Raw genomic sequence first — 134,621 nt, forward strand, 5'->3', positions numbered from 1 at the left:
ACATAGTTTGTGCTGTGGTGGTGGTGGTGGTGGTGGTGGTCATGGTGATGGTTGTAGTGATGGTAGTGGTGGTGGTGGTGGTGGTGATGGTAGTAGTGATGGTGGTGGTGGTAGTGATGGTGGTGATGGTGATGGTGGTAGTGATGGTGGTGGTGGTGGTGGTGGTAGTAATGGTGGTGGTGGTGATGGTGGTAGTGATGGTGGTGGTGGTAGTGATGGTGGTGGTGGTGGTGATGGTGGTAGTGATGGTGGTGGTGGTAGTGATGGTGTTGATGGTGATGGTGGTAGTGATGGTGGTGGTGGTGGTGGTGGTGGTGATGGTAGTAGTGATGGTGGTGGTGGTAGTGATGGTGGTGATGGTGATGGTGGTAGTGATGGTGGTGGTGGTGGTGGTGGTAGTAATGGTGGTGGTGGTGATGGTGGTAGTGATGGTGGTGGTGGTAGTGATGGTGGTGATGGTGATGGTGATGATAGTGATGGTGGTGGTTGTAGTGATGGTGGTGGTGGTGGTGGTGGTGGTGATGGTGGTAGTGATGGTGGTGGTTGTAGTGATGGTGGTGGTGGTGGTGATGGTGGTGGTGGTGGTAGTGATGGTGGTAGTGATAGTGGTGATGGTGGTGGTGGTGGTAGTGATGGTGGTGGTGGTATCAGTGCAGACATTAAGTAAATCCTTATCTTAATAAATATTTAAATACAATTGTGATGTGGCTGACAGAAAGGTGCTCTTATATCCCCTTTTCTCCTCTTAACATTAAAATACATTTCAACCTTCAGTGTCCTTAGCTTTGAACTGCCTTGGTCATCTATCCCTGAATGGGAATTAAAGCTCTGAAGGTAGCCAGGTAGACTTTGATAAGACAGTGGGAGAAATAAAAAATGGAATTCTCTCCCTTGGCCTGTCTTCCACTCCCATTCATTCATTCCTATTTCTCTGTGCCTGGCACTGTGGTAGGCTCGTGGGACACGATGCTAAAAGAATCCCCTCAGGCTGTCACAAATGCAGGTGTCCCGAAGGGAAAGCACAATGGTCCCACCTCCTTGTATCTGGAATCCAGTAAGAGAAATGTCTATAATTAGAATTCGTTTCTAGTTCTGCTATCCCAAACAGTCTGCTGATCTAGATAAAGTCCCCAAGCCCAGAAATTTAATAAAAGGGAAAAAATACAGACACATAATTCCTCAGCTGAACTCTTTGCTCCAGTCGGCAAAGGGATTAAGGTGACAATCCAGGGTCTTGGGAATCTTGTGCTTCAGGCTTGGGACTGGGAGGAGGGGAGAGGGCGGGGAGAAGCAGGCAGGCATGGCCAGGGGTTCTGGGTGGGCAGAAGCCCCTTTGGGACCTGGAATGCCACCTGCATGAGCCCACTGCCAGCACAGGCAGGCCCAGTGGGAATAGGAGGCCTTAGCTCGGCCGCTTGATCTCCAGGTTGGTGTGTCTCCCCTCCCCACGGCCATTCCTGCCATTCTGTCTCTAATCTAAGGGATAAAATGCATTAGTGTCTCTCATCTCCCGCCTTGGAGGATGACAGTGACAGTCAAAGGGATTTCTTTGGAAGATGAAAGCTCCCCTATGCCTCTGGGGGACTGTGGTAGAAAACACATTTTTTTGTCATCCTTCGGGTCACTTGTGATCCCTGTTTTTCCCCTTTATCTGTCCTTCACAGCAGTTTTTAAAAAGATACCCTATTGCCAGCATTCCTTGAATTTCTCTTTTCTTTCAAGGGAACTTTCATTCTGAAGCAATTGCATAACACAACTTTCTCCAGGGGCCCAGCCTCCCATCTGCACACCTGCCTGGCTGACCTGCTCTGTTTCCTAAGCAGCTCCCACATGAGTCTGATTTCCTGCTGAGGTGCTGGCTCTTAAAAGAGAAAGCAAAGGCATCTTCTATTGCTAAGTAAGTGCTTTTCTTCTTTGCACTCCATCCCCCACCATGTGCTGGCCTCCGCCCACCTTTCTAGAAGCATCCCTACTATCTCTTCACAAATCTACCTGCAGCTAAACTTTGCCCATTCCTTCTCACCAACTTCCAGAAGCTCCCAGTCCACAGCTGCCCTTCATCTCGGAAACTCCCTCCGCTCCAGCTCCTTCTAGCTGCACACAAATAAACCCACCAGTCGGATTTCATCACCTCCGAGAGCCTCCCTGATTCCCCCCAGTTAGAAGAGACCACACTCTTCTCTTCCCCACTGTGCCTGAACAATATGTTTTCTATGGCACAGACCACTGGCTGTCTGGTGTTCATCATTTGCTCACCGCCCTGATGTCAACACCACCACTAGCTGCCATGACACTCTGTACCTGTGTGTGCTGCCCAGGTCGGTGCCTTCAGCCGTGGGGAATGTGGGCAGCAGACAGTTCCTCCAGGGTCTGCCCTCCTCTGGGCAGGCTGCGTGCAGTAACTGAGCCAGTTGGGAATTGAAAGGCCCCACCATTTCAGCCCAAGAGGGGACAACTCTAGCGAGCAATGTCCCTTCTCGAGCACAGGAGTTGTCCGGAGTTTCGTCAGGCTGGCATTGCCCAGCCTGGTTCCCATCTGCCCAGTCCTGCTTCCTCCCACTGCCGCTCATAGGTGTTGATCCCCACCAAGCATCTTGTACCCCAAACTCCATCGCAGCATTCGCTCCCAGAGAACCCAGCCAGCAGCACCGGGCCTTCTCCTGAGCTGCTTCATTTGTTCTTTCTTTCATTTAGCAAATCTTGATTAAGCCCTGACCACGTGCAGACACGGTTCTGGGCAATTGACACCTGCCAGCCAAAGTGAGACTTACAGACGAGTGGGAAGACACATTAAAAATGAATAAATGAACAAAATGGTGTAAATGCTGTGAGAATGCAGGGTAATGGGTCAGAGAGGAACTTGGAGATGACTGTTCTAGACAGACAGCAGGTGGTATGGAAAGGCTTCTCTGAGGAGGAGATGTTTGATCTGAGTGCTGAAGGTTGAGAGGGAGCCGGCCGTGCAAAGTGCTGTTCTATCTGGTTATTGTTGTCAAACTGCCTCCTGGGAAACTCCTCAAATGTTCCCTGGCCCCGTGGGGCCCCACGTGGTCTCTCTTGTCCCCGGTCCTTACTGCACTGTTCTATTTATGATCTCAGGAGATGCCACCTTGTTCATCAGCCACTCAGCCCAGATGCCTGCAGTCGCCTGCCCCCACCCCCACCCTTCCCTCCTCACCAGGTCCTGAGGCCACCAATCTTCTGAGGCGACCACACCCTGCAAGCTACCTACAGACCGTGGGCCCTGTCATTCAATCAGCTGCTGCAATAGCTGCCAAACAGGTCACCCTTCTCCATCTGTCAGCATTCTCCTCACTGACAGAGGGAGGTCCAGATTCACTGTACCCTCCTATGTACGTCCTCTGCCCGACCCCCCGACCCCACCCTCACCTGCTCCACACAATGAAGCACGCCCACCTCTGGGATCACACCTCATCTGGTGTTTCAGTTTGGAGGCCACCAAGAACCACAGACTGGGAGGATTAAACAGCAGAAGTGTGTTCTCTCATCGTTCTGGAGGCCGGAAGGCCGAGATCAAGGTGTCAGGAGGACCCCGGTCTCGGAGACTCTGGGGAGAACCCTCCCTGCTCCTCCCAGGTTCTGGTGGTGGCTGAAGGCCCTGGCTTGCAGTTGCATCCCTCCCGTCTCTGCCTCCTGTGTTTCCACATTGCCCTCCCTCTGCGCATATCTGTCTCCATGTTCAGACTTCCCTTTCTTGGAATTGCATTGGATTAGGGCCCACTCTAATGACATCATTTTAACTTGAACTTCATCTCCATAAAGACCCAGTTCCAAATAAGATGACATTCTGATGCACTGGGGTAAAGACTTCCACACGTTCTTTTCAACCCACGACACCCGCCATGCCTCCACCCTAGTCTAACTCACATCTGTCATAATATCCTTTCAGCGGGGCCATGCCCCTCCTCTCCTCCCCTCCCCGTTACCAATGGTTTTCAACCTTCTTTGATTTTGCAGCACAATTATTTTTAAAATATTATTTCACATGCTATTCTGATATGACAAACACAAAGTGGAGGTGGTTTCCGATTAAATGAGAGGGTGGCAAGGATGGAGGTGACGCCCCCTGCCATGGCACCTTCTCCGGCTGGCTGCTGAGGAAGTCTGGGGTGCTATGGACCACAGTGAAGACACATTGGCTGGACAGTGAGCCCCTTGGGATGAGCCTTGCTTGGCCAATTGGAACTGTGTGCTCACTTCCTGAGGCATCTCCAGGATTCTCTTATATGACCTCTACAAGCATCTCTAGCTAGTGCAGATAGAGTTCTTTTCAGGCTAATGTATCATCCTCACACAGAACTTCATTGTTCAAAATAAACTATTTGAGAAAGATCGCAAACTATGAGAATTTATAAGGAATCGAATATAAGGCAACTATTATCTTCCCTAGTTACAGGGAAGAGGGGTCTCATCTTTACTGAGCTTTCCCCACATGCCAGTTCCAGTGTTCACGTTACTTTATTTAATTGTCACCCCCACCATAACGTGGGTAATTTTACCCATTTTATAGAGAGGGACACTGAGGCTCAGAGGTTAAGTGACTTGCACAAGGTCATGGGGCTGATAAAACACAAAACGAGGACCCAAATTCAGGCTTCTGAGACTTTACCACCTCTGATTTCCCCTGTGCCTTTCTATAGAGCTGCTTTGTTTGCACACCTGGTTTTTAAAGGAGGTCATTGCTGCATTTGGAGATTAGATTGTCTCCTATGTTAAAGTGACAACTAACTTCAGGCAAGAATTTTAAACCACAGGGATCCTCTCCTCACCCTGTGACCCAGTCCCTGAAGGGCACTGGAAACAGTAAAGCCATTGAACTCAGAAGCCCCATGAAAACAGTCTTAGCAGCCAGCTAGGAACAGGCTGTGCTGTTTATCACCCGAGGGAGCTGCATGCACTCCCACCAGCAGGTAACAATTCCACCTCCAGAAAACAGAGGAGACTGGGGGCTTTGTGGGGGAGCAGCAGGAATGGAGAGGTACATGTACCAAGTTCAACGATGTCAGTTAGCTAAATAGAAACTCAGGGGAAACATTTGTTCGCCTCATTTATTTTGTTCCCAACCTCCTATCCCGCTCTTGATCCTCTTTTCAGCGGCAACAAAACAGACCATTGTCAATAAAAGAGATATCCAGGGTGCTGTCAAGAGTCTTAGGAGGTGGTACAGTGATGACATTCATGTGGCAAGTCACGAAGCCCTTGGATCACATTATCGGATTCAATTTCCTCAGCAATGCTATGGGATGGATAGTCACCCAGCTGACAGATGGCGAGCATCAGACAGGGGAGGCCATGCCTGTGGGAACACATAGCCACCATCGTAACTATTAACGCCAGCCACTAACCCTAGCCCCTGACCTTCATATCCACACCCCCCTCCTTCAATACCTCCTAACATAAATGTTCAGCAAATACCAATGAAAATAAACTGAGTTCTGAAGGATGAGGTCAGCTGATCCAAGATGGAGTAAAGCTGTGTACATGATCACCCAGTCACCAAACATTTAGTTCTGTAACTACCTGTGACATCCCTGGTTACGCTCTGGGCTGCAAAGATGAATGCGACACCTCAAGGATCAACCAGGCTAGAAGGAGAGACAGAGAGAACAGCTGTCAGTAACAAGACCAGGAAGTCCAGATGCTGGGAGACTAGAGAAAGGCTCCTAGCCCGGCCTGACATAGAGGAATACAGAGAAAAACTGTCCCAGAGGAGGTGACACTTAAGGTGGGTCTTCCAGGAGTCATTGGACTTAGAGGGGGATGATAGAAGGTAGAAGAACCAGCATGTACAAAAGTAAGGAGGAAGGAGAGAAGTTGACACCTTTAAGTCAAGAAGCTATAAGGTGTTTAGGTGAATGATTAGCAGAGTGAAGATGGAAAAGGTAGAGAGAGTGAGAAGGTCTGAGGTGGTGCAGTCTTTGTGGACCTTGGAAATCAGGCTAGGGAGTTTGGACTCATGTAAATGCAGTCAGTGCCTGGGCTTGAAGAGAGAAGAAAGAGGATTGGCTTTGGAAAGTTCTCTTTGGCTCCTTGGGGCAAGGCAAGAACAGCAGGGAGCAACGGGAAGGAACACCACGGCCAGACGTAGTGAGTGCTGGTGCTACGTGCTGGTGATCCCGCTGCGGCTTGGGAGGCAGTCGGGCGAAGCAGAAGATCAGAAAATCCCCAACCAGATTTTATATCTCCATGAAGATATGATGCAAACAAAAGAGTATTTGGGGGGAAAAAATTAAGCAAAACTCTTATTTTGCCCAGAGCACATTTGAAATGTCAACAGCTCAGAAAAAATGATACCAACCAGAGGCATGTCTGCTGTTTTAGAGCAGGTGGGGTGGAGGGGAAAGAGAGAAGGGGAAAAGAGCGTCCTGACAGCAGAGGAATTCATCACTGCCAGTCACCTGGGGATTTGCCCCCCAAGGCAGAACCCATCAGTGGACAACATGTTAGAACCAAAACAGCACCAAATTAAAGAGATGTGATTTCCACTCTCAGCTCAATCCCTGACTACATTAGGCGATTGCTGTGACACTTGTATCAGTTTTCTATTGCCATAGTAATGCTGTGTAACAAAGAGCCCATACAACTTTAGTGGTGTATAACAAGCATTTGTGATACATGCATATGGAGTCAGCCAGGTGACTGGGTGACGCTGTTCATTTTTTCTGGACTCACATATCTGGAAGTTGGCTGACTGCCACCTAATCTAAGTTGGCTTCCTCCAGGATGCGCACGTGACTCAGCTCTCCTCCACATGTCTCTCATTGTCTAGTAGGCTAGCCCGGGTATCTTCTTTTCCTGGTGATGACAGGGGCGAAAGAACTCAAGTGGAAGCACGCAAGGCCTGGGCTGAGAACTAGCACACCGTAATTCCCACCTCCGTCTGTTAGCGTTAAGTCTCGGGGCCAAACCCGGAACCAGCGCGAGAGGGCGCTACAGATTTATGTGCAAAAGGGCCTCCGTTCATAGAGGGATGAGGAATGAGGCTGCGTTTGCAATCTACACCACAGGTGCTTAACTGAGATCATGAACATGTATAAAAACGAGGATCTTAACGGTGCTCAATAAATGTTAGCTAGCGTTATAATTCTTATCACGCACGTGAACTACTTCACAGAGTATAGGACTCGGTCAAGCGGGTCACAACTACTATTTTTACTGCTATTGATAAACTGTTGGAGAAACTTGCAGTTCCAAGCCCTCCCCTCGACCCACCACTACACACCTGCTTCAGACGCGCACTGCGTTGATGGGGGCAACGCGCCAAACATCTTTCTGAGCCTGGTCTTCCCAGACTCACAACACTTCCCAGATTCTCAGGGCCTCCAGACACAATCTACTCCCCAGTCTGATTCACAGCCCTTTTCTATATGGTCCGAACCTGCTCTTCTAGTCTCATCTCTCAGTTTTATGCCATTTCTTCCCTGTGGTTCCGTCAAACCCATCCTTACCCATTCCTTGCTTCGTGGCCAGGCTCCTCACTACATGTCAGTAACAGGCTGACTGCTGACTAGCTCCACGTCTTCTTCCCTCCAGGACCCAAACTCCTTCCCAAGCACTGCTGGTCACCGCCATGACAGGGGGAAAAGAGTATGGTGAGCTGCGGTGGTTCCTAAAGTCTGTTCCCAGAAGGGACACGCATCACTTCAGGACATATGTGATTGTCCAGGGTCAACACCGCATCTTCTCCCAGGGAGGGGCAGCAGACATAACGGTCTACCCAAGTTCAAAATCCCTGAAACTCTTTGTTTGGAAACATTTTAAAACAGATTTTAAAATTCTGTCACCAGTTTTCAAGTTTACCGAATTGTTATAGGTAACACATTTTCATGGCTTTCAACAACGTTATATAACAACAGAAGTGTTTCCATACATCTGTTTTCAAAACATTTTCAAAGTGTGAGGCTGGTTTTTGTTTGTCTTTTGAAAACTGTTATTGTCTGACTCATAATTAAAACTTCTTTCATATCAAAGAGGCAGATTCAGTGGGGGAAATAAATACACTAGGAAATGAGATCTACTTATTGCACACAAAAAAATCAATAAATTTGAAACACCTGTCCTATGTAAATATATACATATATATATGTGTGAGTGTGTGCAATTCATCTTTAAGAATCACACTTTCAAGTACTTTTCACAAGCAGAAAATTTCTGTGATGTCAAAACTTCCAACACAATTCCTCATCTTGCAAAGATTCTCTTTGTGATATTCTTTTTATAAAAGTCATTATACCGATAATTTCTTTCAAGTCAAGACTTTCAGAATGATTCTCCATCTTCTTGTAGAGAATTGTAAAATTTTAAAATAAAATTAAACACATTGATAATATCTTTTAGTTTGCTTACAAATGACATAAGGAAGTGTTTCCTGTGTGCTTGTATGTCTATAAACATACCCCAGTTCCTTTGTATATTCTAGTCTGAACAAATATTGCATCTGTGCCTACACTCTTTTCCCATAAAAATACTGTTTTGACTTAAGAAATAACAGACTGTTGCAAAAAGTATGGTGAGTACTTTTCCTTTAGGGTTTCACCAAAAAAATAATAGATTTTTTAGGTGTAATTCATTGCCGAAACAGAATCGAAGGATCTAGCAAACATCCCAATTTGAGACGTAGTAGACTCAGTGCTGTCATCCAGCCATAGAGCAAAGTCCCCACGTGAGGAATTTGTTCTGCTCAAACCCTGCTTTTGTCTTCTCTGCTTCGTTAAACAATATTTGCTGACAAACGGGTTCACTTTAGTTTGTTGCCATATTATTTTCCATGCACAATTTCAGTCATTTTTTATTGTGATCAGCAGTATGTGGCTTTTTGTTTTCACCATTAAGAAAAAAACTCAAAAAATAAAATAAAATAAAAAAGAAGCAGAAAGAAATCTCAAAAGAGACTTCTCCTGGGAAGCTGGTCACATCTTTTTTGACCTGGTTCTTGGCTATTTGGATGTGTGAATAATTAATAAGCTGTACACTTATGATATGTGCTTGTTTCTGTATGTGTATTATACTTGAATGCAATACATTTAAAGAGAGTTCATGTATTATTTAAATTAGTACCGATTTGTAATGTACTGGATCGAATAATACATGATTTTAGACATTGCTGAGGAAATTTACAGAGGTTGCTTTTAGTTCTTAAACAGCTGGTGGATTGTGATGGTTCCACATTCCACATTCAAGGAACAACATGGGCTGAGGAAGAGTGAATCTGCTAGAATTGTGTTCTGCAGCAAGTAACACAAAACCTGACCAAAAAATAGCTTCTACAAGTTAGAGGATTGCTTTCTTTCATAGAACAGAAAGATGGCAGTTCATGGCATTGTTTCAGCAGCTCAGAGGTGTCAGGAGAAGTTTTACCACTGCTTTGCCCTTTCTGTCAAGGTCACAATACAGCTACCACATCTCTAGCCATCCGCACTCCAGAAAGGAATAAGGAGGAAGACCTAAGGAAGAGGGGACTATCTTAGAAAAAGAAAGTTCTCCAAAAATCCTTGGAAGAGGTTCCATTATGTCTCGTGAGCCAGATTTCTGCCCAGTCATTATCCTTAGTATAGGAGACTGGGAAATATACCTCTTTTACTGGGCACATGGCTACCCCTGTAAAACCAAGGTTCTGCTGACAAGAAAGGGGAGGTTGGCTGTTGGAGAGGCAACGAGCAGGGTCTCCAAAGCAAGGCTGGAGGAGTCACAATTAGGGGTGCAAATCCATATTTCAAACAGACTTGGAGGCCTCTTGAGTACTTGATTCCTTGTGAGATGTGGTTTGATCATCAGAGCCCCTTGTGACAGGGCTGATGAGGAGCCAGTACTAGGAATAAGAGTGGGACACAGGGAGCCCACTGCAGCCTTTGTGTACACAGGGAAAAGGTGTTCTGTCCAGGTGGACACAGCTCTGCATGTGGTCAGGGGGCCGTAGACAGCATTTCAACCCCCACTGACTCCCTGCCTGAGTGCCCTTGTGCAGCTCACAACCTGCACAGCTGTATGTCTCTGCCTTCGAGTTCGAGACACGTCCGTTCTGCCACTTTCTATTATCCAGTTCTCTTTGCACAATTACTTTTATTACCCACAACCACAGCTTCTTTGTAGGACTCTGTTTAAATGGGCTATACATTTTATAAGGGTTAGTTTAATTAACCCCTGAGTAATATATTCTGTATATCCTGTAAATGCACTTAGCCAGGCACCCAAGAATCACACTGCAAACCAATAGTCAGAAGTTGAACCAAGGGCTGAGGACACACTGGCCCCATACCCCCCCCCATTAACAGACCTCAGATTCTGCACATATCGCATGCCTGAGAGACATGTGACTAAGTGTGGGTGCCAGTGTCAACCCATTTATTACGTACCAGTAGAGCTTAGTTTCTTTCTTTTTTATTAAAACGATGAAAGCTAGACAAAGTTCTAACGTTTCTCTTGTGCCTTCCCAGTGGATCGTCTTGCGCACAGTGCTATAGAGACGCTGAGACCCCTGTATAGGCCGGTGTCTGCTCTCATGAATGTTACATTCTAGTGGGACAAGACAGACAGCAAACAGATAAATGGCACAACAATTTCAGGTAGCGATCATTGTTTGAAGGGACTAAACGGGATAATGTGATTTGGAGTGACTGTGAGTAGAGGGTGGGCAAAGCTTTTTCCATGGGGTGTCACCGAAGCCCTCTCTAAGGAGGTCGCATTGGAACAGAAAGACCTGCATGACAAGGGGATCCACTTTGGAAGTGTTCTCCCAGCAGGGGAATAGGACGTGCAAAGGCCCTGAGGTATGACAAAGCTTAGCATGTTGGAGGAACAGAGAGAAGGGTAGGGAGTGTGGAGTGATATAAATAAAGGGGAGGGTGGTAGGAGGTGAAACAGAAAGTAGGTAGAGGCCTGGCCGTTTGATGCCCTTGGGGTTCTCGTACGGACTCCGGATTTCACCTTAAGTGAAACAAGAGGCTATGGGACATTGGAGTGCCAGAGCCTCCTCCTTCGCAAACATTGCAAAGTCTGCAAAGTCTGCAAGCTCCTTCAGAGCGAGGACTGTGCCTGGCGTTGCTCCCAGAGCCCTGCATTGTTGCTGTCACAGACGTACTTAGTGAGTCTTGGGTGAAGCATGGCTGACTGGCCTTCAGGCATCACATGATGCTCCTCAGTTCATGCCTATATGACCTCTTGTCCAGTGCAAATGCCAGCTTCTCCTTAGTCAAGACACAGTGTCAAGAGCCCTCATCATCACTGTCTGTGTTCTCCAACCATGCTCCCATTGTCTATGCCCGCAAGAGGGGCACCCTCGATGGGACCCTTTGCTCCACACAAGGTCAGAAACAGGCAGAGGTCGAGGGACTTGCATCTCCTTTATTCTAGATTCTACCGTGCTTTTAATGCAACTTATAGGTATGACACAAGGAGAGCAACATTAATTGAGCACCTACTATGTGCCAGCCTGTTATCTACATTATTTAATTTATTCCTAACAACGCTCTATGGGGTGGGTGTCCCCACGTATACATGAGGACTCTGAGGCTTAGAGAGCCAAGTGACTTGAACTGTCTCCAGCTATTTGGAATCAGAGCTGACATTCAGATCTTGCCGAGCCATTTCTCCAAAGAGTTGGAATCAGTCAGCTCTTCTCCATCTTGGGCTTAGTGATCCCTCGGAGAGTGTGGTGAGAACTAAGGGTCTTTTCTCCAGATCAAAGCGCAATTGAAGGAGCCCCAGCTGGGCCCATGGGGAGCCGATGTGGGAACCTCTGCTCACTGACTGAGCCAGACCCAGAGATGCTCTGGGCGGTGAGGCAAGGGCACAGGTCAGGCTAATGAATAAAGATGGAAAACCCTAAAAATCCATGTTGACTGTTGTTGCAATAGGGTTGCCTGGGAAAGTTAACCAGGCCAAGGCCATCTTTATCATGTAAAACAAACTGAGACAATAAAACAAGGGCAGCATGGGGGCGAAGCTACAGTTCCAAAGGTTTTCAGCCTCAGGGCCTCCAGGGATGAGGAAACAAAGACAAACAAACAGCAGAACGCTTGTAATTATGTTCTTCAGAGGGAGAACATGATGGCGTTGCCTGATTTGCTGTCTGGTTCATCACTGAATCCTCACAGGTGTTCAGCTCTTCCAAATTCAGGGAAACATCCCCATCCTTTACCTGCCCAACAGGGCTGCGAGGGGAGTATTGTGACCCCCATTTCAAGAAAAACAACCTGAAGGTAGGATGGGTGATGGGACTTGGCAGAGGCAGAGACTGAAGTCAGAATATATGGGAGTCTGGCTTTGAATATGCCACAGATGGAGAGGTGAGCCAGGAGGTAGCACCCACGGAGACAGTGCACCTGCAAAAACCAACCCAGGCAAGAGTCCAGGGACAATTGCCCAGCACGTCCTCAAAGGCAGCTCTCTGGCAGAGTCATGCTGGTGAGCAAACTGTTCTCCACGTTGGAACCATGTAATAAGCCGCACGAGAAGAGGAAACCACAAAGCTCTTTTTTTATCATTCCCATTGCTGCCTGTGAGTCTCTACATACATTTTGGTGTTTATCTGTTTTATAGTGAATCGATTCAGAGGACCTGTGATTTGTAAGAGAAATCCTCTCTCATGGAATCTTTTCCTTCTGGTATTCTGGTTATCTATTGTAAGGTCAGCAAAAAGACTAAATTTCCAATCGTCTAGTTCTGCGCCCATAACAGACATTACTAGTCGATCCTAGGACTTACCTACTGAGCGCAGTACTTCTCGACCCAGTGCTCCAGGCAGCCATTAACAGCCGGTCAGGAGGCAGTGCCAAAATGCACCTCTCGCTGTCATCCATCTTCAGAGGTGTAAGGGCTGATTCAATCCAGTTCAGCCAGCTTCTCCTGAGCACTCCTGCTGGACGTGGGGGAGAGAGACAAAGAAATCAGACCCTCTGCCCTCTGGCATGGGAACTTGCAAATCTTCATCACAAAGTTTTCATGCCATCTTGTCACCACAGCATATATCCATGGCAGGACGCCACCAACAGATAAGCTACTCCCATTTACTCATCTCTAAACCAGGGTTTCTCAACCCGGCATCACTGACATTCCAGGCCTGACCATTCTTTGTGGGGGTGGGGGGTGGGGGGGGAGGCTCTGTCCTGTGCACTGTAGGGTATTCAGCAGATACCAGATACCAGAGCACCCACTCCCCCAATGTGACAGCCCAAAATGCCTCCAGACATTGCCAAATGTCCTCTGGGAGGCAAAATCACCCCCGTTTGAGAACCAGGGCACCAAAGCCCCTCTCGACCCCAGTATTACCCAGTTCTCAGAGTAAATCAAGACACATGGAAAAGAAACCTGTGTCCTCAGAGGCCTCCAAAGCATTTCTGTGCCATCTACTGGCAACCTGAAGCCTTGTCCTCTCAGAACCTGGCCACCTGCCCTGCGTTGGCCGGGGCAACTACACCGGAAGATGGGTGACCAGTCTTGGCCTGGGGAACCAGATGGAAGAGCAAATCGAGAATGTAAGACTCGCGGGTGTGCTTTGTAGACGATTCACAACTCAGGGCAGAAACCAGGGTCCATAGGGTCCTGGGTGAAGAGCTGCAGGTTTCTCTCCACCAGTGTTTCCCCAAAGGGGATAATTTTGCTTCCCAGGGGACATTTGGCGATGTCTGTAGAGATTCTGGATTGTCACAACTGAGTGGGCGGTGAGGGGGGACTACTGGCACCTAGTGGGTAGAAACTTGGGATGCTGCTAAACACCCCACAATGCACAGGACAGCACCGCCCACCCCAGCAAAGAATGATTCAGCCCCAAATGCCAATAGCTTCAAGTTGAGAAACTTGGCTCTAAACCAAGCCCTGGGCTCCTTTTCCTATATGGAGAGCTCCTGGGCCTTGTGCACACACACACATATATATATATAAAACGGCACACACACCCGAGGAGCCTGGGGAGATGCCCCAGACCCTCAGAAATGAGTTTGTAATAATTTTTAATAGCAGGATCAGGTGAGGTGGAGCGAAGGGAAGGTCTGCTTACAACCCAGCCAGAGGGTCAGTTTCCCCCTTGTGAAGGAAGCAGTCCACAGCGGTGTACATTTACATGGGTTTCTGAAGCCCCAGCCCTGTGCTGAGTGCACAAGCCAGTTGATCACTGGGGCCGACCAGAGCTGCAAGCCCTGAATTTAGAATCAGAAAGACCTCGCTTGAACACTGGCTCTACAACTTTCTTACTGGGTGACCTTGAGAAAGTCAGTTGACCTCTAGAAACCCCAGTTTCCTCATCTGCGAAATGGGTGTCATAACAATAGTACTAAGTTTATAGGGTAGTTGGGTTGATTCAACAGAAGAATTTTGTGATTGCTACGTAAGTGCCCAATAAATAGCAGCTGCTGTTGTTGCCTGTACGGGTGTTTGCCTTTACGGAAGTCTTCCTCAGTTATCCTCTTTGCATCCTCACTACGTCACTCTAAGGCAGGGCCTCTGCGACTGGCATTCTGTGACTCTGATAGTGTGTGACTGGTGAAGAACAAAGACGTGGATGCTTCACAGAAGGAGGTTTATGGTAAGGGGACCCCAGGAAGCAACGGGGAGGGAGGAGGCTCAGCGGCCGCTCCATCAGCTCACAGGCAGAACTGGAGCTGGGAGGACTCAGCCCAGCTGTCATGCTCCCAGGAGGAAGCCACTGTCACCACCCTGAAAGTGACTCTGCTCCCCCTACCTGTGCTGCCTCTGTTCTTGCCTCTACCTCCCCAATTCCCCTTCAGCCTGGTGGTCCCTGGGCATCACTGCTCTCTGCTAACTCTGTGCCTCCCTGAGAGAGGGACCCAATTGATCAGTGGGTCACTGGCCAAGATAGGGGGCTTCCTGTGGTCCCCATGGACCTCCAGCCCCCAATGGGTGGGGGACAGGCTGTGAGTGGGACGCCCATCCCTGCAGTCATGGGAGAAAACTCAATGGCACACAATAGGGTCACCCTCAGGAGGTTGAGGGCATAGCAGGTGCAGGTAGGAGAGGCAGTATGTATAGAAATATGTGGCCAAGTGTGTACCCCCAGGACCTGGTGATGTGGTCAGTGAAAAGAGATGCTGGTGAAGGGCAGAGCAGCAGCTTCTGGAAGAGAAGGAAGGTACACTGGCAGCATGGCCTTTGGCTTACAAGTGTCTGAGAAGCATCCATGTGCCATATGTTTGGCCAGAACTTGTAGATTCACAAAGCTCTTTCAGGTTTCCTCTTCCAGCTAATCCTTAGAACAATGCTCTGTGGTAGAAAGGACATCCTCATTTTCCAGATGGGGAAACTGAGGCCCACTAGGCAAATCTCTTGCCCCTAGGTGTGCAAACAGCAAGTGCCAAGGTCAGGCCCAATGGCAGTTCTGTCCAACTGTAAATTTTGCACAGCATGGCTACCTGGAGCCAGGAGAATGCTTGGGAATGGAGATGGAGGTGTCCCCTCCATGGCCTGGAACTTCTTCACGGCTCCAAGCCCCGAGTCACTAGTACATGGACAGCATGTGCTGTGACTCGACCTAAACAGCATGCTGAAGAGTCACCCTCCTCTGGTGGCCTCGACCTCAATGGAGGGCCCTCCCCTAGAGCTTTCAGAGAGAGCATGACCCTGCCGACACCTTGATTTTGGACTTTCTTGCCTCCAAAACTCTGAGAGAATCCATTTCTGTTGTTTTGAGCTATCCAGTGTGTGGCACTTTGTTATGGCAGCCCCAGGAACCTGGGACAGTATCAAAGCCCAGAATCCCCACCCTAGCACCTGTCCTAAGGGAGAAATCAGGAGTGGGCACGCACTCAGGTCTAAGGATGCCCACCTAGCAGTGTCTCCCGAGGCTGAAAAAGAATTCATAAGCAACTGTCTGAATAAATGATGGCAGATCCTGGAAGAGGGATTGTTATGCATGTCTTAGCGTAGGGGGTGACTCACAGTCTCATGCTGAGTGGGACGAGCAGGGCACAATGCTCTCTGTGTTAAACTGCACCATACATATTGCTGATACTGATGGATTTTGACCTACAACACCCAGGGTTATGGGAAGGAGCATCTGTCTCCTGGCATCGGGGCCTGGGGGCAGCCAGGATGATCCAGAAAGCCATGACTCCTGATCACAGGAACAGGAGACGACACCCAGGCAGAAGGAACAGCAGGAACGAAGGCGAGGAAGCAACAAGTGGCTCTCTGGCCCCGCCTCTCGGGCTGACGCTTACCTAGACACACAGGGCAGGACATGGAGCAATTGGAATACTCCCCTTCTATAATTCTCCTCCAGCCTAGACCTGAGAAAGCTGCCCTGAGCACCCTCACTGGTCCAACTGCCTCAACTTATAGATGGGGAAACTGAGGCCCAGAGAGGGAGAGTGGTTTGCTGAAGGCCACCCAGTAATCATTGATGGAGTGGAGGTACCCAGGCCCCCCTGACTCCCATTCGCAGCTACCTGGCCCCTCCCAGCTGCGTGAAGCCAGTTCCTTCCTCACCTCTCTGCTTAAGTTCATGTTATGAGCACACTGTCAGCAGCTCCAGAAACCTCCCTGCCCAGGCTCACAGGCGTCTGACTAATCAGAACCCACGAAGCCTACATTTCAGTAACACTGCAGCCTCTTCTGGTGATTTTGTGTTTTTTAACTTACTATGATCAAACTATCACCAGCAACATCCAACCCAGCCATCCCTGTTCCGAAACCAGTCATGTCAACTGACGCATAGTGACTTGTCAGCTAACGGCCTTGACACCTACCATCGTCCACCCACACCCTTGTTGGAGGTTGGCAACCTCACTGCTTCTCCTCCCCCTGCCCTGTCTTCCTCTCCTGGTTCCTATGGTGAGTGAGGAAGAGGGATACCAATTTTTTTTGGAGAAGGTTTCCATGGCAATGGAAGCTGTAGATTCAGTGTCTCCCTAGTGTTACTCAGATGCCCCTACCACCTGCCCCCACTGCCGATGTCCTGTGTGACTTGAGCAACTCATGCTCTTCCCTCAGCCTGGAACGCTTGGTCACACTTATTCACATGGCTTGTCCCTTCCCTCCACGCAGGTCTGGGCTCAAAGGCCACCTCCTCAGAGTGGACTTCCTGAGCCCCCACCCCCAATCAGTCTTTATCTCTTCTTCCCCCTCAGTATTCTTTCTGGTGCTAATCACAAACTAAAATTGTTTTGTTCATTTGTTTACCATCCATCACTGTCGTGCAGGAGACCCTGCTCGCTGCGCCATGTGTCGTGCAGGGAGGCCTGCGAGGTCTCTGCTCCCGCTCCCCACACAAGAACGCAGGATATGGTGAGGCCAAAAAGGAACACCCACGGAGCCATAGGTAGGGGAGTCATACCACTATATTCTCTCTGGCGGCACCATACTCTCACTGGAGGCTGGATTCACACTGTCCGCAAACCGCCATCCACACTTGCCAGCCCAGCCACCATCTTCGTGCTAGCCCCCATTCTTTCTTCTCCTTTCCTCTAGCGTAGCCACAGCAGTTATATTGTGGCCAATGGCTCACTGGTTACAGCTGACGGCCAACTAGCCACAGCTGATGGCCATGCAATCACAGTTGGCCATTTACTACCTGAGCCAGCACCTGTCTATGTGAGGCCGAGAGCCTGGAAACTACTTTCTGGGGCTCTGCCCCCACAATCACCCTGACATGAACGTAAGTTTCATGAGGGCGGGGACTTTGTCCTGTTCAACGCTCCATCCCTCAAGCCTTGCACAGTGCCTGCCACATAGCAGGGGCTCCATAAGTGACTGACAACAACTCTACATGTGGACCTTTGCCTTCTCTCCCGATCTCAGGGTCCTCATCATCTGTCTGGTGCGGTGTTGGATTCCTCAGGTCTGTCAGGTAACTGTGCTTCGGAATTCTTCAAAACTCGAAGGAACAGACGTTAGAAAAGCCTTGGGTCATGCAGGGTCTTTAGTCCCGCTCCCCACACAAGAAGGCAGGATATGGTGAAGCCAAAAAGGAACACCCACGGAGCCATAGGTAGGGGAGTTATACCACTATATTCTCGCTGGCGGCTGGGTTGGAGACACAGGAAGCAGGAACCACATGATCCGCAAGCTGCCCTACGCTTCTCTGCCAACCAACCAACCAACCAACCAACCAACCAACCAACCAACCAACCAACCAACCAACATAGCCACGGCAGTTATATCAGTGGCCAAAGGCTAACTGGTTACAGCTGATGGCCAACTAGTCACAGCTGATGGCCATCTACTACCCGAGCCAGCACCTTTCCACGTGAGGCCGAGAGCCTGGAAACTGCTCTCCGGGACTCTGTCCCCACATCTTGCAATATTTGTTGCTAACGTAACAAACACCCCCAAACTTCAATGGCTGAAAACAATGACTTAAAACAATCTGCTTGGGATTCTGTGCGTGGAGAACTAAGGTGAGATTGGCCAGGCGGTTCTTCCGATCTATGTGGTGTTGGCCAGGGTCACTCGCTCAGACTGTGGCTGGGCTGGGCTGGGCTGGAGGGCCTCAAAAGCGTCACTCCCATGTCTGGTGCCTTGGTGCTTCTCCACGTGACCTCTCTCTGTTTGGTTAGCTTGGATTTCCTCACAGCACGGCCATCCAAGGGAGTCAGACTTCTTACATGGCAGCAGGCTTCCAAAAGGGAACATTCCAGCCTGTGAAAACAGAAGCTGTCCATCTCACAGCTCAGCCTCAAGCGTTTACACAGCGTCGCTTCTGCCCCATATTATTAAGACAAGTCACAAAGGAAGCCCTGACTCAAAGGGAGGGGGTGGGAAATAGATGCCACCTCCTGATGGGAAGAGCAGCCAGGACGTGCCAGCCAGATGTGACCATCCCTTCCCAGGCCCTGCTTAAAGGACCTGGATAAAGGAATGTCTATTCCAGGGACACGGGGTAGGGTCTCACCCAGTGCCACTTACATGAGAATTATCATTATTCACATGAAGACTACGCCAAACGATGGGCTCAGCAATAAAGGATGGGCTTACTGACCCGACTCACACTAAGGGCAAAATTGAAGGAGAATATCAGAGAACAGCTTAAGAGAATATCATCTCATTATTTGTAAAATACATTAAGAACTGTGCTAGTTACTCTCCTTTGGATTGCAAAGAGACTTAGGACATTTTGGATTGCTTAAACAAACAAAAGAAAGAGAGAGAATCTATCGGGAGGACTGGAAGTCTGCCAGAGAACATCATGGAGTCGGAGGGAAGGTGGGGTGACTGGACCACAAGAGGGGTCACCCCAGGCCTCAGCCACAGGGGTCCATGACTACCTTATAGGCTCTGTCACAACTGCGACCCAGCTCTGAAGATTCACTGTCCCTGTTTCTCCGCTTCCAAGAGAGAGGCTCAGTGTCCCATCATTCAGTTTTGCCACCAGCTCCAGACTGGGACAGAGTCTCAGGCCTGAGCATGGCTGTGGAGACTGTCCAGTATGTCGGACAGACCCCAGCGACGGGAGGTTGTTGAGAAGAAAGGCGGGATGGATTCTGTCTTAGTCCACTTGGGCGGCCACAACCAGAGACCACAGACTAGGTGGCTTAAACAACAGACATTGGTTGTCTCATGGTTCTGGAGGCTGGAAGACCAAGATCAAGGTGTTGGCAGGGTTGATTCTTTCTGGGGGCTGGGAGGCATGGATTGGCTCCAGGTCTCTCTCCTTGGCTTGTAGGTGGCCGCCTTCTTCCTGTGTCTTCACATGCCTTCCCTCTGTCCGTGTCTGTTTCTAATCTCTTCTGATAAGGACACCAGTCATATTGGATTAGGGCCCACCCAAATGACCTCATATTAACTTAATCATCTCATCTAAGACCCCACCTCCAAATATGGTCACATTCTCAGGTATTGGGGCTAAGATTTTAACATATAATTTGGGGGCACACAATTCAGCCCATAACAGAGCCGCACCTAAAATTCGGTTTGAGTGTCAACACTGATGACACCACATGTGCACCCAGAGGACATAGAAAGGTTTATTGCTCACACAACGAGGCTTTCTGGGGAGAGCAGGGCGGGCTCCTAAGATGGTCCAAAAATGGCTGGAGAAAACAAGGACTGTAGGTGGCTTGGGGGTTTTATGTTGGTTGAGGGTGGTGCTGGTGTGAGGACTCAGGTGCATGAGGGGAGGACACAAGAGAGGGAGGGATAAGGCTAAAAAGCTGTCAACAGTGAAATATCAAAAAATGGAGTCAGACTCTTTTCCAAGGGCCGGCTGTCCACCCCTTATATCTGCACATGTTTAAAACCCATTCCTCCTTGTTATCCCATAATCTTCAGCAACTCGGAAGTGTTGAGATCCAGGTGACTCTGAGCTGAGGGGTGCAGAGGGTCACACGCAGGGGGCTCCTTCCTAGACTGTGTGTTCGGCCTGCCTCTGGTTGGAGCTATACAGAACCGGCAGTGCGCACAAAAGAGCCAGGGGTGGGCTGAAGCCATAGTAGGGAGAGACACAGAGCTTGGAGGACTGTACTGGTCTTTAAAAAACAGAAATCCTCATCCCCTCCTTTTCCTCTGAGGTCAGAATGATTTTTACCTTCTGGAATAATCTGCTTAGGATCAAAAAGAAAATCCACATGGCTAAGAGGATACTTGCTTTGCATAGTCAGGCAGAGGAGCCTAATACCCTTGAATCAAACCAAGCTGGGGATCAACCAAAAGTCACCTCCTCCATGAAGCCCACCCTGTCTTCCCCTCCCAACCCCTTGTTCTATGATGTATGGCCTTCCTGGGGCTGCCTCATGTTGATGCTGCCTGTGTTCAAACCTTATCTCCTGCCCCCCTAAGGTCAAGGTTATGTCTGGTGTTCCAATGCCCAGCTCTCCCCATCCTCTCCCAGCACCCTGCCCTTCACAGCTCGACTCCCCACGCACACTGTCATCTTTGTCCCCATCATCATTCCATGATTTATTCTTCTGCAGGACATCGTACAGGGTGTTCCCCTATGTGAAACGGTTCCCTGCTCTAACTCCTCTCCTTTAACTTGCCTCATCCCGCTCAGCTTAAGAGTCCCTTCCTCAGTAAACCCTTCCTAACTCCCCACCCGTACCCCTGGTCAAGGCGAGTCCCTATTCCGTTGACCCTGACTCCTGAATTTGCCTTTCAGAACCGCATACTACAGTGTGTGGCTACAGGTGAGTGTGCGCTTCCTGCCGCCGTCCCCCACCAATGAGAATGTGTTCATGTTGCTCACAGTAGCAGGAACTGATTGAATCGCTGGGGATGATTGAATGAATGAATGAGTGAATGAATGAATGAATGGATGGATGCAGAGGCCAGCCAGAGTCTTCTGCTCCCTAGCCACTGGGTGTTTTCTATTTCCCCTCCAACCTATAGTCAAGTCTGAGCTCAGAGGAAAAGAGGACTGTCAGAGTGGACAGAACTGTGCCATCTTTCTGAGCTCAGGTCTGCCACGAACTGTCCTTGGCAAGTTTTGTCCCTCTTTGTAAGAGGACACGTTTGGCTAGATGAGCTGTCTTTAACTCTCTCAGAATCGCAGAGGGGGAGGTGTGCTTCCTCAAACACAAAAGCCACCCTTTTCACTCCAAGCCCCAGGAAAAAGGTTTTAGGAATTCCTGACCGTGGCAGAGATGCCGGGGCCGATAAGAAGTGGTGGCCCTCCCTCTGCTGGTGAAACGGTAAACTGCAGCGACCGAGTCCCGCAAAGCGTTTGCTGTGAGGCGGGGGGTGTGTGACTAGTAAGACCCTTTTGGGGAGCTGATTAAAGCCCAGGTTCCCAGACCCAACCTACGGCACTTCCACGACTCGGAGTCAAGAAACTTGGGGAAAGACTTTGAATTTTTGCTTTTAACAAGTACCCGTTTATGAAACACCTCAGGATCACATTTTGAGAAAAGGCAGCAGAATCCTTCGGTTTCCCAGCCGCCTCTGCCGTCTTTTTTTTTTTTTTTTTTTCTGCCGTCTTATGGGCCAGTCATTCGAGTCCTGCGACCCTAAGTGTAGCCTCAGGAATAGCCAAGTGAGAGTCACACATAGCCCCTGCCTCAGGGTCTCTCAGTCTTCCATCATAAACCAGTTTAAAAAGCCCAATCCCCTTTGAGGGGAAAGTGGTTGTCGTGGAGGCCACTGGCTGGTTGGCCAACAGGCTGAGGTTAAATCCCCCCCTTTGTAATATTAATAGTCAAGAGTGGAGGTTAGGACCTTAGGCTTTGGAACCAAAGACTCCCAGGTTCAAATCCCAGCTCTCCCATTTACTAGCTGTGTGATTTCAAGCAAGATATTTAATTTCTCTTTAATGCGGATAAAGCATACATACCTCTTAGGCCTCCTAGGATGAGATAATGTGGTCAAGTCACCAAGTACAAGACCCGGCACGGGGTGAAAACGCAGCAACGGGAGCTGATATTGTTGTAGCTATTATTTTGTTTTAATAGACCCTTACTCAGGGCTTGTTCTGTACGAAGCAATGAAAGTTAGAGGGAGAGGGGAAAACAGAGCGAGAAAAATGAATGAACTGCCGTTCCTGCTTTCAGAGAGCCCAGTGTCTAGTGGGGACATCAGATGCGGCGGTTTGAAGCTTGTCTGTCTTCAGGATGATGGTGGTCCCAGCCACTGTCCCGCTGAACCGCAGGAGAGACCCTGAGTGAGTACCACGGTGACAACTAAGCCCAGTCATGCCCAGAACTGTGAGAGATAATAATACGAAATGACTTCTGTCTTATGCCATGGAATTCGGGGGGCGGGGGGGTTGCCCAGCAGTAGGTAATTGGGACACAGGTATATCCCAAAGCCAGATAAAAAGTGATGTATTAAAGAGAGGGACACGAAAATTGACTCAAGGGGTTCCCAGGAAGTCTAACCAGCCCACTTCTGCTTTTTAGATTTTCCAGACACACATCAGGCCCAGTCCACTGTCCCCTCTAAATATAGGGGTTCACATTGTGCTATATGAGTGCCCCTGTTGAATGCCCTTGCTATGGTCTGAATTTTTGTGTCCCCCTCAAATTCATATGTTGAAACCCTGGTCCTCAAAGATGGTGGCACTAGGAGGTGTGGTCTTTGAGGGATATTTAAGTCATGAGGGTGGGGGCCTCATAAGTGGGATTGGTGTCCTGAAAAATGGGTTCCAGAGAGCTCCTTTGCCCATTCCCCATGTGTGGACATGGTGAGAAGGTACCAGCTATGAAACAGGAAGAGGGCCTTCCCCAGAATGCAACCACGCTGGTACCCTGAGCTCACACTTCTGGCCTCCAGGACTGCACTTCAAGCCTCCAATATGTTTCTGTTGTTTATAAGCCATCCAGTCTGTGGTATCTCGTTATTGCAGCCCAAAAATCATGTGCTCTCTTGGTAGTGCATATTCCACTCAAGCTAAGGCCCCAAGTATCTGAAGACACATTTAGAAAAGCATACTAGAGGAAGCTTGAGTGTCAAGGGCATCTTATTGACATCCTGATGTGACACTGAGGGCAACATCACTTCCTGGGGTCCTTCCCCAAATGCCTTGAGAAACAGCGAGACGTCACCCACCCATCCAGCTGCCCCAGAATTGTCCGAGGAAGCTGAGGTTCATTGTTTATTGGAGAGGGCGCAGCTTCAAGATCCACAGTTAAAGAGGAAATGTGCAGTCGGAGTCTTGGCCCAAGGAGGGGTCTGGTCCACCCCACACCACTGTTGCCCCTGGGATGCACTGTCCTTGAAGGCCGACACATGACCTGTCAGCGAGTTCCATCACAGAGCCGTGCAACTTTACAGCTGGAAGGCTCCTCAGAAATCACATAGTCCAGAACTGCAAACTGGAGGCACTGGGCAGGATCCAGGCCCCAGATGGGGCTCCTCTGGCTGCAGCGAGCTGAGCCTTTCCAGTTCCATGTGCCTACTCACTATGAGCCACCGTGACACCCTGGAAGCGGCCTTCCTAGGTTTGTGAAGTCTCTGCAGTTTGCTGTCCCTGGTCTGGTCCAACTTTTCATTTTGCAGGGAGGCAGGTAAAAATTGGGAGGAAAGGGGAGATGAAAACCGAGAGAGGGGACCAGACCCACTAAGGGATTCCCCCTGAGCCTCAGGGAGAAGCAAGTACCAGGCAAACCTCAATGCATAATAGAAACAAGAAGGGGTGAACCCTCTTGGGGTCTCCTGGGAGGGAAGAAGGCTTTCCTTTGGGAGGAGGAAAGCCAACTTCCGGTGAGGCTATTCTCTTTGTAGGGATTCCGTGCTGCACCTACTGGTCTTTTCATTAATAATTACCTAAATATGGAGGCAGTAGGTGGTGCCGAGAGGGTTCTCCAACTTTCCGGGCTTAATAAACCCAAGCCACATTCCTGGGCTACTTCTACAGCTCAGGCAGCTGCACAGGGCGCCACTCCAGGGTTGACTGTGCCGTGAGTAACCCCCTGAGGGAGACCCTAAAAGGAGGACTGGGGGTTCTGGGACATAAGACTTTCAGTGCAAGGTCAGTGTAAGGACATCCAAACCTATAGAAAAATTTTATAAGAGTTTATTAGAGTTTGTTTGAGCCAAACAGACCTATGGAAGCAAAATCTTAACAGACTGAGAAAAGTGCTTCTGAAAATGACTGCAGTTTCCTATATGCATTTGGAATTAAGAGAGAACTAAGGAAGATAAAGTGGATGTGAGAGGAAGCAAGGTGAAGATTGCATTACAAGATAGTTAACAAAGATTATGTGCTCCCTTGAGGGGGGTAAAGCTTTAGAAAGAGGGGTCAAAAAGGGGCATTTCAAAGATCTGTTAACCTAGATACACAGAAACAATGGACAGGGCTAGTTTAAGGCAACAAGATAAACGTTTTCCTGAAGAAGTTACATGCGGGGGGCATGACTACCCATCATGACCTGCACAGCTAGGAATTTATGGTCAAATTACTCCGTGAGGTTACTTTCTGTCATTGGACTTGTCAGTTTTATTATAGAACCCTTCTTCATCCACAGCTAAAACGAGGAAAGTCCTGGGAAAACTGGGACAATTGGTCCCCCTTCCTAGGGGTGACAAATCCTAAGGCTGAAAAGGCTCCACACATGATTGCACCAACCTCCTCACTGCACCGGTGGGGGAACTAGTGCCCAGGCCCAAAAACAGCGTCTTCCAAGGCTGTCCACAGCCTGGAACCAGGTCTTCTAGGTCCGAATTCAGATGCTTCAGGAGAGCTCCCGCCAGGGGAATGCTGGGTAATCTCACTGTAAAGCTACAGACAAGTATATGAGAGTTGGGGGCAGGGGAGAAGTTATTACGGGTTGCTTGGAAGCCATGTTGGGGGGAGCAGTGTTGAGCTGGTGAACGAAGTGGTTCAATGTGTGTTTTTAAATGACCCTCCAACAGCTGTGCGGAAGACAGAGAGAAGAAAGAGCAGTTAGGAAGCTACTACAGAGGTCTAGGTCAGGGGGTCCAAAAGCTACAGCCCGTGGATCAAATCTGGCCTACTGCCTTTTCTTGTATTGCCCATGACCTAAGAATGAAAGATATAAATATAAAAGTTTTAAATGGTTGGGGAAAAAATCAAAGAAGGACAGCATTTTGTGACATATCGAAAGTGTATAAAATTCAAATTTCAGGGTCCATAAATAAAATTCTACTGGAACACAGCCACGACTGTCCACACATGCCTTGTCTGTGGCCACTTTCCAGCTTGCACAGCAGAGCTGAGTAGATGCAACACTGACTACATGGTCCACAAAACGCAAGCTGTTTACTACCTGGCCCTTTACAGGAAAAGTTTTCTGATCCTTGCTCTGGGTGAAAGACGCTGGAGACTTGAACGAGGGTCACAGCAGTGGAGGGGCTGAGAGGTTGAAGGACCCTGTGGGATGTGCTGATAGATAGAAGCAGGGGATTTAGGGGTGTGGATGGAAGGCCAGACAGATGTTAGAGATGACAACTGGGTTTGGAGAACGAGATAATGGTAGGGCCACTGGAGGGGACAGAGCAGATTTGGTGGAGAAAACTGGAAATCCTGTTTTGGGCAGGTTGTTTTCATTAGGAAAAGGGACCAATCCTATCCCTGTGACTTTGGGCAAATCATTTATCCAACTTCCGTGGTCTCATCTGTACATGGTGATAAGAATACCAGTTCTACTGACCTCTTACCTCGGTAAGGGGGTCAAACAATTGGCATAAAATTAACTTTGTAAACTGTAAATCACACCATGGAGGTGTGTGGAATAGATGCTAAAATAACCTTTGGTGATTTAGCACTTGGTAAGGAAAAGGTCGCTGGGCTAAGGAAAAAACTCACCTTGTGGAAGGCTCCCAGGCTGAGAGTTGGGAGATCTGTGTTCCAGCTCAGATACTTACCAGTTAGATGTCTTGGTGAATCAGTTGGAGAGCCTCTGTTCCCCCATCTCTGTGATGAGAATGGAGTCCAGTGCCATGCAGAGCTCATGAAGATGGTGAATAAAATAAGATGGTAGACACAAGGCACGTGCCAGAGAATATCACTGTCACCAGGCACGTGGAGGGTGCTAGGTGTTTGCTAGTCTGTCATAAGCCCATCTGCAGGAGATGAGGGTGTTACCACCTTGGCGCCCTGCCCCTTGCCCAACTTCTTTGTAGAGTTGGGTGTTCTGCTGTGGGAATTTCCTGGTACTCTCTTTCTTCCTGTAGACCTGAGAGCTCAGAAGATGCATCTTCCCGACCACCTGCTCTTCCTCCTGCTTGGACTATTGGCCCTTTCTCACGATGGCCAAGGTCAGACCCACAGCCACCATCAGGAGGCTCCAGGCACAGGTGAGGGCTCTCCCAGCCTAAAGATCGCCCTAAGCAACACCGCCTTTGCCTTCAGCTTCTACCACTTGATGGCTGCCCAAAACCCTGGGAGCAACATCTTCTTCTCCCCGCTGAGCATCTCCACCGCCTATGCCATGCTGTCCTTGGGGGCCCGCTCCCACACCTGGACCCAGATCCTCGAGGGTCTGGGCTTCAACCTCACAGAGATATCCGAGTCCGACATTCACCTGGGCTTCCAGCATCTCCTGCACACTCTCAACCTCCCAGATGACAAGCTAGAGACGCGTGTGGGCAGTTCCCTTTTCCTGAGCCAGGACGTACAGCCCCTTCCAAGCTTCCTTAATGACACCATGACCTTCTATGAGTCCAAACTCTTCCACACCAACTTCCTCGACTCTGACGGCACAACCCAGCTTATCAACAACCACATCAAGGAGGAAACTCGAGGAAAGATTCAGAACTTGGTCAGTGGGCTCAGCACAGATACAGTGATGGTGCTGGTGAATTATATTTACTTCAAAGGTAAGAGTCAACTCGTTGATAGATCCTATATCTTCCCTCCTCCCCCCCTTCCAATTTATTGATGAATTAAAGATTTTTTTTAAAAAGTGGATGCATTGGGCGTAATAGGGTCAAACAGCCCGCAGTAGATTTAATGTTATAGTGTCAGATACTTATGATTGCGTAGTATTGAGGTTTCCAGCTCTTCATATCTTTAGACATATTTTCTTAATAACAGTAATTTATAAAATACATTGCATCCAATTATCAAGAGTTGAACTGCTGGATTCATATGGAAGCTCTGCCACTTACCGGCAGTGTAAACAGGGCAGGTTGTTTGCTTGAAGTAAGGATAATAAGAGTCCCTGCTTCAAGGTTTTGTTTTGAGGCTCAAATGATGTGACATGTGTGTACACCTTAGAAGAGAGCCTAAGGGAATGGGCAAACTACAGCCCCCAGCCAAATCTGCTGGGCCACCTGTTTTTGTAAATAAAGTTTTATTGGCCACTCACTGATTTAGTGCCTCTGGCTGCTTTCACACACAGAGAGACAAGAAGTTGCTATAGAGACAGAATAACCTGCAAACTCTAAAATATTAACTTTCTGGCCCTTTGCAAAAGAAGTTTGCCCAACCCCATTATACATAATAAATAATTACAGTAACTATAATTACTCTAATGATAATGATGCTCATTTTGAAAACCTTTAAAAATACATAAATGCACAAAAGAGAAAACAGAAATTGCCCATAATCTTACCACCCTGAGGCAACCAATGGTTACATTTTAGCATAATTCTTTTCAGTCTTTTGTTTACACGCATATGTTAACACAGTTGAAATCACAGTGTGGGGACAATTTTGTACTGTGTGTATCAGTCAGGGTTCCATCCGTGGAACAAAGCCACCAGGAATGTTAAGGAAAAAGGGATTGTTATAGGAATCAGACCTTGCATGATGGTGGGAGAGGCTGGGAAGTGAAGGTCTGGAGGAAGAGGGAGATAGAGGGATGGAGAAAAAGTCACTGGCGCAGGTGGACAAGTTAGAGCTTATCAGGAATCTATATACCAGACTCACCCAGCCACCCAAGGGGTCCCATGTAGGGGGAGCTTGTAGACAGGCCCTTACTGGGCACCTCGTGCTGGTTTGGGGGTCACTGTTTGTCAGCAGCACTAGAATTGGGACAACAAACTTGGAGGATGGTGTGGATGAGGTGGAGCACGCAGGGCTCCTCTGGGTCAGGCCAGTGTCCTGTCTCCCTGTGAAGACCTTCAGCGAGCAGTGGCTGCTTCACATCTACCTCGCGACCTCACACTTGTAATCAGCTTGAATCCTACAACTAAGATTGAAAGGACAATAACTTGACTTGGGGAAAAAAAAAGTCCTGGAAGTACACACTGTTCCCCAATAAAGTCCCGTTCCCCTTCCCCAATAAAAAAAAAAAAAAATTAATAATAATAAAAAAAAGAATCTATAGGGAACAAATTCTAGGAAACATTCCCAGACTGACAATCCAGCCAAACGGGTCATCACCTGCCTTTTACATGAGGAATTTTCAAGCACTGTTGAAAATCTGTTTTTAAAACCTTTTTAATTGTGCAATAACTATAAGTTCTTAGGAAGTTGCAAAAGTAGTACAGTGTGGTCACATGTACCTTTCACCCAGGTTTCCTAGATAACATCTTACATAACTGTCGCACAACAGCAAAACCAGGAAATTGACATTGGTTTAATCTACAGATTTTATTCAGATTTTACCAGTTTTTGCACGCACTTGTGTGTGTGTGTGTGTGTGTGTGTGTGTGTGATTTTATGCTATGGGAAATTGTATTTAGATCTCACTTTAGTGGCTGCACAATATTCTTCTGACTCCATTCCTTTTAAAATAGAATTTAAATGTATAGTATATACCATCACCTCACCCAAAGCTATGGCCAGAAATAGTGAAGATTTATGGTGCTCTCTTCCTGAAAGAGACCTAGTTCCAGCTGGGTTAGTGTTCTTGGCAGAAGGAAGAGAGGTTCTCCAGAAACAGAAGGGAGCTAGAGATGTCCTGCCCTCTGACACATCTACCCAGCACTCGGGCTATAAATGTAGCCCTCAGCCCTCAGTGTAGGTCCCATGATAAGAGCAGTGGAATAATTGTGGCTTGTATTTAGAACTGAAAAATACCTAGGAGAATACAAACAAAAGATGAGCAGGATCTCTGAGGATAAGGTTATATTGAGAGATATTGAAGTAGACTTAAGTGAAAACATAAACCATGTCCATGAAGAGGATGGTAACAATATCTGTTCTCCCTCCCAATTAATCTAAATATTTAATGTAATCCCAATCAAAATTCTGACAGGATTTTTTTTCTTTTTGGTGGCAGTTACCAAGCTGATTCTAAAATGCATATGAGTGCAAAGGGCCAAGAATAGCTAAGGTGAGAAAACTTGCCTGCCAGAGAGCAATACGAGGTGTGATCAAACAATATGGTGAATGTTTAAATAAAAAAAAGTTATTACAATAAAAGACACATTGCCATTAATTGTCCTCAAAATACTCCTCCTCGTTTTGAACACACTTATCCCATTGTTCTTGCCACTTATCTGAAGCTGTTCTGGAAGTCCTCTTTCGTGAGTGTCTTTAGTTGTGCTGTCGTGGCTGCCTCCATGTCTTGAATCAATTCAAAACGTTTTCCTTTCCTGCTCATTTTGACTTTGGGGAAGATCCAGAAGTCGTACGGTGTCAGATCTGGTGAATAAGGTAGAAGAGGAAACACCATAATGTTTTTATTTGCCATATACCAGAAGTGATGTGTGACACGGAGCCTTTCTGTTGTGACCAAAAACTATGGTGAATGCCGCTGCCAAGTGCCACCCAATGGAAAGGCAGGGCTCTTCAATATGGGAAGTGATGCATTGAACCTTAGTAACCGTGTGTGACAAGCTTCAACTTGTTTGATGCAGTTGGTCGAGGGTGAGCTATGGTTGAAAGAAGGTGTGTTTTAAAGTGTGCTGTAAATCATCTTCCATCATGACAATGCTCTGTGTCACACATCACTTCTGGTATAAGGCAACTTCTGTCAAATAAAAACGTATCTATGTAACTTGACTAACAATTGTCACCCCAATAAACTTTAATTGAAAAAAAAAACAGAAAAACATTACGGTGTTTCCTTATCTACCTTATTCACTGGCTCTGGCACTGTGCGATTTCTGGCTCTTCCCCAAAGTCAAAATGACCAGGAAAAGTAAATGTTTTGAATTGATTCGGGAAACCAAGCAGCCACGACAGCGCAACTAAAGACACTCATGAAAGAGGATTTCCAGAACTGCTTCAGAAAGTGGCAAGAACAATGGGATAAGTGTGTTCAAAGCGATGGGGAGTATTTTGAGGGGGTTAATGGCAATGTGTCTTTTACTGTAATTTTTTTAAATTTAAACTTTCACCATATTGTTTGATCACACCTCGTACTTATTATAACTTTATGTTCACTTAGACAATATGGTACAAATAAACCAATGGGACAAATAGAGAGAGGCCAGAATAGAGCCCAGAAATGGTCCCGTGAATAAATGAACATTTGATATTGGTCAAAGCTGGCATGACAGAGCATTGGAGAAAGGATGGATTAAAAAAAAAAAATGGTACTGGAACAACTAGGTACCCATATGGGGAAAAAAATGGTTTTGATTCCTCCTTCCCACCAATCATAAGTATTTACTCCAGGTCAAGTCCAAAATGCAAAAGGTAAGACTAAACTTCTAGAAGATAATGTAGGAGGCTATCTTCATGAACTGGAAGTAGGGAAAATTTTTCTAACCAAGACATGGAAGACCTAACCATAAAGGAAAAGACAGCTATGGTCAAGGATTTCAATCACTAGAAGACACCACGATGTGAGAGAAAAGACCAGTCAGTGAGGGAGAAGGTATTTGCAACACACATCACTGATATATAACTAATATTCAGAAAGAACCCCTTAAATCACTAAGAAATAGCCCTACAGAAATACAAATAGGAAAAAAAAAAAAAAAAAAAAAAGAACTGGCACTGAACTAAAACAGACGACATCTGGTTGATCAATAAACATACAAAAGGTTACTTGACCTCATTTTTAACCAAGAAAGTACACTTCAAAATCACAATGAGCTTCCACCACACAAACCAAAAAAATGTAAGTGCAATAATTTTAAGGCATTAGAGGAGACATAAGACAACCTTACTGAGATCCTCTGGGATCTCTCAATGTCGAATCTCAATGAGCCCTGGAGATCCACTCCCCAGGCACATGAGGTTGTGAGTGATCTAAATAGACACACTGATGACATGGGAAGATGGCATCTGGGTGACAGTGGGGGAGGCATTCCCTGGCTGGAGGTCCACGGACACCATCGCTCCTTCTTCCCCTCAGGTCGGTGGGAGACACCATTTAACCCCTCGAAGAATAAGCTCGAAGACTTTCATGTGGATGAGAATACCTCAGTCAAGGTACCTATGATGTTTCAAGACAAGCACCACCACTGGTACCTTCATGACAAATACTTGCCCTGCTCGGTGCTGAGGATGGATTACAAAGGAAACGCAAAGGCCTTTTTCATCCTTCCTGACCAAGGGAAAATGAAGCAGGTGGAAGGGTTTTTGACTCCAGAGATGCTGGCGAGGTGGAACAACTTGCTCCAGAACAGGTAATCAGTGGGCCACATGGTAGTCGGCACTGCCCTTCACGTGGACCCTTCTAATGAAAACCAGTGCCCAAAACAGGGAGTGAAGGCCAAATTATGGAGGAATTCTTATTTGCTCTAAGACAGTCCATGTCTTATTTATTTTTTTATGTATTCATTATTTATTTCCTTAAATAAGGAACTCTCCTATTGCATCCCAAATATGACTTCACCCTCATCAGTGAAAGGAGAACCAGGAGTCCTAGTTCTAGATGTAGCCCTTGTACGTGCAAGCCTTGGGTGAAGTGACATTGGCCCTCTGAGGGTCTCCTCCTGTACAATGGAGGGGTAGACCTCCAGTCCAGATGGATGACTAAACTGGCATGGAGGGGCTTAAGAAAACTCCATAGACTCACCCCAGGAAGTAGCAGGGACGTTTCCCATCACCCTGGGGCTCCCTCAGGGCCGCATAAGGATAGAAAATTCACACAATTCCTGTGGCACGGGAATTTGAGCCAAAGATGTCATCTGGTCCCAAACAATTGAAAACCTCAGGTCTGCAACAGAGACTTGCATCTCTCTGGGCACCTGGTACGCACACAGAAAACACCCGTGCTGAACAGGAGCACCCAAGGGAGGGAGGTCCCGCAGACAACAGGCCCCGGGACAAAGCAGCCTGGCCTTAAGCCACCAGGCACACTCATGGGAAGGATGGCATGAGCAAATGGGTACCTGTGGGGATAGAACCCTGGCGGAATGAGAGTGCAGACAAGGAGAGCACAGCCTGGCAGCGACCCTAGTTTGTTCTGGAGTCCAGTGTTTTAACCCAATGCCTCTTTCAGGTCATTTTACAGGAAGCTCAAGTTGCATTTCCCAAAGTTCTCCATTTCCGGCTCCTATAACTTAGATCAGATTCTGCCCATGCTGGGCATCAGGGACCTGTTTTCGCGGCAGGCTAACTTGTCCGGCATCACCACAGAGCGAAACCTGCTGGTGTCCAGGGTAAGTCACCAGTGGCCATCAACACCTAGACGCTTCAGTGGGAACTTCTGCCCCTCGGGAGTTGCTGGGTGTTGGGTGCTTTCCCTGCCACCATGTGAGGTCTCAGAGGCTGAGTCTGTTCAATGAATCATCCACAGACATGGACATCCATGAACTAAGCACCGCACACTGAGGGTGGCATTGGTGCTGGGGATGCTATGCCCACCCAGTCCCTATCTTCAGAGAACACTCCCAGTCACATCGGGGAGACAGTGCCTCCATAGGTTGTGGCCACCGAGAGTGACAAATGCAACGCCAGAAACAGAGGAAGGACACAGATGCAGCTGGCTTGGGTGCATGTGTATCAGAGAGATTTCTTAGACGAGAGAAGGGGACCTATGACTTCAGCTAAGTAAGACAAAAGTATACTAGAAGGCAGAGCCTTGGGATTGAGAGTTTGAATTCCAATTCCACCTCTCACGGCATTAGAGGGTTACCTAGTCTCTGAATGCGTTTTCCTTGTCTAGAAAATAGACATAGTATGTTGACCTCATAGAGTGGTTTTGAAGAGTAGAAAGAGCCCTGGGGACATAGTAAGTGTTCAATTCACGGTAGCTATCACTATTGTATAAACATGAGGTCATTAGCTCAACAACCCACCCAGCATAGAAATTCCTGCTGTGAGATCCCCAACAAGGGTCTTTGCATGCAATGAACCTCAGTATTGATCTCCAGCGATCTCCGATTCCCCTAATCTTCCCTAAGCCCCTACTCATGTTCTCGCAGAAGTAACACTTGTGATTTCCCTCCCAGAGTTTCCACAAGGCAGTCCTGGACGTGGACGAGGCTGGCACCGAGGCTGCAGCGGGCACCAGCGTCTCTGTCACCTTTCTGTCCGCCTCATTCAATCCCCAAGTCCTTTGGTTCAACCGGCCTTTCCTTGTGGTGATCTTTTCTACCGATACCCACTCCATCCTCTTTCTGGGCAAGGTTGTCAATCCCACGAAATCCTAGCCCTCCCAGAGCTGCAGGTCTGCAGGAAGACGTGGCCTGGAGGGCTGGCCATGCTTTGGAGTGGGGGGTGTAGAAGATGCCAAGTGTCCAGGCAGAAGCTGTTGGTGAGGGCGAGTGAAGTGGGTGGCACCGGACGGGTGTGGACTGGACACTCAGCTCTCTAGGTCTGTGTGACCTCGGGCAGATGATGTAATCTCTGAATAAGTGTCTGCCCCAGAAAGTGTGAGAAGTAAACAAACTGATGACCGTGAGGAAGTGGCTTGGTGCCTTGTACATAGCAAATGCTCAATAGATGCATTCCTTTCCCATCCCTCTGAGGTTAGCCCCGCACGCCCCTGGCATACCTGGTCCACATGCCAGGTGCTCCAAGTTCTTATGGGTTGGCAAGGTGTCTGCGGGAGGAGGAAGCACTGTGGGCAACCAGCAGCCTCCCGGGCAGGGTGGCTGCCTTGTTCCCATGGGGGCGCTCGGAAGGCCTTGGCAAGGAGAACACTAACCAAAGAGCTGCCACAGAGACCTGGTGAGGAGGCTCAGTGAGGCGGGCAGCCGCCCGGGTCACATAGACAATGCCCCCACCTATGGCCATGGAGATGTGGCCAGTATCTCTCCCGGAGTGGATGGCCATGGTCATGGGATACACTGCAGGGTCAAGAGTCTCACACAAGCCAGAAAGAAGGCATAGGCCTAGGGTTACTGTGGCAGTGGCACTGCCAGGGTGATGTGTGGAAGTGAGGCCCTGGTACAATGAAGGGGAAAAAAGGGGGGAACAGTCACCCTCAGTTCAGCCTTGAGAGTGATGCCTCCGTATTCTGACTAAGCTCATCCCTCTCCTGCTCAAAAGCCCTCAATGGCTTCCTATTGCGTACAAGTGAAGTTCAAACCCCTCTATGTGCAGGGACTCCCAATCTGATCCCTGCCTGCGTCTCCTGCCTCAGTCCCTCTTCTTGCTCTCATGTATCCAGTGACATCAGTCATGGATAGTCTTGCTGTCCTCGCAGGATGCCGGTGGCTTCTTACCCCTGGGTCTTTGCTCCTGCAGGTCCCTATGACCCAGAATGCTCCCTTCCCCGTCTGAGAATCTGCATTCGGCCAGGCTCTCCCTTTAATGCCTCATCACTTCTCTGAGGCAAACTGTCACCCTACCATCAGACATGGTTGGCTGATATTAATGTCTGCCCCCCGAACCCAAGCCCCAATTAGACAGAACATCTGGAAGACAGGGCCTTGTTTACCCCAGTACCTGGCACCAGTGCTGATTGTAGGGTCTGACGTGTGGCTGAGGCCCAGTGAATATTTGGTGAATGAATGAGTGAATGAATGAATAAAAAAGACGATGTCCTGAGCAAGGTCCCTGAGCTATTTGCTTTGCATCACCACCCCTGACAGGTCCGTGGGATTGATCGGGTAAATATTTAGTCCCGCTCCTCAGATTCCAAAATGCCCTTTTGGAACATTAAAAAGATAAATAAATGAAAAGACTTCATGCAGGACACCTTGTCCCCTGAGAGTGAGACCTGGGCCTCCTTCTCTTCCTGTTTGCTGCTCTCCCACGGAGTCTATTATTTGTAGGGCCCTTGTGAGGGCTCTTGGGAGGCACACTTCTTTGGGACCAGTGTTTAGCACTCAGAGCAACTGCAGTAGTGGAGAGGGGAGGATGGACGTGGGGTCCCCTGGAGGTACAGACCTGGGAGCCCCTGGCTCTGACTGAATGTGGTGGGTCCATTCCATCCCTAGCTGCCTAGGAAGTTGGAGGTCCCTTCTCTAAGAAGGGGTAGGTCTAAGATGAATAATAATAGCTCCTGTGCTCTGAGCGCCTATGGTGAGCACAGCATGGTGACAAGTACTTCCAGAGACATCAAGAGGCCTCAGAGTACTGAGTATAGAATTTGGGTGTTAGAGCCAGAATGCCTGAGTTTGAATCTGAACACCACCAGTTACTGAGTGTGTTAGTTTCTTAGGGTTGTCATAATAATAACAAACAGAAATTTATGTCTCACAACTCTGGAGGCTGGAAGTCCAAGATCAAGGCGTCGGCAGGATGGGTTCTTTCTGAGACTGGGAGGGAGCCCCTGCCCCAGGGTCTCCCCCAGCTCCTGGGGCGGCTGGCAATCTTCAGTGCTCCTTGGCTTGTAGGTCTCTGCCTTCCTGTCACATGGCGTTCTCCCAGAGTGTGTCTGTGTCCAGATTTCCCCTTTTTATAAGGACACCGGGCATACTGGATTAGGGCCCACCCTTCTCTAGAATGGCCTCATCTTAACTAATTACATCTGCGGTGACCCCATTTCCAAATAAAATCACCTTCTGAGGCACTGAGGGTTCGAACTTCACTATAATGCCATGGGCTACCTCTCTGTGCCTCAGTTCCCTCAGCTATAAAATAGAGATAATACCACCTAAGGTATTACTATGGGGATGGTGCGCTTTGTTTTTCTTCATATCAGTGGAAAAATAAATCTATTATGACCTATCTGGTCCATTTAATATTCTGACCCCTGGCCCATCCCATGTTCTCATCTCCATTGTGATGGACTGAATTGTGTCCCCCCCAAATTCATATATTGAAGCCCAAACCCCAATGAGACATTTGGATACAGGGACTTTAGGGAAATAATAAAAGTTAAATGAGGTTATAAGGGTGGGGCCCTAATCCCATAGGACTGGTGTCCTTAGAAGAGGATGAGACCCCAGAGGTCTCTCTCTGTCTCTCTGTCTCTGTCTCTGTCTCTCTCTCTTTCTCTCTCTCTCTCTCTGTCTCTCTCTGTCTCTCTCTGTCTCTCTCTCTCTCTCTCTCTCTCTCTCTCTCTCTCTCTCTCTCTCCCCCTCCCCCACCTCTTCCCATGTGCATAAAAGGTCATATGAGGACACAGCAAGAAGATTCCATCTATTGCCCAGGAAGACAGATCTCACCAGAAACCAACCTTGACATCCTTAATCTTGGACTTCTAGCCTCTAGAACTATGAGAAATAAATTCCTCTGGCTAAACCTGAAGAAAAGACTTAAGAAAGTGAGACATTATTGTCAAGCTGCCAAATTACCAAAATCAGGTTGATTGAGCTATGAGGAACTGATTCTATTCTTTTTTTTTTTTTAAGATTTTTTTTTTTTTTTTTTATTGGGGAAGCGGAACAGGACTTTACTGGGGAACAGTGTGTACTTCCAGGACATTTTTCCAAGTCAAGTTGTTGTCCTTTCAATCTTATTTGTGGAGGGTGCCGTTCAGCTTCAAGTTGTTGTCCTTTCAGTCTTAGTTGTAGAGGGCGCAGCTCAGCTCCAGGTCCAGTTGCCATTTTCTAGTTGCAGGGGGCACAGCCCACCATCCCTTGTGGGAGTCGAGGAATCGAACTGGCAACCTTGTTGCTGAAAGGATGCGCTCCAACCAACTGAGCCATCCAGGACCTCAGCGGCAGCTCAGCTCAAGGTGCTGTGTTCAATCTTAGTTGCAGGGGGCAGAGCCCACCATCCCTTGCGGGAGTCGAGGAATTGAGCCGACAACCTTGTGGTTGAGAGCCCACTGGCCCATGTGGGAATCGAACTGGCAGCCTTCGGAATTAGGAGCATGGAGCTCCAACCGCCTGAGCCACCGGGCCAGCCCCTATTCTTTTTTTTTTAACTAGCCTGGGAACTTAAAAACATCTGAACTTTCCAGTTCTGCATTCATGCCTGGACATATATCTGACCTCCAGATAACCCTCAGAAGACTCCCTAAAGGGCTAAGGAAAGACTGCTCAGTTATCAAGACCATCTGACATCCAGTACCCAGATCACCTGACATCTAGTACCCAGACCACCTGACACCCAGCACCCAGACCACTGGTCCTCTGGAGGATGACCATCTGGGACCAATCCAGAGGCTCATTGTGGAGGACAGATTCATCTCAAGAACATAATTTTTTCTATAAGAGCTCTTAGCTTTTCTTTCTTCTTCAGAACACTCTGGATATTGCCTAGTTGTATTTGTTTGCAGTTTGCAAATCCTAAAACCCTTGAAAAATTATTTATCATTTATTTCTAGCCAAAGCCTCCAGACTCTTTGTGAGTTTGTTCAACAAGCCACCCAGTCTGTGGTAGTTGGTCATGGCAGCTCTAGCAGACTAAAGCATGAGGGTATCATGTTCTAAGAAGCCCTCAAACCTCTCCCTTCAAAATGTACCCATCCTCCACCCCCATTCCTTCAGAACCCTTTCTGAGTAACAATGTGGAGTCAAGAGTTGCTACAGACATCCCCCCAAATTTGAGATATTCCTTAAAATGCAAGCTTGGAGACATGAATAGCACACACAGACTGGAGAAGCCTTTTAGTATCTTGGTTACACCTATCTTCCCCAAGTAGTTTCACCTGGGACATATTCTGGGCTATTGTTCTGGTTTCCGGTTGCTGCTGTAGCAAATTATGACAAAGTTAGTGGCTTAAAACAACACAGATTTATTTTCTTACAGTTCTGGAGGCCACAAGTCAAAATAGGTCTCACAGGGCCACCATCAAGAAGGTGACAGGGCTTTCTTCAGGCATTCCTTGGCCCATGGCTTCACATCACATTGTCTGTTCTCCTGTTTCCATGACCACATTGCTTCCTTCTGGCTCTGACCTCCCACCTCTCTTATAAGAACCCTTGTGATCACATTTAGGACCCACCTGAGTAATCTGTGATAATCCCCCAAGATCCTTAACTTAGTTACATCTGCAAAGTGCCTTTTGTCGTATAAAGTAGCATTCACAGGTTTCGGATATCAGGACATGGCTATCTTGGGGGTGGGGGCTCTTCTCCATCCTACGACAGGTGTGTAATAATGATTTCCATCCTATAGAGCAGGGGTATCAAAACTGGGGCCCGTGGGCCAACTGTGGTCCACAATCCATTGTTAATTGGCCCACAGCAAATTCCAAAAATATATTTAGTTAAATATACCAGGTGAGGCAATACGTACTTCACCTCGAGTGAGTGGCCCGGCTGTTTGTGTATTTTACTGCATACGGCCCTTGGTAAAAAACGTTGAAAAAAGTTTGGACACCCCTGCTATAGAACATAGTTTAGGAATCTCTACGTTATGGGATAAAGGATTCTTGCTTATGTCACATGGCACAATAGAAACAAAGCAAAACCTAGGCGAAGGGACCCAGCTACCCCCTTGTTAGTGCCTTTCCTCATTAGCTGTGTGCTGATTACCTAGAGTGGTTGTGCTGATTACCTAACTACTCTTAGCTTCCATCTTCTCATTGGCTTGATGTGGATGCTAGTACCCACCTTCCAGGGCCTTGTGAACACAAAGCAGGCACTCAATACCTGGTAGGGACTGTGTTTGTTTCTAGACTGAGGGGGTGCTGAGGATCGCCTTTGTAGCATTGTTGTAAGCATTCAAAGAGAAAATGGGCCATAAACAGACCGTAAAATCATGAAGAAGAAAGGGAACTGTCTCAGAGGTTGTAGAGAGACCTGTTTGCTGAGCATCAAGAGCATTTCCCCTAGGAAATGCCTGGTCCTCTGTCTCCTCTGCCAACTCCACACCCCACTTGCACCCCCACAACCTTCTGGATCATGGTTACACACAGTGCACCCCAGTATTCGGAAGCCCCAGGTGTGGTCACTTGGGATTGAAGGGTTGAGCCAGCATCAGCATCTTGGAAATACTCTTGAAAGTGTGGGGCTGAGTTCAGGAGCTCCACTTTCAAGGTAGAAAAGGACAGTCGAGCTGAACCCACAGAAATCTTAGCCCTTTTTTAAGCAGAGCACTGGCCTTGAAGTCGGAAGCTTGGACACTCAGCCCCACTCTATCCCTGCTGTGATGCAGGACTCTGAAAAATCCCTTCATCCTTCTGAGCCTCAGTTCACTTGCTGGAGCAATAACGGGGGGTTGTTACAATGATCCCTTCATTTCAGTCATCATGAGACTCTCTGGACCCCTCTAATTTCCACGAGAATCTGGCTGGTGGGTCTGTGAACACAGTAAGCACGTAGGCCTGTGGGGAGCTTGAATTCATACCCCACTCCCCAGATCTACAGCAAATTGGCTGCAGGAAACAAAGGGATCAGCCTGGCGAAGGGGCGGTCGGCCAGAGGGTATCCCTTTCCCTGTGTCTGGAATGCTGGCAGCTGGTTGCCTGTCTAGCCTCTTCTCCCAGGAGTTCCTGTGCCACTGCAGGCAAATGGTGTCTGAAGCCACCACCTTAAATACCACCTTCTGCTAAAGACAAAACAAAATGTTGGGGTTGGGAGGGGGAGTCAGTTATGGGACGGTGACCAAGAAAAGCACAGCAAACAAGGGTCAGGTCGTTGTGCAGGTTTCAGTCCAGGCCTTCTCCATCAGGCCTGGTACGTTCCAAATATAAATGTCCTTTCACAAAGGGGAACTTCTAAGTGGGTTTCAAAGCTTCTCCCCAGACTGCTGTGTCTTAAAATTAACCAGCCTAGACTAATCAATATCTCCCAAAGAGGTATATGTTAGGGTGGCTAACTCTGCTCCCCTTCAGGGGCTTGCAGGGCAGTGGGTGGGTGGCCCTGGTCAGAGCTCAGGTGGCTTTGCCCACAGCCTAATTGTTGGCAGGAAGCCGGCTACAACAGGACAGGGCAGGGCTGGCTGGGGCGGGGCCAAGGAGGGGTGGAGTCAGGTCCCTGCTGTGGTCAGTGGCAAAGGCTGGCTCCACTCTAGCCAGCTGGCTGCTCTTTCCAGAGCCCCACAGACCGTTGTGCCTCCACTGTGTGCATACTGGGCCACGGGACAGAGTAAGTACAGGTACTGCTGACAGAGAACCTGTGGGCATGAGTGCGTGTGAGGAGGGCCGAGAAATGGACTCTGGAGTTATGGGGTTTGGAGGGCTTAAAAGCTTTGGAGGTGTCCCAGAGTAAGCCGGAAAAACTCCCCGCAGTTCTGAGGAGTCAGCCTCTGAGACAGCAGAAGTGACCTTGGGCACAGCATGAAACCTAGCTAAGCCTCAGTTTCCTTATAGGTAAGATGCAACGTACTGAACCTCTGCAAGGTGTGACTGAAGATTAAGTAAGGTGATGGTTCTCACCCAGGCATGATTTTATCCCCACGGCACATCTGGCCGAGGCTGGAAAGATTTTTAGTTGTCACAACTGGAGGGAAGGGTGTTTTGGCGTCCGGTGAGTAGAGACCAGAGAGGCTGCTAAACATCCTACAATGAGCAGGACAGGCCGCTGCCACCCCCACGACAGGGAAGGATGCAACTCCAAATGCCAACAGTGCCGAGGCTGAGGAAACGTGAGGCAGTGAGGACAAATATCTGGTACACAGGGTGCCCCGTAAACCATGCTTGGGTTGTCCTGTGCCTGGAATCTCTAACCTTTAGAAATCAGGAGAAATCATCAACGATAATCTGTTTCCCTCAGATAAGGCCTCCCTGTCTGGGGGCTGCCCCCCAGTGTGCTCCACGGCAGCTGCTCCAGCTCCAGAAGCTTTTTGGCCATTTGTTAAGTAAACAAAACAGAAATATAAAATGAGTGGAATTTTTAGTTTTTCTAAGGATGAGGCTCTTGGCAAGAAATGCAACAGTAAAGGGAAACTGCTCCCCTGGCCAATATCCTCCTCACAGTCAAGACTAGGCAGCACGGTGGAAGCTTTGGCAGGTGATGGATATGTTTATGGTGGTGATGGTTTCACAGGTGTATACTTATCTCCAAACTCATCAGGCTGTATACATTAAATCCTACTTTAATGAAGTGGTATTCAAAAAGAAAAAGAAAGGAAACTGAAGAAGAGCAGCAGGGGGAGTTATTCAAGGTCCCCTGTCGAGTTAGCCCCAGGGCCGCCTGAGCTCAGCTCTGGAAGCCCAGCCTGGCTGTGTTTCTAACCACTCGGTGTCCAGGATGTGGTCTGACACCTCTGAATTACAGAGGATGAGACGGGTTTGTTCATTCATTCATTCATTCATTCATTCCACAAAGGTAGCCGAGCACCACCCCTTGACTGCAGGGAGGACAGATGAGGGGCCTTTCTATTGTGAACAGGTATCCTAGTGGGTGAGAGAAGTTGGAACAAAGGAGGCCAACAACAAATGCATATGTAATTGTACTTATATAATTGACTGAAAGATAAAAGAAACCATGAAGGGGCCAGAGGAGAGGGAGGGCCAAGCATGAAGAGGGTGTCGAGGGGAAAACTTTTCAGCATAAGCCTGAGGCCTGCAGAGAGAGACGCTAGTCCTGGTGAGAAAGGTGGAGAGAGGGTTCCAGCAGAATGTGCAAAGGCCCAGGGCTGGGATGGGGCTTGCTGTGTTTGAGGCAATGAAAAAAGAAGTGTGCCCAGAGGACACACACGACTGAGGGCAGAGCAGGTCAAGTTGAGGCTGGTGAGAGCTGGGCAGAGCCAGACTGCATGGGGCTTCGTGAGTTGTTGTACAAATCAGAGTTAGCTTTTACCCTAAAATGAATGGGCAGCAACAGTATTCTTAGGCAGGGGAGCATTGTGACTTTGTGAATGAAGGAGATTCTTTCAGATGCTTTGTAGAATGGCTCATGGGGACAGAAGTGGGGTGATCCAGGTAAAAGATGGAAGGAGCTTCCATTAAGATAGTGGCTGGAAAACTGGGGAGAAGCAGGCAGATTTAAGACACATTCTGGAGCTAGAAACTGACAAGCCTCGCTGATGGTCTGAAGATGGGGAGGTTAGGAAAGTGCCCTAGGCCACAGCTCGCAGGAAGCTCTGCCCCTGGGTCTTTAGGTCCCAAGGGAAGTTGGGTTTTTGTCTCTCTGCCTGGGCTCCATCTTACATGTATTTTTGTAATTAGCAGATTGTGGACACACCCACCTCAGCCACACAACTCCGGCAGCTGAGTCCAAAATTGACCTGGATGGGAGTTTGTTGCCTAGCATTTAAAATGAATGACAGCAGATTTGGGGTCCATGGATGTTAGGGGAGCATTGGGAGGACTTCCCAGGGCCTGCCCACCCCCAGCTGACTCAAGTCACTTTGGCCTGGTGAGAAAGGTGGAGAGAGGGTTTCAGCAGAGAGCAGAATGTGCAAGGGCCCTGGGGCTCAGCCGGAGCTTGCTGTGCTTGAGGCAATGAAAACGGAAGTGTGCCCAAAGGATGCACACAACTGAGGGCACAGCTTGAGTGCTCCGCTCCCTTCCCTTTGGCATGTGAGGGCATTACTGCAGAAACACGACTTTAGGGAGCCAGGAGAGAGTCAGCCAAGTCAGGCTTTGCTTGAAATGGGAGGCCAACTGCGTGCTGCCTGCGCCGCCTGCGCCGCTCAGCCAATAGACTGACACAGGAGTTGGGCTATAGATTAAGTGTTTATTATCAGAGCACCTGTGGTCTGAAGAGGCAGTGGGTTAACACCTCCAAAAACTGCCTTAACATCCTCAGACTGGCTTGGGGCATTCAAGGGAAAATCTGGACGTTAAGCTACGTGATGGGGGTTGGGGCAGGGGGGTGGGGGTGGGGTTCTGCTTGGAGCCTTCCCTCTAGCAACGTGATTCTCTGGTGGAGTCAGCAACCCAGGAACAATGATGGGAGTAGCCTGGAAAGATTGCTAGACCGTAGAGATTGTGGTAGAGATTGTGGTCAATACTGGTAGAAATTGTGGTCAATACGGCTAAGGGTATTAATGATACATTTCAGAATAATTCTCTAAAACAGGGAACTGGGTGGGACAGGGGACATTCTGAGCTCTACCCTTAGGGGGATGATCTGTTGTTAAGCTATAGGTAGGTCTAGGAAAGGTGAGGCCAGGGACACCGGAAAGGCATCTACTATGGGGGTGCCAACCGGGCCTTGTTTCAAGTCTCCCCTGTATTTTATTCATTTTTATAAAATTAGTCTGGTTGTAAGGGTGAGGGATGAAGACGATTCTTGGCTGCTTCCTGCTGAGTATGGGCGATGTCCCTGGCTATGGGCACTAGAATTTCTTGCTAATCTATCATAGCTGGGAGGGGGCTGTTTACAGCACATCCAACAATCAGAGAGGTTACTGAACTATTATATCAGAAAAATTTTGCAAAGATTTTGGTTTCTTAGTCTCTTTAGAGGAGCCTGGGAAAGAGGAGAGCCAAAAGGTGTTTAGTGGGTACCCCAGGTGGGGCAGAAGTAGGAGGCAAAAATGAGCAGCTCCCGCAGGTCTGCTTGAAGAGGAGCTTCAGGTGTTCAGGTGGCTCCCAGGAACAGGAGTGACAGTCTTCCTTCTGGGGGAGCCCTGTGGAGACTTAAATGAAATCAGTTTGAATCGAGCGAAGTGGACCCACCTGCTGACTCTCTGAAGCCCGATAACAGTTGGGGTGCTCAGAAAAGTTGCAAAGGGTCCCTTCCATTTAGGAGCTAACTGGTCTATTAGAGACCTCTCCCCCTCTAGGCTTCTAATAGTACTTGGTCCCCTGGCTTTCTGGGGCTACAATGTGTAGAGGGCTCGGCTTGGGGAAGGTGCCGGTTCCCCCTATTTCCTAAGTGCCTGCTGAACCTCTCCCAAGTTAACAACATAGGAAATAACAACATTGAGGTTTGAATCTCAGCAATTAGAGCCAGGGCTTACAGGTCTCCTGACAAAATTTTCCCAGAGACCTTTTTAAAGTCGGATTTGCTCGTTTTACCTTTCCTCTAAGGTATAGACCAATGGTAAGGAACAGGATGGTCCCCAGAAATGAGCAGGTTTCAGAGGAAATAGGTCCAGAGTGAGCTGTCAAGACAGAAAAAATGACTTCCATATCAATCAGGAAATGAACAGGCTTATCTGCCATGTCAAGGGTCACCCGCAGTTCCTCCCCTGTGATGAAAATGGCCTGTTTCCTCTGGGTCGCTGCTGGGAACCCCAGGCCCATCAGTCAACCACAGCCATTTGTGGGGAGGGAGTTGATCCCTGCTCCTTTCAGAGCAGGGGACAATCCCTCCAAGAGTGCACTTTTAGTTTGCACAGGTGGCAAGGCTTCTTTGCAGGATTAGGACACTCCTGCTTCCACTGGTCTGGGCTTACACATCCAAAGTAGTCTCCTTTACTTGGTGTTCCTCTTCTGGGGTTTCTGGGGTACCCTGAGGTGGCTTCAGGCTTGGTTTGTTTATAACTATGGCCAAAAATCTGACCTGTTTCTGGTATCATTTCCAGACTCACTGTTCCTTTCTTTCCTCATTTTCCGTGTCTCAGTTGTTAAAGATATTTAAACAAATTCCCTGGCCTTCTTTTAGGATCTGAGCTTCTTTATCAGGGGTGTAACAGTGGGCCAGAACCATTATATTATAATACTGTTACGTTAGGGAAAACATCAAGCCAAGCTTCCTTATTTTGCCCCATATCTAACACCAAGGAGGGCACATGACCTCTAGCAGTCCTAGAATACAGAACCTTATATAATTATTAGCAAAACTTAGTTCTTAGATTTCGTTTTCTTGAGTAACCAAAGACCTAATTAAGACAATATAAAACATAGAAATTATTCTGATGACACATATAATCATTGCTTTTTAGGCAGAAAACTTTTTCATAATATCAGTAGTAGACCAATAGTCGAATCAACTTTGTCTTATTTAGCAGAGAGAAAATTTAACTCTAATTCTGTCCCAGCTTACTTTTGATATTTAGTTATTTAATTAATCGCATTTAGCGTAACCTATATATAAAATTCTCAAGATTTTTCTTCACAAACCTACTATAACTTTCCCAGTTCCTCTTAGCTTATCTTCTCTCATTCATTCAGAAATAACCATCCTTACAACAAACTACTTCCTTTCAATTCCTTCAAAAATATATTTCCGTACCTTATACCTCCCTTGAAAACACATCTTTTCCTTTCATATTAATTAGAATCCATAACTTTCAGAACCTTAATTTTTACTGACAATGAAAAGCAAGCAATTAGCATTTCCAGTGGCAAATCCAGGAACATATTTTGCAACCTTCAAAAGTATAGGCTTTTGTAATAAAATACAAAATATATTTATTAACAGATCTTAGTCTATCTTTTAGCTTTCCTGTGACAAGAAGCCAAAAATAGATGAACTCAGACCTATCAATTAATATTTCAGCATATCATTACTTTGAAATACCTAGACATTCATTAATTTTTATCATTTAACACAACTGAAATCTTAAGTTGCCAACAGATGATGAGGAACCGTGTCCAAGCATCCACATCATATAATTATTACTGAAAAACTTCATCTAAAACCTTATTTCAGTTAACATTTTATTATTTCCTAACTCTATGAGATTTCAAAGATAATTATCACCCAAGCTATTTTCTTGACAAATTTTGTAGCAGAGATAACATGAATTTATTTTTGTAATCCCAGGTAAAACAAAAGATACCATATTTAAGGGTGATAGTCTTAAAAGACTTACCTATTTAACCAAAAGTTAAACCAGCCTTAGTACCAAATATTTTCTTAGATCACACAATCCTGAAAAGTACTTGGGTTAGCTTATTTATTATTTAAGTTTTATATAAGTGCTTAATCTTTTTTTCTTTAAGGTAATCAAATATAATCTGGTAGTACCATCCGGAGGCAAAAAACATTATATATAAAGCAGACAAACACAGATATCAGAGATCATACCCACATAAACAGAACAATTAACAATTGCAGAGAGGCCCTAAGATCTTACAATCGCCTGTACAATTTCAAAGAGGATGGAACAAAGGGTGGGGGATCTGGCTTGTGAGATTAGCTGCTTGTTTTTTAAAAATGCCTTTTTTCTTCAGTTACCTCAGCCTCAGGCATTCCCAGCTATAAGTGGACTAGGAGATGGTAGATTCCCCTTTTCTCTGAACTATCAGTTTATTTCCCTTCTTTTTGGAGTCTACCATAAAGGCTTATTATACATAAGAAATTTCATCCTGTTTCCCAGACCTCTAACACAACAATTCCAGTCACAAAATAGTATAATAATTCAATGAGCTATTGAGCAACCAGCACTCTCTAGAATATAACATATGCATTGGCCAAGCAGTACTGTAATAGAACATTAATTTCCTTCTGATCAATGGCTCATAGCCATAGTTTTGCCAATGGCCTAATATTTTTCCCAACGGGATCCTGGTCAGGATCAAAACCTTAGTTCCCATTATTGAGCTGGAGCAAATACAGCCACATTTAACACAGACTTAAGCAGACAGACAGACCCAAGTACTCCCTGGATCGGACAGACAGACAAAAACCAGAAAAACCAGATTCGGATCCGAACACCAAATACAGAAACCAGACCTAGCTAGGTGCCAGATTTGGATGCCATGGCGTCTTACTCCATATACATGGTCCGTCGAACCATCAGACAATCGGCCAGTGGGCTAAAACCAGAAACCAGATGTGGCCTTAAGACCACCAGACATCCCAAGGCTGAAACCAGATGTGGTGGCTTTCATGGTGTGGCAGATGGGCCCCGCTTCCCAGGGAACAATGTTGTCAAGCATAGGGTGCTTCCAAAACCAAAGCAAGCTTGCAACCAGAGCCCCTTACTGGGGAGGGTATTATGCCTTGCTGGACACTGCAGCCTCACCTATTGGCGCCAATGGGTCAGTATGACCCCCAAATGGCCCTCAAGGATGAGCCCCAGAGGGTGAGTGCAAAATCCTCCAGCTGCATATGCGGGAGCTACCCCGCTTTCTGAACCAGTAATTAGAGGCAGGAAAACAGAGCAAATGCTTATTCTATCCAACTGAGCAGAAAAGGCGTCTGTGACAGGCAGACCTTGGCACAAACCCCACCTTGGCAAGCAAAATCACTTGGCAGCTGTTCCCAGAGGTCAGTCCTGTGTCAAGGAATCTGCCCAGTCCCAGGCAGCCCCCAAGACCCTCTGCAAGCCAAAACTCACCAGAGGAACCCCGAGGCTGTCCCGGTGGAGACACCAGAAACTGAAACTGGAGGCCAACGGTGTCGCCGACACAGGAGTTGGGCTGTAGAATAAGCATTTGTTGTCAGAGCAGCAGTGGTCTGAGAAGGCAGCAGGTTAACACCTCCAAAAACTGCCTTCACATTCTCAGACTGGCTTCCGGTCTTTAAAGGAAAATCTGGGCGTTCCTCCAGAAGCTACACGATGGTCCTGGGGGTCTGCATGGAGCCTTCCCTCTGGCCAAGTGATTCTCTGGTGGGGTCAGCAACCCAGGAACGATGATGGGAGTAGCCTGGAAAGATTGCTAGACCATAGAGATTGTGATCAATAAGCCTAAGGGTATTAACGATAAGTTTCAGGGTGATTTTCTAAAACGGAACTGGGTGGGACAGGGGACATTCCAAGCTCAACCCTCAGGGACACAATCTATTGTCAAGGTATAGGTAGGTCAAGGAAAGGTGAGGCTGGGCACACTGGGAGGCCTCTACTATGAGGGCGCCAACCAGGCCCTGCCTCATGCTGGCACCCTGTGGGTGATCTCCTGAGTACCAGGCTACCAGGGCCTGGAGCAGACTCACCCTTGACTCAAAATTGGCACAAAACTCTGTCAAAGCCTGTGTTTCCTCCAGAGGCCCAGAAGTGTAATGGTAAAGCCTAGGCTTTGAAACTAGGAAACCTGAAATGAGTACCCCGGGGCCTCCACATTCTCTGAAGTGACCTCTCTGACCCTCTGCTTCCTCTTCTGTGCAATTATGATGATGACGCCAACTGTGTGTTGCTGCGCAGGACTGTAAATGAGCTAACACAGGTGAGCAGCTTCCGAGACACCCCGGGGATATGCACCAGGGGATATGCACCAGGAGTTGCCAGGGAGGAAGAATGAGGTATCATTCCCCAGGGCCATAAAGGGAGCCAAGAAGCAGCCTGTGCACCAACCAGAGGAATCTGGATTTTAATCCAGTGCCGTCACTCGCTGGCTGGGACAAGCAATTCCATTTTGCTGAGCCTCAGTTTATTCATATGTAAAATGAGGTTAATCGTGCTTCCTTTTGGTGAAGATTAAATGTAGTAATATTTATATTGACTTAATATTAATGTCCTTAACAAATAGAGGCTTTAATAAAAGAGAGAGAATGGGCCCAAATGGAGCAAGATTTCTGGGTCCCAAACCTGCAGCCCGGGGGAGCCTGCGTGAAGCCGGGGCCCTCTCCAAGGAGACGTGCTCTTCAGGGAGACCCTGTGGGGACAGTGGTGAGGAGGAAGGTTACTGGCTACCACATGTGACAGACCTCCAGTTTATGAATAAACTGAGGTCCACAGACGGGGAGGGCTTGGCCTTGAGTCACCAGGTTGGGAGGGTGCGAAGGTGGGAGGCCAGAACTCACGCCTGCTCCCTAGTCAGCTGCCTCTGGGCTCCATCTAAGGAGGAAACTGCGTCTGCATCTCTAGCTTTTCTTTGAAAGCCTTTCTTTGAGGGTCATTTTCCGCTCAGTGTCGGTCAACAGGGGTGGGAGGTATTGAGCTGAATTGTTTCTTCAGCAGCATCCTGCTGCCTTGATGGTTCTAACTCTTGGCAAGAGGGACGTTCTGTGCTGTGCAACAGAGGAGTTTAAAGGACACAGATTAAACCACCCACCCTGCCCCGTAGAGGCCTCCTTGAAGGCCATTCGTGGGAACAGAAAGGGAGTGTCAGCATGGGAAGGCCAGACCATGTTTCCCAATTATCTGCAGATTAGGCACCTGGACCATGAAATGGGGTGGCTGTGCCACGGAAATGGAGGACCAGGGCTCTGGGGAAGGCAAATAGTGCAACGGTTTAGAATGTGGGCTTTGAAAGTCAGAACTGGGTCTCTGCCACTATTAGCAAGTGACTCAACCCATCTGTAAAACGGAGCTCGTAGTGGAATCTGCCCCCATTGGTGGGTGTGTGGCTGAAGGAGTTGACATGTGAGGAGTACGTGGCACTGAGCAGTGGCGTGGGCCCCGTGCCTGGGCCTCCCACGGGCACAGTGATTGCTGAGGCTGCTAGGTTTGGTTCTGGGCAGCTGGAGTGTGTGCAGACAGCACATTCTAAATGTGCCTCCTCTGTGAGCTCAGGTGCAATTTGGAGGTCGGGGCGGAGAGTGTGACTTGTTCGAGTCACTCATTTTCACTCAAAGATGGAACCGCAGCCCAGTTCTGCCTGACTCCCAAGCTCATTGGTCTCTCTCTGCCCTCCAACCCCCTCTCCCACAGAAGGCCACTCTGCAAGCACCATCCAATGCCACTGTTTGGAGCCCCTTGGAGGTTGGTTTTGCATGGGTCACATGCTCTGTGGCAGTACCTGCCCCGGGGCTGGGGGGCCTGACAACATGGGGGCTGTCAAGGGAGATAGCCAGCTGGAGGGAATCCATGTGAGCAAGAGTTTCCATTAGCAGTCAGTCAGGTCGTCAGCGACACGGGAATCGGTTGCTTGATGGCTGCCGGGCTCACATGAGAGTGTGTGTGTGAAAGCATGTACCCCACCGCATAGCTGAGGAAATGAGGGTCCCCGGTAGGGTCTTGGCCAGACGCTGCCACCCCAACAGCTCACACGTCTCCAGCACCAGATCTGTGCCAGGCGCTGTTACAAGTGCTTCACATATGTTGAGTCATCAAAGCCCCCAGTCACCCCCCAGGGTGGGGATGCTATCATTACCTCCGTTGGTGGGGGACGGTGGCGCGGGGTGTAACTGACTTGCCCAAGATCACACTTGGAGGAAGTAGCAGAGCTGAGATTTGGACCCAAGTGATCGGGCTGCAAACTCGGGGCTATTCACAGGGAGTGGAAGGAAGGTTTGGGGAGACCCAGGCATGCGAAGGGTTTCTGTTGGGAGAAAATGGGTCTGGGGAGATGGACAGGAGGGAGGAAGGGGACAAAGGGCTGAAGGCAGAGGATGAGGCCTGAACGATCAAGGACCCCTCAGGGCCCACCTGGGAGGCCATAGAGAGACAAAAGGTAAGGGCCTCCTCTCTGGGGTTGGAAAGGAGAGATGTCTTGGTCAGCTCGGGCTGCTGTAACAGAGTATCACAGACATTTATACCTTACGTTTCTGGCACCTAGAAGTCCAAGATCACGGTGTCTGCAGGGCTGGGTCCTCTGAAGCCGCTCTTCTTGGCTTGCAGATGGCCATCTCCTCCCTGTGTCCCCTTGTGGTCGTCACTCTGTGTGTGTCTCTTATTCGCTTCTTGTGAAGACACCAGTCAGATGGGATTAGGGGCCACCCATATGACCTCATTTTAACTTAACCACCTCTCTAAAGATCTTAACTCTAAATACAGTCACATTCTGAGGTATTGGTGGTTAGGACTTCAACATTTAAATTGGGGGGACACAATTCAGCCCATCACAGAGCAGCCCAGAAGCCGGGTGCTCACATTAAGAGGGCAGAATTTCCTTAAGAGGCGAAGGTGGCTCTGATGAGGCACATAGGTGTCCTTGCAGGGTCCTGGAGCAGCCCCTGGGAGCAGGAGAAGGAGGAGACTCATTGGCATCCATGTGTACACTGGTGACTTTCAGAAGCCTGGCACCCTGCTGCCACACGGTGTTATAGATGCTCAGTGTATATTTGCTGAATGAACAAGGACAAAGCCAGAGGTGCTGCAGGCCCCATGATGACATTTGGTCTAAGTTCATAGAAGGACCTCAAGGCCTTGCAGATACTGCACCCAGGGCCAAAGTAAGGGTGGAGGTGACGTATGCAAGCAGGCTGCTGGTTCCCCAGGAACCTCAGAAATGCTGACCAGGCAGAACACGGGAGAACTCTCCGCCCCCACATCCCACACCCCTGTAATGTGTATCTTGATGTGAAATCCAGGGGAGGATTCTTGTCCTGGTGGCCAGTACCCACCTCGGCTCCACACCCCTCTGCCTACTTCCTCTCCCTGCCATTAGATGTCTCTGTCCTCAAGCCCCTACTTTCCTCCTCAAACCTGCACTCCCAACCTCACAGGTCCATCCTTTCTCTTGGATGCTACACCCTCTCTTTGCTGGGGACAGCTCTCTGGGATGTCAGTCTTGCACGCTTCTACCCTATCTTCCCTCTGAGAAGCCTCGCTCCCGCTGGCTACACACTCTCCTGAGGACGTCTTCCCATTCTCCCTTCCAGAACCAGGGGCAGTCACCATGCAGCTCTGCGTCCTCTTGTGCCTGGTGCTCCTCAGCCCACAGGTGGTCAGCCGCCGCCGCCAGCATTCCCAGGTGACAAAAAAGAGAGTCAGGGAGCTGCCCGTCGTCGCCACGGTGGCCCCTGGTCACAGGGACTTTACCTTCAACCTCTTCAGGGCCTTAGTGGCAGCTGGCCCTGACCAGAACATTTTCTTCTCCCCTCTGAGCATCGCCATGACCTTGGGCATGATTTCCCTGGGGGCTCGTTCCAACACAAAGGCACAGATCCTGGAGGGCCTGCGCTTCGACTTTCAATGTGACCCTGAGGAGTTGCTCCACAAAACCTTCCAACGGCTGCTGCAGGAGCTCAACCGGCCCAAAGAGGACCTTCAGCTGAGCCTCGGCAACGCCCTGTTCACCAAGTCCAACGTGGACATCCAGGATACCTTCCTGAGTGCCATGAGGACGCTGTACCTGTCCGACACTTTCCCCACCAACTTTGGGGACCCTGAAGGGGCCAAGAAGCAGATCAACGATTACGTAGCAAAGCAAACTAAAGGCAGGATCGTGGACTTGGTGAAGCACCTCGACGGCACCGAAGTCATGATGTTGGTGAATTACATCTTCTTTAAAGGTAAGACCCTTGGGCTTAAACCTGAACTTTCTGTTTCTTTTCAGCTGCTTTTGTTAAAAGAATACTCAATGCCCGCACACATAAAGGAGTGGGAGTAGATTGTCTTTTCTGGTGCTTGTCGATAGAGTGAAGCCAATAAGCAGCCATGAGTAAGATGGGGCCTTCTTACTGTGTAAGGTGATGGTAATAACCCCGGATGCAGTTTCTTCCACTGGGGAAGAGCTGCTTCCTGTCTTTAGGCCCCTGGGGACACCTGAAATCACAGCTTCCACACAGGTTCTGAAGTATAAATTTGTCGCGGCCACAGTACCTCAGAAACTGACGCCATGGTTACTCAGGGCAGGACTGTGGGCCTTTGAAGGACCTTAGAGAGCATTTCCCGGCCATTCCCTTGATTCCCCAGAGCCCCACCATCATAGGGACTATTTCTTTACCCAACAAATCCTGGGTCAAGAGCTGGTTCCTCTGAAAAGTCTTCTCTCCCGTCCCTAAGAGCTGATCTTGCCATCCTCAGTTCCCTGACATTTTTTATAAATATCCCTGCTCATCTCAGCTCACACTTCTGTTTCTCCTTCTGGAGGCTGAGCCCCTCGATGCCCTGTATGGGGCCTGGCTGAGGATGAGAGGAGTGGATGAAGAGGGGAGAGGAAGAGAGGGAAGGAAAGGGGGTGAGGGGAGGGCACAGAGAGGAGGGAAGGGAAGGGAGAGAAAGAGTAGAAAAACCGTTCAGTGTTAACCACCAAATCCCCTTCCTATGGTCACAGATGGTGAGTATCAAGCTTGGATTCTAGGATTTCTTGTCCCCTAGTCCAGGGCTCTCCCCATTACACCAGGGTGCAGAGTACAACTGTCAAATAAGCTAAGTGGGGTATTGGGGTGGGGGTCTGCATTTGATAACTATTAAGAAGATGGATAATTATTTGTATTACTTTGATCAAAAAGTCCCATAGAAAGCATAATTGAAGACTTCCCAGTAGGAAAAAATCATGTATTTCCAGGAACCTTACAAACCTCTCTCTCAAGCTTAGGTCAAAATTTAATACTTGGAAAAGAGTGAAAAACAGAATAACTCACCCAGCTATCGTGTAGCTTTATCAGCCACCCGTATTTTTCACCAGTCCACTTGGATATTTGACCTTGAATAACATCAGAGAATCACACAAACAACATTAGGGGCTAAGGGCCTCAGAAGACAGGAAAACCAACCTCTTTGTTTTGCAAATGTTACAAAAGCCCCACAGCAAATTCAACCATGTCCCCAACGTTGTAAAGAGCTTCAAGGGGTTCAGCAGTCACTGCTACCAAGGAGACTGCGCTAAGGAGGGTTTTTGCTGTGTGATAAGTTTACTGTCCCTGTACTTTTCACGAGCAGCTGAGAATTTCTCATTTCTGGTCCATGTTCCTCTTTAGCTAAGTGGGAGACAAACTTCGACGTCAAAAGCACCAAAAAGCAGGACTTCCACCTGACCTCAAAGAGGGTGATACAGGTGCCCATGATGAAACGCGAGGATCAGTATTTGTACCTCATGGACAGAAACCTCTTCTGCCAGGTGGTGGGGGTCCCCTACCAAGGGAATGCCACCGCCTTCTTCATTCTCCCCAATGAGGGCAGGATGCGGCAGCTGGAGGCTGGCCTGAACAAGGTGACGCTGCAGAAGTGGCTCAGGATGCTCACAAAGAGGTATTCTTCAGCTTCCACCAGGGCCAGCCTAACCCGACACACTCCCAGGGAGACACACGTCCCCAAGGGCCACTCTGGTGGGAAGGACTCACAGCCCAAGAGCTATCTCCAAGCCCAGAGGTATCAGGTGAAGTCCCAGCCCCCAAGGCCTGGTCCAGACACAGGGAGCAAAGCTGGATACCTGCTTTCCTGGTGGTGCCATTAGAGTGGACAGTGACCTCTGGGGCAGCCCAAGTCTAAGCTCAGAGTGGAATGGGCTCTACTCTAGGCAAGGGGCTGAAGGATCATTATAAAGCTGAGGGGAGCTGGTAGGAATATGCTCCCAGTGAGCCAAGGCTCTAGAAGCATCTACAAAAGGTCCTTGTCTCTTTCTAGGACTCTCCAGCTTTACCTGCCCAAGTTCTCCATTGAGGGCGCCTATCAGCTGAATAATGTCCTCCCCAAGCTGGGAATCAGAGACATCTTTACCTCCAACGCTGACCTGAGCGGACTCACCAGCCAAACCAAAATGCAGGTGTCTGAGGTAAGCCCAGAAGGTCCTGAGCATCTACTTTCAGAGATTTCTGTTCTGTTCTCACATTTCATATTCATTCTCCCTCTCTCTCTCTCTCTCTCTCTCTCTCTCTCTCTCTCTCTCTCTCTCTCTCTCCCCCCCCCTTCTCCTCAAGAAGCAACGGTTTCACTTTGTATCCTGTATCCTTTGTGCAATGGAAAACCATATCCATCATTGTCTTGGGAAGGAGCCGTGTCAATCAAAACTGAAAATCAGGTGGCATCTCCTTCATTCACTAGTTACATGACCTCTAACAATTACTTGATCTCCCTGAGCCTCCTTCCCATCTACAAAATCGGAGAATCACACTCTCACTGAAATGCCATTAGCTTTCAATGAAAGACACGTGCACATGTCCTTTCCTGCCTGCTTTGAGGTTCTGTTTGCACAGAAACTGACAGTGATGCCCCCGGCAGACGCTTTGCCATTTCCTGTGCTGGCATCTCCCAGCCCCTGGTGACTTGGTGGTGTCTGGTGTCTCCCCTGCAGATGGTACACAAAGCCGTGATAGAGGTGGATGAGTCGGGGACCAAAGCAGCTGCAGCCACGGACATGACCTTCACGTTTAGGTCGATCTATGTGGGCTCTCCATCGATAATGTTCAACAGGCCCTTTCTGACGGTCATTGTGGAGAACGGCGAGAACATCCTGTTTCTTGCCAAAGTGACGCACCCCTGAGGTGGGGATTTCTCCCGAAAGGCCACAGACCTCCACAGCATGGCGACCATCTATCTCCTGAGAGCTAGTGATCTGTACAGGGTTAGTCGACTAATGAGACTTTCACAAATAATCATAGTAATAGTGTTATACTGACGATTGCTTCCTTTCACACAATTGTAAGACAGGTGCCTTGAAGAACCTTGGAGGACATTCAATCTCGCCCTCACCTTTCATCAGTGGAGATGAGCACCGAGGCCCAGAGAGTTTGGTTGACTTGCTCAAGGTCACACAGCATGTTAGTGGCAGAGAGAAACCCAGGATCCAGGCCCCTGATTCCCACACCAGCGCCACAAAGCTCTACAAGAAGGTTGTTCTGTAGACATTTCTACCAGGAAGTGCATTTCCAAGCCTAGTCCCCCACTTGTCCACAATACCAACTATCAATTCATCATGGTTTGGAAAGAACAGTGGAATGGGAGTCTGGAATGGGGCTTCTGTCCCAGCTAACCAGCTGTGTGACATCGCGGTGATACTGTCCTTCTCTGGACTGCCCCATGTATACATTAAAGGGTCAGGTTAAGGACTGAAGGAGCCTTAAAATCATATAAAAAGGCTGGGGTGTTACCTGCCAATCACAGTTGATTTTAATATATTCAGGTGCCACTCATCCTTTAAGAAAAGCAAGTGGACAGCAGGGTGGACATGGCCCATCACAGGATTGTACCGTCCTGTAGATGAAGTTAGTTTCATGAGCTTGGCTGTAAGTGGGAGGATGGAGGCCTGTAGAGTAGCAATTGAAGACACTGACGACTTCCTGTGGATTTTAGTGTCAGCCCTAACAATAAAGCGTTTTGCAAACACTGGTGTCATTGTCCTTATGGAAGTAGCTCTGGGAACGGTGACATTAGCAGCTTATGCTCCAGGCTCGGTGCTAGGCACTTCACCTGAATTGTTGCATTACCCCTCACAATACCCCTAGGAAGCAGGCACGATTAGCCCCGTTTTACAGATGAAGAAGGTGAGGCCTGTGGAGAGTGGGCAGCTTACCAAGACACAACTCCTAAGGGGTGGAGGCAGGATTTGACCCGGGATTGGGGCCCAGGCCCACGTTGCTGGCCCTGTGCTCTGATGCAGAAGAGACATGACCAGGAAACAGAAGCCCTGGTCGGGTGCATCTCCGCCATAAGCTGCCCTGTAATCCAGGTGGGTTCACTGTCCGTTACAAAACCTGCCACATTTCCTTGTCCATCAAATGAAGGGAATCCGACATCTGAAAGAGTCAATGAATGAATAAGCAAATGAGTCCTTCACTCAGTCTCAGACTGTCCCTAACCAGCTGCCCCAAACTCTGAGCCTTGAACACCTGCCCACCCCAACCTGCAAGTCCCTAGCTTGCTTTCCATGGGCAGCTCCCACCACTCTGATCCCAGAGCCTGGACTATATCACAGAAGGGTGCCCCTTAGAACTCACAAGATTGGAACCCCAAGCTTTGACCATCCCCCCAAAGTACTGAGCACCTACTAGGTGCCAGCCCGAGGGGACACTTTGCACCTGTAATCTCATTAATCCCTCAACAACCCTGCATGGTAGATCAGTTGTACCCATTTTACAGAGGGGAACATAAGGGCGTACCCAGAGACCCTCAGCTAATTAGAACGAGGCCCAGGCTCTGGGACCCAGATGACATGTGTTGGCTGGTGGCAAGGCTACAACCCAACCCAGATGGCTTTTCCACTTTTGTGATTCGAGCTCCGCACAGCTTTTAAGGATTGGGCCTCCTCACGGGGTCAGACCCGCTCCTATGTGCCTTCCCTTGCGAAATGCCTCCTCTATTTTGGCAAATATTTCTCTCACTATTTACCCAGCCAGTCCAAGGTCAGGGGGAGGCTCTGCCTGTGTAATGTGTGTAAGGCCAAGGTCCAACGCTGCCTAAAGTTTCCTGATCAAATGGTCACAAAGCAGCTACTGTATGTGAGACCAGGATGGGCTCTGGGTCCTGACTCATGAGCCTTGGCTGTGTCACACACTGAAGTGCGCTGCTGGGTGTCCTGGTGAGCCATGTGACTCAAATGTCACATGATCCTGAGATGAACAAGATAGTATAGTGGCTCAGAGAGAGAGAGAGAGAGAGAGGGAATTAACTTCTGAGGGATCACAAAGGCTTTCATGGAACAGGTGGCACTGAGCTGGTCTCGAAGAATAATTAGGACTTGGACAGACTGCAGATTTGGAAGCGGATGGGTCTCTAAGGCAGGGGGAACAGCTTGAGAAGAGCATGATGCTGGGGAGCCGTGGTGTGCACAGGAAATCCGAGACCTCAGTCTGGACCAGTGTAGGGTGTGTGAAGGAGAGCAGGGGAAATGGGGACGGTGCTTGCAGTCCAGTGACGGGGACCCTGAACACAACGATGGCGTTTTGTCTGTTCTCTCTCCTCCTGATTTCAGGGTCGTTTGGCCATCCACACCACACCCTGAACATCCCCTGAGTCCCTTCTTGTCCCTCATTGTCTCATCTGCACGTCAGTAGGCACCTCCAGTCAACCCCCTCGGGGACGCCCATCCCATCCTGCTTCTCCAACACCCACCAGCCTCTCCTCTGATTGACCGCATTCGTTCCATTCCATGAAAAGATAAGAGTCTGTTGGGTGCCTGCACATGTAGGCATGACTGTACCCCTCGGGACCCTCCTTCTTAGCCACCATATTAGGTTACGAGGTCTGCCCTAACAAAGTACCCCAGACTGGGCAGGTTAACAACAGAAATTTATCTCGCAGATCTGGAGGCTGGAAGTCCAAGATCAAGCTGTCGGCAGGTTGGTTTGTTCTGAAGCCTCTCTCCTTGGCTGGCAGATGGATGCCTTCCTGTCTGCATCAGGATCTCTTCTCCTCATCACCCAATCTCCACCAGTCATATTGGATTAGGACCCACCCAGTGACGTCATTGAACATAATCACCTCTTTCAAGGCCCTATCTCCAAATATAGTCCCCTTCTGAGATACTGGAGGTTAGGACTTCAACATAGGAATTTGGAGGGAGGGACATCAAATTTTAACTCATAACAGTCACCCCATCTTCGAGTTCCTGCAGTTATTGCCAAGTTCCTTCTTGTTCTTAGGAACCCACTTTTATTTCTCTCTCTGACCACATGAACTCTCAGGACCTCTTTTTGTGACCTCCACGGCCACCAACACACAGAGGAACAACGCCAGGTCCCAGGACTCCTTCCCCCACCTCTCCCTGCAGGAACTCAGACCAGAAAATGATCTTGGTCTCCAGGGGAAACACTTCACACCCCACGGAACAACCAGCCCAGCCTACACCTGCTTACTTAGCACATTCATCCAAACGCCGTTATTGTTCAGGTGCCTGCAGGGAGTCAGGTACGGACCTAGTACAAGGATTCCATGGTGACCCCAGCAGACACAGGCCCTGGAAATAGCCAGGTAAACAAACAAACAAACAGAGAATTACCAACCACGGTGAAGGACATCGTTTGTCCACAGATGGTTATTGAATGTCCACAGTAGAACTGGCACTGTTCCAGGTACTGGAGAAAAATGAAGAAAACAGCAAAAATGCCTGCCCCGCTGAATGACATTCTAGTGTGGAGAGAAAACAAAATGAAACGTCACCAAGAATAAAAGGGAAAAGTAAAGGACATCGCCTGTCAGTTGATGACAAGTGCTATGGAGTGAGAGCTGGACTTACTGACCGGTATCTACGCACATTGAAAGCCCTCACCAATAGAATTAGTGCCCTTATAAAAGAGAGCCCACCCTTCCTGCCATGTGAGGACACAACCAGAAATCTGTGACCGAGACGAGTGCCCTCACCCAACCATCCTGGCACCTTGATCTCCGACCTCCAGCCTCCAAAACTGGAGCAAACAAATTTCTGCTGTTTATAAGCCAGCCAGTCTGAGGTATTTTGTTAGAGCAGCTGAGCTAAGACACCTGAGAAGCTGTCACAGGCCAGAGGAGACTCAGGAGACATGGAAACTAAATGTAATGTGGTGTCTTGGATGGGATCCTGGAACAGAAAAGGGACATTAGTGGAAAAACTGGTGAAACCCAAACAAGCCTGTGCTGTCCCGATGTTCATGTCTTAGTTTTGATAAACGAATCATGGTGACAGGAGCTGTTTATGTCACAGGAACGCTACACTGTCGTTACAACTTTTCTGCAAAACTGAAATAGTAGGTCGGTGCAAAAGTAATTGTGGTTTAAAGGGTTAAAAATAATTTCAAAAACTGCAATTACTTTTGCACCAACCTAATAGTGTCAAAATAAAAAATGAGTTGTGTTTAGTAAAGTGTTTAAAACAAAAAATGCGGAGGATGAGATGGGAGCAGGTGGGGGTTTCAAAGGCGGAAGCAAGAAGCCAGTTAAGGATAAGAACGGGGAGCATAGGGGGCCCAGAGGGAGCTCTGAGGTGGTGGCATTGAAGCCAAAATCTGAGGGACAAGCAGGACCGAACTGGACATTAGTTCCCTAGTGTTGTTATTTTTGTATGCTTGAGTATTTATTAATATGGTCTAAAATTAGGATTAAATTGCCTCTTTACTTTAAGTAGGACTTGGGTGTGGGGAAGTCAGCCTATGAAGTGACAAAGACAGCACATTATTACAAATGGCTGACCAGCCTTAAAATGTTGAGGTGTCTTTCCTTTCTTAGGCACTGGAGAAACCTGAATAAACATATACATAAAGGGAAGAGCTGGATTAGGTTAAGAGCTGGGATAACACTTAAGAAATTAGGGGTCAGCGGAAAGCTTTCCTATTCTTAGCATATTTGATATTAATTTCAAATTAACTTGATAGTGTCATTAAAATAGTACTCATGTGAAAGAACGCCTGGTAACACTGCGAACGCTCAAAGGATACCAGGAAACAGAATAGGCAAGTTGCTTCCATAGTAACCCAACCAGATTTTTCTTTAAAAACAAGTTAGTACCTCACCAAATACAAATATGTGCCAGAGTCTTATATGCAGACGGCTGACCTAAACCTTACAATCTATTAAGAGCTTCCCATTTTGTTCCCATTTGTGCGATCCAGGTGGGAAAGAGTGTGTCCTGTGAGGCGCCTCCTTTACTGGCCCCTGTTATACTATGCGTGGTCCAGGGGGAGGTGATGGCAGTCACAATGCTAGGTGGCACTGGGATGTCACCTACGGAGGGTCTGACACTGCTCTAAGCCCTTGGCAGATATCATCTTCGTGAACAAAGAGGCCAAGAGGCACTTGCTGAAAGGAGCTGGGGACAGCAAGCAGGTGACATCAGTGAACCTCTTCAGCTTCCTGCTGAGCTGCATCTTTCCCAGAGGAAGTGAGGTGGCACCAAGGTGGCAAAAGCCACAGACACAGAAGTCGGGAGAACCCAGCATGAGTCCACAAGCCCTTCCTCATGGTGATTTTCTGTGATGTCATACAGAGGACAAATAACAACGCTCCTGGGAACACCCACACTGCTGCACACACGTGCACACACACCCTTCTGGGGGTGGTATGGCCACTGAGCAGCTGAGACAGCCACAGCCTCCAGTCCTAGGAGCTGAGCATTCATTGTATGCTTGGGGGGCAGGGGCTGTATCCAGAATCTTCTCCTCTCTGAGCGCCTACATCTCCCTCAGTCCCTCAGAGAGGCTGCTGGGAGCAATGTGTGGGTTTGATCATCCTGTGTATTTTCCTCCACAAATGTGAAGGGACCGGGTGGATGGGTGGGGGGGGGGGTAAAGAAGCACAAACTGGGGCCAGGAGGCATGGGTCTGGGCCTCTGCTCCCAGGTGTGCCCAGCGAGGCGCCTATGAGCAGACACACACCGTGTCCCTGTCTCCGGCCTCACAGTGGAGTGGCGGTAAGGAAAACAGGCAAGGGAAGAGGCTTTGACCCTACACAGGGTTTCTTAAACAGAGATGCATACCACCCGGAGAGCTGGTTAGTATTCCTGCGCTTCCAACCCAGAAGTCAGCATGGTGGAGGCCGGGCCTGTAACCAGCACCCTCGGGATCCAGACGCACGTGCAGCTTGTTGCTTCTCCACTGTCACAGTCCCGTCACCATGCTTCTGTCACAGTACAAGCAATGGCAGGGGTATCCGATTCAGGGATACCATGTCCCCTCTCCCTGCAGTGACCCTCACCCAGCTTCAGTGACTGAAGACCTCCATACTCCAGGAGCTAACAGGCCAGATGCTCTTTGCTTTCAGGCATCTTTCCAGCTAATCATCACAGGGCAACAGCCAAGCAACAAACACACCAACCCAGACACTTCCTCAGACTCTGGCCAGAGGTCCCCCTATGTATACAAAGGACTCAAATCATCTCTGTACCCCCAGTGCCTGGAACGGTCCTTGGCCCAAGATGGGCTCTTGACAAATAGTGGATGAATGAATGGAAGGGCTAAGCGAGGGAAGGTTCCAGAAGATTCCAGGCCTCTACAAGTCCTCAGGCCTTTGCCTAAGACTCCCCTATTCCTTGAGCATTAGACCCCCAGAATACACAGCCTGAGCACGCCCTGCAGGCGGGGTGCTGAAAACATAAAGGATACTGAGATAAATATGGATTCCAGATAATGGATCACTTTTCAGTGTACGTGGTCTGACAAATTCATGAACTTGTTGCAACGATGTTGCTAACCTTTTTTGATATCAGAGGGATTATTCGTTATGAATTTGTACCAACTGGACAAACAGTTCACCAAGTTTACTACTTGGAAGTGTTGAAAAGGCTGCGTGAAAAAGTTAGACGACCTGAACTTTTCGCCAACAATTCATGGCTCTTGCATCACGACAATGCACCAGCTCACAGGGCACTGTCTGTGAGGGAGTTTTTAGCCAGTAGAAAAATAAGTGCATTGGAACACCCTCCCTACTCACCTGATCTGGCCCCAATGACTTCTTTCTTTACCTGAAGATAAAGGAAATATTGAAAGGAAGACATTTTGATGACATTCAGGACATCAGGGGTAATACGATGACAGCTCTGATGGCCATTCCAGAAAAAGGATTCCAAAACTCCTTAGAAGGGTGGACTAAGTGCTGGCATTGGAACATAGCTTCCCATGGGGTGTACTTAGAAGGTGATATGCAGCAGTGATGTATGTAGCCCTTTTTCTAGGATGAGTTCACGAACTTAATTGTCCAGCCTCATATATACCCCAGGAATTGTGAGGTACTTTTGTTTGCCAAATCTGGCAGCATTATCTGTAGGGAACAAGGGTAAGTGAGAAGCAGCCAGCCAGCCCGATGGCCAGAAGCCAACAGGGCTCAACGCAGAGAGCAGGTGAAGTCAATCACGAGGACAGCAGGCAAAGGCTGTTTGTTGGGAGGGGAGTGGGGCAGGTCTGGGCCAGTAAGAGGAGGGTCTGGTTCACCAGCAAGGACCATGGGAGGCTTCCTGTCACGTATTGTACAGCCCTGAGTATAACAAAGACCATTCATCCGTGATTGCATTAAACTGAAGCCTGAGACAGAATGTTCTCAGAGGTCCCCTTGTTTGTAAAGGGAGTTGAAACCCTCCCTTCTCCTGGCACAAGTTGAGAGATCCTGCAGGGACAGCTCTGCTGTAGGGAATGTGTTTAGGGCCCTGCAGTGCTGGTGCCGCTTCTGGACCAGGGAAAGGATTAGGATGCCGGGGGTGGGGGTGGGGGTGGGGGGCTTTCAAGCAGGAGAACACCCTGAATGACCTGTATTCTTAAAGATTTTCTGGAGACTGGCAAGAAAATGGACTGGTAAGGGTGAGGGGGGAGGTGGAAGGCAGTGAGGTATGCAGACAGCTCAGCGGTCACTGCTGCAGGGAACAGCGCTGGGACCAGAATGTGGGCAGCCGAGATGGAGAGTAGGGAGTGGATTCCAGGATGTGGAAGAGGGAGGGTCCATCCCACAGGAGGAAGTGGGGATATGCAAGATCCTCCCTTCAGCAGCACCCATGTTAATTAACAAAGAGCTCTGCAGCCTGCAGTCACCTTCCTGGCCCTGGATCCCTAAAAGCAGAAGCCTGCCACTGTCCTTGTGACTCATAATTGGTACCGCCAAGTCACAAGCCTGGGTTTTCCACACTGAATCACGGGATCTTTCCACAGGCTGGAAGGGAACACAGGCAAAGCCTCAGGCCGGAGTCAGGACGCCTCCACCTTCCTGCTGGGCTTCTCATGTCTCAGGTCGCTGTGTCTCCAAGGCCAGGCTGAGAACAAGTCAGCAGGGAGTGGCACTGTGTTTCTGGAGAGGGCAAGAGCGTGGGCTCGGAGGCAGCAGCCTGCCTGGCACAGCGTCCCAGCTGGGCACTCCTCGCCTGAGACCCTGGGAACTAACTTCAACTCTGTCCTCAATTTCCTCATATGTAAAGTCGAATAATTGAACCTGTCTCAGAAGGTATTGGTGAGAGTTCTCAGCTTAAAGAATAGTGCAACTGTGATTACATCATCATTATGACTGGGCCTATGGGTGGATGAAGAAAGAATAGGTACATTTGCTTAAAAACCAGGAGGGCCGAAGGAACACCCATTTACTAAGGCATCATCCATGTAGCCCATGACGTACTGTGAAATTGACCTGCTTTCTTATGCAATAGCAGATTTCCCTGATTACTGTCTTCCCCAATCCTAAGAGCCACAAGCAGGCAGGGGATGTGGAGTGGGGTTAAGCTACGGCTGCAGAGTAAGTCATTCCAAAAGTCAGCAGCTGGGAACCAGAGAACAGTTATTATCTCATAGTTCCTGACGGGCTGGGCTGGGTGGTTCTGCCTCAGCGTCTCTCACGAGCTGGTAGACAAGTCATGGGCCGGGGCTGCTCTTCCTGAACACCTGACAAGGGCGGAATTCCCCATCCAAGCTCGCTCAGGTGGCTGTTGGCAAGAGGCCTCAGGTCCTCGACACGTGGAACTATTCACAGGGCTGCTCAGACATGGCTTCTCGTGGGATGTGTGTGTGTGTGTGTGTGTGTGTGAGAGAGAGAGAGAGAGAGAGAGAGAGAGAGAGAGAGAGACACAACACAGAGAGAAAACGCAAGACAGGAGCAGCCGTGGTCACTTTATAACCCAGTACCTCAGAGGTAATACCCCACCTCTTTGCCCTGTTCACTTCATTAGAAACAAGTCACTAAGTCGGTCTAACTCTAGAGGACGACCATTAAGCTCCGTCTCTTGAAGTCAGAATTATCAAAGATTTTGTGGACACATCTCTAAAAGGACCAGAGTGTTATAATCCCAGACTCCAGCAGAGTAAATATCCTCATAGTAGAGTCTTAACAAAAAAAAAATGCATGGAATGAATGAATGAATGAATGAATGAATGATGTGAAAAGAGTGTTCCTGCCACACGTTACAGAAAGGAAAGAGGCTGAGGCTCAGAAAGTTGAAGTGTGTGTAGGGTTGGCAGATAGTAAGATGGAGAGAGGGGTGCTCTTTCCCCCACAGTCCTGGCTTACAGGGAATTCTCAGGTGTGCCTGGAACCTGGGAGGTAGGCAGTGCTGAAATAGCCGTCAATGATGGCCAGCTGCAATAGTCCTCTGTCCTCAATGGAAAACAAGGCACAACACACAGGAGGTATGGATGACTAAACAGCATGCAAAACAGACACAGGAATTTTCCTTGCTCCTGCCAAATACTTCTGCAGGAGCCCCCCAAGCCATGTGGGGACACAGGCTGTGCTGATGGGAATTTGCAAAGGTACCTCCGATCTGCAGCCAGCACCTCCCCGAAGCCACAAACCAGAGCAGCGCAAACACAGCCAGAGAGAGGCTGGTGTCAGCAACAACAGGCTGCTGTCTCTGTACTTTTCCAACGGAGACTCCACCAGCCTGTAAGAGAGAAGACGGGCCCTGCTCTGGGACTTGGGCAGTTGCCAATATCTCATTTCTTCCTCCTAAGAATTCTTAAGGTGCTATGATTGACAACAGAGGTTCAGAGAGGTGAAGTAACTGGCCTAAAGTCACCCAGCTTGGCAGAACCACGTGCCACAGGAGTGAGGCTTCGTCCATGACCTCACCTCCTCCCCCTCCTCTCTGGAAGGAACCAGCACTTTCCCTCTCAGCCTCACGTTCTCCATGGAGGTGGTACACTCTCCGACTCGGATTCCTGCTGTTTGTCCACACCTCTCGAGTCCCAGAAGTACTCATGACCACTGCAATCCCAGCCCAAGTGGGTACTTGTCCTAAGGTTTTCCCTAAAACTATCTCTGCCAGGTCAGCATTCAGGGGTTCAGAAGCAGCAACACAAAGGCCCTGTGGAAAATAGGAAGAGAAGGAGCTGCAGTTGAGCTACTGGAGGGGCGGAGGGGCAGCCGGATGGCTCAGTTGGTTAGAGCATGAGCTCTGAACAACAGGGTTGCCAGTGTGATTCCCACATGGGCCAGTGAGCTGCACCCTCCACAACTAGATTGAAGACAACGAGCTGTAGCTGAGCTGCCGGAGGGGCGGCCGGATGGCTCAGAGCACATGGCTCAGTTGGTTACAGCACAAGCTCTCCATGGGATGGTGGGCTGCGCCCCCTGCAACTAAGATTGAAAACAGCAACTGGACTTGGAGCTGAGCTGCGCCCTCCACAGCTAGATTGAAGAACAACGACTTTGGAGCTGATGGGCTCTGGAGAAACACACTGTTCCCCAATATTCCCCAACTAAAAAAAATAGGAAACAGCTTGGTCAAGCTTCCAAAGTCCAAGTCAGTTCAGTTCCCATGGACTCCATGTGTGTCTGGGGACAGTGAGCGTGACTGTCCCTTGGATGGAGCATCTGCGAGCCCGGGTCCAGACTGAGTCTGCTCAGTGTGCCTTTCATTTCCTTATCTTTGAAGCAGGTGCTATGGCCCTACTCACTTCCTGCCTGTGCTGGTCTCCACTCCCATGTGCTGCCGGGTTTCCTGAGCGATAAAAAGAAGCTCCTAGAGACCTTGGCCCTGACCCCACCAAAGCTGGGAAGAACCCTCCAGTAACCCCAACACCTGTACAAGAGTTTTACTCCTGACATGGTCATTTTATCTCATGGTTCAAGGATGAAAATGTTTTCCTTTTTCTTTTTTCTTTCCTTTCCTTTTCTTTTCTTTTTGTTTTCTTTTCTTTTTTTTTTTTTTAAGAGAGAGCATGGGAGAGTGGAGAGAACCTGGATTTGGCATTGGGATGGTTTTGCCCAAGTTCTACTAGCTCCACCACTTAACATCTGGTGGATCCCCGGGCAAGTCATGAGATTAGATGTTGGAATTTTTCCTTCCTCCCAAACCTCCTTCCTGGAGGCTGGTACATACCAAGACTTGGTGACTATACTTAAAATGAAAGGGAGGACAGAGCTCTTTTTCAACATAATCAGGAACCAGAGCTATACAGAGAGGAGCTCAGTGCTGGCAATATCAGATATTGACCACCTAGCAGATATGGAGCCCTTCTGTCTGTGGAGCGCGATGGGTCTGGTGAATGAATGACAATCCGACAACCTGTCCAGGAACTGGGAGAAGAGGGCGGCCCAGGGAGGATGGGGCCAAACTCTTCTTGGTCACCTCAGTGCTTTATAGTCAACAAATATTTATTAAGGACGCTAAAATGCAGCACTACACAAAACAAATGAACGAAAAATCCTCTCCCAGTAGAGCTAACATTTAGTATGATGTCACTTAATCTTTGCAACCACCCTGTCAGGGAAATGTTACCTGCATTTTAGAGAAGGAGGAGATTAAGATGGAGGGATTTCCAGGAAATTGCTTGAGGTCACTCAGTTGGTGAGTGGGATATTCAGAATCCAGGTCTACCTCATGCCAAAGCCATTCCCTCACCACTGATCCAGAGGTTTCCAAACTGTGCCTTGTGTAAGGGTTCCGCAGAAGTTTGTCACAGATGGAGGGTTGTGATTATTAGGGGTCAAGGGGAAGGTTTTACCCATGAGCTCAAGAAAGGCCTGTGATTAGCTCAGAGAGGGATCTTGAGGTGAGGAATGGGGAACAACCAGCTCTTAGGGTGAACTTGTCGTGGGAGAGCAGCAGGACAAAGAGAAAGCCCCCAAAGACAGATGGGGCTGGAGACCAGGGCCCCCCTCGACACTGCTGCTCTCCATATGCCTGGGGCCTTCCGGTTAGCACAGCTGTCTCAAGCTATAGAAAAATAAAAAGTGTTGCATTTTAAAAAATATATCTGAGTTTCTATATGGAGACTCATATCACATACACACGTACACACACACACACACACACACACACACCAAAGAAGATGACTTTACAAATACAACAAATGCTAGCAGGAGTTTTCCCCAGGTGACAAAATTCTGGGGAACATTTTTCAATGAGTATTTCATAAACAGGAAAGAACACTAACAAGAATTGTTGTGTGTGTTTTTTAAAGGACAATCATCAGGGATATTTTTCAATGTCCTTTTGTATATTTTCTGGGTATTTACATGTTCCTCCACAATTACATCATAAAGAAAAGAAAAAATTAACAGGGAAAGGTTTGGTTTAGTTTTGCTTTTAAGAGACAAAATGTTAGCTGTTCCTGTAACTAGATTATTACTAAGTCCATGTTACCAGAAGAGGTCACTTGGCCATTTCCAGTCTGGGAAGAGGACAGTTGGTCTTCCTGCCAGCATTTCCTAACCAAGGGGAGGAGTCCTTTGCAGGGTTAAATAAGCCTTAGCACCCACGAAAGTCCAGCACTCAGGCAGGCTGTGCCTTTGGAATCCTCTGACTACATTCAGCCATCTGAAGCAGGTAACCGTTGGCGCTGCGCGTACTGGGAGCAAGGGAATCCATTTTTCCAGGGTGGTTCTAGGTCTTGCCCTGGAGCAATAGACTACGTGGCAGGAGGGAGCCAGGAGGAGGTGTGCCAGAGGGCTGGCAATTATGCTGGTACGCTCTGAAGACAGTCCTCTCTCTGGGTCTGAGTTTTCACACCTGCAAAGGGGTGGAAGTGCCATGAGGACATCCAGGGTCATTTCTGCCCCTGACACTTGGATTCTGATTTGAGCCAGCTGTGCACCCCTGTTCAGCTGTGTCTCCACTCCCAAGGCCAGAACTCCCCTGACAGACAGGAGGCGCTTCCCCTTGCCTGGCACAAGGTGCTGCTTTCAGACGGGGTGTGGACAGATGGCTGCACTGGGTGCCTCTGGACAGAAGCCACAGGGTCTCAGCAGGGGCTGTCCTGGGGCTCCAGGCCACTGGCCCAAGCCGACAAGCAGACTGCTTGCTATCCAGCAACCACAGAAAAGACAGGCTGCTCAGAAACAGAGGCAGCCACCAACTTACCAAAACAGACAAGCCTTTTTCTCCAGAAATAATTTTTGGGATAAAAAAGTTGAACTCTTTTTCCAAATAAATGGTTACATTAGCCAGAGAGTAAACATTCGGGGCAATTGAACTGCCTTTGTCCCTGGGTTTGTCCAAAGGTGGTTCCACTGACTTCCCAGTGAGAATCAGCTTGGCTCCCTCTCTTCTCCTCTCCTCTCCCCTCCCCTCTTGCTTCTTCCTCTTCCCTCTCCCTTCACTTCACCTCCCCACCCCTCCCCACCACCCAAGCTGCCCTTTTCTCTTCTGAATTCTGGACTGAGGCTGAAGGTGAATAATTCTGTTTGCTGCAGCCACAGGCTTTGAACTCCATCTCTTGGGTCTTCTTTTAGTGCAATAGCTCCATCCCCTCTCCCCATGGAATCATGGCTCGGGCTTATAGTTTCAGAGAGGGGGAACATGGGAGGAGATAATAATCTCTGAAGACATATTAAGAGGCAGCACCTTCGTCCTTTATCTCATTTGAGCTCAACATGTTGTATTGAGATGGGGATTGAGGCTCAGAGAGGTTCAGTCACTTACTTGTCACCACACAGCAATCACAAGTGGCCAAAATGAAATCCTAGTCCAGGTCTCTGAGACTCTGAAGCCCACATTGCTCTCTTCCCACCAGCAGCCCTTTCCAGGCTTATGGTAGAAACAACTATCAGCTGTCAACCTGGCAGGGCTGAAAAGAACATTCTACCTTCCTTGGTCTTTGCACCAACCCTTATCAGGGCCATCTAGCTACAGCTTTGCTTGCTGTATCCTCTCTTGATGAGCACTTACTGCCACCAGGTATCACGCAGAGAATGTCTGCCCACAACTGGTCATCCAGAGGCCAGGAGCAGCGCTGTGGTCTCTGACTCAGCCCTGGCCTCTTTCCCGGCATTCTGGTTGAGGGGCGGACAAGAGGTGTAAGGGGTAAGGAGGCCCTGCTTTCTAGTCCCTTCTGAGTGGTGTCCACTCACCAAGCAGGAGAAGGAGGACGTGTTCTGGTTGGACAGCACCTCACACCCATCACTAGTTTCCCCATCTAGGATCCAGGCAAACCTGGCTTTCTACCCCCGCTCTGCCACTTGCTTGCTGTGTGACGTTGGGCTAGCCCCTTCACCTCTCTGTGCCTAGTTTCTCCACTGGGGTGGGGGGGAACGGCAACAATTACAGTACTTACCTGAAAAAGAGAGAAGGCACATTAGAGCATAATCATGCACGTTGGGTGCCCAGGAGAGCACCTAACCCTGGGAGATCGCAAAGCTAGCAGAGGCAGAGACCGGGACGCAGGCCATGTGGGGGGCCGTGGGAGGTGGGCAGGGCACCCCCTGGCTCTCTGAGACTGAAAGGAGCTTTGCTTTCCAGAGTTGACGGCAGAGGGAATGTCACCCCTCCTGGTTCTGGGGCTGCTGATGGTGCAGCTCTACCCCACTGTCCACGGCCTCCCGGGGGACATGCTTGGCCAAGAGAAGGTGACCCAGGAGGACCAACACCACAGCGCACATGTGGACAAGCTCACATTAGCCTCGAGCAACACAGACTTTGCCTTCAGCCTCTACAAGCAGTTGGCTTCGAAGAACCCCAATAAGAATGTCATCTTCTCCCCACTGAGCATCTCCATGGCCTTGGCCTTCCTGTCCCTGGGGGCCCGCAGCACCACCCTAGTGGAGATCCTTGAAGGCCTCAAGTTCAACCTCACGGAAACCTCGGAGGCAGAAATCCACCAGGGCTTTCAGCACATGCTGCGTTCCCTCAGCCAACCCAACAATCTGCTGCAGCTGAGCGTGGGCAACGCCATGTTCGTCAACGAGCAGCTGAAGCTGCTGGAAAAGTTCCAGGACGATGCCAAGACCCTGTACGCCTCTGAGGCCTTCGCCACCAACTTCCAGGATTCCGCCGCCGCCGAGAAGCTCATCAATGACTACGTGAAGGAGAAAACCCAGGGGAACATCGTGGATTTGGTCAAACACCTTGACCCAGACACAGCGATGGTCCTGGTGAATTACATCTTCTTTAAAGGTGAGTGCCCGACTTGGGGTCCAGAAGGAAACAGGCTTTATTTCTGAGCCCTCGGGGCTATTGCTGTCCTGGCTCAGCAATCCATGTTAGTGGGCACACTGCTACAGAGGAGCGGCCCTCTGCTTGTGGGGTGACGGAGGGGGGGTGAGCGTGGACCCCAAGGCCCCACCCAGCCCATAGGCATCATCTTCTCCTGGGGTTTTCCAAATTAGTTTGTCAATCCAGGACATAACTGCAGAGGAGCCCATCAACCCTTCGTCTGAGCCAGGGTGGCACTTTTCATTCTGACTCAAACTGGTCCAGCTCCCAGAAGGAAGACGCTCCCCTTTCAGATCACCTCTGGGTGGTCAGAACTTGAACGCCGTCCCTGGAGAGTCGCTTTTGGGCCTGCCCAGGAAGGCCCTCTGCCTATACCCTGCACTGGCGTTTCTGACCTGGACTCTGTCCTGGCCCAGCAGGGGCACTCGGTCTCTGGGAGGGTGCTGGCAGGGCTGGTGGTCATCTACACAGGAAGACAGCCTCTAAGGAGCCTGGCTATCCCAGGGTTCTGTGATTGTGCTGTCCTGTAATCTCGAGGGAATGGTGTAGCCACCGTCTGGGAAGAACCGTGGGGAAGGGCGATATCCAGGACAGAACCCTTTTGGGACAGTGCCCGACCCATTTCACAGACAGGAATATGACAAATGCAAACCTCAGCCATAAGTTCTGAGGGGGCAGAGTGCAAGCAGATAGATTCTGCCTTATGGAGCCAGCAGTCCAAAAGGGGACAAACAGTAGATAGGGATGCAGAGAGTGATCATTGAGTCAGAGGGGGGTGAAGTGCCTGAGACACATGAGCTGTGTGGAGACACAGAGCGCCCCGGTTTATGGCTCCTGGCTGAGGCCCGGGCAAGCCTTCCTGGGCCTGCCATCTCATCTGCAAATTGAAACGTGGAACCGGATGCCTCTGTAAAACTAATCCAGGCCTGATGTGTCGTGTTTGTTCTTTGAGTCTCTTGTTTTCCCTTCCCGACAGCCTGCCGTAACCTAGGACTCTGTCCTCCAAATTTTCCTCTGGCAGGGGTGGCACACAAAGCAGTGGAGGGGGCTTCACATTTCCAAGGAAGCCCCCAGGTGTCTCATCTCCCCAGGAAGTCCCCACCCCCCCACACTGAGTGCTCCAGTCCTCCTGGGGGAGGAGACCTGTGTCCCTCTCCTCAGTGACCTTCACCCTGCCCTCAGGTTCCCTGGTTTCTCCTTGCTTCCGCTTGTTTCACGAGCTGTGGGTCTCTGTGCACATCCCTGCAATGCTGAGCAACTGGGGCCGCCTTTGAAGCAGCTGGGGTTTCCCATTTCTCCCCAGGCCCAGCCTCCTACAGCAGTGTCAGGCCCCTTCCCCCCTCTTTCCCTAGCCCCCATCTCTCTTTTGCACTTCCTATGCCCAAATTCCTGTGGGTTTCTCATTTAGCACAATAAACTAGGTCTTTGAATCACAGCCCCCCTTTGCAATCCATGGGGTTCATCCCACTCCCGTTGGCTTCCCCACCTGCCAAGGTGTTTTTGCAAACCAAGGCAGAGCCATCCCTGAGAGGAGCTGTGGGGTGGCTGTTGGTGTGTGGAGTGTCTTCACCACTCAGGGAACCTAGGCAGAGAGGGGTGGAGGCAGGGGAGCTCTGGCCTTCACAGACTTCTCCCACCGCTCCCTCCGCCTCTAGCCAAGTGGGAGAAACCCTTTGACCCCGACGACACTTTCGAGTCAAAGTTCTTCGTGGGTAAGAGAAAGTCGGTGAAGGTGTCCATGATGAGCATTGAAGACCTGACCATGCCCTACTTCCGGGATGAGACGCTCCCCTGCACCGTGGTGGAGCTCAAGTACACCAGCAACGACAGCGCGCTCTTCATCCTCCCAGACAAGGGCAAAATGGAGGAGGTGGAAGAGAAGTTGCTCCCTGAGACGCTGAGGAGGTGGAGAGAGTCACTGCAGATGAGGTGACTATCCCCGCGCCCCGGAGCTGTCGGCTGGCCCACCTTCTTTCTCGGCCAGCCCCACTCTTCCCAGCTTCCCGTCTCCCCCCAACTCAGGGCCTCACGAAGGTTGGGGGGGGGGGCGTGTAGCAGTGGGAGAACCTGTACTGGGGCAGGTGGAGTGTGGGATTACCTTACCCTTTGCTGCCTGTGTGGCTGTGGGCTGGCAGTTTTTTCTTCTATGATGATGACATCAGCTGGGACGGGGGCTGGGGTTGCCTCTGACTGTGACATGCTTTAAAGTCATAGGAATCGGCAACACGACACCCAACACTCAGGCCTGTTCTCTCCTTGTCTCAGCCTCTTGCAGGCAGAGAGGGGCAGACGGAATTGTACCAGTTGAAGGCTAACTGAGCACCTACTATGTGCCCGGCACTAATTTAGACCCTGAGGATATATCAGTCAATGAAACGCAAAATCCTCTGGTCTCATGGAGCTTACTTTGTAATTGGGAGCGAGAGAGACAATACATAAATATAATAAAGAAAGGAATTATTTGGTACATTAAAGGGTGAGAAATGAGAGGGGGAAAATAGCAGAGCAGGGTAAAAGGATTAAGAAAACGGGACGGGGAGGTAGTTTGTGGTTTTAAATAGGGTGGCCATTAAGTGACATTTGGGCATCAACATGACAGAGGTAAGGGATTGAGCCATATGGATATGTTGGGGAACAGCATTCCTGGAAGAGGGAACAGCCAGTGCTAAGCCTGTAAGGTGGGAACAAGCCTTGTATGTTTGAGGATCAGTGAGACCAGACTGGCTAGAGCAGAGTGAGTAAGAGGGAGCGTTGATAGCTCAGTGTCTGCTCCCATGGGAGAAACAGCCTCCTTATATTGGGGAACTGTATGACGAGGCACACCGTGACAAGAGCCTTAAGGGAGATATATACAAAGGGAGAGGGAAACTTGGAGGCCAGAGACATCACCTCTTGCTCCAAGAACTCTCTGCCAGCTCTGCTCAGAAGCAAAAGCAGTCCCAGCCCTCAAGGCCCTCACTGGGGAGGCAAGATGAGGCACTTCAATTGTTTCCGGATCTTCCAGGCTCTTCAAGTACAGCCCCCAGGCCCTTCACAGCCTTCCCCTAGCCTCTGCCCGACCCCTCGCTTCTCTTTTGTCCCACCGCTAAGGCTGCCCTCTTTCTCTTCCTACCTTCTTGTGAGTTCATGTATCTGCCTCCTGCCCTCTTTTTACCCAGCCAGCTCCTTCCCCTCCTCTGGGACTCAGGCTTGATGCCACCTCCCACAGGAAGCCTTCCTGGTACCCAAGGAGCCAGCTGCCCCAGCATGGTCTCCCAGCATGCTGTGACACCTCTTGGCATGAAGGCATTTCCCACTGCACTGCAAGCTTCCAGGGGAAGGGCAGGGATGGGCCTGGGCACCGCCTCAGCCACAGCCACAGCCCTGGCACACTGCCTGGCACATGTAGGCACTTGCTAATGTGAGTAGATAATGAATGAATTAAGAAGAGGAAGGACAAAGGCTCAAGAAAGTGAGGAAAGGAATATTTACTTCCAGAGAGAAGAAGGTGGTTGAAGGGAAACCGGGGGAATCACACTGTGAGGCAGGAGATAGGTGGGCAGAGTTGAGCAGATGTTCACATTTATGTTTCTCGTTTCCTAGAGTGATAGATGAGCTCTACCTGCCAAAGTTTTCCATCTCTAGCGACTATAATCTGGAAGACACACTCCCCCAGCTGGGCATGAGTGAAGTGTTCACCCTACAGGCTGACCTGTCAGGAGTTACAGGGGACAGGAACCTGGCAGTTACTCAGGTGAGTCTTTAAAGTTGGAATAATTCACCCTCCTTATGGGAACTTGAATGAAGAAAGCCAGGCAGATATTTGGGTAATCTTATATTTGCATACATACCTGCATTTCTCATTATCCAATCACCCTCCCTGGGACTCCACCAAGCCCAGGAAAGCTAGGCAACAACCATCCAGGGGGCTGGTCCCTACCTTTCTGCAATATAACGTGACATAGGAGCCGGTCCTGGGGAAGAGCCTGGAGTGGAATCAATGGTGGACCCCATCCCAGGCTCCACCTTTTACTGCCAATGGGGCAAATAATTAAAGTCCTCTACCTGTCAATTATTTCATAGGTAAAATGGGGTGATAAGTCTTGGCTAGTGTGCAGGGCCCGGCAGAGCAGGTAAGAGGTTATAGGTAATAGCAATGGTTATAGGACGCTGGTGATCAATATCACCAAGAATATGAGAGAATACTAGGGACCCTTGCATAGCAGTCTTAGAAACAGAGTAGTTGAAAAGGGGGTGGGGGAGTCAGGTGGGCAGCTGTCCACTCTCCTCTGCACCCCGCCTTGCAAAGGGTGTGGCAATGGAAGGGCATGTGCGGAAGGGCCTGCATGGTCCAAGAATGTGAAGCTACATCTTATGCAAAGTAGCCCAGGGCCCCAAGAACATTTGAGCTGGGGCAGGAGAGGTGTAGAAAGCAGTGCCAGTCCATCCTGTGTGATCCACAGAGGTGTCTGCATCAGCTACTTCAAGATGAAGGAAAAATGCCTTGACTTGCTCTCACCCCTGCCCCCTACAATAGCGGGAATTTGGGGGGCAGCATAGTCTGTGGGCTCAGACAGAGAAGGACCCAGGTCAGGGTGACCTGGGCAGGCCACTCACAGTGTGCGCCTCAGGACTGTGCAAAACCGGTAACAGATTATTGGGAGGAACAGACAAATTGAACAAGTTGACGAGCACCGTGACAGGTCAGCGGTAGATGCTTGATAAATGTCAGTCTCCTCAGAGGCACGAGGCGGTCTGCTTCTCTCCTGCTCACCCTGTCTCTGGTGGGTAATGCTCTGGTGTCCCCACAGGTGGTCCACAAGTCCGTGATTAAAGTGGCCGAGACGGGCACGGAAGCAGCTGCCGCCACAGGAATGAAAATTGTCCCCTTGTCCGGAAAAGTAGGCCCGATGACCATTGTGAATTTCAACAGGCCCTTTCTGTTATCCATAATCTCCAAAGACACCCAGAGCATTATGTTTCTTGCCAAAGTTGTCAACCCCAATGAAGCATAGCGCTCCGCACTGAGCTGTGGGACCCCTCGTTAAGGGTGCCCAGGTCTCTGGGTGCAGTCTGGCCTCTGTGCACAGAGGAGTTGACGTGTCTGGCCCTGCCTCCTCATTCTTGGGAAAGTGACAGTGACTTTGCCTGGTGGCTCCCATATGTGCAAGAAGCCTGTCGACTGTTCAACCGGAGGCCCTGAGACCTCCCAACACCAATAAACCATCTTCCTTGGAAAGGTGTTTTCCTTGTGTCTTTCTACCCTGATCTGCCTGATTCCATGCCCTGTAGCCACCTGTGCCCGACGCTAAGCCCCTGACCTCCCACATGGGAGCAGCCCCACCCCAGGCTCTGGACCCCTCTGCCTTCATCTTCAGTAGCTTGGCCAGGACCAAGCCCACCTAGACCTCAGGCCCAGGACCGGGAAGGGAACCTGCTGCCCGAATCCTACTTCTGTGGGCTCTCTGGTCCCCAGTTCCAGTGTCACTCTTTCCTTCCCCCAGGTTCTATACACATGCTGACCCTTGCAGGGGCTCCAGACCCTGACCCCTTCTTACATAGTCCCTGAACCCCTCCTGCAGCTGAGCTGGACCCTCTCCCTTCTAGGAGATCCCAGGTCAGCACCCCAGCACTTCCAGTTTGGGGAGAGTGGCTACTTTCCAGGTTCCCAGTTCTGAGTCTTCCCCCTGACAGATGGTCCCCTGAACAACCAGAATGAGGGTCTGGGAGTAAACGAGCAATAGACACACAATGGCAATAAAAGCGATCACTCCGTCATTGATTCCGCTGATGTCATCAGAAACTGTGTGATCTTCAGAAATAGCACAGGCAATAATGACGATGGCAACAAGTGAATGCGTAGTTGAGATCTTTCTGCCAGGCAAGCTGCTGGGACCTCTTCCCAGAATAACCCACTTAGTCTTTGTGATGTGATGGCCCTATGAGATCGATGCTATTATGAGTCCCATTTTATAGATGAGGAAACTGAGGAACAGAGGCCTGGTAATTTCCCCCAAGGCCACACAGGATGAGAGGCGTTTGGGGTTTGAGGTGTGACAACAGGATATTATCACAACCTGCTTAATGTCAGAGAAACTTTCTAAACCACAAAACAATTCTGCCCTGAAGATTTTCACAGTGATGGCCTTCACGGGACTTAGAATCTGATGGGCAAGATAGGTGATGAAAAAAGGAAGCTGAGAGGACAGCACCATACTCCGTTGGGGAAGTCAGGGAAGGCTTCCTGGTGGAGGTGACTTCTGTGCTGCAATCAGAGGAAGAGTAGAAGGTGGTCAAGTGAACAGACAGGAGAATGTTCTGGGCAGGAGAAAGAGTGACGGAGGTATTTTCAAAAAAAAAACAAAAGCAGATGGGCAGCTCTGGAGCAGAGACGGATGGGCTGCAGAGAGGGACAGTCCGTGATGGAGCCATTGGATCTCTTAGGGCCTGGAGGCTTAGTAAGGATTCTCTGATGGTTCCTTAGAGCCATCAGCAGCTTTAAAGGAGTTTAAACAGAGAGTTGATAGAAGCAGATTTACATACTAGAAAAATGACTCTGGCTGCTGAGTAGAAGTGATTCAGGGTTCAGGACAAAGATGGGCGCTGGGCGTTGAGGGGGCTGTTGCAGAAACTAGGGCAAAAATGGATCCCAGCTGGAGGTGGAGAATGGGGAGGAATCGAAGGCTATGAGAACTGATGCGACTTTGTGAGCAGGTGTCAGGAAAAGAGAGAAGAACCCACATTTGGGTTAAGCTCCTGGTGGTAACGAAGAAAGAATTCCCTGAGAGAGGACACCGCGTGCTGGGAGGGGTAGGGTGATTCATTCAGACTTGGACACACCCAAAACCCTGCTGTTCCTGGGAGACTGCCAAGGGATTTGTTCAGGAGTGACATCTGGGCTGGAGGGGAGCAGTCAGGATTTGTCCCCTTGAGATGGGCGAGTGAGGGGGAGGATTTCCCCCAAAATGAGTGCCATGGAGTCTGAGGAGAAGTCGCATCCTCCATTGAAGGGGTTGGCTAAGAAAGGGCAGCTCAGCAAGGAGCGTGACCAGAGCGAGAGGAGGGAAGAGAACCGAAGGAGAGTTGTCCCCCCAGGGCCAAGAGGAGAGTCACCAAGGGGACGGGGAGAGGACTTGGGGGAAACGGAGTGGATGAGTGGGAATGAGTGGGTCCGTGGGATATAGCAGTGTCTCACAATAGCGCAGCGGCTGCGTTCACCCTTATTTCACTTAATTATGGCGCTCAAGCGGAAACGGGGATGCTGGCAATTCGGATATATTACAGAGAAGCCGTGAAGTCCTTCCTTTAAGTGAAAAGGTGAAAGTTCTCAACTTTAATAGGGGAAAAAATCATGTGCTGAGGTTACTAAGATCTACGGTAAGAATGAATCTTCTATCCGTGAAGTTGTGACGAAGAAGGAAGAAATGTGTGCTAGTTCTGCGGTCACACCTCAAAACGCCAACGCCTCATCACAGAAGCACTGTATCATCTCACATCACACAGAAAGGGGAAGGGTGAGTACAGGACAATGAGAGAGAAAGAGCAAGAGAGAGAGAGAGACCACATTCACGTAACTTTTATAATAGTATATTATCACAATTGTTCTATTTTGTTATTAGTTATTGCTGTTAATCTCTTACTGTGCTTACTTTATCAATCAAGCTTTAGCATAGGTGTGGATGTGGAGAAGAAAGCATAATATATGTAGGGTTCAGTGCCACCTGCGGTTTCAGGCATCCACTGTGGGTCTTGGAACATATCGCCTGTGGATAAGAGAGGACGGCTGTTTTAAAAATGCCACGTGGAGACCTTGCTTGAATCCTAACTCAGACAAATCAATTGTAAACAAACATTTGGGAACCAATTAAGGAAACAGTGACTTGAAATGTGCTGATACGAAGGAATTACGGGTTTTTTTAAAGGCGTGATACATCCTTTTGTGGCTAGGATTTTTTAAAAATTTCTTATAGATTAAATGATGTGTAGAATTTGTTTCAAAGCAATCCAAAGGGGAAAGGGATGGGGTGGAAAAAATGAAATCGTTGATAATAACTGAAGCTGCTGATGGGTGTGTGGGGGTTCATTATGTCATTCTCTCTATTTTTGTGTATGTTTGAATTCTTCCATAATCCAAATCTGAAACAACAAAAATCACCAAGGGCAGGATTGTGCTTAATTCCCCAGTAGTTAATGCATCTTAATCAATTCGGATATGCCAAAAAGAAAGAATGAATGAATGAATTTCATTATAGTGAATGAATGAATGACTCTCATGCTAGACCCCTGCTGAATTCTCCCTTGAATGAACATCAAGAGAAGAATTGAAGATTCTGAGACGTAAGCAAGAAGTGACTGTATGGGTGTTTATGTCCAGACAGTGGATGAGAAGAGTAAAAATAAAGTAATAATAAACAAATCTGGGAGAAAATTAAGTCTGGGTCACATCGATTAACCCATGTAAACTCTGTCTCTGCATTCGATCGGTAGGCCACATTTGTGCCTTCCCTGCTGGCACTCAGGAAAGAGAAGGTATCTGAGTTGCAAAAGTTTTGCAAATACGCTCTCTGTTGAGTACATATTAACTTTTCTGTTTATGCTGCTTCAAAGTGGAGAGTTCTATTGATTTTCCTGAAGACCTAGTAATTACAATCGAAAAACACTACATGCAGAATGAATAAGCAATCGTGACATTTTAAAATCATAACCCAAGCTCCTTGGGGACAAGACACTATGACTTGGGCTGCGTTCCTGCGACGAGCAGTGTCTGGCAGGCAGTAGTGCCCACAGATGCGTGTTGGATGAAGGAACGAAACCAGGAGAGTGCGGAGCATTGCTGCAATTAGCTCAGCCTTTTACCAGCACTAGTTTTAAAGAATGTCCATATGCGTCACTAGCTTTACTCTACATGGCCACATTGAGCAGTAATGGGGGCAAAGGAGGAAACTGAGACCCAGGAGAGTGTCAGTCTGCAAAAGTGGTGGAATTGAGACACCCCCGGACACCAGCCCCAGCGGCAGAGTCCCGGCATGCTCTAGCTCTCTTGCTTTTCCGTGCATGGATTTCACACAACCCGACTTGAGGGGGAGGGTTGTTTTCCTTGCTGTTGGTTGTGCTGAAGGTGGACATTGGGCCAAGGGCAGCCTCAGGACAGTCTGTGTTAATCCCAGAAGTCCAGCCTGTCACAATCCTCCCTGCAGGGACAAACTTCTGTGCCAAGGGCCATGAAGACCGGCTGAATCTCCCCAACTCCTTTGAAGGCTCATGGGAAGCATTTGATTTCAGGTGAGTGTGGGGCTGGGGCTAGGGCTAGAGTCAAGGACCCCTAGCCAGCTTGGTAAACTTGCCACTAGTTATTTCATCGTGAGACATACATGTGTACGCACATACACACACAGGGGCATGCATACACACATATATACACACATGCACCCCTCCTGCTCTAAGAGCTGCACATACGGACAACTGTCTGGAGTGATACTGGCTCACTCTGCTTCCATGACCTTGAGCATGGTCTTCCCTCTGCTGAAACCCCTTTCCTGGCTCTTCCTGATCCATTTTCCAGTCTCAGCTCAGGGGCCACCTCCTCCAAGAAGCCTCCCAGGAACTCTGCCTCCTGCAGGCCCCCCGTCCAGGCTGTGTAAGCAATTACCTCTGACTGCCATTGCTCGGGGCGCTATACTTAGCTCTCTGTATTTCCATTTCCCACAATGGTTGGGGAGCTCCTTCCAGACAGGGCCCAGGCTGTCAGTTTCTCATGCTCTGACTACGGAATGTTTGTTGAATGAGTCAGCAAGTGAATGAACAAGGTTCTCTTTGGGCCTCAGTTTCCCCCCCTGTACAATGCTCGAATTGGTTCCCAGCCTCCTGTCGGCTCAAAAGCTATGGTACTGGGGACTTGGCCCTGCAGCTTGTACTGCCCTGCATGAATCCTGTATGTCTGTCCCCAGTAAACCCCAAACTCCTAAGGGAGCAATGATCTCATCCATCTTGCATCCCCAGCATGAAGCTCAAACCCTGACACAGACTTTTTGTCAATACTTGTCCAGTGAATGAATGAATGTTAAATGTTATAAGGAAATGAACTTTCATAAACTTTTCATCGAAGCCAAGATAGTCACTAAAGCAAATTCCCAGGCAAATAGACAAATGAAGATGTGTCCACTCTCTGCTGATAAATAAACAATATGGAACAAACCTTTACTGATGAGCCTTTCATTAAGGCTGAGTTTCCGTTGCTTCTTCCCTTTAAGGACAAGAGAACTGAAGTTTAGAAAAGTCTAGGGCTGCCCAAGATCACATGGAAAATCAGAAGCAGGGTGGGGTGGTGATCCATTCTGTCAATAATTACCCAAACCCAGAGAAGACAAATGGGGTCAAGAGGATTGTGGCAGGGGGAGCTAGGAATGGTCCTGTGTTAGGGGTGGAGTTCCAGAGGACAAGGGACGCGCTTGTGTTCCAGGGGGTAGGCTGAGGCCCTGGGAGCCCCTGGAGATTTGTCCTTTCAACAAACACGGACTGAGGGTCCATTCTGTGCTGAGCACTAGGAATCGAGCAGGGAATGACACAGACATAATATCTGCCCTCATGAGCTTACCTTCTAGTGGGGAAGCCAGACAAATATGTGCTATCATTCCAGACGAACATAAGAAAAATGAAGCAGGGGGTGGAGTAGCAAACACAGAGGGTTGGCCTCTCTGAGGAGATGACCTTTGAGTAGAGAACTGAGTGAAGTGAGGGAGGGAGCCATGGAAAGGACTAGAGAAAGGCTGTTCGGGGCAGCCAACAGCAAGTGCAAAGGTCCTGGCAGGAACGAGCTTACTAAATTCTAGAATAGCAAGAAGGCCGGGGTGGTTAGAGCAGAGGGAGGGAGGGGAAGGAATGTCAGAGGTGAGGTCAGAAGGTTGGCAAGGGCCAGATCATGTGGGGCCTCTAAGGGGTGGTGAGGAGTACGGGGTTTCTCCTAGGTGTGAAGGGAGCCACTGCAGGTCTTGAGCAGAAAGTGAACAAACCTTTAAATCTTAACCTTGTAAAAGGGTCAGCTTAGGCCCTTACTAAATACATTCTAGGGTTCCACTGAGATCTGCTGAGTCAGAATCACTGGAGGGAAGGTGTCAAGTGTGCCCGGGTAATAATATCTGCTGTTCCTGGAGGCCTGTCCTATGCCAGGCCCTGGGCAGGGTCAGCTTGGTGCATTATCACTTTGACTTTCTACAACCCTGTGACATGGGGGTTCATAGCACCAAGCCACAGAAAGGAAGCGGAGTCCCCAAGAGGTAAAGTGACTTGACAGGATTGCTAGGCTCCTACGTAGTGGCAGAGGCTGAGCTGAGCCCAGGTTGCCAGGACTCCTCCTAGCACCGGGACGTGCCTCCTGCACCGGGACGTGCCTCCTAGCACCGGGACGTGCCTCCTGCACCGGGACGTGCCTCCTGCACCTTTCCTCCTCAGGAGCCATCTGCAAGTCCAAGTGCAGGGACGAGAAACAGGCTCAGAGGGGCTAAGCGAACGCTCAAGGTCATGGCCTGGGATACGGTGGAGGCAGGATGTGAAGAAAGGGCAGCTGGAGGGGAGGCTCTGAGTTTGTCAGATGAGACCCATTCTGTGCGTGTGAGCAGGAAGTAGCAGGGATGGAAAGGAGGGGACACAATGGAGCTTCCCACCCCCCACCCCAGAGGGCGGAGGGGCCCCTCCCAAGCCACGGAAGCAGGTGGAAAAGACTCAGCTGACTGGAGAGCTATGCCACCTCCAGAACCCAGGATCACTGTCCCTGGGGGAAAGCAGAGCCCCCACATACCCTGTGGGACCAGGGCCCTCCCAGCAGGGGCACAGTGTATATGTCTGCTTGGGTGTTCCTCTCATCTCACCATGAAGCCACCTCCTGCCCAGGCTCTGGGTTCAAGTCATGACTCCACCACCTGCCAGCTGCTTGACCTTGGGCAAGTTACTTAACCTTTCCAAGCCTCTCTTCTCTTAGCTGTCAAATGGGAATGTAAAAACAGTGCCTCCCCCCACTGGGCTGTGGTGAGGGTGGAAAGGGGACATGCCTGGGAAGCATTTGCACAGTGCCTGGCACACAGCAGATGCTCCATGAATATCATCGATTACTATCGGTCACTATTACTTTTGTTTCTGCCATGCCCTTGTTTCCAGACCCAGAACACCAGGGGATGGAGGCCTCACGGTGGTGGCTGCTGGTCCCTGCACTCACGGCTGTGGTTCATTGTCTGGCCCTGGTTAACCAAGAAGATTCTGACCCCATCGACCCCAACCCCCTGGACAGCCCTGCCAGGCCTGCCCTGCCCTGCCACAAACTTTCCGTGAGCAACATCGACTTTGCCTTCAATCTCTACAGACAGTTGGCTTTGGAGGCCCCCGGAGAGAACATCCTGTTCTCCCCAGCGAGCGTCTCCTTGGCCTTGGCTATGCTCCTCTTTGAAGCCCCAGCAGCCAGCAGAGCCCGACTCCTCGAGGGCCTGGGGTTCAACCTCACCACGGTGTCCGAGGCTGAGATCCAGGAGGGTTTCCAAGATCTGCTGCTCAGGCTCCCTGTGCAGGACCCCTGGCTCCTCCTGACTGTGGGCCAGCGCTGGTTCAACAGCCTGGGCCTGGGGGCCATCCAGGACCCAGTGGGGGCCCAGAAATGCATCCGCGAGTATGTAGAGAAGCAGACTCAGGGGAAACTTGGGGCAGGGGTGGAGGAGCTGAGGAATGAAACTGCTGCAGTCCTGGTGAATCACATGCTCCTCAGAGGTAAGAAAGACTATATCCAATGTGGAATCACCTTCTGGGAACTGGGGTTCCAATCATACTGCAGCCCTGCTCCCTGCAGCATCTGGGAAGCCTCCTCTGCTAACTTAGGTATAAGAGGTACTCTTACATCTAGGGGTCAGCCCACTGATGTGTCTGCTTGAATACCTCAAGTGATGGGGAACTCATCACCTGTTCCATTTTAATGCTCCCTGTTGAATTTTTTCAAAGAAAGATTTTTCCAACTTCAGTGTGCATATGTACTCCCTGGGAAGCTTGTTTAAAATGCAACTATCCTGCACTTATCCCCAGGAGATTCTGATTTATGGGATAGGCAAGTCAGGGACCTAAGACCCTGCATTTAAGGAAGCTATCTTTCCTTCCCCCCACCCCCGGCAGATGATTCCGCTGCAGGACGCTATCATTTCCACTTTGAATAACCCTGTAAGCAGCACTGACTCTAGGCGCATGAGTCCCTTCTTCTCGCAGGTCCCAGAAGGCAGGGATTGGAGCAGGAAGAACCCCAAGGCAGGAGACCTTTTATTTTTCCAAAAGAGCCAATAAGGTGTTTGCCACTCTTTAAACACTGTCACCTCCATGGCATTGTCACTCCCAGGTCATTGTCATCCTCGGTTACTGTCAATCCCCCAGGGCCACTCAGCCCCAGGGGGCACTATCATCCCCAAGGCACTGTCAACCCCAGGGCACTGTCACTGCAGGGAACTGCCACCCCTAGGACATTGTCACCTGTAGGGACCTCTAATCTCCCAGGGCACTGTTACCCCCAAGGTGTCTCAACAGGTGAATCCAGTCCTCACATTTGTATAGTGCTTTATGGGTCTCGAGGGGTGTTCTCACTCATGCCTTCCTTTGACCTTCTCACCTATATAAAACAAATAAAGCCAAGAGTAATGTTCCCATTTTACAAATGAGAAGACAGATCTTTTAAAAAAGAAGAAAAGCTGTTTTCTTGAGCCAGTAAGGCATAATTCAAATATATGTCTGTGAAGATTTATCATATGTTTTATGTAAGCGTGTTTGCGCGCTCTCTCTCTCTCTCTCTCTGTCTGTCTCTCTCTCTCTCTCTCCCTCTCTCTCTCTCTCCCTCTGAATACAAAGTCCCTATTATTATGCCAGTCACTGTGCATATTTAATTTTTTGACTTCTCTTCACAACTCAATAAGGTGGACATTATTATGTCCACTTGAGAGATGGGAAAACTGAGGCACAGTGTTAGGTAACTCGCCCTAGACGTCAAAGCCAGTCACAGCCTCGCCCTCAGATCCACCCCAGCATTCAGAGCGGTTTGTACCATAGTCATACATTTTGTCTTTAAAATTAATCACCCCTGAGAGAGGTTGAGACCAGTGAGTGAGATGGTATTGATACTATCATAACACTGTCATGCTGTTGTGATACAATTCAACCCGACTTTACAAAGGAGGAGACAAAAGCTCAGGGCGGCCAGAGGCTCAGCCCCCAGGGTCGCACAGGTAATAAAGGAAGGAGAGAGTTATGGAGCTGGGCTTGGCATCCAGAGTGCGGACTCCCCATGCCCACAGGCCGCCTGAGCCCATTCTCCATTCTTTCCAAGGGTGATAGTGGCATTTCTCTCCCCCTCAGCTGGGTGGGCGCGACCCTTTGACCCGGGCACCACCAGCCTGAAGGAGTTCTTTGTGGATGAGCACAGGGCCGTGCGGGTGCCCATGATGAAGCAGAAGGCCCGGCACCGCTTCCTGCACGACCCCGAGCTGCAGTGCACCGTGCTGCACATGGAACACGCCGGGAACGCCACCACCTTCTTCATCTTCCCCAACCGGGGCAAGCTGGCGCAGCTGGAAGACGCCCTGCTGCCCGAAACACTGATCAAGTGGGACAGCTTGCTCAGGACCAGGTAGATTGCTCACGGCAGAGTCCTGGGGAGGTGGACCCCACCTCCTCACTCCGTCACCATGCAGCCCCCTCAGAGATGGTCACCCCCAACACACTGTCACCTGCCAGGGCACTGTCACCCCCGTGGCATCGTCTCCCAGGGCATTGGCATGCTCAGGTCACCCCCAGGGTACTGTCACCCCCAGGGTACTGTCACCCCCATGGAACTGTCACCCCAGGGCGTCCCTGAAGGTATCAGGGTGGGGCCCAGGCCAGCACACTGGACCAGGAGTCTGGAGGCTGCTTCTAGTCCCAGCTTTCCTGCCCACCTGGATGGCCCCAACAGACTGGAGCGCCAGCCCTTAAACAGTGAGGGAGGCAAAGGGGCCCAGGATAGACGTTGAATGGAGGACAGCGTGCATTTTAGAAACCTGTCTCCCCCTTGGAGAGGAGGGGCTGGAAGAGCAAAGACACCAGGGGCAGGAAAGAGGGTGAGAAGGCTGCAGGCCCAGGGCTGGCTAGAGGGTGGAGGCGGGAGCCTGCAGAGGCACATGTGGAATGCACGGGCCCTTTCGGGGTCTCAACAGCAAACCAATTCTGTCTCTCCACAGAGAACTCGATTTCTACTTCCCCAAATTTTCCATTTCCAGCACCTCCAGGCTGGAGCTGGTCCTCCCACGAGTGATTGTGTGGGGAGATCAACCTGGGCAGCTGGGACTGAACATCTCTAAGGTAAGTTGGCAATCAGGTTTCGGGGTGGTGGTGGAGTCTCAGCGTCTCTCGGCGATTAGTGGAAGGAGATGTCCAGTATCGCCTTAACGACGGGCGGTGCCGTCTTCTATAACTTTGCAAGTTACTATTTGCTTCTCTGCATTTCTTCCACATTATTACCCACCTACTACCACAAGGCACTGGAGGTCCGAGGGGAACAAGTCCCCATTCCTGCCCTCAGGTGACAGATAAGGAAAGGGAAAGTGGTGACAGATGCTCCCCCCATCAAGGTTGGAAGAGCATAGAAAGCTCCGGGAAGGTCATTCTTGATCTCGGGCCTGAAAGACAAGCTGTGTAAAGAAGGGGCTGAGGGGGGACATGGGGACAGCCTGGGGGGGAGAGGCTGGTGCCTCAGGGAAATAAGAGACCCTCATCTGGGTGGAGCAGAGGTCCTCCAGGACCCTGGAAGCCACTCTGATGACTTGGGACTCCATCGTGAGGCGAAATGGGACGGACTCAGGGGTTTAAAGCATGATGGTATTTGTGCCCTGGTAAGATCTGTGGAGGGACACAAGTCAGACTAGGCTCTAGGTACAGAGCTTGGAGGGAGATGTGCAGAGTTGTGCTCTCAGGGGGAGAATCACGGAAGGGGGAAGCAGAGGGCTGAGAGCAAATTGGGGAGCAGGGGGAGGGGGAGAGCTCGTAGCTCACAGGTACACCAGCCTTACTCTCGTTGGACATTCACTGAGCACCACTGTATGCCAGGAGCCGTGCCAGCACCTCGCAATACGCTGATGAGGTAAGTGCTGTCATCCCCATTTCCTAGATGAAGAAACTGAGGTTTGGAGAGGCTAAGAAAATCACCCTAGGTGACGACTGTTAGTATCGTGCCAGCCCTGAAGCCAAGTGAGATCATTTGACACCAAAGGCTTGCATTATTTTCCTCCAAAAGCACTGGGTCCCTGTGGCCTCCAGTTTCACAGACATTCCAGAAGGGACAGTGGAGGGCGGGTGAGGGAGTGTGGGCTTTGAGGTCAAACAGATAGGAGTCTGAACCCTCGCTTTGTCCCGTCCTAGCTGTGTGACCTAGGCAGGCCACACCACATTGCTGAGCCTCGCTTGCTTCATCGGGTAATTGGGGGCCCCGGGCCCCACCTGAGAGGGGAAACCACCTGTCCAAGATCACATCACCCAGGAACGTGTAGAACCAGATCCTCTGACCTCAGGTTAAATGATTTTCCACAGACAGCAGTGGTAATAAAAGCGATGTGATGGTAGAGTGAGGGCTTGCTAGGTCCCAGGCATAGCTTAAGTTCAAGGACAGAAGTGAATAGAACGAGTTGTAATCTAGAGCATTGGATGGGAAAGCACAGCAATAAAGAAACAAATAGATGTGTGACATACCGGGTGGTGGTTAAGTCCCACAATCCAAAGGATAAATAGAAGAATGGGTGACTGGGTAAGTGAACAGATGGTTAAGTATTAGGGGGTTAGGTAAAGGAACAGAAAAAAAAAAATGGTACAAAATTAAGACCTAGTTGGTCCCTTCTATGCAGTCAGTTAATGATTCTAGAATTTTCCTGGCAGATCACTCACATGGCTGCGATGACTCTGGATGAGGAGGGCTCAGAGGCTGCTGCTGCCACCAGCATCCAGCTCACTCCCAGGCCTCACCCTGAGCTTAAGCCCACACCCGCTCCTGGCACTGAGTTCAATCGGCCCTTCCTGGTGATGACTTTCCACACTGAAACAGGAAGCATGCTTTTCCTGGGGAAGATTGTAAACCCACTGGGGTAACGCTCCCTCCGACATGCTGGGCAACCCCAAGAGAACAAAGTAGGGGGCCACTCTGGGTCCCCTACTCTGGGGACTGAGTCAGCCTTGTGTGGCCCTGGAGACATCCCCGGGCTACCCAGGGTTACGTTTCTTCATCTAGAAATGAAATGGGAAATATTTTGAAGCGGTGATGATGGCAGCTCCTCTTGTACAAGCATTATGCAGCCATGAAATAACCACTGACCCACGTGCCAGGAGCTTCTGTGGCAGAATCAGGTTTCAGATATCACATATACCCTGTTTTTTGTGTGTGATTTTCATGGGGGGCTTTGGGGTGAGGGTAGTAAGAGGGGAACCAAGGTTGTGCTGTGGAGTGAATATCTAGGTGCTTTATATATTTTATCTCATTTTAAAATTAATTCCCACAACAACCCAACATGGTAAGTATTACATTGAACCATATGAAATTGATTATGTTTGGCCTTCTTTTTTTTACCCACAAAAAAGGGCAACTTCATATGGTTCCACCTAACATTATTTCTCCCTTGTCACGGCTGAGGCTCAGAGCTTACGACACATGTGAAAGGTCACTCAGTAAGTAACATAGCTGGGATTCAGGTGTGTTTTATTTCAAAGCCTAGACTCTTTTCCTCCTCATCCATTTTGCTAAATCAGTGATTCTCAGACTTGTTTGTGTGTACAAATCCCCTGGCATCTGGTGAAAAGGCAGATTGTGATTCAGTAGTGCTGGGCCTGAGGTCCAGCTGAGGCTGCTGGTTGGGTCTCCACAGTCGGAGCGGCTGGTACAAAATGCTCCCGTCTCCAGGACCCAAGGAGGGTTTGAGTTGGTGTGCTCAGCCGTCAGAGGAGCAGTGCTGGCCCCTCAGTGCATTTGTGGGGTGGAACGCAATTTGGGCAATATCTTTTTGAAGACTGTAGACAAACCTTGCTTTAGGGTCACCTATTAATGAGCATCCTGAGAGAATAGAAGTGTCCTCAGTGAAGGCTTTTTGCCCATTCTAGGCATCTCACGGGGGCTTGTAACTGTCTGTGGCCTGTGGTCCCTGTCACGCTGTCCACTGGCTCCTGTCCCTGCGTCTTCACCGGCACAGAAGGGAGTCACGCAGGCTTTGGATCCAGACACTCCCGAGACCAAATCCTGCCCTCAACTCTATCTAAATGCCCACCTGAAACAGTCACGCAGATGGCAGGCAGACACAAAGACCATGCTGAATGCTAGACCAGGGGCATGTATCGGGTGATCCCATCTAAATTCATTTTACATTTACTGCGAGAGATAAAACTTCCTGGTTTATTTTTCTCTTCTTAAGAGAGAAGATACCCACAAGCACCAATGCGTCAGGAAAGTTAGCTTCCGAAGAGGGGGATTCTTGGAGTCAGAGTATCCCCTGAAAAAGAGGGGTGAGCAGCCCCAAAGTACTGGAACATGATGTGTTTTAACTTTTGTTTTTGAGAGTTGACCATGGGGAACCCCAACTCAAATGCCTATGGGGCCAGGTGGTCAGTAAGCCAGGATTAGGGGGAAAACAACAGCACAAGTCCAGTAGCGGAAGTCGGTGGACTTTGGTATTGGGGAAGCATAAGGAATGGTGGGGACTGCGGTAAACTGGAGAGTGGGGCCTCATCTAAAGGAAGCATCCAGTGGTGGACTGCCTGCAACAGTGGCTTCGACAAGACAGAAATTTAAATTTTGACCTCACATAAAAATGTGAGTGGGCATGGTGGTTCTACCTCACCCCGTTGAGGAACCAGGCTTCTTCTAAATTGTGGGCCTGCCCTCTCTAGGGTGTTGTCTTCTGGAAGCTTGGAGCCACCTACCAGCATCTTCAGCTTCCAGCCAACAGGACGGGGGCAAGGGAAAAGAAAGGGCAAACCGACTCCTTTTAAAGGTACCACACTTGAGTTGTACATGTCTTTTCAGCTCATATCCTATTGGCCAGAACCTAGTCACATGGTGCACCAACCTGCAAGAGAGGAAGAGAGATGTCATTTCTCTTGGGTGACCATGTGCCGACCCCAAAATTGGGGGTTCTCTTACTTTAGCAGAAAGGATGATTGGCTGTGGGGGACCCTCTGCCTAAGCTCCTGCCAACCTCGGTAGGACAGTGCCTTGCAGAAAGGTGTCCCAGGGTTGCTGGTATTTCAAGTTTTAAGAGAAACTAAAAAGCCAGGGTTTTATGTGAAAATGTTTCCATTTTTGAATGTTGACAACGAATTCAATTAAAAAAAAAGTTCCTAGCAGCCAACAGTGTGTAGAGTAACTGAAGCATGTGATGGGTCCGGAAGGCAGCTGAGAAGAGTGAAGGGAGCTGTGCTGGAGCCCTTAGCCCGGCGCTAGGAACTCAGTTAAAACCCAGCCCCAGGGTATGACTGACTCATTCACTAGACTCTTTTTGTCAATAGAGCCAATTTATATGAAGATCATTATTACAATGACAACGTCAGTGATTTTGCTGAAATGAAAACAAAAACAAATGTTCCAGAAAATATATAAAGATTTGTGACTTATAGATGTGTGTAGTTTATTTTTCATGTAAACACTATTGGCCCATGAACCGACACCCCAACACATGCAACGATAATTAAATTCAGTTAGTCATCTTTGGTATCTTGCTGATTTTCAGTCATACAAAATGTATCTGGGGCCGGCCCGGTGGTTCAGGTGTTTGGAGCTCCGTGCTCCTAACTCCGAAGGCTGCCGGTTCGATTCCCACATGGGCCAGTGGGCTCTTAACCACAAGGTTGCCAGTTCAATTCCTCGAGTCCCACAAGGGATGGTGGGCAGCACCCCTGCAACTAAGATTGAACACGGCACCTTGAGCTGAGCTGCTGCTGAGCTTCCGGGTGGCTCAGTTGGTTGCAGCGCGTTGTCTCAACCACAAGGTTGCTGGTTCGACAACTAAGACTGAAATGACAACTTGAAGCTGAATGGCACCCTCCACAACTAAGATTGAAAGGACACCAACTTGACTTGGAAAAAAGTCCTGGAAGTACACGCTAAAGTCCTATTCCCTTTCCCCAATAAAATCTTTAAAAAAAAAAAAAAACTGTATCTGTATACAGAATTTCCAGTTTTATTGTTTTGAAGGTATTGTTTTTGAAGGGAGGCATTTTACCTAGCAGTTTGTTTTAGCTTGAGTGATAGGCCATTCCCACGTATTCCCACCCCGGGCTCTCTGAGAAGGAGTGCAGTGCTGGTGTCTGGCCCAATGCACCCCACCTCCTCCCTTCTGGGTTGAAGGCACTCGGTCCTGTTTGTCCCTCCGGTTTGGCCACCCCGCTGTCTCTATCCACAGCCTGAGGGATGATCTGGCCCAGCATGACCTCAGGCGTCCATAATACCAAAGCCGGGAGGGGCCCTCTGGTGGGATGGTGATGTGGGCTCTTGGTCCTGTGACCCAAAAGTCCTGCAGCAAGGAGGCTCAAAGACTTGCCGGCCCTCTGGGACAAGCAAGCACACCAGCAGCGCGGGTCTTTTGGGGGTAGGTCATCCCACCCCACCCGGGAGAGCCTGACAAGTCCCTGCCTTGGAGGAGCTCACGTGGAGCTATGCACACCCAGGCAGGATGTCACACAGCCATGCTTATGATGGAGGGCGCAGCAAAGGCAGACTCTGGAAGCCACCAGTCCTTGGTGCTAGCCATCAGCTGTGTGACTATGAGCAAATACAAGTACATCTGTAAAATGGAGGCTATATGATGCTGACCCCCTCATAGGTGCCGTTTCAGAACCTGACACCTTCATTTAGTCCTCACTACAACCCTGTGAGGGACTGGGCCGGGGTGTGGGGGGGCTCCTCGTATTTTACAATGGAGCAAACTCAGGGACACAGGCTTTAAGTTACGCCCTTCTCTGTGTCCCCCAAATGGAAGCAATGTCTGCCCTGAATCCCTCAGTGCCCCCCACACCTCTACCGAGCCTTGACCACTCCCTGGCAAGATATTGGTTTTAGTCTCCACCTCTCATGCCTACAGCTGGGCCACCTCTGGATCTCTCAGGGACCTGAGACAGTGCGTAGGCCAGGGTGGGCAATCAGGTGGTACCACCTGAACTCCTGGCAGACCTGGGCTGTCCCCACATAGGAACAGAAGACAGACAGATGGAGGTCGAGAAGAGAGTGATGGAGGTGTTAACACAGCCCTCTGCTGTCCTTACACACACACACACACACACACACACACAGACACACGGCAAGCAGGCTGGGGCAAGAGGGAAAGCAGAACCCCAGGGACAGCCGCAGAGAAAGGCAGCAGGAAGACAGGAGAGAAAATTTCACAGACTCCCAAAATAGAGCAAGAAATTGTTTCCAGAGGCAGATTGGAGCTGGGCCCCTGGCCCCTATAGCCCCATAACTTAGTGGGTCTAGAGGTCTCCATGCAGCTGCCAGGACCGGGAAGAGGTGGGGGGCAGGCAGGAGTGCACGGGGCCTGCTGGAGAAAATCTCCCCAAACCAGGCTTGGCATCCGGGCCTGTGATTGCCCTGAGCCTGGGGGAGGGGTGGCAGAGAAAAGTGGTCCAATATGGTTGGTCCTCATGTACACCGTAGATGCCCATCTGTTCATTACGAGAGGCCAGCCAGGTAACCTGAGAGCCCCGAAGGTGTGGCCCTTAGAACCAGGCCGTCCCTAAGCAGGGGGATTCAGTCTGCTGGATCTGGGGTTGGCAAAGCTAAAGCACGAAAAGCTCACGTGGCGCTCGCTCTAGAGGACGGCAGTGTGAAGTGAGGGGATCCAGCTGAATTCTTCCTTTTTTTTCCTCTTTTATCACAGTGAGAACATTTATCCTTTTAGCAAAATTTTAAGTGTACAATACAGTATTGTTAACTATAGGCACAATATTGTACAGCAGAAAGCTAGAACTTTTTCATCTTGCATAACTACTTTATATCCACTGAATAACTATTCCCCATTTTTCCCCTCCCCCAGCCCCTGGCAACCACCATTCTATTCTTCGTTTCTATGAGTTCGGTTATTTTAGATACTTCACATAAACGGTATCACACAGGATTTGTCCTTCTGTGGCTGGCTTATTTCACACAGTGTAATGTCCCCCAGGTCCATCCATGTTTTTGAAATTTCCTTCTTTTTGAAGGCCAAATAATACTCCATTGTATGTATAAAGTGAAAAGAAAAACCTATGGATGGGAGAAAATATTCACAAACCATATATCTGATAAGAGATTAATATCCAAAATATCCACAACATATACAGAAGTCTTACAACTCAATAGCAAAAACCACAAATAACCCTATTAAAAAAAGGGACAAAGGACTTGAATAGACATTTCTCCAAAGAAGACACACGAATGGCCAACAGGTATATGAGAAGATACTCAATGTCACCAGTCATCAGGGAAATGCAAATAAAACCACAACAAAATATCACTCACATTTCTTAGGATGACATTATCAAAAAAAAAGATAAGTATTGGCAAGAATTTGGAGAAATGGGAACCCTCGTACACCATTGGTGGGAGTGTAAAATAGTGCAGCTGCTATGAAAAACAGTCTGGAGGTTTCTCAATAAAGTGAAAATGGAATTAGCATATGATTCAGCAATCCCACTTTTGGAGAGTATATATATATATATATATATATATATATATATATATATATATATATATATTCCCCAAAAGGACTGAAATTAAGATGTCAAAGAGATTTACACGCCCATGTTCAAGGGATAAACGGTTAACAAATTCTTCATTCTTTTCCTCTTTTAGTCTCCAACGTCCAATGTTAGAGCAGGAAAAGATCCCAAGAGCGTTGACTCCTGTGTTTTCCAAACAATGCTTCTCCAAGGGGAGGACAACAGAGGGTGGACGGAGCAGAGGGGGCCAGAGGGTGGGGCTCAGTGCCCCCCATCCTGCTTGAAGCTGGCGGTTCTACTCCCTGTTCTTGAAGTAAGATTTCAACCGAGATAGAGATTGTGCTGCTAAAAATATTTAAAATGTAAACAATTCTAATGACATCATATCATATAACTTATTATTTCCTCAGGGAGCGGAAAGTGGCTGGTAATATCCCAAGGACTCATGGCTGGTGTGGAGCACATGGGCCTGAGTCAAGCAGCCCTGGGTTCTCTCTCTCTCTCTCTCTCTCTCTCTCTCTCTCTCTCTCTCTCTCTCTCTCTCTCTCTCTCTCTCTGTGTCTCTCTCTCTCCTGCCCCCTTTTAGCTGCATAACCTTGGGCAAGTTGCAGAACTGGCTTCACACACCCCCTTGTAAAAGTGGGTAATGCAGGGCCTCCTTCATGGGGGTGGTAACAGGGTCCATGAGCTGCTAAACCTAAAGCACTCCGGAGCATGCCGGCACAGCAGCCTCAAGAAGCATCGCTGCTGTTACCTGGCTGGGGCCCTGGTCTCAGCTCAACCACAAACACCTCACATCCTCTCACTTTCCCGCTCTCTCCTCATCTTCTCAGCAAGATCATTGGTCCAAAGGAGTAGTTCTTCACCTTGGCTGCACAACAAAATCATCTGGGAAGTTTTTAAAGAGTGTTGACCCTCAGGCCTCACTCCCATGGTTTCTGACGTCATTGGTCTGGAAGAGGCCTAGACACCAGTGCTTTTTCAAAGTTCCCTTAGTGAATCTCATATGCAACCAGAGTTGAGAACCACTGTTCTACCTAATTTTCAGCCCTGTGTCTAACTCTAAAACTCTGTGAACTGGACTCACTTTATTCCAAAAATATTTGCTAAAACACCTAATAGGTTTCAAGCACTCTTTGGTGTTAGATCTCTGGCCCAGCGATGGCTTCATTCATTTCACTGCCTGGTAAATTAAGCCCGATGTGGCTTAATCTGGGAGTTTTCAAGTAAGATACTTTTTTAACTTGACATTAACCTGTCTCCATCTTGCCAACTTTCCAAATAAACACACTTTGTAAATAACAACCATATAGCTCAAGTTTATTGCCCTGCTTGATCTATATAAGTTAAATAAGGGAATAAAAATGTCTTTGAGCAACTCTAACGTACCCTTATGTTATGTTAACATTTTGGTCATGCCTATTCCATTCTATCTTCGCCTCCAGTTTAATGATTTTAAAAGGGTTTTGAGAAATCAATGATTTTCACACATACAAAGAAGGGGAAAGAGAGATCAGAAAAGGGAGAGGGAGAGGAAGAAAGAGAAGGAAGGAAGGAAGGAAGGAAGGAAGGAAGGAAGGAAGGAAGGAAGGAAGGAAGAGAGGGAGGGAGGGAGGGAGGGAGGGAGGGAGGGAGGGAGGGAGGACTCCTTTTCATATTATAGCAATAATTATAACAAAAAGTAATCAGGAACACACTTGAGAAATGTGCAAGCTCTAGATGGAGAAAAAAACGTAAATGCTGTCCAAGAACACAAACAGAGTAAATTCTCTGTGACTCTTTGGGAACTGATAGGGAAAGATCCCCAAAATATATTGCTAAGCACATGAAAAGAGGGGGTGCAAGACAATGTGATTATAATGCTGCCACCTGTATATGAATAAAGTAGTTCTAGAAAAAATACTCAAGTTGGTTAAAACATGTTTGCCCCTGGGAAGGGGTCGTTGGTGTCTGGGAGAGGTTTGGAAGGAGATTTTACTGTATTTCTTTAAATTCGTTTTGAATTTTGAATAATGTGAATATTACCTCTTCAAAAAAAACAACTTTAAATAAGGGGAAAACAAAAACTCTGAGCATAACTGGTTCTCTAGAGTTCGCCAGCACAAGACCACAACTAACACCCATCCAACAATGAAATTAAGTGTTTATGTGTTTCCGAGTATTGGAAACAATTATGTAACCCTAGATACATCTGAAATCTCATACCAAGAAGGTTCAAAGCAATTGACCATAATTTCCTGCTGCATTGAGTTTCGTATATTTCAGAAATGGAAGACATTTCTTCAGAAAAGCTGAGACCAAAGTTTTTTTTTTAAAGGCCAACTCTAATTCCATTTCAGCTAAGAGATTTGTTTCCAACTAAAGCCATCAAATTGCTCCAGAATGTCCAACTTATTTTTTACCTTCTTCTCTTAGACAGAAGCTCCCGTGGAGATTATACTCACAGCTACCCTCTTAATGGAAAAGACCCCAAAAGGCCTTTGCCCAAAGGGAGAATTTTCTGTCTACCTAAACCATTGATTGTAGGTGAGAACTACCAACCCGACATTACCTGGGAAGGGTGGTGATGACACATCAGGGAGCTGTGATGCTTCAGTAGGGGCTGCGGGACAATATGGGGCCTCCCACCCAGAGATCCACCCTGATCCCACATCGCCCACTCTAAGAATGCTGGGCACAGGGTCAGCAGGAGAAGGAGCTTCAGAATCAGGAAGACCTAGATTTGAATCCCTCACAGTCCAAAACCATCTCTAGCAAGAGGCTGAGATGACAACAATGGATTCCCATTAGAATGGATGCTGGAGAGTCAGGTACCATGACCGTGAGGATAAAGATTTGACAATGATCTTATCCCAATGAGTTCATACAATTTAATGAGCTCTACAGAAGCCTTCTCTTCAGCTACCTAGAACAGAGGGAACAAAATAGAAAATATGCAAACACCCACTCACACTCATTCCGGATAATGATTGATAATGAATTTACCGGCCAACTGGATGGGGACTCAGAGCCAGATGAATTTAAATTTTGAAAGTTAAGGACATGTAACATTTCTCGTAGACCTAAGTTGGTGACATAAAGTCATTATCTACTAATTATCTGCTACATTTGTATTGTAGTTATTATTTTGTTGTTAGTTTGTGGGGGATGCTGATTTTCTGGTGTCCCACCCTATTGATTCACACAACATGGGACGTGCTTGTCCACTCATGGGACATACTCGTTCAGAGCTGGTGTCTGTCTGTATCCTTTGGGTCGATGTGCCTCTAGACACTTGTCCTTAGTTATGGGCCCAGTATTGCCCCCAGATGCTGTCCCTTAGCTCCACTCTCTATTCCCATATGGGTTGGTCCCGCCCATTCCTACATCTGGAAGTTTTAGCCTCAGTAGGTAACCAAGATCATGCAGAAGAGTCATCTGATTTGCCCACTCTCAGCACCAAATTTTCAACTAAAGGAATCATATAAGGTAGACCCAGTCTACTTCAAAAGCTGCTTTAACTTGGAGTTTCATGCATATAGCAAAAAAGTTTATTGAGAATTATTGACTCCATGTTTGGGAATAAGCACTGTAGTAAATTAATTGAAACATCTGGGGACTTGTCATGGTCCTTCTAGATTCATCATCAAGGAAGCAATGAGAACTCCTAACCAGGAAGGTATGAGAACTGTCTCTGCTTTAGTTGACACCACCCCTTTTCTCTCACCCCTGTACTCTGTACCACAGATTCCCCACAAGCATCTCCATGAGATCCTTGGAATTCTCACCCTTATCCTTTGGCACGTGGATGTCATCTTGATGGGAGCCCCTGTAACGAAGCTCTCATCAACTGCACTTGGAAATGCTACAGCTGCTTTCGAGCAGCATGTTCCTGGAGGCTCTTCTCCCTCTCATATGTCCCTTACCATTCTGACTGACTGCTGTAATTCATCCACTCAGTGAATACGTTATCCTGGGGGCCTCCTCCTTGCCTCTTTTGAAGCTCTGGGGTTTAAGCTCTGGGGATAGCTTTCCCGGTTTGTGGCAAAACACACACATGCTTTCATTGCCCATCCATTTGAAAGTAAGTTGCAAACATCAAGACACACATATATACACAGATGCACACACATGCATATATACACTTACGCACACACACGAGGCAGGCGTCTCTGGCTCTCAGGGTTGGGTGATCGATCAGTCGGGTCCCAAACATCCACGCTCACCATTAACACTGTTCACGCCCTCGGGAAACAGGACCATGTCTTCATGTCTTTTGCCCCATGTCATCAAAACAAAAGATAAGTGTGTCCAGATGCCGGGAAGGACTGTGGGTTGTGCTCCTGTTGATTTTGGAGACAGAACCTGCTTCTGGACATGGGAAGGTTTTGAGTGCTGGTGTAAGATGGAAGGCTCGGAAACCCTTCCTCTCAGAGAGCAAGAACGCAACAGATTCTTACATAACGATGTATTGTTTTCCAGAAGTACACACATCCATTCTTCTGCTTCTTTTTATGTTACAATTTGAGCTTCTGGAGCTACTCAAAAATTAGCACAATATTCCCAAACAGTTGTTCATGACAGCTGGGGAATATTTTTCAATATTAAAGGATTCATATTACTCCCAAATTTGCATAACGTAGGTCTAGACAAGCCCACATGAAACTTAAGACGGATTTTTCACATCGCCAGTTCTGCTAGAATTGCAAAGGGTTTTGCAATGCTGGATTGAGAGGTCTGACAATTAAGTTCGCAAACTTGTTGCAACGATGTCACTAATATTTTTTTAGTATCAGAGGGATTATTCCTTATGAATTTGTACCAACTGGACAAACAGTTAACCAAGTTTATTATTTGGAAGTGCTGAAAAGGCTGCATGAAAAAGTTAAACAACCTGAACTTTTTGCCAACAATTCATGGCTCTTTTATCACGACAATGCACCGGCTCACACGGCACTGTCTGTAAGGGAGTTTTTAGCCAATAAACAAATAACTGTATTGGAACACCCTCCCTACTCACCTGATCTGGCCCCCAATTACTTCTTTCTTTACCCGAAGATAAAGGAAATATTGAAAGGATGACATTCAGGACGTCAAGGGTAATATGAAGACAGCTCTGATGGCCATTCCAGAAAGAGTTCCAAAATTGCTTTGAAGGGTGGACTAGGCGCTGGTGTGAGTGCACAGCTTCCCAAGGGGAACACTTCAAAGGTGACCGTAGTGATATTCAGAAATGAGGTATATAGCACTTTTTCTAGGATGAGTTCACGAACGTAATTGGCAGACTGCATATTTATTAAGTAAGACTAAATAAAATTTAAAAATAAATAAATTGTGCTGTATTTGAGTAATTCTGAATTAAAATTTTATACTAATGATAATCTGCATTCTGCCCTTTAATAAAATATAATTTTAAATATTTTAGGAGAAAAAAATCATGGTTAAAAACCATGAACAATTTTTAATTTTCTATCTTTCATTTTTTCACTATATTTTTATGAAACTAGATTCACATTTTGCATACTTTGAATTCAATGACATTTATTTTTTAATACTGTAGCTCAGTACTGTCAATAGAAAATATTGTGTGATGACGTGGCTCATAGCAACATAACCCGTGATTTTGCTAAAAAGAAGGAATAAAAATGCTTTGAAATAAAACCATAGCAGTTTGAGAATTTTGTCTTTATATATTGTATTACACATCCAAGCATTGACAGCCCATATTCAGAACACCCATATATGCAATATAATAATTAAATTCTGGTTCTTTCATAAATATTTTGCCAGCTTTTAATTATATAAAAATCACAGCTTTCTAGATTATTTGTGTCATCATTGTACAAGTATATTTGCAAAAGGCAGGATAGAATATGTATTATTTACCTGTTCATAAGTGTGGTTTACAACTTTTTAATGTGGAAGATTCTATTTCTACTTGGACCACAGGGCTTCTGTTCATAGTCTCATTCTAGGTCCCGTAAATGTTGGCTTAGAACAGATCTGCGCACAGAGACCTGGAGATATGCATTTATTTATCAAATGTGAATGGAAAAACAAAGCAATATTAGCAAGCCAGATCTAATTACTTTATGACAATGTTCTCCAGGACCTAGTAGAGAAACTTGGAAAACAAAGTGGTTTAATAGGAGGCAAACTATTAATTTCATAAGATGCATTTATAAAAACAGGCTTCACAAATGCCATTTGTGAAGGGCATTTGATTACATTTGATATTTATTCTCAATCTAAATTTCCGAAACCTTTTAGAAAATTAGGAAGAATAGAACATTGAACTTCATCTTACATTTGGTGGTGAAGTACCACAGACATTGCCATTAAATTTGGGCAAGAATAGGATGCCAGGGGGTGTTTTATTCGTCCATATTGTTCTTGAATTCCCATCCTGGAGGAAGAGATGAAATCAGGTTGTTTTTACAGTATGCTATATCAAGAAAATTATCTCAAAGGCTATTAAAAAATAAGGAGAGTTCAATAATGTGGCCAGATACATGATAAATACGCCAAAGTCAATAGCCTTTTTTATTCACCAGCAATAACAGATAAGAAGACATAGAGCGACAAAGGGAGGCAACGTGGAGTGGCTAACAGAAGATAAGAATTACTCCATCCAGGTCTGCTTATGTAGAATTTTCTCGGTCTCAACGTCTCATCCTTGACGATGAGCGAGTTTCTTTCCTCCTGGTACGGGAATGACAGCTTTCATACAGCTATTTCATCTCCCGCTCTTAGGAAAAAGAAAGAAGGCCAGAGTGTTTTCCTTGAATCGGTTGGTTTTCAAGTGCCTTTTTTTTTAACTCAAAGTAGATACTACACCAGAGTGGCACATTTGGTGGTGGCATGTTCTGAACCCCGTCACCTTTACTAGAGTGACTACACTGCTGCTCAAAAGAGAGAAGCAGCCCCTCTCTCTAACACCAGGGCTGCCTCCAGCTTCAGAGCTCTGGCCAAACAAGGGGGTCAGTAGGAGGTCTCTATTCCATGGCTCTTACGAAGCAGATGGCTTCCTGGCTACAGAACCTACCTGGTTGGCCCTTTTGAAGACATCAAACTCTGCTATCCAGGCCACAAGGTTAACAAATAGGCCAGAAGATATGCAGCTGGCAAGCTGCGTTGGGAACTGTATGCTTAAGACTTCCCTAGGATGGGAAACATGTCAGTTTCAAACAACAACAACAATAACAACAACAAAACTCTTCTTGTTATTGGTAGTTCTGAATGTCCAATTCTTTTTCCTCCCGGGTTCAAAAATACCTAAGTATATGATTGCAAGTGGAAAACTAGGGGGCAGAAATCTGGTATTGGCAGTTCTATTTTCATTTGTGTGCGAATTTTCAATATACATGTGGGGACATAAAACATTCATGCTAGTTAGAATGTTTCAGTGAACAAGCCTCAGAGGTTATAAATAAACCTATTAAGGTTGTCCGGGCAATGCTAGCCTTTGGATTTTGTATAAGAATCAGTAAATTTCTTATTGAAGGCAACTAAATGTTGTTTTTAGCATTTTTATCATACAGTAGACTTGGCTCATTCAATATACTTCTCTGATTTGTCCACGTGCAAGCACATGTTTTTTATCTTGTCTATTTTCTGTGCTATTCCTGTAAGTTTGCTATTAAAATACACTAAACTATCTTTTCTAAAGAGGAAGAAACAGATGTGCAAATACTGATAAGAAATGATAAATTGCTACGTGAACAAGGTAAGAGTGGCAGAGTGTGTAATGTGCTTCGATATTTTCTGTAATACATATGATACCTCTAAAAGGATACAAAAACGCTGGCAGTAATTGTTAAAGTGATGAGCCTCTGGGTAAGCAGCTGGGCAGGAATGCAGACGGGAGGGGAGTGGTTAGAAACTTCCTTTGCAGTGACATGTGCCCATGTTGAATTGCTTATTGCATTTTAACCCTGAGACAAATACATATGAAAGATCTTTCCCCTCTGAGAGCTGGTAATCACTTACATTTTCTTCCAGCCTCTGACATTTTTTTTAAACTTTTATTTATTTAAGTGTGTTTTTCCAGGACCCATCAGCTCCGAGCCAGGTAGTTGTTTCAATCTAGTTGTGGAGGGTGCAGCTCACAATGGCCCATGTGGGGATCGAACCGGCAACCTTTTGTTAAGAGCATCAGGCTCTAACCAACTGAGCTAAACAGCTGCCTTCTAGCCTTTGACATTTTTTACTTGTTTTTACTTTTAGGTCCCTAATTCTGTCGGGATTTATGTTGAGAACAGGTACAAGACTTTGCTTTTCTAACTCTGCGCCCTGGGGGTCCCATGAATTTACAGCCCAGGGCAAAATGCAGGGAGAAGAGTGCTTTTAAGACTTGTGACACAAAAAAGCTGAAAATCTGTTGGACTTGGGATGGCTTATTTATTCCTTCACTCTTTGGTCTTTCTTGAGCTCCTACTGTGTGCCAGGAGAATCCCAGGAGCTGGAATACCACAGGGAGGAAACCATCATGCTAATGGGGAGACAAACAACCGTGCAAATGGGAAATACATAGCGTATTAGATGGAGATGAGTGCCCTGCAGAAACCGTAGCGCCGGGGCAGTGGGGGGAGGCTTGGGGAATGTGGGGCGTGGAGGGGGTGTTCAGAGAAGGTCTCCTTTCAAAAGCAACATTTGAGCCAAGGCCTGGGGGCCATTTCTGGAGAACCAGGGACAAACTAGTCACACAGGGCAATCACAGGCATGGTTGTGCAAGAGTGCCTGGTGTGCTTGAGGAAAAATCAGGAGGCAGAGCAGAGTGAGAGACAGGGGATACACTGGAGATAAATTCAGAGGAAGCATGATGGTTTCACTGGTGACGTCTCTGACTTGACATTTGGGGATGCCCACGGAGACAGGATGACATCGGCAAAAGGTCTGTGGAGGCAATGCCCTACTTGGGCAGTACTTCAAAGATTCCCTTCCACCCCCACCCCCAAAGCCCATCACTGCTGGAATGACTTGCTTCCTAAAACCTTAGCTCACCAGAAATGTCAGTTCCCTAAAGGAGCTGATCCTCAGATTTCAGAAAGCCCAAACCTGAAGGGCACTGCAGTATTAATTTATTTTTTTAATGCAATTGCTCAGATCTCTCCCCGAAAGGGGTTGGAGAATGTGTGTGTCCTATGGCCAGATACAAAGCTCAAGGGACAGCTGTAAAAAGAGCCATCTGGCTGTCTGGTAGTGGTCACTGTCACACAGGGAGTGAGTCTCCAGCCCCACAAGAGGACTTTTCCAGCTTGTCTCCCCCAGAGACTGAGGGGGAGAGGGTGGCACTGCTGGATTCCTCCCCTGGTGAGAGGCCACTGAAGCTGGATGCTTTTGTTTCTCACACCCCAGGCAAGGGCTGGACCGTCACTGTCAAGATGACACATGGCTCTCCAGTCTCTCTTCTCTGCTAAGATGTCTTCAATATACACTATAAATCAGGACACAGTCAGCACCCAGCTGCGAGGTCCTGATGGGGAGGCAGACAGGGCTGGTTTTGCCACTTACTTGCCGTTAGACCTCAATATTGGAGCTGTCTGGGCCTCTGTCCTCTCCTGTTACGTGTCCTGCTTCATGGGGTGGGGTTAGTCACCGTGTCCTTTTCAAAGACGAAGACTGGGTCTCGTTCACCCGCAGTTTCTCGGGGTCTCTCCCAGTGCCTTCCGAATAAGCATCATTCTACTGAAGTCCTCCATTGAAATGCAACTGCATGAAGAAGCCTACAATTTAGTAAATGAATGTATTAATACTTTTGCATCATTCTCAAAGGGCAGCACCCGCTGACAGAGCTCAGAAAAGGCACCGGATGGTATCAGTGATAATCCCTGCCAGGAGTCCCATTCTGGATCCACTTGGAAAACGGGAGGGGGGGGAAGGGGGCATACCGTGATGGTGATGAGCCCCGCATGAATGGTCACTAAGGGGCACGTGCAGCCCGAGGCCAGAATCCAAGCCAAGGTATTGTGCTTCCTGGTGGTAAGATTTTGAGCAAAGTCCTTGAACTCTCTCAGTCTTGGTTTCCTCATCTGTAAAATGGGAACAGAATTAACGGTCCCACATATGCGTATTACTGGGAGCGTCCAGTGAAATTATGTGTAAGATCCCTTGGGAATGGGGTGACAGCCGTGATATAGTCAGAGGGTGAGCAGGACAAGCCACTGTCACCCTGGCCTCTTTGCACAGGGTGTTAAAATGTGACTTTGTCTCAGATTTCCACTGAAGCCCCAGAGGCGGGTAGCAAAACAGAAGGTGTGAGATAGCCTCACATTTCAAGGTGAGGTTCTGGACCTAGTGCGATTCACAAAAAAGCTGGATGCAAACCTGTTCTGGTAACTCTCAGCCCAGAACCCCACATCGAGGTTGAAGGGACAGGTACAGAGAGAGGATTTCTTGGGGAGAGCAGTGGCACAGCTGGGGTGTTGCCCTGCGCCATGGAAGCACCGTCCTGCCCTCTTACCTCAAGCCTGGGAGAGGGTTTTGGGGACCACTGGACAACTTGTGTCTTTTGTGTCCGCGGATGCAGGGCTGGTGGGTGTCGGCTTGTGCCTGAGAAAGCCTGAAGGCAAGCGGCCCAGCCACCAGCCTGGCGTGAGAGAGAGTGGAGGTGTGGGGACCGTACTTCCACTGAAGGCGCAGCAGTGATGGGAGAGGCTGTTTCCACAAAGTAGACCACCAAGGGAGGAGGGGTGGGGCCATCTTGGAAGGGACTTTGTCCAGAGGGTGCGTGGTAGAGCAGAACACGACAGGACAGGGTGGGCTGATAGAGTCAAGAGGTCAAGGACAAAGGTGAGAGATGTGTCCAGAAGCAGGAGAAGTGTATCTGAGGCTCCTGCTAGAGGAATCACTAAGAATTCCGCAGAGGCACCAGGCAGGAAGGACGCTCAGTAAATGTCTCAGTAAATGTTGCCAACCCTAGACCACCACTGCTCCATCCAATAGAACCTTTCCACTGCTCACCTCTCCCCACTCTTTCCTTCCTGGAGCAGCAGGAAGGACACCTGGGGAGGTCCCCCCTCCAAGAGGCACTGGCGGAGGAAAGAGGGAAGAAGCCGCCTAGGCCCATCTATCTCCTCTGGCTCCAGCTTGAGTATGCAGGTGGGAAAAGGAGAAGTTTACCTTTGGGTGGAATTCAGTGTTGTCATTATTACACTGGACCAAACAAAGGAATTGCTTTTTAAGCTAAAAGTAGATAGGACATATTAATTTCCAGGAGTGACCAGAAAAGCTATGAGATAGGACTGGCCCGAGACAACATCCAGGGGTAGAAAAAGAGGTGATCGTCTTTGGGAGGGGAAATCCAGAAGCTTTAGGATAGACACCTAGGGGCCCCTACCTGCTGCAAGGGCACCCACCTGAATGTGTAGGGGGCAAGGCGACAGTAGGGGAAGGAATAGTGGAAGGGAACTACAGCTTTTTTATTCTAGATGCTTTGTATTTGGGGACACTTTTTGAAATAAATATGTAGGCAAGTATCAATTGAGGAATTATAGAACAAATTATATCATGTGTACACACACACACACACATACACACACCATAAGTTAACCACCCCCCCTTAAAGGCCAACCTTTGTTCTTTGGCCTTGACCCCCCACTTGTAGGTATAACTGGATTCTGGCACCATTCCATAAACATTTGCCACCATTCAACCAAATTCTGGCCTGCCTTGACCCAACCCAGCAGTGAGGGCTGAGGGAGATGGAAACTGAGACAGGAGTGAAGGGGAGACAGATTGGGCTGGGGGATCCATACGCCTTCTTTTTCTCCTTTCTGTTATATAAACACTGTCATTCGCCATTAAATGTGAAGACAACATTGATTAGAGAACCTGCATGACAGCTTAGTGAAAAATACTCTCAGCTCATTACGCAAACGTCCAAGGCCTCACTTTTAATTACTCATTTAGTGCCAGATTAAGTCCTCGTCCCTGCCAGCACGGCCTTTCTCCTGGAGAGGTCACAATAAACCGAGAGGAAACCAGATGAGCCACAGCCTGTTGCCCACTCCCTGACTTGTAGCCAGAAAAGCAGGGTCACTACTCAATCGAGAGGCCTTCTTGAACCGGGAGACAGACCCCCTTCCTGTTGGGTTCTTTGCCTTTGGTTTTAGCCCCAAGTATTATTCTAGGTGGGAAAAACCTCCTAGAATTCTGTTTTCTTTGGGGAGAAAGAAAATCTGCATGATGAATGTGAGCTCACTTAGAAGACCTCAGATCTCAGAGGAAGTAAGGGCTTCCAGATGCCTCTGCTGTAGGCAGCACGAAACTCTGTGACAGGGGCTTCATCATTCATTCCATTCCTTCACACACATGCACAAGGCACCTACTGTGTGCCAGCTCACCGCTGCACATGTTACAGTCAGAGATGGAAAAGATACGTCCGCTGCCCCAGAAACTCAGTCCAGGGGGGAGACAGACATGAAAATAAATACGAACAATTGCTTCAGTGGATACTGGGACAGAGGTCTGTCCAGGCATTACAAGGCACAACGGAGGGAGCGGCCGGAGGAAGCAGGAAAAGCTTTGTGGAGGAAAGCTAGACCAGAGATTGCCAGGGAACAAGGACAAGAGGGCCCATGAGAGGGAGTGGGGCAGTGAAGAGCTGTAAGAAAGCTTAAGGGACTGAACAGGAACCAATGAGGAGATGGACAACAGGCATGGTGCTCCTGAACGTTGAAGAAACTTCAGGAATGCCCCACTTAGGATTCCTAGCCTTCCCAAGGCAGAAGCCAGCTACTCTCTTTCCCAGCTTCCCTTGCAGCTGGAGCACCACCATGTGACCTTGAATCCACCCATCAGACACAGCCATGGAGGACTTCATTTGGGAAGCCAGCGGTATGGTAAGAGATAGCTTATAGATTCGCCCTGCAGAGCCATCTGCTGAGGGTGGTAATACACTGTGGCCAGCATTGCCAGCACCTGCTTTCATCTGTTCTGCAGTGGTGGCACTGGGCCCTCCACTGGGCGAAATGTGGACATTGCTCCTGCCCATGAGCCTCCAAGGAGCACCCCTGGCCCTCCTGGAGCTCCTGACAGCTGCCGATGTCCTTTTACAATCCCCTTTTTTTCTTTAAACTAACTAGAGTGAATTCTGTTGCTTATAACCAAGAATTCTGATCGGTATAATCCAGTGGCTTTCCATTGGGCCCTGCAGAGACCTTATAATTTCTAGGAGCTTCCTCAAGGCTGATATAGGGACCCCTGTATCATCTTCACCCCTAGCTGCTCTACTTTTATCTCTTTGATGCACTGAGTTTCCAAAGGCAGATTGTATTCATAAAACAGTAACAACAATAATACCACCTAACATGTCACTGAGCACTTGCTATTTGTTGGGCATTGTGTGGCAGATTAGATTTTCCAAGATGGCCCACGTAGATCTGCCATCTACATTCACTTCTTATAATGTGTGACACACCCAGCCTCTACCCTCCCGCCTCTCATGAAGTCTTCCCTCCCTCCCCTTGAATCTGAAAGACTTCTGACTTGTGTAGAAGCCATGCGACTTCTAAAGCTAGGTCATGAAATCTTAGCAGCTTCCACCTGGTTCTCTTGGGCTTCTCAGTCTCAGAACCCTGCCACTTTGCCGTGAGGAAGCCCAAACCCAGTGTGGGTGTGGCAGCCTGCACCCCCAGTTGAGACCCCAGCCAGCATCCAGCATCATCCGCCAGACAGATGGGAGCGGATTCCACCTCTGACTAAAACCTTGTGAGAGACCCAAATGAGAACCGCCCAGCTGAGCCCAGTCAATGCCCCAACATGTGAGAGATACTAATAAAATAATTGTCATTTTAAGCCACTAGGTTTTGGGGTGTTTTATTATTGCAGCAATAGATGATTGGAACACACTATTCCAAGCAACTTATTGACTCATCTCATATTTGCCACAATCCTGAGAGGCAAGTATTACTATTATCCATTATTATTATTCTCCTCACTTTTATCAGTGAAGTAGCTAAGGCACAGAGAGGTTGAGTAACTTGCTAAGTGACACAGATGGCTCGTGGTAGAGCTAAGATTCAAACGCAGATGTCTGCCTTCAGAGTCGGTGCATGTTACCATATGGCATGCTTGAAAAGCCCTGTTGTAAACAGTAAAGAGTCATTGAAGGGCTTGAGTCGGGAAGTGGAGAGGGGCAGCCATGGTTAGATTTATGTTTTAGGAGGATTATTGTCGTAGACGAGGGATTGAAGACAGGTGTCAGGGCCAGGCTGGAGGCAGAGAGGCCACCTCACGCACTGCAGCATCCCAGTGAGCGATGACCAGGCCTCAGCCCAGGCAGTGGCCAGGATGGAGAGAAGAAAGCCGATATGAGAGACAGCTTTGGGGTGGAGCACCGGCTTGGGGAGGAGAGGGGTCTAGAGATGGAGCATCAGACCATGTCCCCGTGGATTATCTGGGTGGCGGGAAGACAAAGACACCAGTCACCAATTATCTTATTGGTTTCAGCAATGGCCAAATGACATGACTTGATCATTCTCAGTTGTCAGCCTTGGTTATTAGCTAATATCAGAGTTGTCATCAAACATCCTGCAAGGATGAATGGAGCCAGATCTTGTAATAGTGGGGATGTGCTCAGTTCTGTGGGGTTAAAAATCAACCCTCAAATCTCAGTGGCTTATGAGGAAAACATGCTCATTCAGCACGTCCTCTGACATCAATGAGGGCTCTGGATTCACGTCTCTCTTTACAATGGCCCTCAGCTCAAACATTGATGATCACCCCTGTCGAGTGAAAGACAGCTTTGGAGAATCTCAAGAGCCGAAAGTCTGACCCACTCCTCTCTGTAGCAGCAAATCTTCACATTGACCTGGGTGCTGGCTGCACAGGCTGAAAATGCATCCAACTGTGTGCTTTTTCTATGTGCACATTATATTTCAATAAAAAGCTAATTTGAAAAAGGTAAGGACTCACACACTCCCACGGGGTAAAAACCCTTTAACCCAGAATCTCTGAACTTGGAAATGACCCCATTCACTCCTCATCTCAATCATTTAGGGGATCAGAAAGCTGGTTCTCAGTCTGACAGTCAATCAAGGAGCAGAACCGTCCAAACCTCTGTCCTCATCCGTTCTCCATGGGGTCTCTCTGCTTTCCGGCTGAGGCCAGACGAAGGTGCCGAGTGGGTTAAATGTGTGGCTGGGTAGCGTGAGCCTCTCAGATGTACAAAGTCCGTTGGCTGGAAACTTGGGTGAGGAGACACCGTTTGTCTCTCGGCCTGTGCTCTTGGGAACTGGCAAACATCTGACCCCCTCCTGGATGACTTTTCCACGGTCAGCCTATTATGAACGAATCCTGACTAATTCGGTCACCCTCCCATTTCTCAAGGATGATTTGTGGCTTAATTGCAACAGGAAAAAAATAATGAAAAGTGCACAGCCCGGGCCATATCCATAACTCATAACCCCAATAAAACGCTTGACATGCTGTTGTGACTTATGGCAGTCTGAGAGGTGTGCACCCTGGGGCCAGCAGAGGGCCCAGATGTTTCCGTTACAGAACATTTTAGAGCACACAGGCTGGAGAATCCAGGCTTCCCAACTATGACGGCAAAGTTCAGCCCTGGTTGGAGGCCAAAGGCAGAGCCTTGGCTCGGGGACCGGGGGCCCAGGAGAGGTCGTGCTCAGGCTGCTCTGGAGAGCAGTGTCAGAGGCTCAGAGACTGCCGCCACCATCTCGGACACAACCTCAAAGCGTCTCAAGCCTACAGAAGCCCCTCGTCATGCAGGAGGCTGAGCTGTACAGCCCCCAAGAGAGCATCAGGATGATATATCAGTTAGGGGGTTAGGTTGTGAGTGACAAAAAACCCAGGTCAAACAGCTTAAACCATAAAGGGAATTTATTGACTCACATAACTGAAAAGTCCAAAGATTGTTCAAGTTTCAGAGGACGCTCCATCTAGGGGGCTCAGATGATGTCACCAGAGAGAAGCCATCTTTGATGGATTCTCTCTTCTTTCTATGTCATGCTCCACAGTGCCCACTGGCAGTCCCAGGATTTCTCCCTCAAGAAACAAAAGGGCTGCACCAGTGCCAGACCTCGCAGCTTCAGGGGAAGAAAAACTATGTTTCCCCCCAAGTGTTGAACAAAGACCCCAAACTCTCACTGGCATCCATTTGGTCAGGTGCCTATTCTTGAACCAACTAGTATTTGAGGGGTAGGGAGGAAGGTGGAACAAGCTGATTAACTTGAGCTGTGTGGGTAACATACACCATACATTTGAAAATGGGGGAAGGATAGTTCTTAAAAGGAAGACTTGTTTTACCAAAAGAAGCAGAAACTGATATGCTGGGCAGGCAAAGGGCAGAGGTCTGCTACATAGAGTAGGGGTGGACAAGCGAGGTCCAGGGGCCAAATCCAGCCCAACACTTGTCTTTGTAAATAAAGTTTTATTGGAGCACAGCCACACGCATTCATTTGTGCGTTGTCTGAGGCTGCTTTTACACTACAGTGGCAGGTAAGTAATTGCAACACGGTCCATCTGGCCTGAAATGCTTAAAAAACTTACAGTCTGGCCCTTGACAGAAAATGTTTGCTGACCCTTGACATAAAGGAAGTTTCATTTTATTGGGGACCTTCTGAGACGATGGCGACACACAAACAGTAAACATTTCCAGGGTCCAGACACCTTGAAATCATAGTTGGCACCTGCTCCTGTCCTCTGCTCACATTCTGGCAGGGGACCCAGGTAGAACCAGGATGCAAGGAGGGGTGGAGTGAGGCACTGCGCAAGTACAGCCAGGTCAGGAGAAGGGCACCTGGTCGTAGGTGCACTGCCCACTAGCCAGGTGACTTTGGACAGGTCACATGCTTTTCTTGACCGGGTGGATGGGATGGCTTCACATCTAACAGAGAATCTCACATCTAATAGTCTGTATTTTTCTGTGTCCTGCATAGAGGGAGCCACTCTCCCCTCCTCGTTTCCAAATCTGTCTGCAGTAGGCAAAACCCATCACCAGGGGGCGCTAAGAGGCACCATCCCTGGGAGACCAGAGGAAGGGAGAACGTCGGCACCTTCAACTGCTGTGATCACCCTTTTATCAGACTCTCACCCTGCTTCGGGCCTTAGTTACCTGCTGGAATATTCTCTAGCTTCGTTTTCACTTAGTTGTGTTCATCCTTTACCGGCAGATCAAAAGTCTCAAATCTTCCCAACCCAAATAGTCTGAAATGCCAGCCTCCGGCAGGATGGAATGGCTGATTCCCACTTACCTCAGTTGTCTTCATGTTCACGAGTACGTACACGCTCACTCGTCTCTGTGTTTGGACTAGTGCATGAGTGAGGCTGCAGTCAAAGAAAGATGCGTGCAAGCCTGAGCCATGAAGTGGTAAGGAATACACTTAGCTTTAGAATCTTGCATTCTAGGGAATTTACATCTTGCCTTTCACACTTGAAGTTAAGAGATGGTGGCTGAGTTACAGAAGGTTTCTTCTCTGTGTGCAGAAAAGCATGTACCCACAAGCACATACACCCACAAAAAACCATTAGCACCCTTGTGCATGCCCAGGTTACACAGCAATTCCCAAGAGCCCTTGCATCTGCCTGCACCCACCTGTACACATACACACACACACTCTGTGAGTACATGGACGGATTCATGCAGACAGGAGCCCCCAGGCAGCCCCTCGACTCTGCATCACGTACATCCACTGCATGCTCAGACGTGCTTGAACTAACACTTGTGTGTGCCAGAGTCACATGTCACCTGTAAGAGGCCCTACGCACGGAGCAGTTCATGGAGACTCCCTGCTCACTACACGAAATTTAAAAGAAAAGATTATTAATTTTTGAAATGTCAAGTGTCAGAAAACGTACATGTGTGCTAAAAATAAAGTAACTGCTTTCTGAATTTTTCTGATTAGAACTTCAAATTATTGATTTTCCATGCATGTACTAATGTGTTTGTCTGTTGATTCACTCACCCATTTGTTCATTCATCTCAGTGCCCCTGGTTTGCCAGAGCCCTGGACGTATATGTGTTTAAACCTGTCTTCTGGGTGACCTAGCAGTGATGTGCACACATGTTCACACAGCTGCACACCCTGACGGTAAGTGAGTACTGACCCATGGTCACACCAGTGCTCCCCACGTGCACGCAGATACAGACACACACACACACACACACAGCTGAATGGAGCTCCCAGGAAGAAATCCATTGCTGGCACCCTGCTGGTTGGATGCAGCTAAGACTCCTATAGGACGCCTCTCTTCCATCTTGGAGTTCTGGCCACTGCAGCTCCAAGCTTAGCAGGACACCCCCGAGTGCTCACACCCGAGGGAGCCCTGCAGACCCCAAGGCGGGAGGGAGTCTGGTTCCTAGGTGAGACAACAGGCGATGGGGAGGAGTTGGAGGGGCCGGGAGGGAAGGAGGAGACACTACACTAGCTGACTGGCTGGGGGAAAACAGGAGATGGCCCTAAGGGATCGCCCAGAGGAGCCAGTGTACACCAGACAGGCACCAACACTGTGTTCTGAATGTCCTAAGAATGATCAACGTATGCCAGTCCTGACCCCCTTCAAATTACGCGATCGCCAACCCCAGACTCAGACCCTAGTCCAAGTCAGGAACTCATTCATCGCTTTAAAAACTGCTGGGACCCGGGTCCCAGCCACAATGTTCTGATTTAATGTGTCTGCGGTGGGGCCTGGCCATCTGGATTTATAAAATCCTTCCCAGGTGATTCCAATGTGCAGCCAGGGTTGGGGACCTCTGAGCCACAGGACCCCCGGTAAGCAAATGTCCCATGACTGGGAACTCACTACCTGTCTTGGCAGCTACTTTGCTTTGGGGACAAGTTCAGAGTTAAGAGCCTTTTGTTCCAAATTCCCAGAATGGTGACAGCAAGCTGGGGAAGTGCCCTGTCATCATCACTATGGTTCTTGCCGCCCACCTCTCTGGATATAAGTATTAGGTTATATACTGTGCATTATATATTATATTTCCATAATAGTTCATCTAAATAATAAGTGCATTAAGTGTGTAATGAAAACTAATATAATATCCATCACGTTAGATGAAATCTGGCCTTTGTATTCCACATTCTCACCTAACGTTTCAACGTGAGCATTTCCACCATCAAGAAGATCCCCCGTAGTCGTTGCGCTTAAAGGCTGTATGAAAATCTCTGAATTTATTTTCCTATTTTATAGATGAGAAAACTGAGGCTCAGAGAGAGTGCCAATAAGGCCACACTCACACACTGGCCCCTGGGCTCCGTTCCCTCACTGGAGTTTCAGTGTGAGGAAGAAAACAGCATAAAATATAAACACCCAACCAACCAGGAAAAAGGACGCTTGACGCGCAATAGAGAAACGAAAGGTTTGAGGAAGATGAAAGACGTTTTGTTGGCTGGCTTATGTAAATATGAAGCCGAAAGAGCTGAGAGGGCATGGGACCTCCCCTGTGGGTCTTGGGTGAGACGAACAAGGCGCCTCCGCCGCCAGATTTAAGGGGGGCCCGCGCTCGCCGTACCCACCACTAGGCGGTGCCAGAGCAGCGCCTAAGGCTGGGTCAGCCAGGCCCGGCTGGGAGCTGCAGCAAGGGCCCATGGAATCAATTCAGGGCCTCTAACCAAATTCTGGAAAAGATCAGGTAGGAGAAGGCTCTGGCAGCGGATTAGAAGCTTTTCAAGGACACCCTCCACCCTGCCTCCGCATCCTAAAGGACCCTAAGTTTCTTGAGTTCCAGGAGCCGCCCTCACCTACCTTATTTGTAAGCCGGGAAGGAAAAGAATGGAATGAGCCTGTGGAGGGCGCTATCAGACTCAAAGCAGGAAAAAGGGTGATTCCTCACTGTCCCTCCCCACCCTTTCACAGGGACCCTCATGCTCTCAGTCCACAGATGTAGACCTTTCCAGCCAGATGGGACCTGGAACCCAGCCCCTCACCCTTGCAGCCCAGTTCAGAGAAGGCCATCAGCGATCCTGAGGCCGCCCAGCCATAACGGGTCTGTGAGCCTCCTGGCTCCTCCGCATCTTGCTGCCTCCCCAGGGGGCCAGACAGACAGGCAGCCAATTTCCCGGAGGTCTCCCATTGGCACCTACCCCGCCTCTCTTACTGTGAAACGTTTTTCAGGATAACTGGAGTCTCCTGCAATATATAAGAAGGAACTTTTCAAGTTGCTCTTCTAGACACATTTATGCTTTGGGTTGAAAAAAAGCTTTAAGACAAAAGCCACATGGATGTCAGAAGTGCATGTGGGACGTCTTCGCAAAGCAAGCTGTGAAATCATCCATTCAGAGGAAACTCTGAGGCATCTGGTCCCACAATTCATTCCACGGACTGGGGACCTGAGAGGTATAACTGCCCAGGGCCACACAGCAAATGTGAGGTCACTTACCTCCAACCAACTGAAACTCCTGCAGGGGGTTACGGGGCGGGGTGGGGGGCTCCTCTGTCTCTGTGCTTTGGGGGCAGTAGAAATGGCTTTAACCATGCTTCACCTACAGGAAGTCCAAGGAACAAAATGGTGGAAAACAGGCAGGAAAACAATGAGCCAGAGAGGCAAGATCCCCCCTCCCCAGCCAGAGGAGGCCACATCTCAGATGGGAGGGCCACCATGTGGCACCTCCCTCCACCTTGTGTCAGATCCCTTCTCATGTGGGAATGGTGAACCAGGGGCTGACACAAACACCTGCGTGTGCAGACCACTGATGACACAATAATAATTATTATCGGCATCATTACTGTCACTGTTGTTAGCTCTCAGGCACCCAGCCCCCTGCCAGGCATTTGACACTAATCACTCCTAGCCCCACAATAACTCTGCAAAAGTATATATTGTCCTCTCCATGCAACAGAAGAGAAAATAGCTGGGGAGACAAAGTGACTTGCCCAGCCCCCCACAGCTAAGAACCAAGGAGGCCAGCGTCACATCCCAATTGCTTTGAGCAAAAGGGGGCTTCCTGAGCCAGGGGTACCCTGGAGGTTCAACCTGGAAGAAAATGTTGTGATTGCCTCTCAGGGAAGCTTCTGGATGGGGTTGGCAAGGGCAACTGTACACATTTGCACAAAATATAATGGAAATCCTATATATCATAATTCTGGTTCTAGCCTCTAGTCCCTTCTCACTAAAGTACTGGTGGAACCTCCATCAGACGGAGAGAAATGTCTCCGTTGGAGTTTGGGCCCAAATTCCCTCTCCATCCTCTTGTTTGGATTCTGCACACCCACATTTCTCTGGCCCCTGCTGTCTGCATCCCTTTCCGGTATCCACCAGAGTGGCACATCTTCAATGGCTGAAAGTTCTCAGTCTCTCCGGGCACAATTGCTCAAGACATGCCAACATGGCCCCGGGCTAGCCTTCTCTCAGTAGCTCACCTCGCTGTCTATCGTTGGTCTGTCTGTCTGTCCACAGGTCTGCACGATCCTTCAGAGCAGGACGGACTTATTCATCTCCGGATTCTCAGCATCAGTCCCAGGCTGGGCACAAGAGGGTACCCTGGCCTTCAGCTCAGGAGGTCCTAAACTTCTGTTGCTAGTGAGTGGCAAAGGGTGTGGGAAATAGGGCAAGCCTCATCTTGGTCACAATTGCAAGTTTGGACAACATCTTATTCCCATTTTTCTAGAGTCCCCAGTACCTCCAATTGCTAGATATTCATAGGTACCCCTACACTCTGAGCTGTAGCTCTCCCACTTGAGGAGATAATGACACAGCTGACTAAAGTGAGAACCACCCTCATCCGACACATCAAAAAAAATTCCAAATGGAACAAATATTTATATGCAAAAAAAATCTCTCAAAACATTAGAAGAAAGCACGGTATCTTTATATATAATTCCAGAATGGGGGAAGTCCTTTCTTTAAGCATGACACAGAACTCCAATGCTATAAGAGAAAAGGCTGTTACATTCTCATAAATACTATTTTAAAACTGCAAGAGGAAAAATGAAAGTCAACAGGCAAGCAGCAAAGAGGTAGGAATATTTGCAACTCATTTCACAGATAAAGAGATAATGTCCTTGCTGTTGAAAGATCTCCTGCAAATCAACAAGACCAAAATCAATAGAAAGAAAGTTCCCAGGACATGGACTGCATGGGTTCAAATCCCAGCTCTGCCAGTTTCTAGCTGTGTGTCCTTAAGCAAGTTATTAGACTGATTTTTTACCTGTGAAGGGATCCTGGCCTCATAGGGGTTGTTGTGAAGAATAAGTAACACGAATATTCACCAGAATTACCACTGTTTACTTGTCTACTCTAAGACTTGAGTATCTTGGAGCCCGGGGGTAGACCCATCACGGACCCTCCTGTCATGCAGCTGTTTTTGGTGAATGAAACTGTCTGCCTTGAACTTGGCAGGAATGGCAAGGTGGGTCACGGTAAAGGATCCAATCCCAGTTCATTTGGCCAAAGACTCAGCGGATCCTGGGACACAGGATAATCCTGTTAGGTTCCCATGTTCCACCAGGTCAGGGGGAAGGAAAAAAACACAGCAAGGACTTGGAGTGGCAAATGCAGGCCTCCGTGATGGAACATTACAGCTACACGGGTCTGGGTGGAAGTTAAAATTCATAGACTGTTAATTAGCATGTGGCACAGGAAGTTTCCAAATAGCTTTGCAGGGAGGCAGTCAGCAGGCTGCAGGCCAGTGGTTAAAAGCCTGGTTTAAAAGAGGGAGGGGGGAAAGGGAAGGCAAAACAACCAAGACATTCCTGCTTCTTTTTACATCACAGCAACCCAAACGCTCATTTCTGCTGCGGACCTCCTCTGGTAATAACGCCGCCTGCCCTCCTGGTGGGCTTTGAAAGGACATGGGGCTGCAGCAACTGGGGGCTGGGAGAGAGTACAGGAGGGTCGTGTGTGTGTGTGTGTGTGTGTGTGTGTGTGTGTGTCCACCTTCACAGGTCACAAAATGCTTTTCCTGCCTCTTTTAAAGCCACACCGGCTTTCTAGATGAGCCAGGATTCACTGTCAACTGTTGTGGTGAGATGACAGTCATGGTATGATGTCACAGTGAGGTAAGGAGATGATGGTGGCCTTGATACAGTGAAATGATGCCTTTGGCATGAATCCAATATTTCTGAGGACCTTGAATTCCACATTTGCAACCCAGTGACCCCCCCTTTCATCCCTGGGCCTCAGTTTCTTCCTTGACAGAAGGAGGCCCAGGTTTTCTAGACTGCTGAGGCTCTGGGGCTTGCCATGGGGCTCACTGTTGTCCAATAGACTCTAGTCTGAGGGCAGAGGTTCCCAGGCGTGCCTGCCCAAGAAGGTCATAGTCAGTGAGTGTTTCTCCCTGATGTTTGTGCCAGCTACTGCTCTCTTGGTGCTCCAGACATCGCCACAGCCTTCTCATGGACCAGGCCAGCCCACTGCCCAGGGCTCCCCTTGGGTTAATTGCTCTCAGTGTCTGCAACAGGAAGTCTGGGCATCATGCCTTCTCTTAATGATGAGTACATGCAGAGCACACAGGGCACACATATCCCATATTTCAGCCTATGGGATGGGATCTTGCCACCACGGGTCCAAGAAGTGACCTTTTGTAGAGTCTAAGAGATTCTAGGAAGGGAACCTGTCTTCTGGACATGAAGCAGTTCCTATTCCCTTCCAGCCCCTCAAGGCCCAGCCAGTGGACACGGCCTCCAGGAAGCCCTCCCTGACTTTATCAGCTGATCATCTCCACCACGCCAGGCACTTTAGAGAGCCAGCAGACCTGTGAAGTTTCCCTCTCCTCTGAGCTCCCTGGCTCTTTCTGGCCCCCCAATTACTGGCTCTGTTGCCCTGTGCTTTCTCTTTGATTGTTACCTACCCTTTCTCGTCTTTGTGTCGCTGCCCACCACCCCTAGAATATGCACAGATTAGTGCTTAAGAGTAAGATGGCCTGGGTTCAAATCCTGGCCCTGATGCTTCTGGCTGTGTGGCCTTGGACAATTTATTTAACGTTTCTATGCCTCAGTTTCCTCACACGTATAAAGATCGTAATAGTACTGGCCTCATTGGATTGCCATGAAGACTGAAAGCGTTAAATTTTGTAAAGCTCTTAGAGCAGTGCCTGGCCCCAAGTAGGTATTGTGTAAGGGTTTCATTTAAAGTGAACGAGACATTGATAAGATAAGGCACATATCATCCACACCCACCCCACGATCTCAAACTCACGTGTCGAGAGACATCAGACAACAGACAAATGAGCAGGGAGAGCTGGGCGAGATCACAGCACAGCAGAGAGGCCCAGCCTGGAGGAGGGCAGCGGCTCCGTGCTCACTGAGCTGCTGGAATGAGATACTAGATCTTTCTATTTTCAAGAGCAGCTAGAAGTCCTGTTTGTTTGTTTTTAACATGAAATGTCTCAACTTTTACATATTGGCAACTAATTGAGAAAAAAGCCAACACCTTGAAAACTTCTGTCCACACAAAACCTGCACATGGGTGTTTATGCAGCTTTTTTCACAATTGCCCAAACCTAGAAGAAACCAAGGTGACTTTCAGTAGGTAAATGGATAAATCACGGTCCATCCAGACAATAGAATGTTATTCAGGGCTAAAAAGAAATGAGTTCTCAAGCCACGAAAAGACATGGAGGAACCTTAAATATATATTATGATGTGAAAGAGGCCAATGAAAAGGCCTCTTTTCATACTGTAGAACACCGACTGTATGACATTCTGGCAAAGGCAAAACTGTACAGGCAACAACAGAGATCAGTGGTTGCCAGAGCTGGGGAGAGGGAGGGATGAATACAGAGCCCAGAGGATGTTCAGGGCAGCGAAACTACTCTGTGTGATACTATAATGATGGACACATGTCATTATACGTTTGTCCCACCCATAGAAAGCACAATACCAACAGTGAACCCCAATGTAAACAGTGGACTTTGGGTGATGATGGCGTGTCAATGTCGGTTCATCAACTGTAATAAATGCACCACTCTGGGGGGCTGGGATGTAGTGGGTATGTGCGGACTCTGTTTTTCCTGATCAGTTTTGCTGTGAACCTAAAACTACTGTGAAAAAATAGTTTATTAAAAAAAAAAAAAAAAAAAAAAAAAAAGCACATTGCTACATTGCTGGCCAAGCAAAACACATGCACGGGTGGATCTGGATGGCCTGTCTGTAATCTCTGTCGTGCACTGGTTTTTGTTCCATAATCCGATTGTCGACTCCATGAAGGCAGAAGCCCCGCTGTTCGTGTTCAGGGCGATAGAGAATGGCGGAACTGAAAGAATGAAGGAAAGAACAAATGAGCCACACGTCCTCGACAAGGTGATGGAAACCAACGTTTTCTGAGTGCCAGCAGTGGAATACGCACCATACCAAGCACTCAGTGAGCCTCGTCACAGGAAGGCCACTTCACACTCTCCTGATGGAGGTATTGCCTACACTTTGCAGGCATAGAAACAGAGGCTCAGAAGGTTTGCTGTGGTTGCCCAGCATCGCACAGCAGGTAAGTGCAGAGCCTGGGATAGCTGCCAGGCTTTCCAGACTTCGCTGATGGAAGCTCCCACTCCAGCCAGCCTTGGGAAGGATGGATGATTCATGGACAGATGGTGGAGGGATAATAGGTGGATAAATGGGTGAATGGATAGATGGTGGATGTTGGATGGATGGATGGTGAATGGGGGGATAAATGACTGGCTAGATGGCTGAAGGATAATACATGGCTGGATGGATGGATGGACAGATAGATAGATGAGGAATGAATTTGGAGAGCCCTTTCCCTAATGAAACTTCCAGCATAATCTTTCTTCCTTTTTCATTTCCCATCAGAGGACAGACTTAACTTTTTCCATTAGGCAGCTAAGTGAGATGCCCAAACAGGGTTAGTTTCACAGTTAACAACAAAGCCAGTTTAAACTGGGCTGGGGTGGGGGTGGGGGTTAGAACACCTGTCTTTTCCCTTCACACCTGGCCAGATACAAACAATGTAATTAGGCTAACACAGAGCCATCCTGGAATCCACATTTCCTAAAACCCCCACTGAGGATCAGGAAGAGCCCCTTCCATCCCTCCTGTGCCGCCTCCCTTGATAATGGGCCTCTTCGGGGGGAGGGCGAGACGCACATGACTTCCCGAGCATTTCCCAATACCTACTCCCTTCCTAGCTGTGCAATTGGGACAAAGAACTTATCCTAGCTGAACCTCTGTTTCCTCATCTGTTCAAAGGGGGTAAATCATGCTTTCCTGACAACAAAGAGAAGAAATGGTGCATGTACAGTGCCAAGCACAGAGTATGTGCTCAGGAAACGTTAGTTAGGGGAAATGGATAAACCGATAAATTGTACATTCATGCGCAATTTCTCTTACTAGCTTATGTAAGCTAGTAAGTACTTCATCTGGGTCCCAGATACTTCTGAACTCAAGGAGTGGGCAGTGGAGAGCTAGACTTCCCCTTTCAGGCTCAGCTACGCCTGTGCTTAAATCTCTTTCTGCCTCCCCGGGTGCCTGACACCCCAAGAGCACTGGTTCTAACCTCAGATGTTCAGGATAAGTATTGACCCCTCACTTAGGTGCCTGAACCAAGAGCTTGGTTGCTTCCCGAGTGAAAAGGGCATTTTGTTTGTCCCCAGGCCCTCACTGCCAGGGTCTGCCTCTGCTTTTTATGTGCCCCAGTAAAAACCAAAGGTCTTCTCCAGTTAATACGGTAATTATGGCTCCCAAGTCAGTGGAAAGACTAAGCCTTTCCCAGAGTCTGCAAAAGGAAAATTCTAAGCCTGGGCCATAAAAATGAGACCCAAGCACAGCGAACTGAGTCCTAGAAGCAGTGTGACATCATGGAAAGCAGTGGGAGGCCAAGGTCCTGGGAGAGCTCCAGCTGGCTCCTGCCCTTGGCCTGACCCTGGTGAAACACCCTAACTCTTTGGTCTCAGTTTCCGCATCTGTATAATGGGGTCCACCCATGCCACAGACTGCTCAGGTCTACCGAGCTGGAGTACCAGCAGGCATTAGTGTTCACGCACACCTCCATTCACCAGGAACTCAGTAGTGCTCTGCTGTGTGCTAAGTGGCCAGAATAATTTATCCCTTCAATTCTCACACACGTCTTCTGAAGTAGGTACTAGTACTCCATTTGAAGAAGTGAGTCTCAAAGAGAGTGGGCGACTTAATCAAGGCCACCTAGCTAATGAGAAACAGCAGTGGTCAAAACCAGGTGTCTTTGGAGCCCAAACCTGTGTTTCTGCCACTAAGCTATAGATGCCCCCATTGGAATGCTCGGGTCAGAGCTGGAGTCACCTCAGGTGTGTCCAGGTAAGAAAACTAAGGTTCAGAGAGACTGTGACTTGCTCAGGACCATGACTGGTTGCGACCGCGCTAGAGTTGGAGCTGGGTATTGTCACAGATGAGGCCCATGGTCTCGTGTAAAATGTTCCCCTTTGCAAAAGAAATGCACAAGGTACGTACGTAGTTGTCTTTATCTGCCTAGAGCAGAGTTTCCCAAAGGCAGGAAGGTGCCAGCCGTGGAGGGAGCCCCGACACCACCTTGAGAGCAGTCACCCAGTGGGAAAGTTTTCCCCTTTCAATTCTTTTCCAGTCTTGCTGACTATGTCAAGGAGAAGAAAACTCAGCTGGTCCTACAGTTTTCAGTGCCTCTCTCACACCTATCCATCCCTGTTTTCCACCTGGGAGAAAGCCTGTCTCACAGTCACATCCTACAGCAGACACAAGATGAAAGTATACAGCTAGAGGAATACATCTTGCTTTGCATTCTGTTTATTTTTAAGACTAATTTCTGTTTATGGCAAAGGATACGGTTTTCGGGTTTTGTATATATATAGTTTCTTCTTTAAGGAAATGTATTCAAGCAAAATGAGGATCCAGTTAAGAAAGTGTATTAGTAACTAAGGGGAATTGAAATTTTTAGTTTAATTTAAATTTAATTTAAAATTGTTAAATAAACAATAGTTCAGGCGCTTTGCAGCTATGGCCCAGGCCTGAGCACGACTCCTACAGGCATTGGGGTGGGTGAGTCCCGTTCAGTCCCCGGCTCTGGTTCAGACTCTACTTGACCCAGAGGAGGACGGTGCACAAAGCCAGGTCCGTGGCTGCATGTCTGGCTGTGGCTACGCCAGACGCTGTGTAGCACTAGGCCTGATTTCTGGCACCACTCAGTTTGCCCCATTGCCAGCACACATGCAATCTAAAACCAGTGTGCAGCGTGTCATGACTGAGCCTGGACAGTAAAGAGAAGCTCCCTCTGCAGCTCTCCCCTCCCAGCCGAGCAACCTGGGGGCGGAGTCCCGGAGCTGACTTCTCTGTCAGTTAAGGAGGATATTGCTGATCTCTCTGACCCCTGTGCTGTGTGGTGACATCCTCCTGTATGTGAAAGGTGCCCAAACTCTGTGTGACTCACCTTCCAGTTCTGGATCTGGTCTCTCCTCCAGCGGGGCTACCTACCATCGTTTTATTTAATAAGCAGTTATACAATCCTTCTTACATGCCCTTGGGCTCTTCATGAGTATTCACTCAGTCAATTCTTACATGCTATGGGCAAGGGTCTACCCAATTTACAGGTGAGGAAACTGAGGCAGGGTGATTCAGGTCAGACAACTAGAAGCAGCGGAACAAGATCTGATGTCTGTCAATTTGGCCATGAATGACTGACATTGGAGAAGCACTGCCCCACCCTCTCAGCTGACAGAGGGCCCAGTTGGTCCCGCCCCATAACCCAGGGAGTTGGTGTGAGTGTAAGTCCCACTCCAGCCAGAGCGTCCCCCTCTATTAATGGGGTAATGATGCCTGCCCCACAGGGCAGATGGCAGTATCACATGAAATAGCACATGGGCAGGGCCTGGCATGCAGCATTACCCTATCTCCCTTCTTCCTTCCCTCACTGTCCTCTTACCCCTCTCCTAAAGGCATCTCCCTCATTCTTTTTTCACTTGTTCACCAGAAACACGCTAAAAAGAAACATAAGTATCAGAAACAGTACTGGGATGAGAGTCAAGCCTTCTAACATCTTGCCCTGGGTCCCCCACTACCCACTGTGTGACCTTGGTCTAGTCCCTACACTCTCTGAGCCTCAGTCTTTTCATCTGGAAATGGGCAGATGTTACCCAGATCAGGGTCAGAAAACTATAGCCTACTGACCAAATCGAGCCTCTCTTTTTTAATAAAGTCTTATGAGGACAGAGCCACGCCTATTTACGTACATACCATCCAGGACTCCTGACTGCTCTAGCCCTGCAGTCTTTTCCCCATCTGAGCAGATCTGGTCAGAGGTTTTGTTTAGCTTGTTCCTCTTTTCCCACAGCCTAGAACAGAGCATCGCATACAGGAGGCTTCCACTAGACACTTGTTGACACTCTCAGACTACGATCATGGTTGGTGTACCGGGTCCCCTCAAAGGCCTGCAACCTACATGCCTCCTTCAGCTGTCATTAAGCAGATGATTCAGAGATGATGGCAGTCATGGAGAGGTGCCACTCAGGTCTCTCTTCAAGAAAGAATTTGCAGGTCAGCCGGAAGGAGGCCAGTGTGCTGACATCCTTTAGCTCTTGGTGCCATCCATTTCCACCTCAGCTTTCAAGCTGAGGTCAGACATTTCTGGGGCAGTCCCTGGCTAATAACTGGTCTCGACAGGGGTACTAGGGCCTAGCCACTTGTGCCCAACATGGGACTCCTTAACATGCAGTCTTTGTTCCGGAGCTCCCCACTGCCATTTGTAGAGAAGGAGACAAGTCTCCGAGAGCTATGGAGGATTGAATGGACCAGTGACTACAGCCCTCCTGAGTTTGGAAGCAGCAGGAAGTAGGCACAAGAATCAGGTAAGCGTAGATTGCTATGTCAGCTTCATAGGAACAGCTGATTGGAGAGGGAGGCTTAATTCTGTGGCCACATCTGAATTCCTAAGACTTCCCACAGAGTTCAATTCAACCACACAACTCACGTGTTTTTCCTCCCAAAAGGAGGGGCTGGGTTGCACCCCTTCATTCCCCACCCCAAAGTCACCCTGAGTTCAGTCACTCTTCCCAAAGAAAAGACTGAGTCAGGGGCTGGCGAGAGGCCGTACTGTTCACCTCTCACTTTCTTGTCCTGCAGAGGGGAGAGCAAACAGTGTCCGCTCTCTGGGCACTCAAGGAGTGCGAAATTAACAGGAGGGACTTGTCTCAGATCACATGTAGGCTGCTGACGCCAGCGTTGGAACTAGAAGGAAAAGAAAAACTGACAATTTTGGACACAATCTATTGAGAGGCCATGCAGGAAATAGTACACGCCACATCTGGCGTCTGGGAAGAGGGTAATGAAGGAACTAGTCACAGAGTATGGACAAGGCAAGGGGACCAGCAAAAGAGATGCATTACCCCTCCTTAGGGTGCAGTTGGACATGGAGAAAACTGTGTTACTGGAGCCCAATGAGAACTGGAGCCTAGTGGAGCAGCTGACTCGTGGGAGCCATAGTTCTAAAAGCACTCCGGCACCCCCTCAATGCCAGCACTGAAACAAGGAAGGAGTAGAGAAGAAATAGCCCAGCCTCGCTCCACTGCCACCTTCTGAGCTCCTATGGGCCATTCCATTGGCCGATGCCATAGAGCAAGGGAGTCTGGGTAATGGAATCCATAGGGGCCACCTTCCCAGGGATAGAGCAAGAGGGAATGGACCTGGAGGGTGGCAGGGCCATGGAAAGGATGCAGGTGGGCAAAAAACAGAGAATGAAAAGCATAAAAGCTGACTATGTCGTGTCCTTTACGTATTTCATTTAATCCTCCTAGGAGCTTTGCGATAGGAGACGTCTCTCCCTTGTGCTGGTGAAGAAGCAGAGGCTCAGACAGGTTTGGAAACTTGGCCAAAGGAGCACAGTGAAGAGTCGCTGAGGCCAAAACTGGAGTCTCCGTCTTTAGTCTTTCCACTCCCCCACAGCAGAGGGGTCACCCAGCTTCCCAGGGCTCTGTCTGGGTCCCTACTAGTCTGGAGAAAGGCTGGCTTTTCTCACTGAATGTTCCAAAGTTTTATAAATTCATCCTACATTAGTTCCAGGCACCATTTTATTTGCCAATTCTGCAGCAAAGTGCGAGTCTCCACTAATCAAGCCCCAAAGGCCATCGACTCTGAGAGCTTTCAGCTTCATTACCCAAGTGCACCCCTCATTGCGTTTCTCCAGACGTTTAGAAGCATCTGTTCAGCATTTGGCTTGTGAAACAGTCTGACCAGAAGAACTTGGATGAATGTATCGACAGACAATGAGGGGGGAAAAAGCAGAGTGGGAAGGGTGTGAGAAGAGGCCACCCCATCCCTGAGTACGAGGCAGGAAAGTCCTGTGGAGTTGAGGTGCAGTGAGGAGGGCATGGCAGGGACGCTGCTGTCAGCTTCCACACAAAGCTGGTGCTTCATAAATTGTCCTGAAATGAACGTGCACGTGCCTTGTGCCTGTAAGTATAATGTTCCAGGGAACGTGCCCTGCATAGAGCCAGAAGCTCAAACACAGTGGCTGAGGGCAGCAGGACACAGGTTCCAATGCTGACTTCCCTGCTCATTGGCTGTGATAGTGGGTGAGTACTGGCCTTTTCAGTCTCACCTCCCCAGTTTGTAAACTAAGAATCATAAACATGAACCAAATGACCAGGACCTACCTCAAAAGACTGGTAAAAAGAAGTCTTAAATGATGGAAGAGTTGGGAAATAGTTAACCCTGTAATTGGTGTATAAAAAGCATACAATAAATGATACCTGTGGTTATTTTAACGAACTATGTGAGTCTGGGCAAGTTACTGACCCTCTCTGTGCCTCAGTTTCCTCATCTATAAATGGGGATAAAATGGTGTCTACCTCATTGGGTTGTTGTGCAGATTACATAAATAAGCACGTGGAATGCTAGCCCCGGTGCCTGATGCATGGTATGAACTCCCTAAATGCTAACTCTCTTATCTGCAACCGTCATCATCAACAAAACTAGTCTCTCTTCCCTTGCCTCTTACTCATCCTGCAAGGACCACCTCCTCCAGGAAGTCCTCCTGGACCTTGCTCTGGGATCTCCAAGCTACACAGCTTTAACCCTCCCACTATTATTGTATTGAAATGACAACCTCCTAGGCTGACCTCCTTCACCTATCTGTTTCCTCCCTGGAGCCAGGAACTGGTTCCTCTGTTTTCTATCCTTCCCATTCCTCTGCCAGGGCTCATCCCACAATAGGCTTTCCAGCTGGATGAATAGAATGGAACTGAACTGGAACTGACACTGAGTCTGAATATAGGTGGTAAGGGAAACAAAGAGAAATACAAGAAAGTAATAATTCCTGTTCTCTGGGAGGTAATATTCTGTGTGGGGACAAAGATGCGCCAAAATTTGTTGAGATAGGTAGGCATGAGATGGACTTTGTGAAAAGCAGAATCGAATGCAGTGGGCCTGAGATTCTGCATTTGTCACAAGTTCCTAGATGAGGTTGCTCTACTGGTTCACAGACCCCATGTGTAGTGGGGTGCTGGGATCCTTCCACAGGGCTCTTTTCCCCAAGTCTTCCCTTCTAGCCTACCCACCCCAATAGCTTCCCTTCCTCCAGACCCTCCACTAGCATTTACCCCTGGTGGAAAAGGTGGCTAGGGTCCCCCTTCAACACCCTGCGTCCCTCTTCTCTTTGATATGAACACTTTTTTCAGTCTTATCTAAACTTATGTAAAAAAAAGGTCCAAGTCCTTGCAAACTATCTCCCCTGCCCACTGACAGCCCAACTGCCCCCTAAACTCCTGCCGTACAGAAATGTTGGGCCCCTGTTTTCCTTGCACATTATCATGGTCAAGAGCAGAGCTCTGGAGTTAAGTGGCCTGGGTTGGAATGCTGGCTCTGCCCTGTACTGGTCTGTACTGGTTGTGCAACCTTGTACATGTTACGTAGCCTCACTTTCCCTCATCTGTAAAATGGGCATACCAGCAGTACATCTATAATACTTCCCAGGGCTGTTGAGAAGGTTAAATGAGTTAATATCGAGAGAGCACCTAAAACAGTACAGCATATGTAAGTGCTATGCTAGGCTAGTTAGATGATTAATTACATCTCCCCTCATGCTGCAGAAACCCACAGCCATTCATGGTTACTGCCCTTGGGGGTTGTGCGTATCACTCATCTCAGTAGCTTTCTTCACAACAACCTTGACACCTGTTGTTATTATTCCTGTTTCACCGGGACCAACTTCCGGCTCAGAGACATTAAGTAAGTTACACAGCCAATGTCAAATGAAGTGGCTATGAAGTAAATAAGGGCATGAATCAATTTAGCCCCAATCCTGAACAAAGCACTGCACGCATAACCTAACTCAATAGTTGCTGGATGGATGAAAGCAAGAAAGAATTAATTATCCAAAGAGAACACCAGCAGTTTGTGGTGGGGCTAGAATCTGAACCTAGATGGTCCATTGCACCAAAAGAATCACACCCAGCCTGAGGGCGAGGGGCTGCCAAGCGATGAGATGATTGGTAACTAAAAGTTAACTTGTCCACAGTTTCCAGTGCTTTAAATGACACCTGGAACAGAGTAGTCATTGGTAACTATGCTACCGTGTTTCCCCGAGAATAGAACCAGGCCTTACATTAAGTTTTGCTCCAAAAGACGCATTAGGGCTTATGTTCAGGGAATGCCATCCTGAAAAATCATGTTACGGCTTATTTTCCAGTTAGGTTTTATTTTCGGGGAAACACGGTAGGAAAGAGAGAAGGAGGGAGGGAAGGAAAGGAGGAAGGAAACGATTGAATTCATTCTGATCAGAAGTTCTGCTGTTTCATTCGTTCAACCCAATAGCCATTCAGCACAGCCAGACGTTAGGCCTCATTCTTGGTCCTGGGACGACAAAGCAGATATAATCCCTGCCCTTCTATGGCTCACATTCCAGTGGGGAGAGAAGGACAATAACTAAAGAAGGAGTTTTCAAAAGTAAATGACACTGTAATTTGGCCGGTGAAAAGTGCCATTGAGAAAAATAAAAGCAGAAAACTTGTTTAGGGAGTGGGAGCTCTGTTGCCCTTTTACAGCTTCAAAAATCCTGGCGCAAGGAACTTTACTTGGGTCCTTTTTGATTAAAAAAAAAAGAAGTCGAAGAATGCTAGCTGTCACACAGTGAGTGCCTCTGGCAGGCCCCATGGCAACCACATGACCAGTAGGAGCCCCTTTCATAGAGTGGGTTCAGAGATGCTAAGGAAACTTCCAGAAGTCAGACAATTAGTAAGTGGCAACCTCAGTTATTTTCTCTCAGCTTTATATCCACCCATCCACACTGTGTTCAGGAAGCTGGGCCTGGGGTGTGCAAATGCCATTTCTCAGACCCATCAAACAGATGGCTTCCCGTTGGCTCTGCCAAGCGGGGCGCGAGAGGGGACTGATGGCAGGAGGCAGTGAGAGGCACAGCCTGATGTCCCTACTTCTGTGCCCCAGCAACATCACCCTGCTCTGCAGTCTGTCACAGCCCCGTTTGTTTCCCCATCTCCGGGGCCTGATCCAAAACTTCACAGACCCCTCCTCCAACTCCCCCAACTCAGTCCTCATGTCTCCCTTGCCCGTGGGTGGCAGCTGCTCCCTGCGTTGACCTCTGGTCAGCTGCATGCTCCTTTTTTGCTCTTTCAGTCTCCCATCACCTGTGAAGTCAATCCCCCTATGAACCCTCTTCCCTGCAATGTCGCCTGCGGCTTGTTTTCCTGGATGCACCCCAACTGATTCAGTCCTTGCCAGGCAGGAGAGAGATCCACCAAGACGGGTTTGAGTCAGCATGGCTATGCCCTTGGTCTTGGATGTAGTATGCAGCCTTGTCTTTGCAAAGAGGCACACGGGATCCTTGGCATGTAGGATGGCAAGCCTAGTCATCAAGTCATTGCTCGCGTGGCTTGGGATGAAGGGCCATCATGGCACTTACTGCAACTTCAATGATCTTGTTCATGTATTTGTTCAGTCGTTCATCATCTGTAAGCTCCATGGGTACCAGGCCAAGGACATTTCCCCAGTGCCAAGCACAAGGCCTGGCACATAGTAATTTGCAGGTGGATTGCATGAACGGCACCGTGGCCCCAGTGAGGATTTGAACCCACACTTACTCGGATTCCAATTCCAGGGGAAGGATCATGTGACCTGCCAAGACCAAGCTGGGACTTCCACACTTGTCCTTGGCCGGAGTCACTATATTTGAAGAGGGAAATAAAAGCCATGGTGGGGGCCAGCCCAGTGGCTCAGGCGGTTAGAGCTCCATGCTCCTAACTCCGAAGGCTGCCGTTCGATTCCCACATGGGCCAGTGGGCTCTCAACCACAAGGTTGCCAGTTCGATTCCTGACTCCCACAAGGGATGGTGGGCAGCGCCCCTGCAACTAAGATTGAACACGGCACCTTGAGCTGAGCTGCCACTGAGCTCCCGGATGGCTCAGTTGGAGCGCGTCCTCTCAACCATAAGGTTGCCAGTTCAATTCCTGACTCCCGCAAGGGATGGTGAACTGTGCCCCCTGCAACTAGCAACAGCAACTGGATCTGGAGCTGAGCTGCGCCCTCCACAACTAAGACTGAAAGGACAACTTGAAGCTGAATGGCACCCTCCACAACTAAGATTGAAAGGACAACTTGACTTGGAAAAAAGGCCTGGAAGTGCACACTGTTCCCCAATAAAGTCCTGTTCCCCTTCCCCAATAAAATCTTTTAAAAAAGCCATGGTGACAGTTGCAAGCACACAGGCTGGGAGTCAGACCCTTCAGGTGCAAATCCTGGCTCAAACATCTATAGTCATTTGGGAACTTAGTAACTCTTCTAAGCTTCCGTTTTTTCCATCTTAAATGGAATAACAATAATATCTACCTCTTTGAGTGTTTATGAGGATAAAATCTCAGCGAGCTGTTATCAGGCTATAACCAGGGAAATGACACATCAAGTTCAAGGATTCCAGGAATCCTAGCCTTAGAAGATCAGCAGACGTTTGCTCACAAAGACAATAATAAAGCTGAAATTAACACTTACTCCTGCAATCAGCAAGCTTTTCCTGAGCACCAACCTGCTAACTGTCCTTTTCTTCTGCTTCCGACACACCTCGCCCAGAGTTTCAATCTCTCCCCACCTTTGCCCCCAACCCCAGGTTCCTGGATCCTGACAAAAGGTGACTTTGGGCAAAGGACTTCACCTCTCTGTGTCTCCATTTCAATATCTGTAAAATGGAAATGGGGGGATTGAATGAGATTAACATCTAGGGAGGGCAGTACACAGTGGCCTAGATAAATGGCAGTTTGCTTCCTCCTGGAATTGCTTTATTTCCGCCACCCAGCGTTCCCATGATGTTTTCTCCTGGGGTGGGGAGGATGGAACGAGCATCTTGGGGAGACCCCATCTCATTCATTCATTCATTCATTCATTCATTCATTCATTCATTCATTCAATAAAGTGAATACTATGTGCTGTGTGAAAAGGAGAAGCCTGTGGGGGATCCTCTTCACTGAACTAAATGACCCTCTAGACAGAGCTGAAATAACTGCAGCCCCAGCCTCCAAGGTGCTTGGGTCTGCGGAGACAGGCTTGAACAGTAAAGGAAACCTGGTGCAGGAAGTGACGGAAAAGAGGTGTCCCTTGGGACAGGGGGAGCCCACAGGAGAAGGTGACTTTCTCCTGAGTCTCGAAGGTTGCCAGGGGTTTTTAAAGACTATGAGAACATTCCAAACAGGGGGGACAACATAAAGGTATGATGGATTCAGATAGGGGCCTGCGTGTAACTCAGTGTGAAGGAGAACATGATGGGGGTGAGGGGCCCAACATGCAGGGCCTTAAATGCTGGGCTAACATGGAGGGGAATCTAGAGGGTGTCAAAACTGATGGTGTCCAGAGGCCCTGTGGACAGAGCTTTATTTATTGGCCACCTACTATGTGTCGGCCACTGTAGTCGAGCATTTTCTATACTCTCCTGGTGTATTTCTGTTAGCAAACTGGAACATCTTTTGTTCTGATTATAAAATTAATGCAGACACATTTTGGGAAAAAAATCAAGTAATATAAAATGGAGGGGCAAAGATGGGAATGTTAGAGAGTGAGGGGACCAAGGATGGGTATGCTAAAGTGGGGTGATGAAGCATGGCGATGCTAGAGAGTTGAGGGGATCAAAGGTGGGTGTGCTAGAGAGTGGGGAGCAGTCAAAGATGATCGTGCTGGAGAGAGGGCGGTATCAAGAGTGCAGGGGGGTGGGGGGACAATTCTCACAGGTAGGTTCCTGCCAGATCCTGAAGGGCTTTGGATACTTGGCTCAAACCCATCGCTTTATCAAGCTAAGGCCACACCACTATCTTCTGCTGACTGCTTGGGCATCTGGAAGCCAATTTGCAAGTACTACAGTGAAAAAAAAATTATGCGTTAATGGAAAGCTTTGCGCTCATCGAAGTCCTAATTTCCACTGGTTTTTGGTTTTCAGCTCTATAAATCCTAAATGTGCCTTTCATTTCATTTTTCCAGCCTTTGAGGACATCTGTTTGGCATTTGCCTTGTATGATTGGGAAGGTGGAAAGGGGGTGCCAAGTTAAGTTCCTTTTTAACTTCTTTGCATTGAAGTAAAAGACCACAAATGTGGCCCAGAGCACCCGGACAGCAGCCGCTCTCTCCCAGCTCCCGAGGCCGCCACTCACCTTCCCGTCCTCAGGTGCTTTCTGCAGATGGCTCAATTTCAAGTTAACGTACTAAAAACACAATCTACAGGCCAATACAGGGCCACTTCATGTGTTTCCAATTTATGGTTTCTAGCGTGTTGTAATATGGATTTTATATACATGTATAGTCAGGTTTTTCTCTTTTTTCTTTCGATGTGCCTTACTCTGCCTATATATTTCCATTTTAATTTGGCCAAATATTGCTGAGCTGGATCTGTGGGCTTTGAAGAGGGGACAAACGCTTACATAAAGTCTGCATTTGCTACTGGGGACCGTTGGTGTCAAGAGGCCCTGTGGACAGAACTTCATTCACTGAACTATGCGTCGTCGGCCCCTGTTTTCACACATTACCTATGCTCTCTTGGGTGTTTTTCTTTTAGCAAACTGGGATACCTTTTGCTCTGATTATAAAATTAATGGAGACTACATTTTGAAAAAGATCAAGCAGTATAAAATGGATTTAGTAGATTGCAAACACTTCCCATGTGCTTGTCCCAGAGGGATAAACACTGTTGACAAGATGCTTGGTTTATACTTCCAGAGTATCTATGTAAAGTAGTCAGAAAATACATAAATCAATGCATAGTGTCCAGATTTTTCAAAAACCGAGCAATGCCCTTCGCAGCGTTCCACAGTCTGGTGTGTGTGTGTGTGTGTGTGTGTGTGTGTGTGTGTGTGTGTGTTTTAATTTAGGTTTCACTCCAAATCACTGAATACAGATTTTCTTCAATGGATGCAGCACAATTTATTGGGGGGCTGGCACCCTCTTGTTGAACCTGCTCTCTATCAATGGGTGGATGTATGTGTTTTCAGTCCTATACACTGGGTGGTCCCGAACCTCTTCCTCCAAACATCTTTGCCTTTGCTCAAATTACTCACCAGGATCAATTCCACCGAGTGGAATTCCTGGGTCAGAAGATATAAACGTTGATTGGAATCACCGAGTTGATATGGTTGAGCCAATTTCCACGCCACTAGCTGTGCAGCCGAGGACCTGCTCCTCAGACCCTCACCTCATCACCTCATAAACCTCAGCTAACTCTGCAAGGGAAAGTTTCATTTCCCTCATGCCCTGAGGAAACTGAGGCTGCTGCCAGAGGCTCAATTCTTGGAGTTAGAGATTCGGCCCCACCCACAACCCACCAGCGCCATCTGACTGCAGGGAAAAGTATGCAAGCATTAGAAACAAATGTGCTCTGGGCTGTCCTTGCTCCAGACATGGGGACTCCATAGAAACCCTGCAGAAAAACTTGCTGCCCAAGAAGGGGAGGCCAGGTGGGCAGCCACGGGTTGCCAGTACGTGAACACGAGCAGGGCTCCCTCTCCAGGCAGAGGCAGCCCCACACCAGGGGGCATAGTTAAGGGAGTGGATCAAAATCCAGATGCCCAGCCCCCACCCCCTGCAGGAAACCAGCACAATGGCTGCAGGTGCGATGGCCCTGTCTGGCACTTGCACCCCATCTGTCAGATAGAGAGAAGGGTGACCTGCCCTTCGGGCCTGTCATGCAGGTAAATCCCGCATGCCATGGAAGCGGACGTTTCTGGCTGTTTCTCTCCCCAAATAAGGACTCTGGGCCTAGAGCCTGCCCCGCCCCTTGCCTGGCTGGCAGTCGCCCCCACACCTCCCCAATGGGGGGGGAACTGATCATTTCTCCAATTTGCCCCTCGGCCTGTGTGCTCTGCCTGCTCTGCTCTCGCATGAAAGCCCGAGTCCTTTTTATTGAGTTATAAAACCAGGATTGTTTTTGGATTGAGTTGGTAAAAAGGCCTGGAAACTTGGTAATTTGAACTTCTCAGGTTTGGAGACAGATCTTGTTGCTCAGAGAGATAATGAGGGCTGCGTTTGCAAGTATTAAATTATTTTCATTTTTTTAGACGGTGCTGGAGGCGACTGGGTTCTGCCCCCTCAGAGGCCGCAGCATGACGCAGGATGGGGCTATGGGTGCACCCAGTGGAGGGGACCTGGCAAGGCTGGGGCTGGACCCTCCAGGGACAATCTTCGGACCCCAGCCAGGGAGGGGATGCAAGGGACATCTGTCTCAATCTCCTTTGTAGGATGTGGGGGGCAGAGGCTTGTGGAGGGGCCGTGGCTGCGAACCTAAGGAAACCTCCTCCGCTATTCAGTCCCACCTGGGACAGGGGCAGATGACCCCCAAGTTTGCTCTTATTCTGCTGCAATCCACTGTGTGACCTTGGGCAAGTCACACACCGACACAAAGCCGCAGTCTCCACATCTGTAAAATGGGAACCCAGAGCACCCCCTCCGTCCTTATAGGATCACACTGGCTGGACTTCTCACCCTGCAAAATGACGGCCCACGTTCTCTATGTGTCCAGATCCCTCCAGCCAGAATCCCAGTGGTAATGCAGGAGCTAATACAGCTCAATAAATCTTAATACCAACTCTTATTTCATGGACATGTCTGAGGGCATCAGCTTTCAGGCTCAGGAACTTAATGCATGTTACCTCTCATACCTGCAGAAATGATCATTCAAAATCACGATGATACCAATAGCTAATGCTTTCCCACTGCTCACCCTATGCCCAGCGCCACCTCCTAGGTGGGTGCAATGGCCAGTGGGTGAAGACATGAAAGGCACACACAACAGTGCCTGGGTCCACCACTATCTTACAGAGTCCAGCCATTTTCCCAAGGCCATGGACTTGAATGACAGAAGAGGGATTCAGCTGCACAGCCCTGCCTCTCAGGTGACGACGAGGGACTCTATCCCCAAACGCTTGGCCTTCTGCGTTGCGAAGCTCATGGAAGGAGTAGGGAGTGGGGGAAGGGGGGTACCGTGCTCTTAATAGTTACCAAAGGGAGGCTGAGCTGGGATCCAACCTCCCAAAGAAGCAGGGGGCTCTAGGTCACCCCAACGGCCCCCAGTGCTAATGTTTCCAGGCCTGTCTTCATGTGAGCCCTGAGAAGGCCAGCCCTATTTCTCTTACGCAAAGCGCAAACTGTGGCTAATCTGAAGTTCCATAAGCACCATCCCTCCCGGCCCCCAGATGCCCGTTGAAAAGCACACGCTGTGCCAAAGACCATTTAGCTCTGCAGCCGGCAGATCCTCTGGCCCTGGAAAAGCCAGCGTCGGCCCCGTGACTGCATTCTCTCTTACATCTCTGGCATGACCGGCCCAGAAACTAAACATCATCCACAGGGCCGGACTATTTTCTAGACAGCAGCTCCCTTATAAAATAGGGCGCCTCTCTCGGAGCTGGGCTCTGGATCCCGTCAAAACGACGTGTGTCTTTCCTTTCCTTCCGCGAGAAGGTGAAATACAAGCCTGTAATAACACCGTGCCCCTGTTCTCCTCTGGACAAAAGTCAAAACTCGAATCTGATAAATCTGAAATCAACGTTAATTTTCTAATTGGGCTTCATGGAGCTGGACGTGGTGTCACAGCCAGGGGTGTTTCACGTCGTATGTTATTGTTGGTGCTGACAGAAGAAATGTATCTTTCAGGAGAGTCAAAAAGAAATTAATATTTCCATGATTCCGGGGAACTAAATATCCCTCATTCTGCGTATTACAAAGGGGCTTATGTCCGGCCCCAAAGGCACACCTGAGGGTGACCTTTTACCCTCCACACTTATTTGCAGACCAAGGACCCTCTCCTCATTTTCCTTCCAATCTGAAAAACTCCTATTCGCCTTCCAAGACCCAGGTCAGAATGCTCACTTCTGAGAATCCTTCCCTACTCCCCTAATCAATTAGTCGCAGCTTCTCCTTTGGTAACTGAGCGTCTGATGTGCCCCTGCACCTTCCGAGCCCATTTAGAGACTTCCCCTGGCTCCTTTGCCGCTCCAGAAGCAACTCTAAGACAGGAAAAATACCTCTTCTATTCTTCTGACAGTCCCAGAGCAAGCCCGCAGCATCCAGGAGGTGCCACTTGAATGCTTGTTGACTGAATAAAT

The 134,621-nt window shown here is 48.6% G+C and overlaps 4 protein-coding genes and 1 long non-coding RNA gene across 9 annotated transcripts; 4 read left to right on the forward strand and 1 right to left on the reverse strand.

The window, feature by feature from the left end:
• Positions 1–5,049: 5,049 nt before the first annotated feature.
• Positions 5,050–13,350, reverse strand: LOC141570506 (uncharacterized). 3 transcript variants are annotated; one of them, XR_012494547.2, is made up of 6 exons: positions 13,288–13,350; positions 12,724–12,877; positions 10,374–10,533; positions 6,694–6,816; positions 5,542–5,606; positions 5,050–5,317 (listed from the first exon to the last, which is right to left on the reverse strand). It is a non-coding gene; the product is annotated as an uncharacterized LOC141570506 (long non-coding RNA). The 3 variants fall into 3 exon arrangements; XR_012494548.2 differs by lacking the exon at positions 5,542–5,606; XR_016020934.1 differs by lacking the exons at positions 6,694–6,816; positions 10,374–10,533.
• Positions 13,351–24,190: 10,840 nt separating this feature from the next.
• SERPINA4 (serpin family A member 4) lies at positions 24,191–34,055 on the forward strand. Of its 2 annotated transcripts, none has more exons than XM_019746035.3 (5): positions 24,191–24,299; positions 26,536–27,180; positions 31,560–31,833; positions 32,652–32,811; positions 33,604–34,055. In XM_019746035.3, the coding sequence occupies exons 2-5, from the start codon at positions 26,553–26,555 to the stop codon at positions 33,802–33,804; spliced, it is 1,263 nt and encodes a 420-aa protein (XP_019601594.3). In that variant the 5' UTR covers positions 24,191–24,299; positions 26,536–26,552; the 3' UTR covers positions 33,805–34,055. The 2 variants fall into 2 exon arrangements, with proteins under 2 accessions (XP_019601594.3, XP_019601600.3); XM_019746041.3 differs by having other exon boundaries at positions 24,236–24,370.
• A 6,336-nt stretch (positions 34,056–40,391) lies between these two features.
• Positions 40,392–56,092, forward strand: SERPINA5 (serpin family A member 5). The gene is made up of 5 exons (XM_019746055.3): positions 40,392–40,524; positions 51,706–52,338; positions 53,749–54,019; positions 54,395–54,542; positions 55,062–56,092. The coding sequence occupies exons 2-5, from the start codon at positions 51,723–51,725 to the stop codon at positions 55,248–55,250; spliced, it is 1,224 nt and encodes a 407-aa protein (XP_019601614.2). The 5' UTR covers positions 40,392–40,524; positions 51,706–51,722; the 3' UTR covers positions 55,251–56,092.
• Positions 56,093–67,772: 11,680 nt separating this feature from the next.
• On the forward strand, positions 67,773–75,735 carry SERPINA3 (serpin family A member 3). Its single transcript, XM_019746085.3, has 5 exons — positions 67,773–67,913; positions 69,825–70,478; positions 72,173–72,446; positions 74,100–74,250; positions 75,308–75,735. The coding sequence occupies exons 2-5, from the start codon at positions 69,842–69,844 to the stop codon at positions 75,509–75,511; spliced, it is 1,266 nt and encodes a 421-aa protein (XP_019601644.3). The 5' UTR covers positions 67,773–67,913; positions 69,825–69,841; the 3' UTR covers positions 75,512–75,735.
• A 3,831-nt stretch (positions 75,736–79,566) lies between these two features.
• LOC109454915 (putative serpin A13) lies at positions 79,567–87,895 on the forward strand. 2 transcript variants are annotated; one of them, XM_019746116.3, is made up of 6 exons: positions 79,567–79,778; positions 82,647–83,246; positions 84,867–85,137; positions 85,727–85,847; positions 86,592–86,625; positions 87,414–87,552. In XM_019746116.3, exons 2-5 carry the CDS (start codon positions 82,664–82,666, stop codon positions 86,619–86,621), a joined length of 1,005 nt encoding a protein of 334 aa, XP_019601675.3. In that variant the 5' UTR covers positions 79,567–79,778; positions 82,647–82,663; the 3' UTR covers positions 86,622–86,625; positions 87,414–87,552. The 2 variants fall into 2 exon arrangements, with proteins under 2 accessions (XP_019601675.3, XP_019601656.3); XM_019746097.3 differs by lacking the exon at positions 86,592–86,625 and having other exon boundaries at positions 79,574–79,778; positions 87,414–87,895.
• Positions 87,896–134,621: the final 46,726 nt, after the last annotated feature.

Source organism: Rhinolophus sinicus, chromosome 3 (assembly GCF_057876585.1).
Source record: "Rhinolophus sinicus isolate RSI-liver-muscle chromosome 3, RSI-T2T, whole genome shotgun sequence".
Taxonomy (NCBI): domain Eukaryota; kingdom Metazoa; phylum Chordata; class Mammalia; order Chiroptera; family Rhinolophidae; genus Rhinolophus; species Rhinolophus sinicus.

Excerpts from the sequence above, each read along its gene's own strand:
- SERPINA4 (XM_019746035.3), top strand. The coding sequence starts at position 26,553 with ATGCATCTTCCCGACCACCTGCTCTTCCTCCTGCTTGGACTATTGGCC. Across the intron at positions 31,834-32,651 it reads AACAACTTGCTCCAGAACAG|GTCATTTTACAGGAAGCTCA; the intron begins GTAATCAGTGGG and ends TGCCTCTTTCAG. Across the intron at positions 32,812-33,603 it reads GAAACCTGCTGGTGTCCAGG|AGTTTCCACAAGGCAGTCCT; the intron begins GTAAGTCACCAG and ends TTTCCCTCCCAG.
- SERPINA5 (XM_019746055.3), top strand. The coding sequence starts at position 51,723 with ATGCAGCTCTGCGTCCTCTTGTGCCTGGTGCTCCTCAGCCCACAGGTG. Across the intron at positions 52,339-53,748 it reads GAATTACATCTTCTTTAAAG|CTAAGTGGGAGACAAACTTC; the intron begins GTAAGACCCTTG and ends GTTCCTCTTTAG. Across the intron at positions 54,020-54,394 it reads CTCAGGATGCTCACAAAGAG|GACTCTCCAGCTTTACCTGC; the intron begins GTATTCTTCAGC and ends GTCTCTTTCTAG.
- SERPINA3 (XM_019746085.3), top strand. The coding sequence starts at position 69,842 with ATGTCACCCCTCCTGGTTCTGGGGCTGCTGATGGTGCAGCTCTACCCC. Across the intron at positions 70,479-72,172 it reads GAATTACATCTTCTTTAAAG|CCAAGTGGGAGAAACCCTTT; the intron begins GTGAGTGCCCGA and ends CTCCGCCTCTAG. Across the intron at positions 74,251-75,307 it reads GGAACCTGGCAGTTACTCAG|GTGGTCCACAAGTCCGTGAT; the intron begins GTGAGTCTTTAA and ends GTGTCCCCACAG.
- LOC109454915 (XM_019746097.3), top strand. The coding sequence starts at position 82,664 with ATGGAGGCCTCACGGTGGTGGCTGCTGGTCCCTGCACTCACGGCTGTG. Across the intron at positions 83,247-84,866 it reads GAATCACATGCTCCTCAGAG|CTGGGTGGGCGCGACCCTTT; the intron begins GTAAGAAAGACT and ends TCTCCCCCTCAG. Across the intron at positions 85,848-87,413 it reads TGGGACTGAACATCTCTAAG|ATCACTCACATGGCTGCGAT; the intron begins GTAAGTTGGCAA and ends TTTTCCTGGCAG.